Raw genomic sequence first — 144,179 nt, 5'->3', positions numbered from 1 at the left:
ACTGTAGTCTTACAAGAGAGAAAGATATATCTTATGATCATGAAAGTGATTTTATTTATATTCAAATAAAGGTATTTTAGGATAATGATAGTGACACTATTTGAGGACAGGGATAAACTTGATATCTACGTTAAATAACCCTAATCAAGATATTACTTTTGTCTTAGCATATTGTCCCGGCCTTCGTTCAAGTAGGTTCCACCATGACCCAAAACTGACAATTGTGTTAATTAGATTTGATGAGGTTAGTTGGCACAAATTCATGTTTAACTGCATTAAAGCAAACGGAGAGGACTTGGCCCTGTGATCCATCGTCTCACTCAACACTAATGAATCTTTAAGTGTGTCCTCATATGTAACGCTGAGGAGAACTGAGAGCCTTTATTGAAATGCAGCTCACACAATAGGGGAAAGATATGAGAGGGAATATCAAGATGTGTTTAGTGTCGAATCAATTTGCTTTGTTGTATTCTCATTTGTCTCTCTCGTTTTCTTTTTATCTTTTCTTTCTTTCGTTCATTCTTTCTTCCTCTCTCTTTCTTTCTCCCCTACATTTCCATATCTCTCCCATCATTACTCTCTCTCTCTCTCTCTCTCTCTCTCTCTCTCTCTCTCTCTCTCTCTCTCTCTCTCTCTCTCTCTCTCTCTCTATCTATCTATCTATCTCTCTATTTCTTGACTTTCACAGTCTCTCCTTCTCTCCGCTCCAGTCTGTCTCTCTGTTCCTTGGTACATCCCCTTCCCCAGTGTGATCCCATACAAGCTGAGGCAGTGATCAGATTTCATGCGTAGCCGAACCTCCATCTTTCTCTTCAATCTCTCTAGCCGGCACACTTGGAGGATCTCCCCTGATTCTGATTCCTCCACCAGGATCCTCTCCTCCACCATGTATCTCTGTAATGTCCTTAGCCTTTAAGTAGATCATGTGGTTATTACTGCATTATTTCACTTAATTTTCTCTCACCTGCTTATCCCCACTCACACTCCCTCTCTCCCCTTATTTTTTTTCTGAAACTGTTGAGCTGGCAAGTTCAATGCAGAGGTGCGTTTGCACAGCGGAAAGGTAATCTAGCAGCCAGTTGAGCCATGACAAATAGGGACAGCTGCCCTAATTGAATCATTTGAGCTAAGACAGCTCAACTTGGTTATCCCCACCGCAGCCCACACTGATATTAGTGCAGCGGGAATCATTAGCCATGAAATCTTCTCTGCTCCCTCTGACTGCATCCTTTATGATGTGACAGCCAGCCTGAGCTCTCTCTCTCTCTCTCTCTCTCTCTCTCTCCTCTCTCTCTCTCTCTCTCTCTCTCTCTCTCTCTCTCTCTCTCTCTCTCTCTCTCTCCTCTCTCTCTCTCTCTCTCTCTCTCTCTCTCTCTCTCTCTCTCTCTCTCTCTCTCTCTCTCTCTCTCTCTCTCTCTCTCTCTCTCTCTCTCTCTCTCTCTCTCTCTCTCTCTCTCTCTCTCTCTCTCTCTCTCTCTCTCTCTCTCTCTCTCCCTCTCTCTCTCTCCCTCTCTCTCTCACCAAAAAAGCCTCATAGGGATAAGCTTTTATACAACACTAAATACACAGTAAAGGAACGATCAGGTATGATGTCTTTTTTTGTTAATATAGAACGCAACTAACATTTTAAAGAGATCAATAAATGTAATAATAATACATCATAATTTTGTCAGAGACTGATGTTGAAGACACGTCAATTGTCTATCCGAGGTTGATTTGGTGGGATAGTCAGTGTGCTGTTTTCACAAAAGCCAATCTCTGTTTTAGGGTCCTCCTGTCACACTTCACAGGCTGTAATGACACACAATTACACTCATTCCTGAAGACCATTTGCCAGTAATGTAATCAGGTGTGCATGATAGGTTCCTCTATAGTGTGAGGGCCCCCTCAGTTGGGTGGAGAGGGGTGCCACATGTTCTGAGACCCCTCCTGACTCACAGCCTGTTTTCTCTAGTTCCTCTCGGCAGGGTACCCTGCCATGCCAGACTGGCTGTGCCATGGGCAGCTATAGAACAAGAGACAGAACAGCAGACAGACAGACAGACAGACAGACAGACAGACAGACAGACAGACAGACAGACAGACAGACAGACAGACAGACAGACAGACAGACAGACAGACAGACAGACAGACAGACAGACAGACAGACAGACAGACAGACAGACAGACAGAACAGCAGAGAGGACAGAACAGCAGAACAGCCATGTTTTGTACCTGAAAAACAACTGATTAGGCTAGGGATAGTGGCCATCTTGTTTGTAGTTATTTTTCAGGATGTTCAATTTCAGAATATGAATCCACCTCATTGTTTGGATTACTACACTGAACAAAAATATAAACGCAACATATGAAGTGTTGGTCCCATGTTTCATGAGCTGAAATAAAAGATCCCAGAATTTTTACATACGCACAAATTTGTTTACATCGCTCTTATTGAACATTTCTCCTTTGCCAAGATAATCCATCCACCTGATAGGTGTGGCATATCAAGAAGTTGATTATTAAACAGCAAGATCATAGACAGGTGGACCTTGTGCTGGGTACAATACAAGGTCACTAAAATGTTCAGTTTTGTCACACAATACAATGCCACAGATGTCTGAAGTTTTGAGGGAGCGTGCAATTCGCATGCTGACTGCAGGAATTTCCACCAGGGCTGTTGCCAGATAATTTAATGTTAATTTCTCTACCATAAGCCCCCTCCAACGTCGTATTAGAGAATTTGTCAGTACGCCCAACCGGCCTCACAACCGCAGACCACATGTAACCACGCCAGCCCAGGACCTCCACATCTGGCTTATTCACCTATGGGGTTGTCTGATACCAGCCACCCTGACAGCTGATGAAACTGAGGAGTATTTCTGTCTGTAGTAACGCCCTTTTGTAGGGAAAAATTCATTCTGACTGTCTGGGCCTGCCTCCCCAGTGGGATTGCTGTGCCCCTGCACAGTCATGTGAAATCCATAGATTAGGGCCTAATGAATTTATTTCAATTGACTGATTTATTTATATCAATTCTAACTAGTAAAATCGTTGAATGTTGCTTCCATATTTTTGTTCAGTGTAAATCCACGTGACAATTCTATCTTGTTTATTTAAATCTGGGCAACCCTTCCCTGTGCCTTACTTTAATCAAGGCTGTGTTATGGTGTTATGTTATGACAGAATGAATGGTGCTGGTCCTCACTTTAATAATCTACATTCATCCCAGGTCTGGCTTGGCTGGTTTAATGGAACCCATGCAGCCAGGGATACTGTGGCAATGTTCAGGCCCATTTACCTTCCACTCACATCCCACAGGGGCATCGTGACCCCAATGAGACGGCTGCTTTACCCGGGTGGCAGTGACCCTAATGAGACGGCTGCTTTACCTGGGTGGCAGTGAGCGATGCTCCCCCCCAGACCCCTCTACTCCCTCCCTGCTATCCCCCTTGGTCCCAGAGCAGGGAAGCAAGGTGGCCCCCTTCCACCAAATGGGAGAGACTGGAAAAACACTGCAAACACTGAAGCATACACACACATCTTATACACACACACACTCAGTCAGTCACTAGTGCCCCTTGCTCACACCCTCAGGGCTCCAGCCCGCTTTCAAGGAAAATTTGACACAAGCAATTATTGGGTGCTTGGGAATGACAGGTCTATTTCCAGGTTTCAACAGGAGCAGAGAGGAGAAATGACAATCATCTGGAAAGATGGAATTACTGCCCAGCCTCAGTGGCTGGCTCTCTCTCTTCCTCTCTCTCCCTAGGTCTTTCTCTCTTTTCCTCTCTCTCTTTCTCCCTCTCTTCCTCTCTTTCTCTCTTTCTCTCTCTCTTTCTCTCTCTCTTCCTCTCTTTTCCTCTCTCTTCCTCTGTCTTTCTCTCTCTTCCTCTCTCTTTTTCCCTCTTTCTCTCTCTTCCTCTCTCTTTCTCTCTCTTCCTCTCTTTCTCTCTCTTCCTCTCTCTTTCTCTCTCTTTCTCTCTCTTCCTCTCTTTCTCTCTCTTCCTCTCTCTTTCTCTCTCTTTCTCCCTCTTCCTCTCTTTTCCTCTCTCTTTCTCTCTCTTTCTCTCTCTTCCTCTCTTTCTCTCTCTTCCTCTCTCTTTCTCCCTCTTCCTCTCTTTTCCTCTCTCTTCCTCTGTCTTTCTCTCTCTTCCTCTCTCTTTCTCTCTCTTTCTCTCTCTTTCTCTCTCTTTCTCTCTCTTTCTCTCTCTTTCTCTCTCTTCCTCTGTCTTTCTCTCTCTTTCTCTCTCTTTCTCTCTCTTTCTCTCTCTTTCTCTCTCTTTCTCTCTCTTCCTCTCTCTTTCTCTCTCTTCCTCTCTTTTCCTCTCTCTTCCTCTGTCTTTCTCTCTCTTCCTCTCTCTTTCTCTCTCTTTCTCTCTCTCTCTCTTTCTTTCTCTCTCTTTCTCTCTCTTTCTCTCTCTTCCTTCTTTCTCTCTTTTTCTCTCTTCTCTCTCTTCCTCTCTTTCTCTCTCTTTCTCTCTCTTTCTCCCTCTTTCTCTCTCTTCCTCTCTCTTTCTCTCTCTTTCTCTCTCTTTCTCTCTCTTTCTCTCTCTTTCTCTCTCTTTCTCTCTCTTTCTCTCTCTTTCTCTCTCTCTTTCTCTCTCTTTCTCTCTCTTTCTCTCTCTTTCTCTCTCTTTCTCTCTCTTTCTCTCTCTTTCTCTCTCTTTCTCTCTCTTTCTCTCTCTTTCTCTCTCTTTCTCTCTCTTTCTCTCTCTTTCTCTCTCTTTCTCTCTCTTTCTCTCTCTTTCTCTCTATTTTTCTCTCTTTCTCTCTCTTCCTCTCTCTTTTTCTCTCTTCCTCTCTTTCTCCCTCCAGGCTTTTCAAACAAGTGCACCCAATCAGGCCTTTCCCTGGATGTTTATCATCTCTCCACTCCTCCATCTCTCCTCTCTTTACTGCTTTAAGAAGAAGGGATGTGAATCTAAGGCATACCAATAGACAGTTCCTGGTCAAGCGTGAGAGAGAGGTGCCAGTGCAGTAGCTTTGGATGATTATTTTACAGAGGAATGAGACAAAAGGATAGTTTATGTCAGAGGGGTGGGAGATGTCCCTGGGACATTTTAGACTTGACGTTTTAGGATGCATGTATGATCTTTAAATTAGACTGTGTTGGGTCGTGGAAAATGTCATTTGTGTGTTCCTTTCGTTTTAAAACTCCATTAAACTATTTGGGAGAAAATTCTGTGTACATCAACATATGTATACTTTTATTAAGTACTTTTCTTTATATAAAAATATCCTTTGATATTTATTGTGGATGTTAAATGGTTAATTTATTCAATTTATTCATAAATACAATTTCCAAAATAAAGACTATCTCAAAAATAATGTCCAAATATCATTCAGAAGGCTGTTGGTGGAATTCTTCGCCCCGTTAAATCTTTCACTTTAGTGAAGAAGAAATAAATAAAGAACAGGGAGAGAAAGTCTGGTGTGTGGCAGACACGTTACACAACACTGGTAATGAAGCATTGGCAGAAAGTGATAATTATTTTAATTAATGATAATGGTTTTAATGATTCAACATTTTGGCTAATTGATTATGATTGATTGCACATTACTAAACAAGGAGAGTGAATCAGGGAGGTAATCAGGGAGATGACAGCTACAGGTCAACACTACAGCGTGATGGAACATACAGTATACATACTAATCAGTTCTAGAGGGAGGGAGGGAGGGAGGGAGGGAGGGAGGGAGGGGAGGGAGGGAGGGAGGGAGGGAGGGAGGGAGGGAGGGAGGGAGGGAGGGAGGGAGGGAGGGAGGGAGGTGTGAGACAGAGGGACGGAGGAAGGAGGAGGAGAGATGGCGTGATGGAGAGAGAAAGTGAGTAACAGAGGGAGAAAGATAGAGAGAAATTCGAGTGAGTGTAACAGAGACAAAAGAAAAGTGCAAGACAATACAATTAAAATTAAATCATGTATCAGAGATAGCCTGCAGAGTTCTGTCATGCTAAACTAGATACCCTCAATCTCACACAAATTATCAAGGAACCTACCAGGTACAACCCTAAATCCGTACACACGGGCACCCTCATATATATCATCCTGACCAACCTGCCCTCTAAATACACCTCTGCTGTCTTCAACCAGGATCTCAGCGATCACTGCCTCATTGCCTGTAATGGGTCCGTGGTCAAACGACCACTCCTCATCAATGTCAAACGCTCCCTAAAACACTTCAGCAAGCAGGCCTTTCTAATTGACCTGGCCCGGGTATCGTGGAAGGATATTGACCTCATTCCATCAGCAGAGGATGCCTGGTTATTCTTTAAAAGTGCTTTCCTCACCATCTTAAACAAGTATGCTAAAATAAAAAATAAAAAATTTAACTAAGAACAGATATAGCCCTTGGTTCACTCCAAACTTGACACAAAAACATCCTGTGGCGTACTGCATTAGCATCGAATAGTCCTCGCAAATTGCAATTTTTCAGGGAAGTCAGGAACCAATATACACAGGCAGTGTGTATATTGGAAAGCAAAGGCTAGCTTTCTCAAACAGAAATTTGCATCCTGTAGAACAAACTCCAAAAAGTTCTGGGACACTGTAAAGTCCATGGAGAATAAGAGCAGCTCCTCCCAGCTGCCCACTGCACTGAGGCTAGGAAACACTGTCACCACCGATAAATCTACGATAATGAAAAATTTCAATAAGCATTTTTCCACGGCTGGCCATGCTTTCCACCTGGCAACCCCTACCCCGGTCAACAGCTCTGAATCACCCACAGCAACTTGCCCAAGCGTCACAAATTCCTCGTTCACCCAAATCCAGATAGCTGATGTTCTGAAAGAGCTGCAATATCTGGACCCCTTAAATAAATCAGCATGGTCCAGACAATCTGGACCCTCTCTTCCTAAAATGATCCATCGCAATTGTTGCAACCCCTATTACTAGTCTGTTCAACCTCTCTTTTGTATTGTCTGAGATCCCTAAAGATTGGAAAGCTGCCACGGTCCTCCCCCTCTTCAAAGGGGGAGACATTCTAGACGCAAACTGTTACAGTCCTATATCTATCCTACCCTGCCTTTCTAAAGTCTTCGAAAGCCAAGTTAACAACCAGATCACCGACCATTTCGAATCCCATCGTACCTTCTCCGCTGTGTAATCTGGTTTCCGAGCGGGTCATGGATACACCTCAGCCACAGTCAAGGTCCTTAACGATATCATAACCACCATCAATAAAAGACAATACTGTGCAGCCATCTTCATCGACCTGGCCAAGGCTTTCGACTCTGTCAATCACCGCATTCTTATCGGCAGACTCAACAGCCTTGGTTTCTCAAATGACTGCCTTGCCTGGTTCACCAACTACTTCTCAGATTGAGTTCAGTGTGTCAAATCAGAAGGCCTGTTGTCCGGACCTCTGGCAGTCTCTATGGGGGTGCCACAGTGTTCAATTCTCGGGCCGACTCTCTTGTTTGTATACATCAATGATTGCTGCTGGTGATTCTTTGATCCACCTCTAAGCAGACGACACCATTCAGTATACTTCTGGCCCTTTTTTTGACACTGTGTTAACAAACCTCCAGGCGAGTTTCAATGCCATACAACACTCCTTCCATGGCCTCCAACTGCTCTTAAATGCAAGTAAAACTAAATGCATGCTCTTCAACCGATCGCTGCCCGCACCTGCCGCCCATCTAGCATCACTACTCTGGACGGTTCTGACTTAGAATATGTGGACAACTACAAATACCTAGGTGTCTGGCTTAGACTCCTTCCAGACTCACATTAAGCATCTCCAATCCAAAATTACATCTAGAATCGGCATCCTATTTCTCAACAAAGCATCCTTCACTCCCTTCACTAAAACGGACTATCCTACCGATCCTTGACTTGGGCGATGTCATTTACAAAATAGCCTCCAACACTCTACTCAGCAAATTGGACGCAGTCTATCACAGTGCCCTCCGTTTCGTCACCATAGCCGCATATACTACCCACCACTGCGACCTGAATGTTCTCGTTGGCTGTCCCTCGCTTCATATTCGTCGCCAAACCCACTGGCTCCAGGTTATCTATAAGTCTTTGCTAGGTAAAGACCCGCCTTATCTCAGCTTACTGGTCACCATAGCAGCACCCACTTGTAGCACGCGCTCCAGCAGGTATATTTCACTGGTCATCCCTAAAGCCAACTCCTCCTTTGGTCGCCTTTCCTTCCAATTCTCTGCTGCCAATGACTGGAACGAATTGCAAAAATCACTGAAGCTGGAGTCTTATATCTCCCTTACTAGCTTTAAGCATCAGCTGTCAGAGCAGCTTACCAATCATTGTACCTGTACACAGCCCATCTGTAAATAGCCCACCCAACTACCTCGTCCCCATATTGTTATTTATTTTTTTGCTCCTTTGCACCCCAGTTTCTCTACTTGCACATTCATCTTCTGCACATCTACCACTCCAGTGTGAAATTGCTCAATTGTAATTATTTCACCACTATGGCCTATTTATTGCCTTACCTCTCTAATCTTTTGCACACACTGTATGTACAGTATATCACAAAAGTGAGTACACCCCTCACATTTTTGTAAATATTTGAGTATATCTTTTCATGTGACAACACTGAAGAAATGACACTTTGCTACAATGTAAAGTAGTGAGTGTACAGCTTGAATAACAGTGTAAATTTGCTGTCCCCTCAAAATAACTCAACACACAGCCATTAATGTCTAAACCACTGGCAACAAAAGTGAGTACACCCCTAAGTAAAAATGTCCAAATTGGGCCCAATTAGCCATTTTCCCTCCCCGGTGTCATGTGACTCGTTAGTGCTACAAGGTCTCAGGTGTGAATGGGGAGCAGGTGTGTTAAATTTGGTGTCATTGCTCTCACACTCCCTCATACTGACTGGTCACTGGAAGTTCAACATGGCACCTCATGGCAAAGAACTCTCTGAGGATCTGAAAAAAATAACTGTTGCTCTACATAAAGATGGCCTGGGCTATAAGAAGATTGCCAAGACCCTGAAACTGAGCTGCAGCACGGTGGCCAAGACCATACAGCGGTTTAACTGGACAGGTTCCACTCAGAACAGGCCTCGCCATGGTCGACCAAAGAAGTTGAGTGCACGTGCTCAGCGTCATATCCAGAGGTTGTCTTTGGGAAATAGACGTATGAGTGCTGCCAGCATTGCTGCAGAGGTTGAATGGGTGGGGGGTCAGCATGTCAGTGCTCAGACCATACGCCGGACACTGCATCAAATTGGTCTGCATGGCTGTCGTCCCAGAAGGAAGCCTCTTCTAAAGATGATGCACAAGAAAGCCCGTTGAAGACAAGCAGACTAAGGACACGGATTACTGGAACCATGTCCTGTGGTCTGATGAGACCAAGATAAACTTATTTGGTTCAGATGGTGTCAAGTGTGTGTGGCGGCAACCAGGTGAGGAGTACAAAGACAAGTGTGTCTTGCCTACAGTCAAGCATGGTGGTGGGAGTGTCATGGTCTGGGGCTGCATGAGTGCTGCTGGCACTGGGGAGCTACAGTTCATTGAGGGAACCATGAATGCCAACATGTACTGTGACATACTGAAGCAGAGCATGACTGGGCCGCAGGGCAGTACTGCAACATGATAACGACCCCAAACACACCTCCAAGACGACCCCTGCCTTGCTAAAGAAGCTGAGGGTAAAGGTGATGGACTGGCCAAGCATGTCTCCCAGACCTAAACCCTATTGAGCATCTGTGGGGCATCCTCAAATGGAAGGTGGAGGAGTGCAAGGTCTCTAACATCCACCAGCTCTGTGATGTCATCATGGAGGAGTGGAAGAGGACTCCAGTGGCAACCTGTGAAGCTCTGGTGAACTCCATGCCCAAGAGGGTTAAGGCAGTGCTGGAAAATGATGGTGGCCACACAAAATATTGACATTTTGGACATTTTCACTTAGGGGTGTACTCACTTTTGTTGCCAGCGGTTTAGACATTAATGGCAGTGTGTTGAGCTATTTTGAGGGGACAGCAAATGTACACTGTTCTACAAGCTGTACACTCACTACTTTACATTGTAGCAAAGTGTCATTTCTTCAGTGTTGTCACATGAAAAGACATACTCAAATATTTATAAAAATGTGAGGGGTGTACTCACTTTTGTGATATACTGTATATTTTTCCATTGTGTTATTGACTCTACATTTGTTTATCCCATGTGTAACTCTGTATTGTCTGTGTCACACTGCATTGCTTTATCTTGGCCAGGTCGCAGTTGTAAATGAGAACTTGTTCTACCTGGTTAAATAAAGCTGAAATACATTTTATTATTTAAGTATCAATGTTTTGCATGTAATAGCCTTTACATTTGTGTGTGTGTGTGTGTGTGTGTGTGTTTGACATTATAACGTGCTCTCCATTCACCACAGAGACATTATAAAGTGCTCTCCATTCACCACAGAGACATTATAACGTGCTCTCCATTCACCACAGAGACATTATAACGTGCTCTCCATTCACCACAGAGACATTATAACGTGCTCTCCATTCACCACAGAGACATTATAACGTGCTCTCCATTCACCACAGAGACATTATAACGTGCTCTCCATTCACCACAGAGACATTATAACGTGCTCTCCATTCACCACAGAGACATTATAACGTGCTCTCCATTCACCACAGAGACATTATAACGTGCTCTCCATTCACCACAGAGACATTATAAAGTGCTCTCCATTCACCACAGAGACATTATAAAGTGCTCTCCATTCACCACAGAGACATTATAACAGAGGTGTCCATGACACCCACGTCTCGCCCCCACCTCTCCATGTTTGTTTGTGTGGTGTCCCCTATCCTCGCCCCACATCAACCCATCCCTGCCCTGACCCAGGAGGTAATTGTGCTCTCGATATGTTTTGGGCATCAAGCCTCTCCTCTTTTCCTCCAACCCTTTCCCCTCTCTTGTAGCTGTTTGCTCCCCAGAGATAGGACACTTGTCAGGAGAATTTTGCCTCTTAGACCACCACCCGATGCGGACACACACACACACACACACACACACACACACACACACACACACACACACACACACACACACACACACACACACACACACACACACACACACACTCATCCGCCCTCCGCAGCCCCCTCATCAGTAACTATAGTCTAACCCAGCCCCCCAAAACCCCTGACATGCAAATCTGTCCCCTTTATTTCACTTTGGAGAGACATTGAGTGGAGTGGTGGAGTGAAGTACCACTGCCCTCTGCCATCTAACCCCCCCTCACCCCCCTGCCTCTTACCACCTTGATGGGGCAGTCTCCTCGCAGTAGATTGACTGGGTTAGGATTTAATTAATGAAATGTATGATACAGTATGTGATTCCTTTAATAGAATGCCTTAGTTTAATAGTGTTGTGTGATGATGATTAATATAGTACTTTAGAACGTGGCTACAGCAGCCAAGGGCTAAACGAGGTCCTCCTCTCGCTCAGTTCCAACCCTGGACACCTTTCAGACCCCGTCTCGGAGCCTGATACAGCGCTAATGGTGACTGGGGCCAAACTCAGGTATATGGACCACGTCACTCATAGCTGTGCGTGGTGTTTAATCCTTCATCAACTCCTGAACCAGCACCTGACCAACTTCTTGTCATTTTCCACACCATGTTACAGCTTCGTGTGAACTTCTGATGTGAATTGGTGTGTAATATATCAAATTCTGTACAATCATTTATGGTAGAATATAGATTCACATAGCATACATCTGTACCCTAAGGTCAAAGGCTGTTATTGGTCTCTTTGGGAACTCAAGCATAAACCACATTATCATCTAAGTGATGGATGTGTCTACTGCCTGGATGCTGAAGGTAATGTTGTGGACCCAGTTGTTTACTACAGTGCCACATTAAACAACAAAAACAGGTATTTGTACACCTCATATAGGGGTTTCACAGTGTAGCTCTGGAATGGAGTTGAAGTTTTGACTGTGTTCAGAATTGATGTGTGTCTCAGTGTGTTTCCGGCTCCTTCACTGCCTCCAGCTCTCCTCCAGGTCCAACTGTTTGAAGGTGGTGTGAAGGACGGGAGTGAGCCTGTCGTATGGAGAAACAGGAGGTTTGAGGGAAGAGCTTCTCCAAAACCGTTCGTCACTCTGATACCTGGTAAATGTGATAATTAATACTGTAATTTTACTAAACCCACTCGGCGAGGTCTGTAATTAAAACTGATGTACCTACTTAGCGTACCCAGCATCACAGGTGGGCCCAAATTAATCTGCAAATAGAGCTAAATTGCCTGCACTTAGCATTTTCATCAACGTCATTCAGTTTGGGGGGAAATATCAGTAATTAATTCTGATATAACAAAGTCATAAATTTGAGGTTAAATACGTCGTCCTCAACAGACGCGCTGACAGTCAGAGACCTCATCTGATGTTCCCAGATGGGACCCAATACTGAGACTCCGAGATCTTGGCTGGGAGTTTAAAGGAAGAACTCTGGTTTACTGGAATTATAAAGGAATATAGGAGTATCTCTGATAAAGCCCCTTTACACTGGAGGATTTTTCAGAACTTTATAGTCAGTTTGTGTCTCATTCTGGAGCAGAGAGAAAATGTACATTCAGTGGGATGGAGTTACATTCTAGAACTCATTTGCATCTAAGAACAGAAAGAATATACTGTATCAAAAGGACATCAGGACTGCCTGTTATTCATAGTTATCTATTCTATTGTTCCCCAAATACAATACTTTTTATTCTGCTAAAGTCCCAACAGTCTTTTTAGTTAAGCAGATACTTTTATTTCAGAGAATGGGTGGGTGTATTTGTTTGATTCCGATGTTTTTTTTCCCTTCTAATTTCCTCTTTTGTTTTGGTGGCATAGACAGCACACTCCAGTACACTGCTATTGTTTAATGATAATAGTAGATTAAACCAATCCGCAGTCAAATCAAAGAAATAATCATACATTTATGAATATTTAATATCATAGTCATGGCAAATAAGCGAGTAATTAGTAGTTTCCATAAATTTGCAAATTGTTATTTTATGTTAATGAGAGATCTTCAATTGTATTCATGAATAATTTATGAATCAACAAAAAGTTTATCAGGAAGAAATTAAAAAGTCCAAATTGGTCTGTTTACTAACACAGATGTACTAACAAATACTCACATACACACGTGCACAGTGCACACGTTCCTCTATCAATGCCCATACTATTTAAAGGACTTTCATAGGGTGACAGTGGGTGGTTCATGAGTTCGTGAGTTCCAGGCTCCCTATGTCCAGTACTGGTTATAGAGGCAGAGAGAGAGCTGAGTTCCAGAACCCCTCTGTGTCCAGTACTGGTTATAGAGGCAGAGAGAGAGCTGAGTTCCAGGACCCCTCTGTGTCCAGTACTGGTTATAGAGGCAGAGAGAGAGCTGAGTTCCAGGACCCCTCTGTGTCCAGTACTGGTTATAGAGGCAGAGAGAGAGCTGAGTTCCAGGACCCCTCTGTGTCCAGTACTGGTTATAGAGGCAGAGAGAGAGCTGAGTTCCAGAACCCCTCTGTGTCCGGTACTGGTTATAGAGAAGAGAGAGAGCTGAGTTCCAGGACCCCTCTGTGTCCAGTACTGGTTATAGAGGCAGAGAGAGAGCTGAGTTCCAGGACCCCTCTGTGTCCAGTACTGGTTATAGAGGCAGAGAGAGAGCTGAGTTCCAGAACCCCTCTGTGTCCGGTACTGGTTATAGAGAAGAGAGAGAGCTGAGTTCCAGGACCCCTCTGTGTCCAGTACTGGTTATAGAGGCAGAGAGAGAGCTGAGTTCCAGGACCCCTCTGTGTCCAGTACTGGTTATAGAGGCAGAGAGAGAGCTGAGTTCCAGAACCCCTCTGTGTCCAGTACTAGTTATAGAGGCAGAGAGAGAGCTGAGTTCCAGGACCCCTTTATGTCCAGTACTGGTTATTGAGGCAGAGAGAGGCAGGTCAGTCACAATAAAGAGAGATACCACTCTAGTCTGATACAGTCTCACCTCCACAGTGGCCAGATTGGAGCTCACCTACAGTAGGGGACTGTATTACAGTAGGAGCCAATGTTGTAGTGTGGGGGCATGGAAGGAGTGGTAGGAGGTCTGGGAGAAGGGGTACATGTGAGGGCGGAGGAGGGGGGGAACCAGGGGAGGCAGTGATTCAGAAAACAAGAGCAAAACAAAGCTGTGATGTGGAACTTTCCGGAGCCAGCCACTCAGGGCGATTAATGAGGAGTAGGAAGCTGTGAAATTACGTGGCCTTTGAGTGGGGAGAATGGCCCTAGCAGAGCATGGCCCTGAAATGAGGTGAGACAAACTTCACCTGATCCACAATTAACAGCGTCACGCAGAGACAGGGGGTGTCGGGGAGGGAGAAATCACAATTCTCTGTGTGTCAAATTATCACCCCCCAAAAAGGGCAACCATGAGAAACTGGGACCCAGTGAAGGGAGGAGAACGAGTATTTATACACATCCATTTATTAGAGAGAGAGGCAGGGGAGAGACAGACAGTGAGTGAGAGAAACAGACAAAAACAGAGAAAACAGAGGTAGAGAGAGACAGAGATAGAGAGCGAGGCCGACAGAAAGATACACAGAGAGAAAGACAGACAGACAGATAAGAGTTGGTTCATTCTGTTGTGTTATGAGGGTGACGAGGTGTAACAGGAGCCACACATGATTAAAGGGTTAGGGGGAGCAGGAACACTTGTTTGCCAGGCCCATCTTTGTGTGCCTCTGTTGTCTGGTCTAGCAGCAGGCTTTATCTGTGTGTAATTCTCCCTCTGATGAAATGTGTTTAAAGAGATGAATTGGGATCGGAAGACCCGTCCTGACATGATTATGAGAGACTCATCTGGAGCCATCTGCCACCGTTATGAAAGGGGGGTGAGTGAGGCTAGCAGAGAGAGTGAGGGATGTGGGAGGAAAGACCAGGAGAGAGAGGGAGAGAGGAAGGGATGGAGAGAAAGACAGAGGGAGGGAGGGATGTGGGAGGAAAGACCAGGAGAGAGAGGAAGGGATGCAGAGAAAGACAGAGGGAGGGAGGGATGTGGGAGGAAAGACCAGGAGAGAGAGGGAGAGAGGAAGGGATGGAGAGAAAGACAGAGGGAGGGAGGGACCTTCCGTTCAACAGCCCCGCCACAAACCCACAATTACACAGGCCCTAAGCATACTGTGTTACCATACATGCTACTTTATATCTAGGTGAGAGAGAGTACATTCAATCAACACTGATAACCAGGTGGCTGGCTAAGACTTCTAGAACTGCGAAAATACATCTAGAAAACCACATTTACTGTGTAAATAAAGTATTGATTGTCATTTAAACACTATGCTCTCCTGCACATAGAAAAACATTTTCTTGACTTCATAAACCTAGTTACTACTTTTACCTGATTAGGGCCTTAAGTGTACACATTCAAATGGAGGTCAAAGGTCAGATTTCCACATCCAATGCTATGCCTTCAAATTCAGTGCCTAGTGAAAGTCTACACATGTTGCAGTCTTCACATTTTTCTGGATTAAAATTCTATCTAAAAAGGGATCCAATTCGATTGCTTCCCTATCGATGTACAGAACCTACTCCACATTTTCAAAGTGAAAGAAACATTTATAAAAAAAATCTAAATGAAGATGTATTGATTGAGTTAATACACGAGTTAATAATTGGTGGAAGCATTTTTGGCAGCCATTACAGCTGGGGATCATGTTGAATAAGATTCTACCAACCCGGCCTCCCGAGTGGCACAGTGGTCGAAGGCACTGCAGTGCAAGCTGTGCCACTAGAGATCCTGGTTCGAGTCCAGGCTCTGTCGCAGCCGGCCGTGACCGGGAGACCCATGGGGTGTCGTACAATTGGCCCAGCATCGTCCGGGTTAAGGGAAAGTTTGGCCCGCAGGTATGTTCCTGTACTATCGAGCGCTAATGACTCCAGTGGTGGCCCAGGCGCAATGCACGCTGACATGGTCGCCAGGTGTACGGTGTTTCCTAATGACTCCAGTGGTGGCCCAGGCGCAATGCACGCTGACATGGTCGCCAGGTGTACGGTGTTTCCTAATGACTCCAGTGGTGGCCCAGGCGCAATGCACGCTGACATGGTCGCCAGCTGTACGGTGTTTCCTGATGACTCCAGTGGTGGCCCAGGCGCAATGCACGCTGACATGGTCGCCAGGTGTACGGTGTTTCCTAATGACTCCAGTGGTGGCCCAGGCGCAATGCACGCTGACATGGTCGCCAGGTGTACGGTGTTTCCTAATGACTCCAGTGGTGGCCCAGGCGCAATGCACGCTGACATGGTCGCCAGCTGTACGGTGTTTCCTAATGACTCCAGTGGTGGCCCAGGCGCAATGCACGCTGACATGGTCGCCAGCTGTACGGTGTTTCCTAATGACTCCAATCATTGATGGACAGCAATATTCAAACTTTGTTTGTGATTTTCAAGCAGAGTTAAGTCAGGACTGGGACTGGACCATTCAGAAACACTCAACACGATGGGTTTTCCTTTCACTTTTTACCTAGGCTTTGCTCCTTCATATTTCTTTTGATCACGAGAGGCGAAGGTCGAGAGCAGTGCGTCCTCCAAAAACTCCCTGTCAGTGACAAGCACACGGATAACATGTGAAAGTGAAAACTGTTTGCAACAAGGCTGTTAAGTAATACTGCAAGACAACAAGGCTGTTAAGTAATACTGCAAGACAACAAGGCTGTTAAGTAATACTGCAAGACAACAAGGCTGTTAAGTAATACTGCAAGACAACAAGGCAAATACATTTACTTTGTGGCATGAATAAAAAACTAAAGATGTGGGTCAAATCTAATACAACACAGAGTGAAAGCCTCTGTATTGTTGTTGTTGTTGGTGGCAGCATCATGTTATGGGTATGCTTGTCACAAACAGTGACTGGGGAGTTTGTCAGGATCAAAATAAATATGAAAGGAGCAAAGCCCAAGTAAAACGTTTGAAGAAAACCTGCCTCGGTCTTCTGAAAACCCAACCCTGGGATAACATTTTAAAAATTCAGCAGGACAATTACACACATTTTAATGCCAATGACACACCAGAATACATTTCCAAGATTGAGTGTTCCTGAGTGGTCCAGTCTCAGTCTGACTTTAATGTGCTTGAAAATCCAAGAAGGTTTGACTATTGCTGTCCATCAATGATTTCCAGCCAAATGTATTGATCTTGTGATCTTCCTGTCTGGGTTGGCGCCAACCCCTTGGGTTGTGCCGTGGCGGAGATCTTTGTGGGCTATACTCAGCCTTGTCTCAGGATGGTAAGGATGGTCCATCAATGATTTCCAGCCAAATGTATTGAGTTGGAGCAATTTTGACAAAAATAATGGATAAATGTTTCCCTAGTAGTTGTGCAAAGTTGGTAGAATCTAATTCAAAATGATTCCCAGCTGTAATGGCTGCCAAAAGGTGCTTCCACCAGGTATTAACTCTGGTGTGTGAAGACATAGGCAATCATACATCTGTTTTTATGTGTAAAATGTGATTTCACTTGTGGAGTAGGTTGTGTAGATCTGTAGGAAAAATATCAAATTGAATCGCTTTTTAAAGAAGCAAAATGTAAAGACTGTGCAAGGGTTGTGTAGACTTTCACTAGGGACTGTATGTGAAAATATATACTGTATATTTGCCAAATCTTCCAGGTAGCAGTGGCTCTGGGCTGGTAAAAATGACATCTATACGTCATGTTCACACACCAGTTGGAGGAGAGGACACACCAGATGGATCCATTGCTCATCGCGACGTCCACTAGCTGTTGCAGAGGAGAAGGCGGACGGAGGCCGCAGCCAACATGCCTGGAGTTGTGTAACAGGCTTTAGTGTCACATGGGAAATGTGCACGTTTTCTTTGCTGTTCCATATCTGCGATACACTGGGTGAACAAAATATTAGGAACACCTGCTCTTTCCATGGCATAGACTGACTAGGTGAATCCAGGTTAAAGCTATGATCCCTTATTGATGTCACCTGTTAAATCCACTTCAATTAGGTTAAAGAAGGATTTTTAAGCCTTGGTACAATTGAGACATCAATGGACAAGACAAAATATTTAAGTGCCTTTAAACAGTGTATGCTAGCAGGTGCCAGGCGCATCGATTTGAGTGTCAAGAACTGCAACGCTGACAGCTTTTTCCAGGCTCAACAGTTTCCTGTGTGTATCAAGAATGGTCCACCACCCAAAGGACATCCAGCCAACTTGACACAACTGTGGGGAGCATTGAAGTCAACATGGGCCAGTATCCCTTTCGACACCTTGTAAAGCCAATGCCCAGACGAATTGAGGCTGTTTTGAGGGCAAAAGGGGGTGCAACTCAGTATTAGGAATGTTTTGTACACTGCAGATACAAATATATTACGTCATTGATATGCTCAATGATATGGATCAATTCACTGGATCAATTCACAATCTGAAGTTCAACGGTAAGAAAAAAATAGTTACAAATAAAGACTTTATGGAAGATTGGCATTGTTCATGTTACACATGTAGAGTGCTGTAAGTAAAGTGCTTGAAACTACAGTTTGTATTGCAATCAACTTCATCTTAGGATAAAGAGAGGCCTCAGTACAACTGGTCAGCAATGAAGACTCTTATCACAAACTCAGTTGTCAACCAATCTCCCCTATAAAACATAGCAAACCCTCATCTCCTCAATCCTCTCCATATTCCCACCCTTTTACAAAGACCAATACATGAGAGAGAAAGAGGAAAGTGGATGTAAAAATGATCCTACTGGGATCCAACAAGGGTAGTCCCACTACCTGCCCTCACTTCTCCTGTGTTAAAACAGTGCTTATTTCATTCCCCACCATTCGGGCTCTGCCATCACTTCACATTACAGGTCAACGTTATGGTGCTTAATTATGTGCCGGCTGCTCGGGGCTCCTAATAACCTGTCATTGGGGGGAATTTGAATGTCACACCATATTGTTGAGCCCTAATGGCGGACGGCAGATCCACTGATGAGCCTTTTTGGGACAATTACAGCAGATATTCAAATCACAGGTGGGGTGTGAAGTGACCCACTACAAACACACACACACACACACACACACACACACACACACACACACACACACACACACAGTAGAACACATCCACACAGGAATATGCACTACATGGCCAAATATATGTGTACACCTGCTCGTTGAACGTCTCATTCCAAAATCATGGGCATTAATATGGAATTGCCCCTTTGTTACTAAAACAGCCTCCACTCTTCTGGGAAGGCTTTCCACTAGATGTTGGAACATTGCTGTGGGAACTTGCTTCCATTCAGCCACAAGAGCATTAGTGAGATCGGGCACTGATGTTGGGCGATTAGGCCTGGCTCACAGTCGGCATTCTGATTCATCCCAAAGGTGTTCGATGGGATTGAGGTCAGGGTTCTGTGCAGGCCAGTTTATCCACACCGATATAGACAAACCATTTCTGTATGGACAAGGAAAGGGCCTTCCCCAAACTGTTACCACAAAGTTGGAATCACAGAATCGTCTAGAAGGTCATTGTATGCTGTATTGTTAAGATTTCTCTTCACTGGAACAAAGGGGCCTAGCCCGAACCACAAAAAACAGCTCCAGACTATTATTCCTCCTACACCAAACTTTACAGTTGACACTAAGCATTCGGGCAGGTAGCGTTCTCCTGGCATGTGCCAAACCCAGATTTGTCCGTCGGACTGCCAGATGGTGAAGAGTGATTAATTACTCCAGAGAATGAGTTTCCACTGCTCCAGAGTCCAATGGCGGCGAGCTTTACCCGACTCCATGGAAACCCATTTCATGAAGAGTTGACTACGAACATGACTACGAACAGTTACTGTGCTCACGTTGCTTCGAGAGGCAGTTTAGAACTTGGTAGTGTGTGTTGCAATCGAGGACAGACAATTTTTACGTGCTACACGCTTCAGCGGTCCCATTCTATGAGCATGTGTTGCCTACCACATTGCAGATGAGCCATTGTTGCTCCTAGTTGTTTCCACTTCACAATAATAGCACTTACAGTTGACTGGGGCAGCTCTAGAAGGGCAGAAATTTGATGAACTGTCTTGTTGGAAAGATGGCTTCCTATGACGGTGCCGTGTTGAAAGTCACTGAGTTCTTCAGTACGGGTCAATGTTTGTCTATGGAGATTGCATGGCAGTGTGCTCAATTTTATACACCTGTCAGCAACAGGTGTGGCTGAAATAGCCAAATCCACTAGTTTGAAAGGGGTGTGCACATACTTTTGGCCATGTAATGTACATACACAATGCATCTTGACCACATATTCCAGCACTCTTGACACTGATAAAATGGACACCCTCTCTACCCCTCCTCCTGAAAGAGTTTTAACTGCAGCCTGATCGCTTTTAATATCCTCCCAATCCAGATATCCACCATTTCATCAGGCTAGGAAGATATGCATATCATGAATTATTTTGACACTGGGACCTTTCAATTTTCGCTGGCAATATTTCACCCCACCAATCAGTGCCTGGAGTGGTTGTCGCCGGGCGGACGTGGCGGTGTCAGAGGACGAGCCTCCCCTACTGGCTCCAAATCATCTGAAGGCCATAATGAACTACAGCCACAATTATGAGCTGCAGCCTCTCTGTGTGTGTGTGTGTGTGTGTGTGTGTGTGTGTGTGTGTGTGTGTGTGTGTGTGTGTGTGTGTGTGTGTGTGTGTGTGTATATATCTCATCAAGACCATGCCACAGGGAGGGGAGGACTACTTACATACAGACAGTAGATACATACACAATCAAAATAATAATACACACACAGATGGAGGCTTTTCTAAATCACAGCATTCTAAATCACAGCATTCTAAATCACATAAAGTCATATAGTGATTCTCTTTATCTTTTTAGTCAGCTAGAAAAAGGGACATCTCTTTAGTCTTTATGTACTTCAGTGTTGCGCAGCCTGGCTGAACTTAAAGTGGGACGGCTCCATTTATCCTGGAGTAACTGTAAAGATCAGCGTTGAGTGTTTAGCATGGCAATGACATAAACGGCCTCTTAGTGATCTGCTCCTCCTGTCTTTCCACTATTTAGTCTCCATAGAGTCTCAACGCTACATGAGCAAATTGGATCTCCAACCCAGTCAGCCAGTGACCTTCCCTCATCATCAAGCCTGTTGACCCCCCCCTCCCCCCCCCCCTAAAGAGAGACATTACATCTCATTACACAACAACACGCCACTCGCTCAGCGCTCAAGATAAAGAAAAATGTCTCAATTAAATCTCCACCGGAGCCCTCCGCCCAAGAGTTATGGCGCCCGGTAACGCTGATTGCTACACTCACACGTCCTCAAAAGTTATTTGACATAAATTACAGGAGTCACATCATTTCCCGCCGCACGGCCCCGGGGGATTTATGGCTGATCCCATTGACTGGAGGCTGAACCTGGAATCAAATCGTCAAAGCAGCCCGGCGGCTCTGCAGATACACCTTTCTCCCCTATCTCCTCACGATCAGGCCCTCATCCCCGAGCGCATAGATTAACAATGCAAATAGCGCTGCTGCTAGTGATATGGATGACACATTCATACACAAATATGCAAGTGGGCTGATATCGCAGACGAACAAGGGGTGTTTAGGAGAAGGGCACTGGTGCTGCTTGATCAGACAAGATGTGGGTGGAAGTGGGTAGAAGATAGCTTATCTGAAATATCCAAGAAACGAAAACCTCTTTGTGGAATTAACATTCTCAAAATAAGATAAGCAGGAAGGCTCTCTGCTGTTCCAGAATCCACACACACACACACACACACACACACACACAGTTCTAGATCTGGAGAGAGGTGTTGCTGACTCTGTTAATTCTCAATGGCAAGTAGTTGCTTCCATGGAGTAGCTGGCTTCGTTGAGAATGTGTGGGTGTATCTGTAGGAGTTCATGAGGAAATGTTGAAGAATTAATAAAAAGACTAAGAGACACAAGAGAGAAACCCTTAGTCCGGAAGAAAATCTCATATTTGGTGTTCCTCGAATACTGCAGAGCCTACAACCAGAGGACAGGTATTTATAGATAATCATTATGAAACCATTACAGTGTCTTCAGAAAGTATTCACACCTTTTGACTTTTTCCACATTTTGTTGTGTTACAGCCTGAATTCAAAATGTATTCAATTGAGAGTGTGTCAATGGCCTACAGACCAATACCCCATAATGTCAAAATGTCAAAAATATATATATAATGTACTAGTTAATTACAAATTAAAAGCTGAAATGTCTTGAGTCAAGTATTCAACCCCTTTTCTATGGCAAGCTTAAATAAGTTCAGGAGTAAAAATGTGCTTAACAAGTCATATAAGTTGCATGGACTCACTGTGTTCAATAATAGTGTTTAACATGATTTTTGAATGACTACCTCACCTCTGGACCCCACACATACAGATAATTGTAAGGTCCCTCAGACAAGCAGTGAATTGCAAACACAGATTCAACCTCAAAAACTAGAGGTTTTCAAATGCCTCACAAAGGGCACTAATTGGTCGATGGGTCCATGAAAAAAAGCAGACATTTAATATCCCTTTGATCATGATGAAGTTATTAATTACACGTTGGATGATGTATCAATACACCTAGTCACTACAAAGATACAGGCGTCCTTCCTAACTCAGTTGCCGGAGAGGATGGAAACCACTCAGGGATTTCACCAGGAGGCCAAAGGTGAATTTAAAACAGTTACAGTGTTTAAAGGCTGTGATAGAAAACTGGAGGATGAATTAACAACGTAGTTACTCCACAATACTAATCTAAATGACAGAGTGAAAATAAGGAACCCTGTGCAGAATAAAAATATTCCACAATTGTGTTTGCAATAAGGCACTAAAGTAAAACTGAAAAAAATGTGACATTGAAATTCACTTTCTGTCCTGAATAGAAAGTGTTATGTTTGGGGCAAATCCAACACATCAGTGACTATCACTCTTCATATTTCCAAGCATGGTGGTGGCTGCATTATGTTATGGATATGCTTGTCATCGGCAAGGAATAAGGAGTTTTTTTAGGATAAAAATAAACTGAATAGAGCTAAGCACAGACACAATCGTAGGGGAAAACCTGGTTTCCAACAGACAATGAGACAAATGCACCTTTCAGCAGGACAATAACCTGCAATTCAGGGTTAAATCTGCACTGGTTGCTTACCAAGACAGGACATTGAATGTTCCTTACTTTAACATTTATGGCAGGACCTGAAAATGGCTGTCTAGCATTGATCAACAACCAACTTGAAAGAGCTTGTATAATTTGTTTAAAGAATAATGTGCAAATACTTTATAGAGGTTTGCAAAGATTTTAGACTTACCCAGAAAGACTCACAGCTATAAATCACTGACAAATGTGATTTTAACATGTATTGACTCAATTATATATCCCTGTATTTAATTTTAAATACATTTCCTAAAATTTCAACAAAGAAATAAAATCACTTTGTCATTATGGGGTATTTTGTAGATTAGGAATTTATTTTATACATTTTAAATTCAGGCTGTAACAACAAAATGTGGAATAAGTCAAGGGGTATGAATACTTTCTGAAGGCACTAAGTCAAGGTTCAATGCTTCAGCTACCATGTTCAATTACTGCTTAACTCAATTTATCTTTTACTTTTGGGGGGAAACAAAAACATCTCAGATCTTCTTAGATCTTCTGAGCTGCTTTAGAACTCTAGGGTTGCAATTGGGCAATTGGGCCGACTTCAGTGAGCTGCTTTAGAACTCTATATATTTGCTAAGCAGGGTTGGGGTCAACTTCAGTGAGCTGTTGCTATATATTGCTTAAACGGTTGCTAAGCAGGGTTGGGGTCAATTGGGCCCGACTTCAGTGAGCTGCTTTAGAACTCTATATATTGCTTAAACGGTTGCTAAGCAGGGTTGGGGTCAATTGGGCCCGACTTCAGTGAGCTGCTTTAGAACTCTATATATTGCTTAAACGGTTGCTAAGCAGGGTTGGGGTCAATTGGGCCCGACTTCAGTGAGCTGCTTTAGAACTCTATATATTGCTTAAACGGTTGGTAAGCAGGGTTGGGGTCAATTGGGCCCGACTTCAGCAGGGTTGGGGGTCAATTGGGCCCGACTTCAGTGAGCTGCTTTAGAACTCTATATATTGCTTAAACGGTTGCTAAGCAGGGTTGGGGTCAATTGGGCCCGACTTCAGTGAGCTGCTTTAGAACTCTATATATTGCTTAAACGGTTGCTAAGCAGGGTTGGGGTCAATTGCAATTATCTTCCAATGCGGAAAATTCCATTGAGGAACATTTGACATTGGAATTTGGTTTACTTTAAGAATTGACTGGAATTTAAATGGAATTGACCTTAACTCCTTCGCTAGCTTTTAAAGCCAACTGCAACTGAACATTTTTAGAGGTCTATTGCATCATCGTAGAAAACCAGTTGCCAGTATGTTTCTCCTTGTCCTCAGAGTTGACATGTGATTGAATGGCAAGTTTTGAGCTGGTTTTCATTCTTGTTGGTCACAATTTGTCATTTCCACACATTTCCCAGCTAACTGACTCCCTCTAGCGGAGAGCACATCATATTTCCCCAGAGGGCCTGAAAGTCTTCTGTGGTCTGATGCACTTGCCCTCCACATGTGTATGGTCTCGATTACCCTGCTTGGTAAAGTGAGGCTCGTTGTAGCTTTTTAAGAATAGGTCAGTCCCACTGTGCCTCAAAACATTCATAGGTGGGGCTATGATAGATGGGTTCATAATAACAGGAAGTTCATGGTTAAAAGGACACTAAGAGACGGTACCAATAATAACTAACAGAAAAAAAAAGTCTATATTGTAGTAATATGTTTTACTGACAACAATGCATGCCCTCCATGAACTCTTGGTCCTTCCTTTACTGATCCTGCAATGTTCAGCGCTCTGCTTCAGTTCATATAGTTGGGTGAAATTAAGGCGAGACCAGTCAATGTTGATTTGTATGAAAACCAACAGGGGAGGGGGAGGCAGGCCAGGCAGGGGGAGAGGTGGACCAGGCCAGGCAGGGGATTGACCTGGCAGGGGATTGACCTGGGGCAGTTCACTTCTGCACCCGCAAGGAAAACAGATTTAATCATATCTTGTTCTTTCCCGCTCTACGAGTACAGCTGCTGCCCTCAGCATTTTGATCTGGCAACACAAGCAGGTTTATAGCTGCTGTACTATGGCCATGGTAGATGACTGCGTGCCTAGGACAAAGTCTTGCTCTTCCTATGGGGATTTCAGAAATCCTATGACAATGGAATTCAACTCAATACACACACGCAACTGGCCACAACATGTGGCCCTTTTCTGTAACTCATGATATGCAAGTCGTCCCCCACACACAGATAACACAGACGCAAACCATTTACATTTTAAAGTTATTTTTAATATTCTTTGCCTTAATCGTAAATTGGGAATCAACCGTTTTCAGATCTGAAATACATTAGACAGCAGATACACACTGTACATGAGGAGTGTCTGCTATTCTGAGGACTTGCTACATGATTCTGTCAGCCATCCTGATGGAGTGACTATTAAACGATAGGGTGTATTTCATGTGTTTATTTCCTTATTTAACTCTGCATTGTTGGTTAAGGGGTAAGCATTTCACGGTAAAGTCTACACCTGTTGTATTCGGCACAAATTAACATTTGATTTGACATAAGAGATTTAAACCGTGACAAAAAAAACTTTTCCAAGTATTTGATATACAGTACTAGTACAACTTATAATAAAATGTACTTTACATGTTGCAACTTAAGTAATGACTGATACTGTTCATGTTGAACAAAAAAAGGAAGACAAAGTATTAAATAGAAGTGATGACTTCATCCTACGACTTGTTGTTCGTAAGCACTGCTTCCGAGGGATGCAGATAGAGAATAAACTCACTGTAGTGGATATACGTTATTAGATAAATTCTGAGGTTATTGTAGGCCTTTCTTGCAGTAAAACAACCAAATCGCCCCCCAGTGGCCTTATGGGTGGAATGTTATTAATATTTTTCATAATTAATAAACATTATTTCATTATATTTCAGTCTTCTGTGACGTATATAAAAGTGTAACATTAGGATGCAAACTCAAAATGTAATACATTTCAACTATATCTGACATGGTTCAGGTGTCTCCTTTTTTTAAGCTCATAACCATGTGTGTGAGGTGTAGACTTTTCAAAGTAGATCTCTTTAAGACTACCAAGAAACACTGTGACCCTGATTTAGCCCACTGCAGTAAATCAATCCATCCTACTAGCTGTGTGAGCTGTGAGTTTGGCCTCCAGAAGCATAACTATTGTCTGGTCAGCACCTCCTTTACACAACGAGACCATAATTCACCTGGAAAAGGATTACAGGTGTGAAAGGGTTTCTCAAAAGGAATAAAAAGTCAATCCAAAGAGGAATCTATGCACAAACCTAATATCGAACTTCAATGTTTCAGTCAAAACCTCTTCAAAAAGGGCAATATTTACATTTGAAATGTGTTGCATCTTTCAACAACAAAGTAAAATGGAGACAAAGAATAACTGTTGAAAAAAAAAAACATGATTTCTTCCTGAAATAAGGACTGAGATTAACATTATGATTAATATTGCTAGGAAACCAGGCACCATTTACCAGAGGGTGGTGCAGTCTGCCCAACGCATGAATGGGGGAACACTGCCTGCCCTCCAAGACACCTACAGCACCCGATGTCACAGGAAGGCCAAGAAGATCATCAAGGACAACAACCACCCGAGCCACTGCCTGTTCACCCTGCTATCATCCAGAAGGCGAGGTCTGTACAGGTGCATCAAAGCTGGGACCGAGAGACTGAAAAACAGCTTCTATCTCAAGGCCATCAGACTGTTAAATAGCCATCACTAGCCGGCTACCACCCGGTTACTCAACCCTGCACCTTAGAGGCTGCTGCCCTGTATACATTGACTAACTGGTCACTTTAATAATGGAACACTAGTCACTTTAATAAATGTTTAAATACTGTTTAACTAATTTCATATATACTGTATTCTACTCTTACTGTGTTTTAGTCAATGCCACTCCAACATTGCTTGTCCGAATATTTACATATTTCTTAATTCCATTCTTTTACTTTTAGATGTGTGTATTGTTGTGAATTGTTAGATACTACTGCACTGTTGGAGCTAGGAACACAAGCATTTCACTACACCCGCAATAACATCTGCTAAACATGTGTTAATGTGACCAAAATTTGATTTGAAATGTACATATCCAGACCAGTGATGCTGCTTACATCTCTATTGTCCTTCTGACAGCAGCAATGGTGTGTCCGTATGTGCATGTCATTTTAAGGACACTGCTGGCCAAAGGGGGTAAAAAACAAACATATGTAGTGGCTGGGCCACTATAGTGAACATGTTGATGGGCTTCAGGGTGAGGGACACACATTTAGCAGGTGGCTATCAAGCCCTGAGGTCTCCATCACACCGATTTAGTACTGGTTGTCTACTCTAAATCAGACCTTTCAGACTACAGAGACCATATGATAATCTGACATGAAAACACTGATGAAGGGGAAAAGGCTAAAGAAGTCAATTTGATGCGAGTCAACGCATCACAACTTCAACATAAGCAATGATCCGTCTGAACACTCACCTCCACTGTACAACCAAGAGACTCCCAAGTCCTGGGAGGATTTAGCGAGAAGTAATGTGTACTAAAGTCGACTTTCTACAGTATAACAGTAAGCATCATTTCCCTTTTCTTTCTGCATCCGTCCTCTATGGAGCAGCTAATGTCCTGTCATCAGCCGTCCTTCACCGGGGTCTCTTTGTCTCGCTAATAATATGACATCTCTCTGTGAGAGACATGAGCTGTTAGGGGAAATATCTCCCAACGCAGAGAAGCCAGTTTGCATTATTCACAAGGCTTCAGAGGTTTCGAGTGAAGTTAAACTGGACAAATAAATAGCAGTACATGAGAGTGAAGAGTCCAAAAGGCACCTAACGAAGGATAGAGACATAAACATGATAAAAACAAGGCAGCGAGCAAGATTGGCACAAACAAAAGCCCCCCACCGCAGGGGAACGAAAAGTGAATTAGGGATTATCAAATTGGCAAACAGAAAAAGGGTGAAAAAACCTTATCAAAACAAAGATGAGGAAAAGAAGCAACAGATAAGCACAAAAACACTCCAATTTCCACAAGCGCAGCATCATTCAATGCTCAAACTCAGAAGACGATGCAGCACAATGCATTCCCACAATGCAATTTGGTTTCAAAGAGATGATGGACCCATCGGGCGTCAGAGAAAACTACTTCCCTAAAGGAAAAGAGATGTAAGCTGATTCTGATTCTGAAGTCCTCTGTCTATGGCTTATGAGACGCATAACGAGTAGAGATTGACTTGAGTGTATTTAGTGTGCAGCGAGTTCAGCCTGCGGTACAGTAGCTAGCATTTTCTTAGCTAATTTTGTTTTATAAACAAGTAAAGGTTATTGCAGGTTGCACTTGGCAGTCCAGCGCTCCTTGTACACTGAGCAGAGCGGTACTCTGTGTGGCTGTTGAGAGGGACTAGAGAGCAGTGTAGAAGGGCTGGATGAAATAGGCGGGGCTAAGGTGACCGTCGGGTGGTGGTTAGTGGGCTTGGGATTGTGACTGACACAGGAAGTGGTCACCAGTAGAAGGAGCGGGACAGGAAGTTGGCGGCTGTGCTGAGCCAGCCCACGCCATCTGTGATGGAGCCAACGCGCGTCACGGCCTTGTCCTGCTCCTGAGACGGGCTTTCCTCCTCAGGAAGGTAGTCTGGGATGTCCTCGTTGTGCTCCACCACCGCCTCCTCTGCACCCTCCTGGAATGGAAGCATCAGCTGGGGGGGAAAGACAACAGGGAATAGTTCAGAATCCCTACCTAGTGGCAAACTGGTTTGATATAAACAAATATAGTGAAGACAACAAAACCAAGATCAGGCAACCACAAACTATTCTCGACCTCTAGTGCCAAGTCTGAAAGATAAGTGAACCAGCTCTTCCCCCTGCTGGACAGCAGGGGAACAGCAGCAGGTCAGTGAGGAGCTGTGGCTCCTGTTGAGAAAGCTCCCCCCCAGCCTACCATCACAGTGACCAGGGGGAGGGGAGCAATGGTCTAGTCTAATTTAACTACTTCAGTTCCTTGTGTTACTAATGTTTTTATCCTATCATCCTCAAGTATTTTTTATTGTATTCTGTATGTTTGGGAAGGGCCCCTAAATAAGCATTTCACTGTTATGCTTCGTAAACAACAGGTGTAGACTGTGACATAACATTTGATGGGTGTAGGGGGTTCATGGGGTTAGATTTCCTATAGATACATCGTCGTGACACACTGCTTCGAGGGCTTGCTGGGATTGGTCATGTGACTAGGCGGTGAGTAACTCCCTAGGGACAGAGAGATATGACAAGCTAACAGTCACTCCAAATAACTACCATCCCCAGCACAGAGATACAGAAGCATCTCCAATAATATGGGTTGGTAAAGAGCTCTACCATGCCTACTCCCACTGGGTGTGGACCTTTTGAGTTAGAGAATATAACCCACCACAAAGACTTGCCCTGTCAGGTAACAGGGCAACCGGTCACAGTTGAGATTTTTGAATCACGTTTGAAGATTCACATTTTTCAGCCAGCCTGGTCTTTAATAAATTATTTTACAGTTATATAGCTTGGCCTTTAAGACAATGGTTTCACTATTATTTTAGAAAAGTTTTTTTGTTTGATGTTCTTTTATTAATATATTTTATTACCTTCAGGTTTTTAAAATCTCATTCATTTTACTATAAAATGTTGCAATTTCAAATGCACTTTAAATAAAGTTGAGTTTGATTTGAGTACTATCCCTCCCCCTCCTTCTACTCACCTCTCCTCCATCCTCTCCCTTCACCACCTGTGCAGCCTTCATCACCTTGGTGGAGTTGATCGCCGTGCCCAGTGCCTGAGGAACACAAAGATGGGCGGTCTTTGTGTAACACATTTGTAACCAAAACAACTGACGTTTTAAACTCTTCTTCTCTGGCCAGAGTGCCGTGTTTAATGGATGGAGCGCGCCTGTGTGGTCGTACTCACCTCAGCCTTGATGTCAGAGCGGATCCTGACCACACATCTCTTCACAGCCATCTGGAAGGTGAAGCTGATCACCCCCCGGATCTTCAACAGGGCCTCCTCACACAGACTTCTACGAGTCTGAGAGACGGCGGGGGGGAATAAACAAAATGAGAGGACGAGAAAAGACAATATTGACGTGAAAGCAGCGCCGGATACAAATGTAACCATCTACGTTCTATTCATATGAAGGGGTTTCATGTTACATTACATTTACAGCAGCAACATAACAATCAACATGACATTTCAAAAGAGCTCATTGTCATTGTCCTGTGTGTGTGGCGATATGAGTGGTGTGTCACAGTCTGTCTGGTGTAATGTGATCAGGGACAGGTGCAGCTCTCCTGTGGTGTGGTATTCAGGTCTGATCTCCAACACCCTGCTGTTCAATGGCTGACATTTACAACACTGACCTACACTCCCTGACAACCTGCGTTAACACTATGTGGTCACTGTGACAACAGAGCAACAATATGCCTGTCTCAGGGGTTCTAGTGGTGGTGACTTCTCGAAATGTGTTAAATAAAGCAATAAAGACCACAGGTTTGATTCCTGTGAGAAACATTAAGGTCAGAAGTCATGAAGCAAAAAAACAGTTTGGAAGCCAGCCTGGATTTTTGGTTTGTCAAACTGATCTCCTCAGGTGTCATTGTGTTTGTACAAGGTGGAGACACCACCATCCACTCACCGAGTCATCCAGGCCGTCGATGTGCAGCACCACAGTCTTGGCCTTCTTGTTGGTGGAGCCCAGGAAGAAGTGGGCCTTGCGTCTGCAGGAGGCAGCCTCAGCCTGCTCTGCCTCATTACCAGCTGCCTGCAGAATCTCATAGATTTCAGACGCCAGCAGCTTGGTCTCCCCTGGGGAGCTGCCCCTGAGAGATGGGAGAAAGAACGAGAGGTTATGTATAAAACAATTCATTTTCAAATCATTATGTGGACAGTTCTCTCAGAAAACAAAAGGCATACTTGCTGTTGTTAGAGATGTTTTAATATATTTTTTTACAGTCATTTTAAAAACCTTAACTTCTTCGTTATGTCAAGTACTCTCCTCAAATCCAGACAAGATGGTAGCAATGAATCCAAGTCAAAAAGGAAGTGGACATACACAGTAAAAAGTATCCATGTCTACTCTGCCTCTTTGTACCACACGACGACTGCGGTCTCCGTTACAGTTGAGTGTCCTGTCCTCGGTGGTCTGGGCCTGTCCATGTCTCTCTCAGAGCCGACTGGACTGAGTGGTTGATATTTCTAAAGGTCGTCGCTCTGCCAGACAAACTGCACGCTAAGAGAGCTGTCCAGCTGCATGGGGGGGGGTCCCCATACCCCTACAGAGAGCCACTGTGACAGGCTTGTCACTACCTAACCTTTCTACTGTATAAATAGACAGCCCTGTTGAAGGAGAAATTACCACACTACAATCATAAAAACAACCAAACATTCACAAAGGTCTCTGTCAGTCTCTAAAATGTCTAATAATTAGGCTATACTATGAAAGCATTAAAAGTCTTCTTATTTCAACAGAGAACATCAGACAGATCATAATTGAAAGAGCGAGATTGCTTTAGAAATCATATTTACTGACCATACGTTAGCTTGGCTAATAGAAGTACAATGCCTCCTTAGCGGACAGCATGGCTCGGCTCTAGATCAGGGATCATCAGCTAGATTCAGCCGCGGGATGATTATTCTTGAACGAATGGTCGGGGGGCGGAACATAATTACAAATCATTTGTAGACTGCAAATTGACCGCAAGAAGCCCGAACAGATAATATTTGACTAAAACATAATAATAGCAAACCTTACTTACGATCATATATCGCTCGCTCTCATATACAGAAATACACACACACACTTCTGTATATGGCTATTATTATATATACATATATATGTGGTGCATTCGGAAAGTATTCAGACCCCTTGACTTTTTCAACATTTTGTTAAATGACAGCCTCAATTTACACACAATACCCCATAATGACAAAGCAAAAACAGAATTTTAGAATTGTTGGCAAATGTATTAAAAATAAAACACTGAAATAACATATTTACAGATTCAGATCCTTTGCTATGAGACTCAAAATTGAGCTCAGATGCATCCTGTTTCCATTGATCATCCTTAAGATGTTTCTACAACTTCATTGGAGTCCAAATGCAGTAAATTCAATTGATTGGACATGATTTGGAAAAACACACACACCTGTCTATTTAAGGTCCCACAGCTGGCAGTGTATGTCAGAGCAAAAACCAAGTCATGAGGTCGAAGGAATTGTCCTTAGAGCTCCTAGACAGGATTGTGCCGAGCCACAGATCTGGGAAAGGGTACCAAAAAATGTCTGCAGCGTTGAAGATCTCCCAAGAACACAGTGTCCTCGATCATTCTTAAATGGGAGAAGTTTAGAACCACCAAGACTCTTCCAAGAGCCGGCCGCCCGGCCAAACTGAGCAATTGGGGGAGAAGGACCTTCGTCAGGGAGGTGACCAAGAACCTGATGGTCATTCTGACAGAGCTCTAGAACTCCTCTGTGGAGATGGGAGAACCTTCCAGAAGGACAACCATCTCTGCAGCACTCCACCAATCAGGTCTTTACAGTAGAGTGGCCAGACGGAAGCCACTCCTCAGTAAAAGGCACATGACAGCCCACTTGGAGTTTGCCAGAAGGCACCGAAAGAACTCTCAGACCATGAGAAACTAGATTCTCTGGTCTGATGAAACCAAGATTTAACCTTTTGGCCTGAATGTCAAGCATCACGTCAGGAGGAAACCTGGCACCTTCCCTATGGTGAAGTGTGGTGGCGACATCATGCTGTGGGGATGTTTTTCAGCGGCAGGGACTGTGAGACTAGTCAGGAGAGAGGGAAATATGAACGGAGTAAAGTACAGAGAGATCATTGATGAAAACCTGCTCCAAAGTGCTCAGGACCTCAGACAGGGGTGAAGGTTCACCTTCCAACAGGACAACGACCCTAAGCACACAGCCAAGACAACGCAGGAGTGGCTTCGGGACAAATCTCTGAATGTCCTTGAGTGGCCCAGCCAGAGACCGGACTTGAACCCAATCGAACATCTCTGGAGAGACCTGAAAATAGTTGTGCAGCAATGCTCCCCGTCCAACCTGACAGAGCTTGAGAGGATCTGCAGAGAAGAATTGGAGAAACTCCCCAAATACAGGTGTGCCAAGCTTGTAGCGTCATACCCAAGAAGACTTGAGGCTGTAATCGCTGCCAAATGTGCTTCAACAAAGTACAGAGTAAAGGGTCTGATGTTTTTTTATAAATTAGCAACAATTTCTAAAAACCTGTTTTTGCTTTGTTATTATTAGGTAGTGTGTGTAGATTGATGAGGGGAAAAATAATGTAATCAATTTTAGAATAAGGCTGTAACGTAACAAAATGTGGAAAAAGTCTGAATACTTTCCGAATGGACTAGACAACCTTGCACAAGCTACACGGTATCACTTGCACAAGCTACACGGTATCACTTGCACAAGCTACACGGTATCACTTGCACAAGCTACACGGTATCACTGCCAAATTTCATTGAAAGACTCAAAACAGTTTAAAAATAAAATTAATCCCCACACAGAGTGTAACAGCAGAGCCTTGGGACTGGACTGGTGTTAACACCAACATAGTGAAATTTCGCTAGCCTGTCCCTCCCTTAAGTCTTGTGTTCACACTCTCTCCAGCCATGAACGACCTCTACCCAAGGTCAGGGTGTGTAGAATGGGAGCAGGGGGGAGCCGGTGTGACCACAGGGCCCTTCTTGACAGGGCCTGTCACTAGCTGAAGTGACTGGCTGGTTAGCTCCAGGCCCAAAGGTCAGTCTCACAGAGAGTTGGGCCCTAGGAGAAGATCATACAGCCTGGTATGGACCTGCCAACCGCTGGCATATCTCCATCTTAGTGCCAGTGATAAGCAGCAGTCGGAACGCCAAACACCCTCCAGATACTCTCACCCAACAACCCGATCTGGAGCATCACACACATCTAAAGACTAGAGAGCCGTCTGTGGATGACCACTATGTGTCGGCCATTTTGGTTTAGCAAGGTACCCAAAGGTGGCTCATTTATACCCTCACCTCCCACCTATAACTCTTCCCCAGGTTGTTGCTGTAAAGCAGAATATGTTCTCAGTCAACTGATAAAAATAAGGGTCAATAAATTAAAACAGGAGGGCTTCCTAAATAATAAAGGGTATATAGTAAGGGTAAATTAAATTGTTTTATGCCTGGCTGAATGGCATTCAATTGACATGAACATGACAGACGCAGTTACGAAAGTGTAGATCTTGGCTGCACAACCCGATATAACAGTCCTTGAGAGAAATACCTGGCAACCCTAACATTGTTCAGCATTTAACAAAAACCAGTGAGGACACTGACTAGATTAATTGTGATATTTAAAAAAAACAAGTGACAGGTTGCATTAAATACTTCAATGTGTGGAAACAGCAAATTAATTGTTTACAGACCCACTTTAATTCAGAATTAATCAAATTCATCCTTACATGTCAGCCTTAGACAACCTTCCTGTCCAGAACATTTGCAAACATGCACATATTGCCTGCTGAAAGCAAGAGAAATACTAGGATGAGGTTTAAGTGAAAAGTGCACAGTATGCTTCCATGTGTGTGTGTCTGTCTGCTCATTCGGATGCAGTGCAGTGGCGGTGATGGGGAGGGGACTTACTTCTGCATGACATTCTGCAGACTCAGCATCATGCCCAGCTCTCCCTTCATCTTCTCTCTGTTGGTCCGACATTCTGCCAGGTAGCGCACTGCCTGGAAGGACAAGGGAAACCATTACCTCAACCTGACCTATCACCATCTTTGGTTTTATGTCCGTCAGGGAACACAGTGTTTCCCCTGGGATTTTTTTCAGTAGTGGCGGCAAGGGTTGAGGCTGCTGCTGCTGTGGAAGGGGGGGTTGCATTGGTAGTAGCGGCAAGGGTTGGGGGGGTAGAAATTAGGGGAAACACTGGAGTGTGTGTTAAAAATCAGACAAGCAAAGACGCATACACACAAACACGCACCACACACAGCTAAGCAGCCAACCAGCCACTTACACAGTACTTGCTCTCGCTGCAAGTATGTGTGTGTTGCATAACCAATGCAAGCACGCAACAAGTACAGTGTCCAGGTCACCACTAAATAAGAACTATTATATAAACCACTCAGATGTGTGTGCGGATTCTTGGAGATGTGCCTGAGAACACACCATCACTCTAACCTGTCCTGACACAACTGGACAACAAGGGGGGCCACATGACAAGAACACACAAACCACCTCACTTTTAGAACCCCTCGAGAGGACAGCTACATAACTTGTGTAAATAAACTCCTCAGACTGACACTTGTTATCATGAGCAGTATGAGAATATGTGCACACTGAAGACTAGCCTAGACCTTTCTTCCCTGTTCCAACCAACTCCTTTTGATCAATGGATCAGGTCACATTTCTGCATAACCAGTGGTGTAAAATACTTAAGTAGTACTTTCCAGTATTTTTACTTAAGTTGTGTTTTGGGGTATCTGTACTTTACTATTTATATTTTTTGACATCTTTTACTCCACTACATTCCTAAAGAAAATAATGTACTTTCTACTCCATACATTTTCCCTGACACCCAAAAGTAGTCGATACATGTTGAATGCTTAGCAGGCCATGAAATTTGTTTAATTGACACACTTAAAGAGAAAATCCCTGGTCATCCAGACTGCATCTGATCTGGCGGACTGACTAAACACAAATTGCTTTGTTTTTAAATGATGTCTGAGTGTTGGAGTGTGCCCCTGGCTATCCGTTAAAAAAAAAGTAATTTAAAAAAATGTGCCATCTGGTTTGCTTAATATAAGAATTTGAAATTATTTACACTTTTACCTTTGATACTTAAAAAAATGTCAAAACAAATATTTTTACTCAAGTATTATTTTACTGGGTGACTTTCACTTTTACTTGAGTCATTTTCTATTAAGGTATCTTTACTTTTACTCAATTATGACAACTGGGTAATTTTTCAACCACTGTGCATTACAGGGCCTGGAGCAAGGAAAACGCTTGACCTTGCATAACCAACAAAATGACCAAATGGTGGTGGATGAGCCTTACCAATAATGCGGAGTAGACGACCTGAGGGTTGGGGTGGTCCAGAAAGAGGATGAGCCCCGGTAAGCAGCCGTTGTCCTGTACTATGGCTCGTCTGTTGAGAGGGTCAGCTGCGAGATCTCGTAGCTGGTTCACCACAGTCAGCGCATCCAACTCCCTACTCATGGTGCCTCCTCTCCCAGTGCCGTGCACATCAAATCAGCCTCTTTACACTGTGTGTATAATAGGATCAAGTTAGATTTAGCTGTACAGTACCGAACATATTCATTTCAATGACATCTGTTTCGGTGACATCAGTCTCTAATGCCTTTATTTGTGGGACACTCGCTGCATGACCAAACCAACCAATTGAAAAGACACTGCCAATAACAAATGATGTATCAATTTGTTCAAATAATCAATACTGCAATCAGTATGAGCATCATATTGTGATTTGTGAAAAACAAATCAATTTGACATTATTATTTTTGTCTGTAAGCCTACAAACAGAACTATATTAAAGCAGGTTTTAAAAAAGTGCTAGTTATTTATTCGGACACTTGGCTGAAACATAAAAACGTGGCAGTCCATTACATGTAGTGACATATTATGACACATGTTTAAACAGTGCAATGATATGGTACTGTTAACGTTACATTAGCAGGCTGTTCTGAAATGGGCCAGTACATAGTGCAGGTTAGCAAATAAGGCTCATTATGGAGGCCACAGTTACAACAAAATGCCCAACGGACCAAAACAATGCAAATATGGAGCTTTTTTTTACTGAGAATTACCCTAGTTTTATTCTGAACAACCAGTCGCAAGCAAGATCAATATCCAAAACCGCTAGCTAGCGATCTGGTTAGCGGGCTAGCTAACCTATGTAGCTAGCTAGTTTGTCATTGCCTTTTTTCACACTCGTTTGCATGCAAATTGAATGAATGGGTGATGGTGAATGGCCATGTTTCTAATCAGAACTATAAGAATTCATAATGTTAGCTGGTTCCTTCACCTTGCTGTAGCATTGAGTGTTGTCCACGCATAACCTCTGAAAACACGCCCAGGACAACCAGAAACATATTACTCTCTGGGCTACAGTAGCTAACGTTAGTCAGTATTAGCATATTATTACCTTTTCTCCAAGTGATCTCCCGTTATTTTGACTTTGCAATGACAGCGATTAGGCTAAAAAAAGAAAGCTGTTTCGGTCATACAATTTCGTCAAATAGCTAACGTTAGCTAGCTATCGCATACATTTTACGATTCATCACGGCCTCTGTGTGAAGACAGCTGATTGGACAGTTCCGTTGTGACTGTCAAGACGAAGAGCCAATCAGAGTGTTTTTTTCCTGTCAGGCAGTAGGGCCGAAGATGTTAATAACTAACCCAAGATAGACCAAATCCTGTGGTTTCCAAGTTTAGCAAGTGAATCACAGTGGTCAGAACAAGGAAAGAGATGGGCAGAGCCAAGCACGAGCCAGCGAGAGCTTATTGACGCGTTCTAGCATGTGTTGCAACCTGTTCTCAGTGCATTTCGTGTTATTCTATACGTACATTTAGTGATTTGTTATGTTTCGTATGGTACAGTAGGTATTCATTTATGGCTGTCCATCACCCATTTCGAGTGATATGTTATGATTTACCAATTGTATTAAATCAAATCGTATTTGTCATATGCTGCGAATACAACAGGTGTAGACCTTGCTTACTTACCAACAATGCCGTTTTAAGAAAAATACCTAAAGGAAAAAGAAGAAATAAAGTAACAAATAATTAAAGAGCAGCAGTAAATTAACAATAGCGAGGCTATATACACAGGGTACCGGGGTTAGTCGAAGTAATTGAGGTAATATATACATGTACAGTAGGTAAAGTTATTAAAGTGACTTATGCATAGATAACAGAGTAGCAACAGTGTGCATTTGATTAGATGTAGAGTAGTCTTATGGCTTGGGGGTAGAAGCTGTTTTGAAGCCTCTAGACTTGGCGCTCCAGTACAGCTTGCCGTGCGGTAGCAGAGAGAACTGTCTATGACTAGGGTGGCTGGAGTCTTTGATAATGTTTAGTGCCTTCCTCTGACACCGCCTGGTATAGAGGTCCTGGATGGCAGGAAGTTTGGCCGCAGTGATGTACTGGGCCATACGCACTACCCTCTGTAGTACATTGCGGTCGGAGGCCGAGCAGTTGCCATACCAGGCAGTGATGCACACTCAACGTCAACAAAACTAAGGAGATGATTGTGGACTTCAGGAAACAGCAGAGGGAACACCCCCCTATCCACATCGATGGAACAGTAGTGGAGAGGGTAGCAAGTTTTAAGTTCCTCGGGATACACATCACAGACAAACTGAATTGGTCCACCCACACAGACAGCATCGTGAAGAAGGCGCAGCAGCGCCTCTTCAACCTCATGAGGCTGAAGAAATTCGGCTTGTCACCAAAAGCACTCACAAACTTCTACAGATGCACAATCGAGAGCATCCTGGCGGGCTGTATCACCGCCTGGTACGGCAACTGCTCCGCCCACAACCCTTAAGGCTCTCCAGAGGGTAGTGAGGTCTGCACAACGCATCACCGGGGGCAAACTACCTGCCCTCCAGGATACCTACACCACCCAATGTTACAGGAAGGCCATAAAGATCATCAAGGACAACAACCACCCGAGCCACTGCCTGTTCACCCCACTATTATCCAGAAGGCGAGGTCAGTACAGGTGCATCAAAGCTGGGACCGAGAGACTGAAAAACAGCTTCTATCTCACGGCCATCAGACTGTTAAACAGCCACCACTAACATTGAGTGGCTGCTGCCAACACACTGACAGCCACTTTAATAATGGGAATTGATGGGAAATGATGTAAAATATATCACTAGCCACTTTAAACAATGCTACCTAATATAATGTTTACATACCCTACATTATTCATCTCATATGTATACGTATATACTGTACTCTATATCATCTACTGCACCTTTATGTAATACATGTATCACTAGCCACTTTAACTATGCCACTTTGTTTACATACTCATCTCATATGTATATACTGTACTCGATACCATCTACTGCATCTTGCCTATGCCGCTCTGTACCATCACTCATTCATATATCTTTATGTACATATTCTTTATCCCCTTACACTTGTGTGTATAAGACAGTAGTTTTGGAATTGTTAGTTAGTTTACTTGTTGGTTATTACTGCATTGTCGGAACTAGAAGCACAAGCATTTCGCTACACTCGCATTAACATCTGCTAAAATTTGATTTGATTTGATGCAACCAATGGTGCAGCTCTCAATGGTGCAGCTGTAGAACCTTTTTAGGATCTGAGGACCCATGCCAAATATTTTCAGTCTCCTGAGGGGGAATAGGTTTTGTTGTGTCCTCTTCACGACTGTGTTACGAATTTGCAAAAAGTACAATATGTTACCATTTTTTTGCTAGGTGGCTAACATTAGCTAGCTCACTAGCGTTAGCTAGTCTAAGGGTTAGGGTTAAATTTAGGAGTTGTGTTAAAGGGTTAAGTTTAGGATTAGGGGAAGGGTTAGCTAAAAAGGGTTAAGGTTAGGGTGAGGGGAATGGTTAACTAACATGCTAAGTAGTTGCAAAGTATACTGAACAAAAATATAAACTCAACATGTAAAGTGTTAGCCCCAGTTTTCATAAGATGAAATAAAAGAGCCCAGAAATGTTCCATATGCACAAAAATATTATTTACCTGAAATTGTGTGCACAAATTTGCTTACATCCCTGTTAGTGAGCATTTTTCCTTTTCCAAAACAATCCACCTGACAGGTGTGGCATATCAAGAAGTTGATTAAACATGATCATTACACCTTGTGCTGGGGACAATAAAAGGCCACTCTAAAATGCGCAGTTTTGTCATACAACACAATGACACAGATGTTTCATGTTTTGAGGGAGCGTGCAATTGGCATGCTGACTGCAGGAATGTCCACCAGAGCTGTTGCCAGAGAATCCAATGTTAATTTCTCTATGCTAAGTGTCCTCCAACGTTGTTTTAGAGAATTTGGCAGTCCGTCAACCGGCCTCACAACCGCACACCACATGTAACCATGGCAACCCAGAACCTCCACATCAGGCTTCTTCACATGCAGGATTGTCTGAGACCAGCCACCCAAACAACTGATGAAACTGTGTGTTTGCACTACTGAAGAATTTCTGCACAAACTGTCAGAAACCGTCTCAGGAAAGACCATCTGCCTACTTGTACTCGTTGTCCTCACCAGGGTCTTGACCGGACAGCAGTTTGGCATCATAACCAACTTCAGTGGACAAATGCTCACCTTCGATGGCCACTGGCACGCTGGAGAAGTGTGAACTGTAACTCAGTAAAATCTTTGAAATTGTTGCATGTTGCTTTTATATTTGTTTAGCTAAAAATTAGTAAGTAGTTGAAAAGTTGCTAATTATATAAAATGCTAAAGTTGTCTTGATGAGATTCAAACTCGCAACCTTTGGGCTGCTAGACTTTCGCGGTCTATGGCAAACCACGTATTACGTCCACCCATCCACCCCGATCTGTCTTATGTAACCACATCAAAGTAATCTAATGTACTAAATGGATTTACGTATAGAATAATGCGAAATGCTCTGAGACTAGGTTGCGCATTTTCCATTAGGGAACGCCTACTCTTTGAAAGCCTACTCAATTCGCCATTGCACTCCTGAAACTCCTTCTAAACAACGCAATTTTTGGAAACTTTGGCAAAGGGTAAAGTTTAAAAAAAACTTTGTCCACTCCGTTCGTAACAGATTCTAGTTTTTGAAACAGAAAACTGTATTGAGATCAAATGTTTCATCGATGAGAACATTTGCAGAATGTCGGCCAAAATCCATCTCACTCCATCTTCTGCCACTTGGCTTCCGCTCACCATCATATTTGGTAGGAGGTGGAACCGTCAACCAGATACTTCAGTTACACATCTGGTGAAATATCTGTCTCCTTAAAATACATTTTAATATAAAATTAACAAAATAGATACGATCTTGCTACCATGGAAAGGAAAATACCTGTATATTTGTCGAAAAATCACCATGATTAACTCTTTAGTCATATCTCAGTTTACATATTTGCTTATGGTCTTGCCTACACTTAGCGAACAGTTAAAATTATATTTGGAGCGGCAAGCTAGACAATTCAATGGGCCTATTTATGTAATGAATACGTTCTCTCTGCTACCGGAGCGCCAAGTCTAGGTCCAAAAGTCTTAACTTTTAACTAGGCAAGTCAGTTGAGAACAAATTCTTATTTACATTGACGGCCTACCCCTGCCAAACCCCAACGACGCTTGGCCAATTGTGCGCCACCCTATGGGACACCCAGTCAAGGCTGATTGTGATACAGCCTGGAATCGAGCTAGCTGTTGGATCAGCTGAGGCATTCAGGGCAGTTAGAGGGACATAGATTAGGTTACTTACATTGTGTCTACCAATGCCCCTGGTGTAATGTACATTTGCTAAAGCATTGTGATGACTCAGCGACACCATGGTAGGGATTAACTGAGCTGGACTTGGGTCATTGATAACGAATTGTTTCAACGCAGTGGTAAACCGTGGGGTGTTGGGTTGAGCGTGCAGAGATTGACACAGAGACAAGGAGGTTTTAGTTTAAAAAAAAAAAAACTTTACTAAAACAGAAAATAAATATATCAAAGAAACAACTTAGGTTTTGCTCGGTCTTCCTTCTCTCTTAACTGGTGTCAGTCTCTCTCCCTTCTCTCCAGCGGTGTGCCATCGTGCTCCTTTTATTTAGCCTCCACGGCTGGTTGGCGCTTTCCTCTAATTATCTCCACTTGTCGGGGTGCCCAGCTCCCGTATTCCCAGCAGAGGGAGCCAACGTCGCCTCACGTACCTCCCCTCTATTATCATCCCCCAGGGTAGACCTCCTGGGACACCCCCCTCAATTGCCGCATTGGAACTCTGAGCGATCCAGTTTGTCCTGAAACAAAGCGTAGTAGATACAGCCATTTATTCTCCAGACAAAGAGGGCTCCATTGGAAAACTCATCTGGGACTAACTTTGTTAGCTTGATGGCTAACTTTAGCAGCTTAGCTAGGTTAGCGGCTATTTCAAGCAGACTTTAACCTCTCTGTTAAGCTGGAATCCGGGACAAGAAATTGCGGTCCTAGCTGTTAAAAGCTAACCGCCTCACAGAATCCATTCAAAACAAGTTTGGATCAAAACAAGTTTGAATCATGGTAATATACGGTCCCATGTCGCAAGGAACTGTACACAATTCTGAAAATTTCCCAGTTCTTTCATGGCCTGCATACTCACCAGACATGTCACCCATTGAGCATGTTTGGGATGCTCTGGATCAACATGTTTGACAGCGTGTTTCAGTTTTCGCCAATATCCAGCAACTTTGCACAGCCATCGAATAGGAGTAGGACAACATTCCACAGGCCACAATCAACAGCCTGATGAACTCTATGCGAAGGAGATGTGTTGCGCTGCATGAGGCAAATGGTGGTCACACCAGATACTGACTGGTTTTCTGAATCAAGCCCATAATTTTATTTTAAGGTATCTGTGACCAACAGATGCATATCTGTATTCCCAGTCATGTGAAATCTTTAGATTAGGGCCTAATTTATTCATTTAAATTGACTGATTTCCTTATATGAACTGTAACTCAGTAAAATTGTTGCATGTTGCGTCTACATTTTTGTTCAGTATATATATATATATATATATATATATATATATATATATATATATTCAATTCAAGGGGCTTTATTGGCATGGGAAACAGATGTTAACATTACCAAAGCAAGTGATTATATATATATATTCAATTCAAGGGGCTTTATTGGCATGGGAAACATATGTTAACATTACCAAAGCAAGTGATTATATATATATTCAATTCAAGGGCTTTATTGGCATGGGAAACATATGTTAACATTACCAAAGCAAGTGCTGAATGTAACAGTTTTTCTTTTATATTATTTTACATTGCTGTTTTGTTTCACATTGTATTCGATTGTTGCATTACTGTGATCTGGGCACCCTTGAGAATGAGACCCTTGTCTCAATGGGTTTTCCCTGATTAAATAAATAATAAATACATTACTGGAACAAATTGTCACGACCTTGATTACTGTTGTGGTTAATTTACTAATGAATGTATTGTATTTACCAAATTGTTCACAACAAAAAGACAGTGACAGTAAACTACAGACAAGGAATTGATGGTACTTGATATTTTGTTACTTGCTGTCTGTAAACCAAGACCTTTGGTCCGCGTCCTTTATGACAAGAACTCCAGTTGGTCAGTTGGCCTGTTATTTATTATAATCAACCAATAATAGTATCATAAAGTTATAGTACAAGCCCAGTCTAAACAATGTCTCAATGCCCATTGGTTCATAAAAATTATCCAACAACCCATACGTCAAGAAATAAATATTTTATCCCGCCCACTCACTCCGCCAGGAACGCGGTTACTCAAGACTAGAGTGGAGATTTGGGAAACACATTTTCCTTGGATGTCGACAAAGTCAGTCTCGTAAGTATTTTTTATTTATCAAATTCGATCCACAAACTTTGCTATGACTTACCTTTCGCTAGACTCGATGTTAACTGTCTACGTTCAAAACGCCTTGGTTAACAAGAAGTTTCGTTAGCTATATACAGTAAACTGTTAGTTTAGTTAACTAACATAATTATACTTGCTTAGTTACAAAAGACTCAGAGGGATATGTCAGGAGATTCAGTGGTTCAAAACCTAGTTAAGTTTTTCGTCACGCAGTGGATATTTCCAGAAATGTATGGCTTTCGTCCCAAACTTAAGCCAGGCCAGGCTTAGTTACACACAGCAACTTGCTAGCAGTAGTTTGCAAGTCAGAAAGGCCGGTGACTTGTCTAACGTAGCACTAGCCCGATCATGACTCCGTTCCATTACATTACACATGTCGTTGGATGAAGGTGTCTTCTGTAAGGGAGAGTTTTGGTAAGAGCCCCGACGCTCAATCTGAACATTATTTACAGGCGTTGCTTTATGGTTTTGGAATCATAAGGACCTACGCCACCATGATATAATACAATAAGCCCGTGACAACAACAAGACATGCCACACACTGGCCGAATAAATTCAACTACACATACGTTTGTTTCGTCACACAACCGGAGAGCAACATCTGTCCAGTGACATCCACAAAGCAAATATTGCATGCAACAAACCTGCAGCATGGTCAAGCAAGTTAAATGTTTTCGACAGTTTACTAAACAACTACTGATTTAGAACCCACAGAGTTACAGCAAGTCAGCAAGAAGACAACAGGAGCACTGCCTCCACTATTCCAGCACAATTTCAACTTAAACATCAACAAGGCTATATATGTTTAGTTTAATACAATGAAAACAAATTTAAAGATACAAAAAAAAAAACGATTTAGTCCAATCAGTTGCTAAATATAATGCCAGTGTTTCAGTGTAATTTACACTCATGCGCAATTAAACATATCTTTTTTACTTGACCCAACTTGTAGACTAGTTGAACGCCAATACCAGCCTCTTCTCTTTCATGTTGGCAAAACGGTCTATGGCTCTGTCATACAGTATGCTTTTCGTTTTTGTTTTCATAGGCTACCTAGGCTGGCAAGCATTTTAGCTAACTTCCCCTCGTGCAAAAATGAACCAGATAAATTCGCTAGCTAGTTAACGTGAGCCTACTAGGTTACATCTAGGCACGATATATGCATTTATGGTTGGTTCAGAATCATTGGCCTGTACAGAGAATTAAGTCAAAACCACGATCCAAATCCATATCGCCATCCATGGTTTTAGGAAAGTGCAGTTTTAGCATGCTAGTTACACGTTTGTCTGTCAATGACATTTTGCGAAAGCCGGGTGTACACTACACAATTTTTGCCATGATTTAGCTGTCTCGGACAAGTTTTTGAGATTGGAGACAAAATCCCCATGTCTTTGCCTATTCAGGTCTTGTGGCCATCACCGACGCTCTTTTAATGTGAGCGGGTCAAAGACGCAATCTGAGGGCTGTGGATCTCGTCTTTTAGCAGTCCCAGACGTCCCTATATTTTCAAACAGGTTTGATTTTATCGGCATAAAATCTGCAATGCTCTTGTAGTGTGAGATGTGCAACGCCAAATTGATCAGCAATAGCCAGTGAGAGCTTGCCAGAGAAGCCAGTGAGATGACGTTTTGCATCACCCAGAATGTGTAGACCCTCAAGCAGGAGCGACAGCTACTAGTATGCGTTTGTACTTCCCTTCAACAAAAGCAAGTGTCAAATTGTTACAGCTCTGAAGTTCACAAGCAATGTTATTGTCATTTTCAAAATGTTGGCTAGATATTTAAACTCTGTATGCTACTTAAATCGAATCACGTGATAGTTTTTGTGAGACGGCATGGTATTGAAAATTTTCACGACCAAGTGAAGAATCTTGTAGTTTGTGACCACGTCTCACATCGTTTAATGTGCACACCACTATGTTGGCAACACACTAAAGGAAAGACGGACGTTTAATGGGAGACGCTCAGTGATGATGGGGTTTTGAAAGTCGTGCAGTGTCCAACCAGCTTTAGAATGTGATTTGATTGGTGTGAAGCCAAATCTAAACTGGCATCCCTTGGGGGGGTATTTTGCTGCACCAGGACAAACCCCAGTTGAGCTCAGCTCAATGCTCTTTGGCTAATATATGGAAGTAGGGAGAAAGTGCATTTAATGGCTTAGACAACGGCTGAAGAAAGTATTTACAGTGCTGAATAACAACTTAAACATAGACTTACTCATAAAAACAGCAGCTCTTTACTGTATTCGTTTAGTCTCTCTCTAGTCATGGTTTTGAAATCTCACATCAACACCCTATGTGCTTTAATAAAATCAACTATACTGCCGCACCGGCAGAAATGCTTCATGACCACAGTAAAATTTTATGACTGTTGACTCACGGTAATCCCCTCATGCACTCTGGACATGTTAGTAGTACCCTACTCATTAACTATCATCAGGCCACTAATGGCCTGGTACTCAGGGCTCTATTGTCCCTCTAACCACTCTGGATTCAATGCAAATGCAATCAAAAATCACATCAAACACTTCGTCAAAACAGTATGTTCTTTTAAAACTCACGTCACTGTGATGGATTAGTTTGAAGAAAGAAGTTAATCAGTAGGTTGAAACTGAGTAGAAACATGGTCATTGTGGATGTTTCAAAGCCTAACGCAACGAAATGGACAGCGATTTCAAAGGTGATGATTCATTCAAAACGCCCATATGCATATTAGGGATTATCCATAGTCCTATATGTGAGCCCAAGTCCAAAAATATATATTTATATTTATTTCTTTGCTACTGCTCAAAAAAATATATATATTGGTTGACCAACCGCCTATTGACCGACCAGTCAACTAATTGGGGTCAGTCCTAAAATAATTTCATTTGGCCTATATTAAGGACATTATCTATTTAATTGTATTTACGGATAGCCAGGGGCACACTCCAACACAAATGCTTTGTTTGTAAATTATGTTTAAGTTTGCCAGATCAGTGGCAGTACACAGCAAATTGGCCAGTGTTTCAGTGTAACATTTCTAGTGTTAATTCAGGATTCAATTCACTCTGTAAGAGTGAAATTTACACTCAATGGTGTATTAGAACCCTCAGTGTTGGTGTTAATAAACCAGAGTTATAAAATATTATTTGTCACATGCGCTGAATACAACAGGTGTCGTAGACCTTAACATTTAAGGCTTACTTACAAACCCACTAACCAACAATGTGGTTTTAAGAAAATATTTACTAAATAAAGAAGAAAGTAGCACAATAAAATACAATGAGGCTATTTACAGGGTGTACTGGTACAGAGTCATTGTGCGGGGGTAAAGCTTAGTTGAGGTAATTTGTACATGTAGGTGGAGGTAAAGTGACTGCATAGATAATAAACCGTGAGTAGCAGCAGTGTAAAAACAAAGGGACGGTGGGGGTGTCGATGCAAATAGTTTGGGTGGCCATTTGATTAATTGTCCAGCAGTCTTATGGCTTGGGGGTAGAAGCGGTTTTGCACATTGGATAGTAAAACAGTCCCATCAATCACGCCGATCATTATCATATTTCCCAACTGCAAGTAGGTTTATTTTTTTTAAAGATTGGTTTAATGCTTTTGCATGTACATTGATTAATTTATTAAACTTATGCTACACAAACATAACATAAATAGTTTTAAACTAATCCAATCAGTTAGTTAGATTTATTGCACCCCTTACTGAAATGGTGGTTCCAGTTTAAATGGTTTAGGTCGTCTTCTTATCAACTTTCCTAACCCTGAACGTCATTCTGAATGCAGGTTAAAAATTCAAACTGTTGGATAGCCTAACGCTGGCTTGATTCCAAAAGGAAATGCATATAACTTTGCAAGCCAGGATATTGTGACTTGTGGGCATGATGTGGTCTGTAAACCAGGAGTTTCCTAACACCACTGTGTTAAGGTAAAACACATCTATCAAATTAAGGCCTTATGTGATGTGTGTATTGTCAAAGAGTTTAATTTTAATGATAGCATTCACCTAGGTACTCACTTGGTGAAAGCCACAGGCCTTTTAAAAAGGAAAGAATTCAATAACCATGTCTCTGTCACTAACAAATATAGTCATGGGTGGTAATAAAAAATGAACTCAAAGAAAAGGCACCCTGGGAAATCTGCAAATGATGCTTTGCACCACCCAGTCAACACCCATACAGTCAACACCCAAAAAGTATTTTACTGTAACCCCTCAGGTGTTCAATTTAGTCGAGTTTACTCTAAATTAAGTGTTCTGTTTTACACTGTAGGGGTTGCGCATTACTCTACAATAGAGTTCATTTGAAGAAGTTAATTGGAACAGTAATAGTTGAATGGGGAACACTGCAACAGAGTTAAATCTTTAGCAATTTAAAAAGTGTTATTTTAACACCAGTTCAGTGGGATTCATATGTTCACTGAAAATAGTGTACTTTTTAAAACTGTCAGAGTTTAAATGTACACCATTGATTTCACTGTGTAGGGATGACCAGGAATGCTCTCTTGATGAGTGTGAATTTGTAATTTTTCCTGTCCTGCTAATCATTAAAAATTTACTTTTGGGCGTCAGGTGAAATGTATGGAGGGGGGGGGGCCTTGAGAGCTTTCAGACAGGGTCCCTAAAAAGGCAGGGAATAAAACTAGCTGAGAACTCAACTTCACCATATATACACTGAACAAAAGTATAAACACAACATGCAACAATTTCAAAGATGTTACTGAGTTACAGTTCATATGAGAATCAGTCAATTGAAATAAATATTCTAGCGGTTCTTCTTTCTAAGTAAGGGTGTGGCTTAGAAAACCACTCCGTATCTGGTGTGATCACCATTTGCCTCATGCGAGACAAATCTTCTTGGCATAGAGTTGATCAGGCTGTTGATTGTGGAATGTTGTCGGACTCCTCTTCAATGGCTCTGTGAAGTTGCTGGATATTGGGGGGAACTGGAACACGCTGTCGTACACGTTGATCCAGAGCATCCCAAACATTCTCAGTGGGTAACATGTCTGGTTAGTATGCAGGCCATGGAATAACTGGGACATTTTCAGCTTCCAGGAGTTGTGTACAGATTCTTGTGACATGGGGCCGTGCATTATCATGCTGAAACATGAGGTGATGGTGGTGGATGACTGGCATGACAATGGGCCTCAGGATGTCATCACGATATCGCTGTACATTGAAATTGCCATCGATTTAAGATGCAATTGTGTTCGTTTATAGCTTATGCCTGCCCATACCTTAACCCCACTACCACCATGGGGCATTTGACATAAGTGAACCGCTCGCCCACTGATGTCAGTTACGACGCCAAACTCCAGTCAGGTCAATACCCTGGTGAGGACGACGAGCACGCAGATAAGCTTCCCTGAGACTGTTTATGCAGAAATTCTTCAGTTGCGCAAACTCACATTTTCATCAGCTGTCTGGTGGCTGGTCTCAGACGATCCCGCAGATGAAGAAGCCGGATGTGGAGGTCCTGGGCTGGTGTGGTTGTGAGGCCAGTTGGATGTACTGCCAAATTCTCTAAAACAACTAAGGCAGCTAATGGTAGAAATTAACATTTTAATTCTCAAGCAACAGCTCTGGTGGACATTCCTGCAGTCTGCATGCCAATTGCATGCTTCCTCAACTTGAGACATCTGTGGCATTGTGTTGTGTGAAAATTGTTTTCACATTTTAGTGGCCTTTTCTTGTCCCCAGAACAAGGTGCACCTGTGTAATGATCATTCTGTTTAATCAGCTTCTTGATATGCCACAACTGTCAGGTGGATAGATTATCTTGGCAAAGGAAAAATGCTCACTAACAGGGATGTAAACAAAATTGTGCTCAATTTGAGAGAAATGAGCTTTTTTTTGCATATCGAACATTTCTGGGATCTTTTATTTCAGCTCATGAAACATGGGACCAGCACTTGACATGTTGAGTTTGTTTTTGTTCCTTATAGTATGAATACAAAGGGAAGTCCAAAGTGATGGCTAGGATAAAAACAAACACATTTAGAATATCAGGAGCAAGGCCAAAATATCACAATGCTAACTACAGGTATTTCTACCCCTGTTTGTCTTCCTGTTGTTTCCCCCAGACTACCTCACAAAGAAGATGCTTTCTTGTCTACAACTGCTTCTGTGAAAACACATCGATATAATGAGTAAAGAAAGTCCAAGAATAGAAATGGACCTGGTAAGTGCTTTCATTTTCCCCCATACCATGGAGTACAGTCATGATCAGACCAGATATTATTTACCTAAAGGTCGGCAGTTGGCGATATTGAGTCGTTTTCATTTTACCATCCAAACGCATTGTATGCACCGGCAATACATTCATATCCCTTGTGAACCGTTTCGTACTTAAATCATTTTCCATTCAGGCTGCATAGGCTTCGATTTCCTCCTGAACTTTATTTAATGGTGAAAGCGGAGAAAAACAGGACAAATATGTGTACCACCAGCATGGTAGAGTGGCTAAATGCTAATCCTGGATGTTTGTCACGTTCAGCCAATCAGGTTGCAGCAATCTGTTTTTTCACCTCTAACCTAAGGCAGCGCTGTATCGCATTAGTGAAAACCAAGATTTCTCAGGGTAGGTCTGCTGGTTTTGACTAGCAGGAGTGACTTTTCTTAGCAGGTTAGAAGAAATTATGCAGCAGGTTTGGATAATTAATGTGGCAGGTTAGGATAATTGTTAAGATTAGGAAAAGGCTTAGTTTGCTAAAATTGTTCCTGAAGCAACTCAAACATATTTAGCTACAACCAAGTCTGCCCTGAGTACAGTCTTGGTTTTTGCCAATGTGATGCCGCTAATAGTTTCGACCTGGTTGGCTGAACGCAATACACAACATCCAGGATTAGCATTTAGCCAATTTAGCATGGTGGTGGGAAATGGTGTTTTCATAAAGGTATGCATATTTTTCTATTTAAAATAAAAAATAAAATTTCGGCTTCTCGCCATTAAATAAAGTTAAGGAGGATATTGAAACCAGACGGTGTAGCAACTACAGTATACCCAGAAGTAGAGGAGGACTGAATGGCATTTCCACTATACTGTACTTCTACTATACTGTCTTATAAGGCATGATTTAATTGTGATGTTCCCATTATCTTGATTCTAGTACTTAACCATAGACCTGTGTGTTTATTTTGACAGGCCTTTGGCTTTTCAGGCAAGGCGTATGGCTCCTCAAGGAGTATTGTGAGAAGAATAGCCACCAATCTTCCCCTTAAACCATGCCCCAGGGTCCATTTTCAGGTAAAACTGTTTCTGCGACAGAGGAGGCAGGCATATAACATGTCCGCCGCCATACTTTGACGGAGTATGATCTGTGTGGGACATTGTTTCCATGTGACTTTGTTTCCGTGTCTGTCACTGTTTCTGTGTCACTGCTCTCTACCTTGTGCTCAAGTGTCACGTTATCTTGGCGTTCTCTGGCCTGATGTATTCTGATCTAACCACCCTCATCTTGGCGTTCTCTGGCCTGATGTATTCTGTCAAGTCACCCTCATCAAGACTGTTTGCCAGCTTGTTCATTTGTTTTGATGCTTCAACACTAAACAGAATAGGAAATGTCATGAGACCAATAACATGGACCTAGGTGCTGATTTCATGTTTAGGGAAGTTAGGCTATGTTGCTCCTCATTGGTAATAAAATATCAAGGTGCCTTTTTAATGTTTAGATTTGAAGTCTGATCCCAATTGTATTTTTTTTTTTTTTTGCATTAGAAAGTTCCAGTTACATAGAACACAACAGTTAATTTAGATAGTCATGTTATCATTGCCCTGCTCAGTCTTTACATTCATCTTTCCTGTCATTACTGTTTTTTCTTCTCTCCCTCCCTTTAGCTGTCCTTCCTTTCTGTGAGGAATGCAGTATGTCTGTTTTAGGTCAGTTCATCAGGCAACGTACAACAGTAACTTTGTACTGTTGACTAATACCCCCCCCCCATTTGCTGCTATAACAGTTACGCTCCACTCTTCTGGGAAGGCTTTCCACTAGATGTTGGAACATTGCTGCAGAGACTTGCTTCCATTCAGCCACAAGAATATTAGTGAGGTTGGGCCTGGTTCGCAGTCAGTGTTCCAATTCATACCAAAGTTGTTTGATGGGCTTGAGGTCAGGGCTCTGTGCAGGCCAGTCAAGTTCTTCCACACCGATCTCGACAAACCATTTCTGTATGGACCTCACTTTGTGCAGGGGGGGCATTGTCATGCTGAAACTGGATAGGACCTTTCCCCAAACTGTTGCCACAAAGCTGGAAGCACAGAATTGTCTAGAATGGCATTGTATGCTTTAGCTTTAAGATTTCCCTACACTGGAACTAAGGGGCCTAGCCCGATCTGTGAAAAATAGCCCCAGACCATTATTCCTCCTCCACTATGTATTGACGCAGGTAGCGTTTTCCTGGCATCCGCCGAACCCAGATTTGTCTGTCGGACTTCCAGAATGTGAAGCAGGATTCATCATTCCAGAGAATGTGTTTCCACTGCTTCAGAGTCCAATGGCAGCACTTGGCATTGCACATGGTGATCTTAGGCTGGTGTGCGGCTGCTTGGCCATGCACACCCATTTCATGAAGCTCCCTACGAACTGTTCTTGTGTTGACGTTGCTTCCTGGGGCAGTTTGGAACTCTGTAGTGAGTTTTCTAAAGAGGACAGATTTTTACACGCTTCGGTACTTGGTGATCCCGTTCTGTGAGCTTGTGGCCTACCACTTTGTGGCTAAGCCATTGTTTATCCTAGATGTTTGCATTTCACATTGACAGCACTTGACCAGGGCAGAAATGTAATGAACTGACTTGTTGAAAAGGTGGCACCCTATGAGGTGCCCTGTTGAAAGTCCCTGAACTCTTCAGTAAGTCCATTCTACTACCAATGTTTGTCTATGGAGATTGCATGGGTGTGTGCTTTATTTTATACACTTGTCAGCAACAGGTGTGGCTGAAATAACTTGAGGTAGATGGATTACTGTACCAAACATTTTGCCTCAATTCCCAGCACCGTTGAAGTTCTTGACACTGAAAAAAGTGCGCCTGACACCTACCATACCCCGTTCAAGGGCACTTCAATCTTTGTCTTGCCCATTCACCCTCAGAACAGCGTCAATTTGTCGAAGCATGGATGCTATAAGGTGTCAAGCGTTCCACAGGGATGCTGGCCCATGTTCACTCCAATGCTTCCTATAATTGCCAAGTTGGCTTAATGTCCTTTGATTAGTGGACCGTTCTTGATACACACGGGAAACTGTTGTGTGTGTGAACCCCAGCAGCGTTGCAGTTCTTGACACACTCAAACTGATGCGCCTGACACCTACCATGCCGCGTTCAAAGTCACTGAAGTCTTTTGTCTTCCAAATTCACCCTCTGAATGGCACACAAACACAATCCTGTCTTGATTGTCTTAAAAATTGATTGGCCTAAAAATCCTTCTTTAACCTGTCTCCTCCCCTTCATCTACACTGAATGAAGTGGGTTTAACAGGTGATGTCAGTAAGGGGTCGTAGACTGACCAGGTCAAAGCTATTGTGGAAAGAGCAGGTGTCCTTAATGTTTTGTATACTCAGTGTGTGTAGGTATAGTTAGATCACCGCTGCTAAATAAATATAGGTGAAACACTGGTCTTCTTGGACTGTCCCCTGAAAGGTATCTGTCTTTTTCTATGACTTTAAGCTCATGTTGACAGACAGCATACGAATAGACCTCGACGGGTTGTTGACAGACTGCATAATTAAGAATGGACCTCGACAGGCTGACAGACGGCATCAAAATGGCTTACTTCAGTTGCTGTCATGTGCTCCATTTCTAAAAGTCAACCGTAGCCAATCAAATGTCTGTCAGGGTAGGTTTCCAATAGTGTGAATGAAGTTAAATAGACAGAATGTTTAGGTGTATTAATTAACATGGCTGCCCTGTGTCTCAGCTCGATCCTTACACTGAGGACAGTAGTGTCCTGAATAGCGCCGGGAGACGGAATGGACTGCTGGCCTCTCTGGCTGATGTCTGCTGGATCGACGAGGAGGAGAAAAATGACTGGTTTGGATTTGGGAGACTGAGGTAAGAAAAGAGAGGGCGTTAGCACAGGCAGCCGTTCTCAAGCCGTGATGTTGCCCCTGTTTATTGACCCACACTGTGCTTATTAGGGAGTTCCTTTGCACTTGTTAACTTTCCATGTGTGTATTACTCCATGAATCTCTTTCCTGCTTTCTAATATGGTGCTTGTATACCATCGGTCCCACTCAGGTCAGAGACACCGTCAGGGCTCATGTTTCGTTCTCACCCGCCCAAACAACAACCTTTTCCCAGACGGAGGTCATTACCCAGGCTGCACAAGGCCGAGCCGGAGCCCCAGGGTCAGACCTGCAGCAACGATGAGGCCATCCAGAAGATCAGTGCTCTAGAGACAGAGCTGGCTAAACTCAGAGCCCAGATCGCACAGATAGTACTGACCCAGGAGCAGAACGCACTGACACCAGGTACGAGAGAGAGACCTCAGAACACACACACACTAAAAGGTAAAGAAGAATCCTCAAAACAGAACTGTATCTCAGCCCCTTCCTTTGTTGGGTAAGTTCTATTTTTTTCTACTGTAATGATGTATATCTGCCTGAAGATGGCAGCTTTTCATGGAATAATTGTCAGACTAATCTGTACATTTCTTATCCCCAGGAGGTCCTCCCGCCCCAGGTGGCCCTCCTCCGCCCTGCGTCCCTCCGCCTCCCCCGCCGCCTCCTCCCCCTCCACCCCCACTCATGGGGCTCCAGCAGAGCTTCTCAGTCATTGACCTCATCCAGGAGCGCCGTGGGAAGAAGACTGCGGGACAGACACTGCTGGACCAGGGGCCCAAGCAGGCAGAGTTTCCCAATATGCTGGACGTGCTCAAAGACATTGGCAAAGTCAAGCTGCGCCCTGCCAAGAGGTAGGCACCGTGTTCATGGTCTGACTTCTACATTACAGAAGATGGACACAACTCTCTTGTTTTATTAACTGAAACCTGTACTGATTTTTCCCTTAATCCCTGTGTGTTCCTGTCCAGACGGCCAGAGGAGAGCCAAGCCAAACCAAGAGAGCCCACAGACGCTGCGTCTCTTATCGCTAATGCCCTGAAGCGCAAGTTCGCCCATCGCTATCGCCACAACAGCAGTGAGGACAAGGAGTTTGACTTCCCAGCCTCTGAACTGAAACCTTTCTGTTCTGAATTCCCCAAGACCAACAAGAAAGTAGAGATTCCTCTGGTAAGAGCAACACGGATACTACATTACTCTCTGTTAGGAATCCTCCTTCATGGCCCATCATTTTCCATCTACACTGTATGATTGTGCAACAACAAAGATGTCTGTCTGGGTTGTCAGTTGCTTACCTTTTTCTGTCCTCTAGGTAAGGCAGTCCCGGTTGAAAACCCCAGCCCCTGTAGTGAAACCACGCCCAGACACCCCACTGGTAAGAGAAGTGCAAGCATGACAAACCTTTTTGCTTTATAAAGGTTTCTGATCTAATATTTGATACGTTTGGAAACTCATTTGCTCCTCGGTCTCTTTTCCCATCCTGTAGTTTGGGCAGCACATGTTGAAATCTACTGGCAAGAGAAATCTCCTCTGAGCACCCACAGAGATGGGATGGAATTCTGGACTTGTTCAGAGTTCTGGACCTTCAGACAGTCGTGGACACTTTAAGTGCCTTATGAAGCGGTTTGTCAGCTGTCTCTGGATGGACACATGGTTTCTGACTAGATATTCAGTTCATCTGCTCTCCATTCCTACTCACCAACAGTGTTGCATTGCCTCAGTCTTCTTCAGTTCTTGCACTTTGATAACATACAGGATCTATTTTTGTGTGTACCACTTCGATTTTAACTTGTTTTAATCAAATGTCTATTTTTGTTTCTTAAGTGACGCCAGTTTCAAAGTCTTTGATCTTAAAGGTCAAACTTTGCTGTACATCTTTATTTTTTGTTATCATAACTAAATTCCAATATGAGGCACACCAGTGTTTTATGTTCTGCATACACTACAGACTCCTAATATTCCTCTCAGCTGACAACTGTTCATAACTACATTTATATATGGGAATGAACCTTCTCTGAATCACAGATGGAAAGGTGTATCCTTTTTGCATGCCCTTTTCAAGGCAGTTGTATTTCTCTTTGCCTCACTGTGTATTTGCTGTCTACTGCTTGCTGTGGGTAGAGAGAAATGTATGCAGAGGAGAGGGAACACTTTGTCATTTGGTCCCTCTTGTAGAGTATTGGGCCATTGACTAGAATGCAATTTACAAAAACAGTCTAATTTCTGATTTCTAGATCTCTTATTTATGTTTTGAACTGAATTTAGTTAATACTTGATACAAATAATGAAGTTGTAGCTGTTATCAATGCTATCAAAGCATGTATGGTTGATGTATTTGTATTTATGTTTTGTTTTAGACTGGCTCTCTTTTAGCTTTTTTGAGTTGAACTGGGACCAGTTCTGTTTCTGGAAACACTGTTACCATACAGTACCTCAGTATGAAGACTGGACCAAATGAATCTATGGTGACAGTGTTGTCTTAATGCAGTCTGGGGGGAACAAGGTTAGTGTTGAACTAAAGCTTAACACTGGGGTCTACCAGTCATTTTAACTACAACTTACCAATGCTGGGCATGATTATTATTTTTGTTCCATTGTGTTCCTGATCTGGCATTATCATTCAGTTGTATTTTGTTATGGTTAGAAGCCAAATGTATCCGGGGAGGTAGTGCTACTTGATGACAAGCTGAGTATCCCTCTGTTTATATCCAGATGCCTTGATGCTAAGAATATTTCATACCATAACCACTGTTCCTCTTGGATATATTCTGTTGATCGTTAAGAATTTCATACTTCATATTTTTTTGTGGAATAACAAAGGTGTTCTCTGCACACCTTGACACAGACATGGCATGACCAATATGACTATTTAGGGGGGAAACATTTCAGATAAATCTAACACTAAGACAATCAATGACCAGTGTGTTTATCATTGACATACTGTATGTGCTGTACCGATATCTATTTCCTGCTCGGTGTGTTTAAGCTTTGAACTTGAACTGCATGGTGGGAGAACATGGACAACTCAACTGTCAGTGATACTTGATGTAAAACACCATCTGTGTTGTGAAATGTCTTCCATACTTGAAAGAAAATTCATGAATAAAACCAAAATGATACTTGTGTGCATGGAATGTTTGTCCAATCAATGTCACCTCAAGATACGTCTTGGGTAAATAAAGTGGACTGTTTCCACATTGCCTGAGCTAGAGTTCCACCGATTAATCGGAATGGCCGATATCAAGTTTTCACAACAATCGGAAATCAGTATTTTTGGAAACCGATTTTGGCAGAATTTTAAAAAATATATATTTTTTAAACCTTTTAACTAGGCAAGTCAGTTAAGAACACATTCTTATTTTCAATGACAACCCACCGTTCCTAGGCTAACTGCCTTGTTCAGGGGCAGAACGACAGATTTTTACCTTGTCAGCTCGGGGGAATCAATCTTGCAGTTAACTAGTCCAACGCTCTAACCACCTGATTACATTGCACTCCACGAGTGTTACGCGAATGCAGTAAGCCAAGGTAAATTTCTAGCTAGCATTAAACTTATCTTATAAAAAACAATCACTAGTTAACTACACATGGTTGATATTACTAGTTTATCTAGCATGTCCTGCATTGCATATAATCGATGCTCCAATGTGTACCTAACCATAAACATCAATGCCTTTCTTAAAATCAATACACAAGTATATATTTTTAAACCTGCATATTTAGCTAAAAGAAATCCAGGTTAGCAGGCAATATTAACGAGGTGAAAATGTGTCACTTCTCTTGCGTTTATTGCATGCAGAGTCAGTGTATATGCAACAGTTTGAGCTGTCTAATTTGCCAGAATTTTATGTAATTATGACATAACATTGAAGGTTGTGCAATGTAACAGGAATATTTAGACTGATGGATGCCACCCATTCGATAAAATACTGAACGGTTCCGTATAACGTTTGTTTTCAAGATAGTTTCCGGATTCGACCTTATTAATGACCTACTGCTCATATTTCTGTGTGTTATGTTATAAGTCAATGATTTGATAGAGCAGTCTGAGAGGTGGTAGGCAGCAGCAGACTCGTAAGCATTCATTCAAACAGCACTTTCATGCATTTGCCAGCAGCTGTTTATGACTTTAAGCCTATCAACTCCCGAGATTAGGCTGGTGTAAAGATGTGATGTGAAATGGCTAGCTAGTTAGTGGCGTGCGCGCTAATAGCGTTTCAAACGTCACTCGCGCTGAAACTTGGAGTAGTTGTTCCCCTTACTCTGCAAGGGCCGTGGCTTTTGTCGTTGTGTTCCTGGTTCTAGCCCAGGGAGGAGCGAGGAGAGGGACGGAAGCTATACTGTTACACTGGCAATACTAAAGTGCATATAAGAACATCCAATACTCAAAGGTTAATGAAATACAAAAATGGTATAGAGAGAAATAGTCCTATAATTCCTATAATAACTACAACCGAAAACTTCTTACCTGGGAATATTGAAGACTCATGTTAAAAGGACCCACCAGCTTTCATATGTTCTCATGTTCTGAGAAAGGAACTTTAACGTTAGCTTTTCTTTTTTTTTTTACATGGCACATATTGCACTTCTCCAACACTTTGTTTTTGCATTATTGATGAGGCTAAATTTATTTTATTTATGTATTATATTAAGTTGTGTTCATTCAGTACTGTAATTTATTACAAATGTTTAAAAACATGTTTTATAAAAAATAAATGTAAAAAAAAAAGTTTAAAATATATATTTTTTAAATCGGCTGATTAATTGGTATCGAATTTTTTTGGTCCTCCAATAATCGGTATCGGCGTTGAAAAATCATAATCGGTCGACCTCTAGCCTGAGCCCAGTAATCCCAAGCATCAGGGTTGAACAGTGAATGACTACAGTTCATGTCCCCAGGAGGGTAATATGCCATTTAGCAGATGCTTTTAACCAAAGCGACTTACTCATCTGTGCATACATTTTACGTATGGGTGGTCCCGGGAATCGAACCCACTTCCCTGGTGTTACATGCGACACCAACTGAGCTACAAAAGGACCAAACGGTGTATGATGTTGAACAGATACGGTCCTGTAAGATCTATTCGTTACATTTCTAGCTACAATGAAGATTTCACCTCAATACATCACTGTATATGACTTCTATCACGGTCAAAGTTCACTTGGATCATTCATGTCAACTTGTTTTATTTATCAAAATGTAAACGGCAACAAGCATGTATCAAAAGGTCAATACGGCAAATCCTGTACAAAATGGCTTGACAAGTCTTCTTCCCAAAATGGCTGTCGCAACAAATTGTAAACAGTTTTACAGCGAAAATACTAAAATCAGCTAAAATAGGAAAAAGCACCTGTTAAAATCTTTGTGCAGTCTACAGAATAAAAATGTATAAATGGAGATGGAATGTAAAAAAAAAAAAAAAACATTTATATACAGAATGTGTTTGAGTTCAGTTTTTCTTCACAAAAAGGCAAAAGAAAATAAGTGCATTGAGAGGACAAGCACACGATGTACTTCATGAGATTACTAGAAGAACTAGTGGTAGGGAGCTGGTTTGGTCACTTAGCGCAGTGTGCATAGTTATAAGGCATCAGTACAGCAGTCCTAGGTTGCATGTGGCTATGATGATAATGAGAGACATTCTGAGAGAGTCCCATTCAGTAGACGTAAACAGCTGTTTCACAGGTAGCTAAACCACAGTAAACTTCCCTCCTACAGTCCACCCTGCGTGAGTGGTGTTGTGATGGGAGTTTTCAGATGGGGTGTGTGTACTATGCCTCAGTGACTGGTCCAGGGTTAGAGGTCATGCATTCTCTACAGTCACTGACAACAATGCTTCTTCATATTAGTTACATTCTAGAATACCATTCTGTCTAACCCAAGTTCTCTCAGAACAGAAGTTGTGTCCAATATTTCAGTCTTTTGGCAGTGCAAGGAAGAGATGAATACAATGGAGCACAGGGGGTGTTTCTTTATGGCATCTGGTGTGTGTGTGCGTGTGTGTATCAGTCAACTTCAGCAGTGAGTCGACAATTCAAACACTAGTGGTTCTTCGCATCTGTGCTTAGAAGGCATATCGCGGAACCATAATGATTCATTTCGAATGGACAACAAGGACAAACAAACATCTGTAAACAGTCTTCATAGAGGCAGCAAAAGGACTGGGCTTGTCACATTATCTTCAGGAAGAAGATTCCTTACAAATGCATCAACACACATCACGGCATCTCTGTGCGGTCTTTAGAGAGCATCTCTTCAATACTCAGTGTGTTTCAAATCCTCCTACAGAACTTTGTTTGAAAATGGCACTTCGCCTTCAAAATGGTGGTGTTACATTAGTAAGGCTAAAACTACAGAGGACAAATAAATAAATAAAGCCAATAAAAATACTAAATACAGCAGCAGTATCTATGTATGTCAAGGAAAGGAATTAAAAAATAAATAAATAAAATCTGTGGTTTGTCAAATATGGGAGGCAAAGGCAACAAAAACATGAGTACTGTTCTGGTGGGGCAGTGGGAGGGGGGTTTAAAGGCCATACCCCGCTCCTCCCACCCTCTCCCCAGTGTGTGTCGAGGCTAGCGGTTAAGGGTCAGGGTTCTAAGGGCAAACATGGAGTGTCAGGACTCCTTGCTTCCCTGAGGTATTTCTTTGTAGTTGGTTTCTCCTGTGGCTGTTGCCGTGGTGACAGCTATGGGTTCCGCAGCAGAGGCAGACTCTGGTTCTGACTCGGTGACGGCGGGCGTTGACATGGTGAAGAAGGCAGGGCTGCTAGGTCCCAGCTCCTCGGGGCTAGAGGACCCCTCCTGCTGTACTAACCCACCCCAGCTGGCCTTGTTCAGCCCCAGGTGGCCCAGCATGGTCTGGGACAGATGCGTGTCAGAGAACCGGCCCCACTCAGCAAACAAAGGCTCCACCACGTACGTCATGAAACCTAAGAAGGAAAACACACAGGGTTATAGATGCAGGCCTAAGAGAGCTTCTGGTTTATATCAATGTATTGTAGCTAGTACTAAACTAGAAATCGTCATAAAAACGTACCAATTTGAATGTTTGCCATGGAGTTACTCTGGCTATCACACAGTGGACTGACTTCAAGTCGGTGCTTCTTCTCAATGTCTCCTACAGAGGGATAGACAACACAGCACACACTGATCAGAAATCAACAGGATAGGTGAAAAGACTGCTGGAGATTAAGAAGGGTAGAGGGAGAATGATAATCATACAGAATGAAAGGAAGAACGAGAGAATACCTTGGTGGAAGAACTCTTCCGTCACTTTCTCACTCCACTGTTTGCTCAGCTCCCAGGGTCTGCAGGGGTTGCAGATGTCCGCACATTTCAGAGCCATCTGCAAGGAGTTAGAGACAAAATAGCCAGTCAGACCCCACAGTTTCCAGCTGATAAGAACCAAAATGGCTGGTTCTACCCAGGCACACACCTGGAGGATGAAGTGTCGGTGGCTGGCGTTGCTCAGGTACAGGTCATCCTGGTCCAGGTGTGTCCTGAACTTCCCCAGGTACTCGTTCTGTCTGCTGATGTCAGTGGCTAGGATAAGAGAACCCAGTTGGTGCTCCATCTTCAGCCTGAGGAGATGATGAACAGAGGAATTCATTAAAATATGCTTTAAGCGTTTTACTACCATACTCAATACTCTAAGTGTACAACAACTCATTACCTTGATCTTTAAAACCTCTTAAATGTAAAGTCCCCATATTTGGGGACCCTATTTGATTTTTAAAATTCAATTCAGTCTGATATGAGAACAGTCTGGTATGAGAACAGTAGTCCCCATCTCCAAAAGCAGGTTATCTGCAGAAAGATGAGTCTCTTGGCTATTGATTGGTGCCTTCAAATCTTTTGTGTGACTTACTACCACATATGGGCATTAGAATTTATAAGGGCAGGGTGAGCCGATGACCTCATTTCAAGATGGCTGCTACCTACATTATGTTAAGCGTTGTCAAGCATAAACGAAATAAACACGGAAGCCGTTGACACACCGAAAGCCGGGACTCCACAGAGCACGAGGATATCTTATGTCTGCCTGTGACCTACCGTTACTGATCACCAGCCCTGAGAGTCAATATGTTAATTTTACACAACATTTTCACCACATCTTACAAGGTAAGCTTCCATTTGGTCTGTGTTTGAGCAAGAGCTACATGGGGGGGGGAAATTCTGTTAGAAATGGAACATGTTTCAAGTTAAAAACTGTAGTTCTTTTGTATCCTGTTTAGTGAATGATTACTCTGAGTAGTTTAGGCCATGAAATGGTGTATGCTCATTTAGAAAGGTTGACCTAATCAGATGAGGATACTGCCTTGGATCAGAGAGCAGGGTCAGGCCCAGAAGATGGATAGCTAAACAATAGTGAATAAGAACTTTCCAGTGTGCAAAAACAGTGCAATTACCACATTTGGACACTGAATGTACACCTTGAATGTTTCCTGGATGCTCCATAACCCCACCAAAATATTCAGGTGAGGTTGATATGGTAAAAATTGTGTTTTTATACTGAACAAATAGCATTTAGGGATTGCAAATATGTAATAGCACTGGAATAATCTAATTTACAGACATATGCCACTTTGGAGAGGTTTAGGGACACTTGGAAACGTCCCGTGACCATACCTGACACCACTTACTAAAACATCTGCCCATTTCTAGTTGTTAGATCTATCAATCCCATTTTTTTCTGATACTGTTCACATGTTGTGGAAACCATCCGACGTGTTTCCAGCTCCTGTCATCAATAATTCACTTCTAGCTGGTCAATGAAAGATCACTTGTGTACAGTGAACTGTGTAACTGCTCTCAATCTTCTGATCCCTCCTCATAATCTCCCAGATGTCTCCTTTCCAAATATACCAAGTTTTTGCATGTCAGAATCATGTAATTATACATTCATATCAGTTACCTTTGGGTATGTCTATTTAGGTGGAAATCGACATTTTGCCATTACATTTAATTAAAAACAGTCATTAAATCACTTGGCACTGGGAAAAGAAATGTGCAGACTGACCCGTCCTCAGCAGGCAGGTGGGAGAACAGGCCGGTCTCTCTGAGCAGACCTACTGCAGACCTCCAGTGATGGTTCTCCAGAACAGAGGAGTTCTACAGACACATTAGCATTTTTAGAACGCTGTAATCCTGCGCTGCTAAGTGAATTCAATCATAGACCTCAACGTTATCTTAAAATAACAAATAAACCATGAACTAGGTCAAGTTTTCAACACTTTTGTCCTGTTGAACATGGCCATCTAGTGTCTTCCAGCCATGTCTAATATGAACGCTACAGGAGCTGTGGAATGTACCAGCGATGTGCTCTCACCCTGTAGAGCTTGGCCAGGTAGTGGTTGGTCTTGATGAGGAAGGGCTGGTTGACTCCCGGGTGGTCCAGGTCATGAGTGGCGGCTGCCAACAGGCCCAGGAGGATGTCACAGGACGTCAGGGACTTGGCCAGCTACGGAGAGACAGGGAACGTAGGCACACTTATCTCTGCTCATCCCCCCTTTTCCACATGGTTACATTTCAGCCTTATTCTGGCAACTTCATTAAATAGTACCCACAAAACACTAGTCTCAACAACAACAACAGTGAAGAGGCGACTCCGGGATGCTGGCCTTCTAGGCAGAGTTACAAAGAAAGAGCCGTATCTCAGACTGGCCAATAAAAATAGAAGATTAAGATGGGCAAAATAACAGACACTGGACAGAGGAAGCATCCCAGAGTCGCCTCTTCACTGTTGATGTTGAGACTGGTGTTTTGCGGGTACTATTTAAAGAAGCTGCCATTTGAGGACTTGTGAGGTGCATGTTTCTCAAACTAGACATTAATGTACTTGTCCTCCTGCTCAGTTGTGCACCGGGGCCTCCCACTCCTCTTTCTATTCTGATTCGAGCCTGTTTACTCTGTTCTGTAAAGGGAGTAGGACACAGCGTTGTACGAGATCTTCAGTTTCTTGGCAATTTCTCGCATGGAAGCACCTTCATTTCTCAGAACAAGAATAGACTGACGAGTTTCAGAAGAAAATTCTTTGTTTCTGTCCATTTTAAGCCTGTAATTGAACCCACAAATGCTGATGCTCCAGATAATCAGCTAGTCTAAAGGCCAGTTGTATTGCTTCTTTAATCAGAACAACAGTTTTCAGCCGTGCTAACAATTGCAAAAGGGTTTTCTAATGATCAATTAGCCTTTTAAAAGGATCAACGGATTAGCTAACAACGTGTCATTGGAACACAGGAGTGATGGTTGATGATAATGGGACTGTAGATACTCCATTTAAAAAAATATATATATATTTTAAATCTAACGTTTGCAGCTAAAATAGTCATTTACAACGCTTCCCCCCTATTTGACCTAGATAGTTTGTGTGTATGCATTGATATGTAGGCTACATGTGTGTTTTTTTAAATGTATGTAGTTCTGTCCTTGAGCCGTTTCATGTTTTGTGTGGACCCCAGGAAGAGAAGCTGCTGCTTTTACAACAGCTAATGGGGATCCTAACAATGTCTACTCTGTATTTCTGATCAATTTGATGTTATTTTAAAAATGGAAAAGAAAAAATGTGCTTTTCTTTCAACAATGACATTTCTAAGTGACCCCAAACTTTTGAACAGCAGTGTATGTAAATGTGATGTTTCCGGTTTTTTGTTTTTTTGTAACACATTTTCACAAATTTCTAATGTTTTTGCTTTGTCATTATGGGGTGTGTGTGTAGATTAATGAGGGGGAAAAACACCCATTTTAGAATAAAGCTGTAATGTAACAAAATGTGGAAAAAGTGAAGGGGTCTGAATACTTTCTGAATGCACTGTACATGATTGGTAACCTTGCCTCTGGCCTGAAGACTCATAAGCTAATGCCTAGGCTTTAGCTCAGTGGGATAAGGTGGTCAATAGCCCAGTAAGTTACTTCTGAATACTTTCTGTACAATGGAATAATAGCTCTGTCTGATACCTTGGGTTCTCGCAGGTAACAGTACATGGCCTGCGTGACGTCAGCGGCGTGCACAGCGTTGTGGTAGGGGTTGAGGCTGTGGTAGTCTTCCTGCACCATGACCAGGAAGCGCCACAGCTTTACCATGTCCAGCTGAAACAGCTCCAACAGACCATACTGGTTAAGGAGGTGAAAGGTCAGCGTCACCAGGCTGTTTCCTGCATGGAGAGGGGAGACATGGTATATGTAGTTTAAAGATCTGGTCAGGAATAGTGTTGGGGGTAGGTAGTTATGTATTTTTGTGTTTGTGGTGGAGTTTAACATTGCAATAGCATCAGCATTGCAAAGAAAATCTATGGAAAAAAACAACCATTCCACTTCTACACAGCATTCATCAAAACAAACACCAGAGAGCGCCATTGTCTACAAATGCCTGAGTTGAAAGGAGGCCTATGCAGTAATGTTACACCGTTTCGCTTATTCTCTGAGGATGATGAACATTTTGAAGAACAATCTGGCCTTAAATGGCCATGTACTCTTATAATCTCCACCCAGCACAGTCAATAGAGGACTGGCCACCCGTCGGAGCCTGGTTCCTCTCTAGGTTTCTTCCTAGATTTCTGCCTTTGTAGGGAGTTTTTCCTAGCTACCGTGCTTCTACATCTGCATTGCTTGCTGTTTTGGGGTTTTAGGCTGGGTTTCTGTACAGCACTTTGTGACATCTGCTGATGTATTTATGAAGCCCTTTTTACATTTGATTGATTTATAAATACATTTGATTGAATACAAATATGTAGCTAACGCTTTTGGGGGAAATATGGATATGTCAGAAACTTACCATTGGTTAATCTGTCATAGAGGAAAATGTCGAAATTCCAGGTCGCGACCCTTTCCAGCATACACTGCAAGAGAAAACATGCAAATGTAGGTCTGTGTTAAGACAGAAATATGAATTGTGTATGCATGCATACGAATATATGATTGGCTAAGAGAGTGTGAGCATCGGACCTTGGCCTGTCCGGTGTAGTCCTCATCCAGGATGTGGAGGGGGTTGAGGTGGGGTGTTCCCCAGAGCAGACGGGAGGAGTGCAGGTACCTCTGGAAGCTGAGCAGTCTGCGGAGCCTCCTGCCAGACACAGGCCCAGCCGAACTGAAGCCAGGACCAGGGATCAGAGTAGAGTCTGAGTAGGCTGAAGGCACAGAGACAAAGGCTTAGAACATTAAGTTACTTAGAAGTGAAGGGTTTACAACATGGTAGATAGAAATATAATGCATAGATTTAAAGTAACTGTTCAGTGTTTCCAGATTTCTATGAAATATGACCTATAATTAATTACAATATAGGAGTGAAATAATTCTTTTTTTTTAAGGAAAACTATGTTAAAAAGCAGCTTTACTGTGTTGGAATGGTGTGGGCGTTCCCCAACAACAGAATGGTGTGTATACCAGTCATTAAAAATATTCATGCAAGTAGACTGCTGACTGGCCAGCTCATCCTCCCCAGGAGTATGAGGAAGTGGCCAGAATTTTTTAAACAGTCTGTTTGAGATACAAGTTTGAGGTGGGGAGTTAGTAGTTTTTTCTCCAATTGATGCTTTGGCCACACACAAGAGTAAAGGACAAGTTAACAACATTATTTGGATATCAGAATATGAACTTTTAAAAGGGAGAGTTTCACTGGACAGTTTCCTGCTCTACAGAAAGGGACAAAGAGGGACACTGTATAATCATTTAGTAATGTACTCTGCTTGATAATCCGTAAGAGTCTCAAACTGCTCTAAATCCTATTCAGCAATGTTGCACAACGAATGTTTGGGTGGACTTATAATTTACAGTAAGGGCTATCCAACTGACCAAATGTTGAATAAGTGAATAAGAATTAGAACTCTGATGAAACAATAGAATAAATCAATAAGAGACGTGTAGAAAACAAATGATTGATGTACTTCATTCCAGTGAGGTCACACTGGATTTAAGACTGGTTGACTATGAACACTACTGCCCAAGGGTGGACACACTTACACCGCTGACTCAGCCACCTGTTCTTAGCCTACTGCCTTCACACACACCACAAGTTGTGCTTTGTCAGTGGACACACACACACCATGGCTGGCTGGAAAGCCTTGGTCCCACTTAGGAAGCCCGTCAGCATTCCGAGAAAGGCCATTACTTTTAAACCAGGAAGAGAACACGCACACAAAACGTATGTCGGCAGAGAGAGAACTCTTCTGGGCTGGGAGTCCCTGACGTCACGCAGCAGGACTCACATTCAGGTTTGGGGGGTGGGTCATTTAAAACATTTAGGAGATGAATTGACATTAAATTCTTGAATTAAATAATGTACCGTCTTTTCGCTAAAAGACATGACTGAATTAAATGTAACTTCACTTCCTGATCACCAACCCTTCTCAGTCACAAAAGCATTCTTGAGGTTGACTGACTTATTTACATTAAGACAGCCAGTGTTAGATGGCGAGGAAGACTAATCAGTGTGTGAAATAAATAAGATCTGCACCAACATCTGTCGGTCAATCTGTCTGGTGTGGCAGATCTACAGAGTTAAAGGTAGTACTCACAGGGGTAGGGCTGTACGTAGCAGATCTACAGAGTTAAAGGTAGTATTCATAGGGGTAGGGCTGTACGTAGCAGATCTACAGAGTTAAAGAAAGGTAGTACTCACAGGGGTAGGGCTGTATGTATGCATGTATTTGGGTTCCATCTCTAGCTTTCTTAACTGATGTTTTTATACTACTGCTACTCACTGTATATTATCTATGCATTGTCACTTTACAAATGACCTCGACTAACCTGTACCGGTACCCCTTGTATAGAGCCTCATTGTTATGTACATTTATTGCGTTACTTCTTGTTTGATTAGATTTTTAAAAAAACTTTAGTTCATTTAGTAAATATTTTCTTAACCAACAATGCAGTTCAAGAAATAGAGTTAAGGGTTTGTAAGTAAGCATTTCACAGTAAGGTAATACCTGTTGTATATGGTGCATGTGACAAATAACATTTGACTGGATCAGTGAGGGTAGCATGAGAAAAATACTGTATGCCACTACCAAGTGCATGAATTGAGACTGGGTATATAGAGATATTCAGTCACTATTGGTTTGTTGTTAATAATGGGTCTTGGCATTCTGGTCTTCAGTGTGGGTAGCAAGTAGCACCCTTTTCACAATACGACAGATTCTCTAGAGGTTTCAAAAGGATACTTTGGGCTATATATTTTGTAATCATGTGAACTTGCTGCGTATCTAACGCTACCTCTGGAGGTAGTGCACGACACTCGCCCGACAGTTTCCCCCACTCTGAGCAGGGCAGCGAACAGTATAAATGGTAATAGCTAGGATGTGTTATTTTAGTGTTCCCTTGATTTTTTTTGAGCAGTATATACACTGCTCAAAAATATAAAGGGAACACTAAAATAACATCCTAGATCTGAATGAATGAAATATTCTTATTAAATACTTTTTTCTTTACATAGTTGAATGTGCTGACAACAAAATCACACAAAAATGATCAATGGAAATCAAATTTATCAACCCATGGAGGTCTGGATTTGGAGTCACTCAAAATTAAGGTGGAAAACCACACTACAGGCTGATCCAACTTTGATGTAGTGTTTTAAGGACAAAATGAGGCTCAGTAGTGTGTGTGGCCTCCACGTGCCTGTATGACCTCCCTACAACGCCTGGGCATGCTCCTGATGAGGTGGCGGATGGTCTCCTGAGGGATCTCCTCCCAGACCTGGACTAAAGCATCCGCCAACTCCTGGACAGTCTGTGGTGCAGCGTGGCGTTGGTGGATGGAGCGAGACATGATGTCCCAGATGTGCTCAATTGGATTCAGGTCTGGGGAACGGGCGGGCCAGTCCATAGCATCAATGCCTTCCTCTTGCAGGAACTGCTGACACACTCCAGCCACATGAGGTCTAGCATTGTCTTGCATTAGGAGGAACCCAGGGCCAACCGCACCAGCATATGGTCTCACAAGGGGTCTGAGGATCTCATCTCGGTACCTAATGGCAGTCAGGCTACCTCTGGCGAGCACATGGAGGGCTGTGCGGCCCCCTAAAGAAATGCCACCCCACACCATGACTGACCCACCGCCAAACCGGTCATGCTGAGGATGTTGCAGGTAGCAGAACATTCTCCACGGCGTCTCCAGACTCTGTCACGTCTGTCACGTGCTCAGTGTGAACCTGCTTTCATCTGTGAAGAGCACAGGGCGCCAGTGGCGAATTTGCCAATCTTGGTGTTCTCTGGCAAATGCCAAACGTCCTGCACGGTGTTGGGCTGTAAGCACAACGCCCACCTGTGGACGTCGGGCCCTCATACCACCCTCATGGAGTCTGTTTCTGACCATTTGAGCAGACACATGCACATTTGTGGCCTGCTGGAGGTCATTTTGCAGGGCTCTAACAGTGCTCCTCCTGCTCCTCCTTGCACAAAGGCGGAAGTAGCGGTCCTGCTGCTGGGTTGTTGCCCTCCTACGGCCACCTCCACGTCTCCTGATGTACTGGCCTGTCTCCTGGTAGCGCCTCCATGCTCTGGACACTACGCTGACAGACACAGCAAACCTTCTTGCCACAGCTCGCATTGATGTGCCATCCTGGATGAGCTGCACTACCTGGGACACTTGTGTGGGTTGTAGACGCTGTCTCATGCTACCACTAGAGTGAAAGCACCGCCAGCATTCAAAAGTGACCATCAGCCAGGAAACATCAGCCAGGAAGCATAGGAACTGAGAAGTGGTTGCCATCTGCAGAACCACTCCTTTATTGGGGGTGTCTTACTAATTGCCTATAATTTCCACCTGTTGTCTATTCCATTTGCACAACAGCATGTGAAATTTATTGTCAATCAGTGTTGCTTCCTAAGTGGACAGTTTGATTTCACAGAAGTGTGATTGACTTGGAATTACATTGTGTTGTTTGTGTTCCCTTTATTTTTTTGAGCAGTGTGTGTGTGGTGTTATATATATATATATATATATATATATTATACCCACGTTTTCAGTCACAATTTGCTTTTACCATATGTAGGCCAAATGATTTCCATTATATTGATCAAAATGAAGCCTTATGAAAGGCTGTAAGGTAGGTCTACTGTACCTTTATATTAATATGAGGGGGTAGTAGACCTTATCTTATATTTGATAGGCTAGCGTTACTTGGTGAGGACATGCTAAAATGTAACCAGTAACCTACAGACGAGAAATTAAATCCTTTATTGTCGACACATGCTTGTGAATGGTTGCATTATTGAAGAGTGTAATGTGGTTTGGTTCCATTTTTTTCACACATGTAACATGGTTAAGATAAAAGTCGATTGCAAAGTTGAAGCATGCTGGCTAGTGGCTTTACTGGGATATTTACAGTAAATGTCAGCTGCCAAGCGCCAAACCCTCACGCGGCACAATGTTCCCTTCGCTAATGTAATTGAAAAGTTCATGTACATTTTATTTCAATTGAAATGTCGTCACACTGCCTCTCCAACTTTCGTCAATGAGAAAAGCCTCTAAGGCAGGTAGTGAGGAATGGGAAGGTTATCATGGTTCATACTCACAGTGTAGGGTGCGGAAGTCGATGCACAGGTACGAGTAGGAACCTTTTCCTTCTGGGTCAAATCCTACCCGACTTCTCACTCTCACATCTCCTAGAGGGAAGCAACACACACATCCTCAAGAGTCATGTAATATATAGTGGATAAAGAGCTCTCACACACACAAACACTTTCACGCTCTCTCAATCAAAGAGAGGCAACTTGTAGACCACCAAGGCTGTGTTTACAAAGACAGCTCAATTCTGATATTTTTTCCACTAATTGGTCTTTTGACCAATCACATCAGATTTTTTCACATCAGATCTTATTGGTGAAAACAAATATCAGAACTGGGCTGCCTGTGTTAACACAGCCTAAAAGAGCAAAGAAAAGCTGACAGCTGAGCATGCAATGCCAGGCACATAACCCTAGTATTAGTAGTCAGACAGGCTAGGAGCAGCAGAGGGACCTACAGTAACCCTAGTATTAGTAGTCAGACAGGCTAGGAGCAGCAGAGGGACCTACAGTAACACAGTAGAGTAGACAGGTTAGTGCGTTATACTCGAGGCGAGCGCTGACAGTAACGTTATGGTACTATGGCACTTTCCCAGGCAATACTAGTCTTCTATATGAGTCATTCAGCAGTAATGTCAGACTGACAGACTAGTGCAGCTCTTCAATACTGATTTGTACATTAGATCAAATCAGGCATACAGTACTGTACAGTCTCTCTCCCACCAGCTTGCAACTTACTTGGGAACAGCTGTTTAAATATAACAAAAGCCCCTTGCAAAATAGCAAAACTGGGAATTACCATTAAAGAAAGTAATGATGGTAACATTACATATAGTTTACACAGCATTCACAGATTAAACTCTTCCACTTTCTCACACAGATGCAATGGCAAGTAATTGTGTGTGTGTGTGTGTGTGTGTGTGTGATGAGATGCAGAGAGTTAAGGTTTTCCATTCTGCGTGCCAACGGGCCTTGAGCTGGGGGGGGAGATACGGGTCAGACCGTTGATTACCCATGTGTCCTGACCTCTACACTAATGTTCTTAAACCCACGGTATGACAACACAGCAACAGATCAGACTGGCCTAGGAACTTTTCACAGGCCCTGGCAAATAGCCAGCATGTCCTAAACTGGGATCCTGCTGCACCTCTTAACAAAAACTGTAATATCCAGAGTCCACACAAACACATGCTCTCAAAGTAGGTCTAATACTAGAGCCAGAGATAACCAGGGGAAAGCTAGCAGCAGTAAATCAATTGTTAAGTCGTTGAATTAAGTTTCATGCTGAAGCAAAATAGCTAATGATTTAGATTGTCTTCAGATTTTTTTAAACTAGTGTGAGGTCAGTAATCGTTTTGGGTTTTTAATCGAACTTCATCTTCCAACATGTTATCCAAAAATAATAAGATAGATAGATTGAGACATGACATGTAGTATTTTCATGTTTTATACTGAACAAAAATATCAATGCAACAATTTCAAAGATTTTACTGAGTTACAGTTCATATAAAGAAATCAGTCAACTGAAATAAATTCATTATGCTCTAACCTATGGATTTCACATGACTGGGAATACAGACATGCATCTGTTGATCACAGATACCTTAAAACAACTTAAGAACTCTTAAATCGTGTGGTTATATCCAATATAGCTCCAAGCCACATGATTAGGTCTGTCTTCTCTATAGGACTTCAGTGTGTTAGGACAATACTACGGTCCAGATTTTGTACCACTTTTTATCTTCCGTTGATTTCGTCACCATAATTTTGGCCATCCTACAAGGGTTAATAAAACTCCATGAACTTTTGTATGGATTAAGATAACCAGTGATGCAAACCTCGTCGCTTTCTCAAAGGAGTATCTACACAATTTACATCATATTTTACACATTGGTCAAAAGATGCGTTTTTGATTAGACACCCTATATACACTGACAAGATAAGGGACTGGACTGCTCGAACAATGGGAATACATGTCCGCAAATGAGGGAGGAGGCGGGATCATTCTAGGCAGGCATTGAGCAAATGTCAGGTCTGCTGAGCGCAAACTTGAACTTTGTGAAAATTCTGTGCAACTTCCATCGTGCGTTTACTGTGAACAGAGGCTGTACCCCGCTTTAAGTTACAGTTTTAGCAGTGGCCAAGTAGCCAACAGTGGCAGTTTGATCATAATGTAGGCCTACCAAGAGTGACCTACCGTCAAAAACAATAGAGAAAAACACAAGGCTAATATGGAAATAGCTGTTCTATCATTCAGGCTACATTCCATTAGACTTTTGAAAAATACAAACATGCAGGGCTTGACATTAACCTGTTTTGTTTATCCACTTGTCCTTCAGACAAGGGTATGACTGAAAATGTTGTGTTTGATGCAAGAAACCACTTTACAAAATACAATTCATTATCACATAAATGATGCTACACTCTGCCGATTGGCTACTTAGCGTACTCAAGACCGTCATTTTAAGATATAAAAAGCACTTTACTTGACTCGCTTTTCAAAGATGGATAGAAATGCACACGTTTTGTGCTCTTGTAGGAAGCAACCACTCCCCCATTGTTGACAAGATGAGTTATAACTGGACTAATCTCAAAACAAGCACATCTACTCGCGACCGCTCATGCTGTAGCCTAAACACAATCCAGTTCAAAGTGAAAGGCACAGATCCATATATGGCAACAGCTATTTGCATATAGGCCTACTGCAGCTCTGATTGGTTATGGCGCACCAGTCTGTGTAGAGTATGGGCCTGTCAATGCAATAGAATCCTACTCCAATGCGCTCTGCCTACAATAACATATATTTCACAGTTTTACCTACTAAATGTAGCATATTTCGTTTTGATTCGGTATATTACATTGAAAGTGGTTAATATTGCATAGATTCGATCACAAGTCCCACAGTAGAGTGAAACGTTGATAGTGTAAACTAAAACGGGAAAACTGTAGAAGATTGAGTTAAATTCAATCTCATGCTTCTCTCCGCAGGCTCATATTTGACACTCACTAACCTCCATGCTAAAAAATCCCCACTTCCTCTGCTTCACTGTATTTTGGAGCTGATAGATTTTGGGACAGTCATGCTTTGCTGCTTCCTCTCTGCGGGCCCCAAAGTATTACCTGGTCAGGTCACATGGTCAGAGAAATCCCTGAGTCCTGTATATAATCTCCCATAACGAATTATATACACACACACATATACTAGATGACTAATAGGGGGCACTGTGTTGAAGCCACCATGCCTCCATCTTGACACTGCTCCACCATTGTAATAAATATTTTTGAGGCTATAGAAATGCATGTATTAATGTCTACATTAGTTTGTCACATGTATTCTATTACAGACACCTTAATGCATACTTTTAAAATGATGTGAGCTAAACATACATAGACCCATATTTATATATAAATATAAATATAAATATAAATATAAATATAAATATAAATATATATAAATATATATAAATATATACACACACACACACACAGTTGAAGTCGGAAGTTTACATACACCTTAGCCAAATGCATTTAAACTCAGGTTTCACAATTTCTGATATTTAATCCTAGTAAAAATGCTGTCTTAGGTCAGTTAGAATCACCACTTTATTTTAAGAATGTGAAATACCAGAATAATAGTAGAGAATGATTTATTTCAGCTTTTATTTCTTTCATCACATTCCCAGTGGTTCAGAAGTTTACATACACTCGATTAGTATTTGGTAGCATTGCCTTTAAATTGTTAAACTTGGGCCAAACGTTTCAGGTAGCCTTCCACAAGCTTCCCACAATAAGTTGGGTGAATTTTGTCCCATTCCTCCTAACAGAGCTGGTGTAACTGAGTCATGTTAGTAGTAGTAGCTTTTTCACTTCTGCCCACAAATGTTCTATAGGATTGAGGTCAGGGCTTTGATGGCCACTCCAATACCTTGACCTTGATGTCCTTAAGTCATTTTGCCACAACTTTGAAGGTATGCTTGGGGTCATTGTCCATTTGAAAGACCCATTTGCAACCAAGCTTTAACTTCCTGACTGATGTCTTGAGATGTTGCTTCAATATCTCCACATAATTTTCCTACCTCATGAAGCCATCTATTTTGTGACGTGCACCAGTCCCTCTTGCAGCAAAGCACCCCCACAACATGCTGCCACCCCCGTGCTTCACGGTTGGGATGGTGTTCTTCAGCTTGCAAGCCTCCCCCTTTTACCTCCAAACATAACGATGGTCATTATGGCCAAACAGTTCAAATCTAATTTTATTTGTTACATACATGGTTAGCAGATGTTAATGCGAGTGTAGCGAAATGCTTGTGCTTCTAGTTCCGACAATGCAGTAATAACCAACGAGTAATCTAACCTAACAGTTCTATTTTGTTTCATCAGACCAGAGGACATTTCTAAAACAAGTACAATCTTTGTCCCCACGTGCAGTTGCAAACTGTAGTCTGGCATTTTTTTTTAATGGTGGTTTTGGAGCAGTGGCTTCTTCCTTGCTGAGCAGCCTTTCAAGTTATGTCGATATAGGACTTGTTCTGGGATTGATTTGCACTTTTTGCACAAAAGTACGTTCATCTCTAGGAGACAGAATGAGTCTCCTTCCTGAGCGGTATGACGGCTCTGTGGTCCCATGGTGTTTATACTTGCATACTATTGTTTGTACAGATGAACATGGTACCTTCAGGCGTTTGGAAATTGCTCCCAAGGATGAACCAGACTTGTAGAGGTCTACAATTGTTTTTCTGAGGTCTTGGCTGATTTATTTTGATTTTCCCATGATGTCAAGCAAAGAGGCACTGTGTTTGAAAGTAGGCTTTGAAATACTTCCACAGGTACACCTCCAACTGACTCAAATGATGTCTGTCTAAACAATTGCTGGAAAAATTACTTGTGTCATGCAGACAGTAGATGTCCTAACCGACTTAACAAACTATAGTTTTGGCAACAAGAAATTTGTGGAGTGGTTGAAAAACGCATGTAAACTTCCGACTTCAACTGTATATAAACCCTGGATTGCTGAGAGATAGATAGATATATATATATATATATCTATTTGAACCGAACAGGCCATGTGTCCCCACATGAGTCTACTCTGTTTTGGTATGATCTGGTCAACAAGACTGGGACTCCCTGTAGTAGGCAGGGCTAAATCAAATTCAATTCCATAAACGTTATCCCCAGTTGTTGTGTGGCAGTGCAGATAACATAACCATTTTGTTGCCCCACCTTTTTCCCTTAGAACAGCCTCTATTGGTCGGGGCATGAACGCTACAAGGTGTCGAAAGCATTTCACAGGGATACTGGCCCATGTTGACTCCAATGCTTCGCACAGTTGTGTCAAGTTGGCTGCTGGACCATTCTTGATATACACGAGTGTGAAAAACCCAGCAGCATTGCAGTTCTTTACACACTAAAACCGGTGCCAGGCACCTAGCACCATACCCAGTTCAAAAGGCACTTTGAACTGGGTATGGGTATGGGCAAGACCATATTGGTCTTGCCCATTCACCCTCTGAATGGCACACATACACAATCCATGTCTCAAGGCTTAAAAATCCTTCTTTAACCTGTCTTCTCCCCTTCATCTAAACTGATTGAATTGGATTTAACAAGTGACATTAGTAAGGGATCATAGCTTTCAGCTAGCCAGTCTCATGGTACATACCAACAAGACAGGAGAGACTGTTACAAACAACCACACAGACAAGCACCCACACTGGACTCAGTAGAGTGGACTCCTGGCATCCATACAGAGGGCCTAGAACATTCCAGAGGCCCATGGGCCCAGCAGGCCACAAAATTAGATCTCTGCCTCAGAAAATCTGATAAAAAAATCAAAGGCTTAATACTGTGGACTGACAGTTGACCTGGATGGACGCATTCACGACTTAAGCCTTATGTGATGGTGAGATTATCAAAGGGACCAGGGATTGACCTGAGGGGTAAACTACGAAGAACGCTGGATCTACTCAGGATTTTCTAAAGCTAGCCAGCTTCACATTCCAGCTCAGGCTTCAACCATACTACAACGGTGGATATGCTCATCCACCTGACGCCAACTCGAGCAGGCTTGTAACTGCGTGTGCATGTCGCACATGGTTAGTCAAACGCCAAACTCTTCACGGAGACAATGCTGAAACATAAATCCGTGGGCGAGTCAGTGACATTTTAAGTTGTGCCAAAAAATATATATAAGTTATTGCAAATTCAGCAGGCTATGGTGTGAAATAAGCTTTTAGAAGGGCCATCTTTACTTGATTACTTATTGTTAAGGCAGTCTTTGGTGTGCACAATATTTTTTTCCCACCCATAATTTTATTAAGTCATAAAGTCTTACTGTGCAGGAAGTTTCTAATCCATTCTGATTACTCATGTGTAATATGATAGGCAGTTTAAAAATAATTTAAGGCCAAAAAAAACATTTGATTAATCAAATATTTAAATCAGTCATCTTCCTCAAATGTAGGGGATGACAGAATCTTTGATAGAGGGAGGAAAATTATTTAATTGGTCCTCAACTCACAGCTCAGAGACTTCATTCAGGATAAATGGAGTTAGCCTGCCCCGGAACAGGTTAGTTCTGAAGGATTCGTTGCCATAGAAATTTACCAGACTAAAAAGGTGAGCCACTTTTGTGGTACCGGTTATCCCGAATTGAAGTCAAGAGTTGCTGTGCGTTTTGTTGCTAACCTTACTTTGCTACCTGACAACTTTACGGTTTTTACTTTTTGATTACAGTTTATATTTTTAGTTTTTCCCACACTCAAGTTTTTTTTTTCCATTCAACTTTCACTCCGGACGCTTTATCTGGACGTGGTTCGTCAGGACCTCCAACAGCAGAAGCTAAGTAGCAACATTACATGATGCCTTCTAATTGCAGTCGCTGTACTCATAATATACAGGAGAACGATCGCCTTACGGCTTCAGGCGCAATCGTTAGGCAAGGGTAATTTCAGTGTAGGAAAGGATGAAACAGAGTCTGACACCAGTAAGTACAGATAGTAACATTAGTATAAATCCCCTTGCACGGTCCCCGCAGCCGGACAACTTTCTCATGGCTTCTGGAGGGAAATGCTGTAGGAATGCTCAACCGGTGTCGCTCATTCAGCCGACAGAAACTTTCAACTGGTTTTCCCCATTAAGCAGAGAGTCTGAGGCCGAGCCTTCTTTTGTCTCTACTCCCTCCGTTATGGGGTCTGAGACGCCGAAGCCTCCCACCATTAGCTCTGACAAATTGAAAACCCTAGTCATTGGCGACTCCATTACCCGCAGTATTAGACTTCAAACGAATCATCCAGCAATCATACATTGTTTACCAGGGGGCAGGGCTACTGACGTTAAGGCTAATCTGAAGATGGTGCTGGCTAAAGCTAAAACTGGCGAGTGTAGAGAGTATAGAGATATTGTTATCCACGTCAGCACCAACGATGTTAGGATGAAACAGTCAGATCACCAAGCACAACATAGCTTCAGTGTGTAAATCAGCTAGAAAGATGTGTCGGCATCGAGTAATTGTCTCTGGCGCCCTCCCAGTTAGGGGGAGTGTTGAGCTCTACAGCAGAGTCTCACAACTCAATCGCTGGTTGAAAACAGTTCTGCCCCTCCCAAAAGATAGAACTTGTAGATAATTGGCCCTCTTTCTGGGACTCACAAACAGGACAAGCCTGGCCTGCTGAGGAGTGACGGACTCCATCCTAGCTGGAGGGGTGCTCTCATCTTATATACCAACATAGACGGGGCTCTAACTCCTCTAGCTCCACAATGACATAGGGTGCAGGCCAGGCAGCAGGCTGTTAGCCAGCCTGCCAGTTTAGTAGAGTCTGCCACTAGCACAGTCAGTGTAGTCAGCTCAGCTATCCCCATTGAGACAGTGTCTGTGCCTCGACCTAGGTTGGGCAAAACTAAACATGGCGGTGTTCGCCTTAGCAATGTCACTAGAATAAAGACCTCCTCCATTCCTGACATTATTGAAAGAGATTGTGATACATCTCAAAATAGGGCTACTTAATGTTAGATCCCTTACTTCAAAGGCAGTTATAGTCAATGAACTAATCACTGATCATAATCTTGATGTGATTGGCCTGACTGAAACATGGCTTAAGCCTGATGAATTTACTGTGTTAAATGAGGCCTCACCTCCTGGTTACACTAGTGACCCGTGTTGCTAACATTTACCAAAGCAAAATTCAATTTACAAAAAAAAAAAAAAATTTTTTTTTCGTCTTTTGAGCTTCTAGTCATGAAATCTATGCAGCCTACTCAATCACTTTTTATAGCTACGGTTCACAGGCCTCCTGGGCCATATACAGCATTCCTCACTGTGTTCCCTGAATTCCTATTGGACCTTGTAGCCATAACAGATAATATTCTAATTTTTGGTGACTTCAAAAGGCTTTCATCGACTCGGAGCCATCAACGACTCGGTGGGTTTTGTTCAACATGTCTCTGGACCTACTCACTGCCACAGTCATACTCTGGACCTAGTTTTGTCCCATGGAATAAATGTTGTGGATCTTAATGTTTCTCCTCATTATCCTGGACGATCGGACCACCATTTTATTACATTTGCAATCGCAACAAATAATCTGCTCAGACCCCAACCAAGGAGAATCAAAAGTATTGCTATAAATTCTCAGACAACCCAAAGATTCCTTGATGCCCTTCCAGACTACCTCTGCCTACCCAAGGACGTCAGAGGACACAAATCAGTTAACCACCTAACTGAGGAACTCAATTTAACCACCTAACTGAGGAACTCAATTTAACCTTGCGCAATACCCTAGATGCAGTTACACCTCTAAAAACTAAAAACATTTGTCATAAGAAACTAGCTCCCTGGTATACAGAAAATACCCGAGCTCTGAAGCAAGCTTCCAGAAAATTGGAATCGAAATGGCAAAACACCAAACGGGAAGTCTTCCGACTAGCTTGGAAAGACAGTACCGTGCAGTATCGAAGAGCCCTCACTGCTGCTCAATCATCCTATTTTTTTTCCAACTTGAGGAAAATAAGAACAATCCGAAATTTATTTTTGATACTGTCGCAAAGCTAACTAAAAAGCAGCATTCCCCAAGAGAGGATGGCTTTCACTTCAGCAGTAATAAATTAATGAACTTCTGAGGAAAAGATCATGATCATTAGAAAGCAAATTACGGACTCCTCTTTAAATCTGCTTATTCCTCCAAAGCTCAGTTGTCCTTAGTTTGCACAACTCTGCCAAGACCTAGGATCAAGGGAGACACTCAAGTGTTTTAGAACTATATCTCAACACAATGATGAAATTAATCATGGCCTCTAAACCTTCAAGCTGCACACTGGACCCTATTCCAACTAAACTACTGCGGATGACACACAGCTGTACATTTCAATGAAACGTGGTGAAGCCCCAAAATTGCCCTCCCTAGAAGCCTGTGTTTCAGACATAAGGAAGTGGATGGCTGCAAACGTTCTACTTTTAAACTCAGACAAAACAGAGATGCTTGTTCTAGGTCCCAAGAAACAAAGAGATCTTCTGTTGAATCTGACAAATCTTGATGGTTGTACAGTCGTATCAAATAAAACTGAAGGACCTTGGCGTTACTCTGGACCCTGATCGCTCTTTGACAAACATATCAAGACCGTTTCAAGGACAGCTTTTTTCAATCTATGTAACATTGCAAAAATCAGAAACTTTCTGTCCAAAAATGATGCAGAAAAATGTATCCATGCTTTTGTTACTTCTAGGTTAGGTTTAAGTCTTTACTGAAGACTCATCTCTTCAGTAGGTCATATGATTGAGTGAAGTCTGGCCCAGGAGTTTGAAGGTGAACGGAAAGGCTCTGGAGCAACGAACCACCCTTGCTGTCTCTGCCTGGCCGGTTCCCCTCTCTCCACTGGGATTCTCTACCTCTAACCCTATTACAGGGGCTGAGTCACTGGCTTACTGGTGCTCTTTCATGTCGTCCCTAGGAGGGGTGCGTCACTTGAATGGGTTGAGTCACTGACGTGATCTTCCTGTCTGGGTTGGCACCCCCCTTGGGTTGTGCCGTGGCGGAGATCTTTGTGGGCTATACTCAGCCTTGTCTCAGGATGGTAAGTTGGTGGTTGAAGATCTCTAGTGGTGTGGGCACTGTGCTTTGGCAAAGTGGGTGGGGTTCTATACTGCCTGTTTGGCCCTGTCCGGGGGTATCATCGGATGGGGCCACAGTGTCTCCTGACCCTCTCCTGTCTCTATGCTGCAGTGGCTTGTGTTGGGGGGCGATGGTCAGTCTTTTATCTGGGGAGTCTCTCTCGCTCTCTGAAATTGCTTCCTTTCCTTGATGCAATCTAGAAGCCTGATGATGCCTGTTCATTCTGAATATGGGGACTGTAGGCAGATCTAACAGTAACTAGCATAAGTTGTTCTGTACTGTATGTGATGTGTATGTGACAGTGGGCAGTACTTACCAAGCATACGAATGTACAGAGCGGTCTGATCTGAGCTGTCATAAGAGATGGCCCCTCGTCTCTGGAGAGGGGGAGGGAAAAAAAGTTTCACCATTAATGCTTCCGAGACAGTCAGAGCACCAGAGAAACATGTAACGAATGAAATACAACAGTTGAAGAATACAGGTAGTGTTGGCCTACTGGTTACTAAAGTCATTTAGGTGAGGTTCATGTGGTTCATTTTGATCTGCGGAGGACTGCTAGGCTGCTGATATGTTGTGATAAACGAATAAAGAGTTTCCTCATCTGTATGGCAGTGCGCGCGCACACACCCACCCTCTATTTATCATCTGGCGCAGGAAAACACGCATGCTGTGTACCCACACGCAAACACTCACGTGGAGAGAGGGCTTGTGTGGTGTGTGAAAGATATGGTGTGAGAGACTGTACTGTGTGTAGAGCACGGCTTTCCAAACCTGTTCCTGGAGAGCTAGCCTCATGTAGGGTTTTGGTCCAACCCCAGATAACTAACCTGATACAGCTTATCAACCAGCAAATGATCAGAATCAGGTGTGCTAGATTAGGGTTGGAATAAAAACACACAGGGCAGTAGCTCTCCAGGAACAAGGTTGGTGAGCCCTGGTGTAGAGGAACATGCTGCTCCAGACAGAGTTGAGTTGTCCATCTGGTAAAACATTAAGACTTAATTACACCTCGTTTCCCCCAGTAATATGCTCCTTGTTACCGTGACGATAGAGCAAAGCTGCTTGCTGATTAGGACAGCAGCAGAAGACACTCCCACTGACTCTAGGCTTACCAAGCACGAGAGATGGAAAGAGAGAGGGGGGAGGAGAGAGAGAGACAGAAAAGAACATGCACAGAAAAAGAGAAAGCGAGACAGATCAGGCATTCCTTCCGACTGGGTCTGAGGGTAAGGGTATTCCTATAGCCAAAAGATAGAAAGCATCGTCTAAATTTAACACAAAACGTAGACCTAGGACAATACTAGATCATCCTATGTGTATATAGAGTTGAAGTCGGAAGTTTACATACACCTTAGCCAAATACATTTAAACTCAGATTCACAATTCCTGACATTTAAATCCTAGTAAACATTCTCTGGCTTAGGTCAGTTAGAATCACCACTATTTTAAGAATGTGAAATGTCAGAATAATAGAAATGACTTATTTCAGCTTTTATTTCTTTCATCACATTCCCAGTGGGTCATAAGTTTACATACACTCAATTAGTATTTGGTAGCATTGCCTTTAAATCATTTAACTTGGGTCAAACGTTTCAGGTAGCCTTCCACAAGCTTCCCACAATAAGTTGGGTGAATTTTGTCCCATTCCTCCTGACAGAGCTGGTGTAACTGAGACAGGTTTGTAGGCCTCCTTGCTCGCACACTCTTTTTCATTTCTGCCCACACATTCTCTATAGGATTAAGGTCAGGGCTTTGTGATGGCCACCCCAATAGCTTGACTGTGCTGTCCTTAAGCTATTTTGCCACAACTTAGGAAGTATGCTTGCGACCAAGCTTTAACTTTTTGACTGATGTCTTGAGATGTTGCTTCAATATAGCCACAATTTTCCTGCCTCATGATGCCATCGATTTTATGAAGTGCACCAGTCCCTTCTGCAGCAAAGCACCCCCACAACATGATGATGCCACCCCGTGCTTCATGGTTGCGACGGTGTTCTTCGGCTTGCAAGCCTCCCCCTTTTTCCTCCAAACATAACAATGGTTATTATGGCCAAACAGTTCTATTTTTGTTTCATCAGACCAAAGGACATTTCTCCAAAAAATAGGATCTTTGTCCCCATGTGCAGTTGCAAACCGTAGTCTGGCTTTTTTTATGACGGTTTTGGAGCAGTGGCTTCTTCCTTGCTGAGCGGCCTTTCAGATTATGTTGATATAGGACTAGTTTTACTGTGGATATAGATACTTTTGTACCCGTTTTCTCCAGCATCTTCACAAGGTCCTTTGCTGTTGTGACCCACTGGAATTGTGATACAGTGAATTAGAAGTGAAATGATCGGTCTATAAAACAACTGTTGGAAAAATTACTTGTGTCGTGCGCAAAGTAGATGTCCTAACCGACTTGCCAAAACTATAGTTTGTTAACAAGAAATTTGTGTAGTGGTTGAAAAACTATTTTTAATGACTCCAACCTAAGTGGATGTAAACTTCTGACTTCAACTGTATAGGCCTAGTATGTGTATGTTGCTGCCTGGCCCTACTCAGCAGGTTGCAGCAGTCACATGAGGATCTAACCAAGGGATATCCTCAACCTCCTGTCACCCCAGCCTAGCTATCACCTACAGACAGACACTCAGGCCTGGGCACGGCCTTGGCTCACCTCCCCTTGCACCACACACCCCCATCCAAAACTAGTCTCCAGAGAGCCCCCCCCTCCCCACCCTTCTGCATTTGCAGTGAAAGGTGGCAGAGCAAGAGTGGTGTTTGTCAGACCATGAGACATCCTGAAAATCAGTCTTCTCGCAAAAATGTATCTAGTTTCTGAATGGTTTGGCCTACTAACTATTATGACCCCTCTATAGAAAGGTGAGTCTCTCAAACACGTAATTGGATGCCCACCAGCCTCACAAGACTACCTCCCCTCCAAGACTACCCCCCCATACCAAATGTAACATATCGGGGTGCCATGTAAGAATTTGTCAGAGAGTGGGTAAGCCAGCTCTACCATCCGTTCTATTGGGCAATGTGCAATCACTGGAAAATAAACTGGGTGATCGCCGTTCGAGACTATCCTACCCATGGGACATTAAAACTAATATCTTCTGTTTCACAGAGTCGTGGCTGAACGACAACACGGATATACATTTGGCTGGGTTTTCCATGCATCGACAAGACAGAACAGCTACGTCTGGTAAGGAATATGTTCCGGGATTTATCCAATGGCATTGAGGAGTATACCACCTCAGTCACCGGCTTCATCAATAAGTGTATCGACAACGTAGTCCCCACAGTGGCCGTACGTACATATCCCAACCAGAAACAATGGATTACAGGCAACATCCACACCGAACTAAAGGCTGGAGCTGCCGCTTCAAGGAGTGACACTAATCCGGACGCTTATAAGAAATCCTGCAATGCCCTCCGACAAACCATCAAACAGGCAAAGCATCAATACAGGACTAAGATTGAATCCCACTACACCGGCTCTGACGCTCGACGGGTGTGGCAGGGCTTGTTAACTATTGTGGATGACAAAAGGGAAAACCAGCCTCGAGCTGCCCAGTGACGCAAACCTACCATACGAGCTAAATGCCTTTTATGCTCGCGTCGAGGCAAACACTGAAGCATTCATGAGAGCACCAGCTGTTCTGGACACCGGTGTGATCACGTTTTCCGTAGCCGATGTGAGCAAGACCTTTAAAAAAACGTGTCAACATTCACAAGGCAGAGGGACCAGATGGATTACCAGGACGTGTACTCAAAGCATGCGTGGACCAAATGACAAGTGTCTTCACTGACATTTTCAACCTCTCCTTGACTGAGTCTGTAATACCTACATGTTTCAAGCAGACCATCATAGTCCCTGCCTAAGTGCTTTGAAAGGCTGGTCATGTCTCACATCAACACAATCATCCTGGAAACCCTAGACTCTCTAATTTGCATACCAGTGTGTGAGTTAAGTTCCTTGGTGTCCACATCAAACTATCACAGTCAAAACACACCAAGACAGGTCGTGAAGAGGGCACGACAACACCTTTCCCCTCTCAGGTGACTGAAAAGATTTGGCATGGGTCCCCAGATCCTCAAAACGTTCTACAGCTGCACCATGGAGAGCATCCTGACCGGTTGCATCACCGCCTGGTATGGCACTACAGAGGGTAGTGCGTACAGCCCAGTACCTCACTGGGGCCAAGCTTTCTGCCATCCAGGACCTATATACACTAGGCATGTCAGTGAAAGGCCCAAATAATTGTCAGACTCCAAGACTGTTCTCTCGGCTACCATACAGCAAGAGGTACAGGAGCACCAAGTCTAGGTCCAAAAGGCTCCTTTACAGCTTCTACCCCTAATCCATAAGACTGCTGAACAATTAATCAAATGGTCACCGGACTATTTACATTGACACCCCCCCATACAAATTACCTTCACTAACCTGTACCCCCACACATTGACTAGGTACCCAACCCATAGCCTCGCTGTTATTCTTGAACTGCATTGTTGTTAAGGGCTCGTAAGTAAACATTTGACAGTAGGTCTACCTGATGTAGTCGGCACATGTGACAAATAAAATTGGATCATACAAATGGTCCCTGAATTACATTTACCATGTTACGTCTAGTCTATGAGACCAGGCTGACCACACAGGCCTGTGACGTCAATCGGCTCAGCCTCATTTGTATCCATGATTTTTACCCATTACCATTCCTCTCCCATCCCCTCTGGGCTCTTCTCTCAAAAGGAAAAATGTAACACTTTGAAGCCATTTTCTCCCACAATGCAGTATGTGTAAACATCCATTTATTGGAGGCTTAAAAATCACACATTACAATTAACAAAATGTCTAAGCAGGTTATGGCCTGCTCCCATTGTCAATTGTCCCAACTGAAAACAGTCGTGTAGTAACGCTATAGTGACTAGTTTACCAGCCACTGTCACACAACATCTTATTTGTCACATGCGTCATAGACAACAGGTGTAGACTAACAGTGAAATGCTCACAGGTACTTTTGCATAGAATGCAGAGTTAACAAATAAAATAGAGACAAGGAATAAATTACGAAGTGAATGAGACACACACGGAGTAGAAAATAACATTACTATATACGGGGAGTGCCAGTAGAGTCGAGGTGCAGGGGTACGAGGGAATTGAGGTAGCTATAGGTAGGGGTAAAGTGACTAGGCAAAAGGATAGATAGCAGTGTGTGGGGAGTGTGAAAGTGTATATGACGTCAGTATGCATGTGTGTGAGCGTATGTACAGTAGTGTGTGTATGTATTGGGGTGTCAGTGTAAGAGTAGAATCCAGTGTGTGTGCATAGAATCAGTGCAAAATAAATAAACTACTCCGGGTAGCCATTTGATTAGCCATTTAGCAGTCTTCTTACGGCTTGGGGGTAGAAGCTGTTCAGGGTCTGGTTGGTTCCACACTTAATGCATGGGTACCGCTTGCTGTGCAGTAGCAGAAAGAACAGACTTGGAGTGTGACAATTATTTGGGCCTTCCTCTGACACCGCCTGGTATAGAGGTCCTGGATGGCAGAGAGCTTGGCCCTCTGTAGAGCCTTGCGGTCAGATGCCAAGCAGTTCCCATAGCAAGCGGTGACGCCGACAATCAAGATGCTCCCGATAGAGCAGCTGTAGAACTTTGAAGATCTGAGGGACCATGCCAAATCTTTGCCCCTTCCCCCTCAGGAGGCTGAAATGTCATGCCTTCTTCACAACGGTGTTGGGGTGTTTGGACCATGATAGATCCAACTCTAACCACTTACAAACACATAAGGATCAGTGGGGAGAATCTCAATTGCATACTCCTCGTGTCCCCACTCCTCTCCAAACCTATTGGAGAAGGTCAGAGAGGGGGACCTCTTGCTCTCATCCAATGGGTTTGAGAAGGAGGCAAGGAGCGAGGCTGCAAGGAGTATGCAATTGAGATTCTCCCAGGTTTGTTCTCCTACAAGCCTACACAAACACACTTATATTTTAGTAATTTAGTAGTGAGTGCATACATTTTCATACACTCTCGCTGGGTGTGTCCGTCTCCCTCTGTCCCTAAAAGTCTAAGCTAACATGACGGTGGCAGCCAATCCAAGGCTAATCTTTTACCATCTGGCAAACAGGCTTGAGTCACGGTCGGTAATGTGGTGCAGTATTTTACTGTCAACACGTCACTGTTTACATGCAGCACCGCCACTTAGCGTGTGAGTAATAACCACTGTGTGTGTGGGCGAGGCACTCCGGCATATACAGAACAGCATCATACTCACAGCACAAGGTTGGCAGCCTGATACTACCTTTGGATAAGGGCAAAGTAACATACCCCACCTCACTGTAGACAAACGTACTGTACACAACGCTGGCATTGGCTTGGGCAGATGTTTGGGCTTTGTGTGCTAGTATGGTCACTATATCAATGTCACAGCTAAATGTACAGAGGAACACACGCACACACAAAGATAAAACACAGACAGGCATAACCATACGCAAAGACCCCAAACTAGTGGATATAACCTTCTTACTCACACATTCACACAGAGCTTTGGCTGACATCTGCTGCTGGTGTCTAGGCTGGCCTGTACGGTCACTCATCACGTCAGTTAGCAGCCAAAGGGCAGGATTACCCTCCACTCTACTAGAGGTCACAACCCCAGCACACAGACGTCAAAAAGGACAGGAGGGGTGTATACACACATACAGTAGCGGTCAAAAGTTTGGACACACATACTCATTCAAGGACTTAGACTATTTTCTACATTGTAGAATAGTGAAGACATCCACACTATGAAATAGCAAATATGAAATCTGGTAACCCAAAAAAAAAGTGTTAAATCAAAATGTTATAGTTGGAGATTCTTCAAAGTAGACACCCTTTGCCTTGATGACAGCTTTGCACACACTTGACATTTTCTCAACCAGCTTCACCTTGAATGCTTTTCCAACAGTCTTGAAGGAGTTCCCACATATGCTGAGCACTTGTTGGCTGCTTTTCCTTCACTCTGCAGTCCAACTCATCCAAAACTCAACTCAATAGGGTTGAGGCCAGGTCATCTGATGCAGCACTCCATCACTCTCCTTCTTGGTCAAATAGTCCTTACAAAGCCTGGAGGTGTGTTGGGTCATTGTCCTGTGGAAAAACAAATTATAGTCCCAATAAGCCCAAAGCAGATGGGATGGTGTATCGCTGCAGAATGCTGTGGTAACCACGCTGGTTAAGTGTGCCTTGAATTCTAAATAAATCACAGACAGTGTCACCAGCAAAACACCCCCACACCTCCTCCATGCTTCACGGTGGGAACCACACATGCAGAGATCTGTTCACCTACTCTGCGTCTCACAAAGACACAGCAGTAAGAATCAAAAATCTCAAATTTGGACTCGTTGGTCTAATGTCCATTGCTCGTCTTTCTTGGCCCAAGCATGTCTCTTCTTATTATTGGTGTCCTTTAGTAGTGGTTTCTTTGCAGCAATTCAACCATGAAGGCCTGATTCACATAGTCTCCTCTGAACAGTTGATGTTGAGATGTCTGTTACATGAACTCTGAAGCATTTATTTGGGCTGCAATTTCCGAGACTGGTAACTAATGAACTTATCCTCTGCATCAGAGGTAACTCTGGGTCTTCCATTCCTGTGGCGGTCCTCATGAGACAGTTTTATCATAGCATGTGATGGGTTTTACAACTGCACTTGAAGAAACTTTCAAAGTTCTTGAAATGTTCCGTATTGACTGACCTTCATGTCTTAAAAGGTAATGGACTGTCGTTTCTCTTTGCTTATATGAGCTGTTCTTGCCATAATATGGACTTGGTCATTTACCAAATAGGGCTTTCTTCTGTATACCTCCGCTACCTTGTCACATCACAACGGATTGGCTCAAACTCAAAGGAAAGACATCCCACAAATTAACTTAAGGCACACCTGCTAATTGAAATGCATTAAAAAGGTGACTACATCATGAAGCTGGTTGAGAGAATGCCAAGAGTATGCAAAGCTGTCAAGGCATAGGGTGGCTATTTGAAGAATCTCAAATATAAAATGTAACATTGATTTGTTTAACTCTTTTTTTGGTTACTACATGATTCCATATGTGTTATAGTAGATGTCGTCACTATTCTACAATGTAGAAAATAGTAAAAAATAAAAACCCTTGAATGAGTAGGCGGTCTAAAACTTTTGACCAGTACTGTGTGATATTTGTGTATGTTTATTTTTAATAAATTAACAAAAAATACTAAATTAACCCGTTTTTACTTTGTCATTATGGGGTAGTGTGTAGATTGATGAGGAAAAATAAAATAAACATACTATTAGAATAAGGCTGTCACACAACACAATGTCACAGATGTCTCAAGTTGAGGGAGCAAGCAATTGGCATGCTGACTGCAGGAATGTCCACCAGAGCTGTTGGCAGAAAATGTCATGTTCATTTCTCTACCATAAGCCACCTCCAATGTCATGTTAGAGAATTTGACAGTACGTCCAATTGGCCTCAACCTCAGACCACGTGCATGGCGTTGTGTCGGCGAGCAGTTCGCTGATGTCTATGTTGTGAACAGAGAGCCCCATGGTGGCAGTGGGGTTATGGTACGGGCAGGCATAAGCTACGGACAATTGCATTTTATCAATGGCAATTTGATTGCACAGAAATACCGTGATGAGATCCTGAGGCCCATTGTGAGGCCCATTTCTCTTAAGGTATTTGTGACCGACAGATGCATATCTGTATTACCAGTAGAGATCGACCGATTAACATCTGAATGGCTGATTCATTAGGGCCGATTTCAAGTTCTCATATCAATCGGTAATCGTAATTTTTGGACACCGATTACGGCCGATTATATTGCACTCCACGATGAGACTGCGTGGCAGGCTGACTACGTGTTATGCGAGTGCAGCAAGGAGCCACGGTAAGGTGTTAGCTAGCATTAAACATTACTTATTTTTTAAATCAATCTTAACATAATCACTAGTTAACTGCACATGGTTGATGATATTACTAGTTTATCTAGCTTGTCCTGTGTTGCATACAATCAATGCGGTGCGGTGCCTGTTAATTTATCATTGAATCACAGCCTACTTCTCCAAACGGGTGATTTAATAAGCGCATTCGCGAAAAAAATCACTGTCGTTGCACCAGTGTACCTAACCATAAACATCAATGCCTTTCTTAATCAATACACAAGTATAGATTTTTAAACCTGCATATTTAGTTCATATTGCCTGCTAACATGAATTTATTTTAACTAGGGAAATTGTGTCACTTCTCTTGCATTCTATGCAAGCAGAGTCAGGGTATATGCAGCAGTTTGGGCCGCCTGGCTCGTTGCGAACTGTGTGAAGACCATTTCTTCCTAACAAAGACCGTAATTAATATGCCAGAATTGGACATAATTATGACATGACATTGAAGGTTGTGCAATGTGTCATGACGTTAACCTCTTTAGGTATAGCAAGCCCCATCCCCCTATCCCTGTCTCCCCCTTGCCTCCTTCAACTAGGTTGCTGTGGTCAGAGAGGTCATAAATTCCTGAGAAGACCCTGCCACATGGCCACACAGTATTGAGAGTACATTTTCATAGAGAACAAAGGAAATCCTTCCACCTCATAGAACTTGAGGTACGAACGACCGCCCCTGAGCCCAGTTAGGGTCAGACATCCTGGGACAGCCCTTTTCTGCCATTCCGCATAAAAACCCCACTCTGGTTTTCGATCAGCAGACCGAGCTTACCTCAATTACAAGATGGCTAAAGGTTGCAGACCATGTTTTTCTCCATTAGGAGGACAAAGGTTGTAGACCATTGCTGAATCTTTTAACCTCTTTCAGCTAGGGGGCACTATTTTTATGTTTGGAAAAATAACGTTCCCAAAGTAAACAGCCTATTTCTCAGGCCCATATGCTAGAATATGCATATAAATTGACAGCTTAGGATAGAAAACTCTAAAGTTTCCAAAACTGTCAAAATATTGTCTGTGAGTATAACAGAACTGATATTGCAGGCGAAAACCTGAGGAAAATCAAACCAGGAAGTGGCTTCTATTTTGAAAGCTTCATGTTCCATAGCCTGCCTTCGCTCCATTTAAAGGGATATCAGCCAGATTCCTTTTCCTATCGCTTCCTCAAGGTGTCAGTCTTAACAGTTTCAGGCTTTTATTTTGAAAAATAAGCGAGAAAGATAACATTGCGTCAGTGGATAGCTGGGTTTTCGCATGAGTTTTGCTTGCGCAACACAGTGGGGCAGCCATCGACTCACTCTCCTACTGAGAAAGAGTGCCGGTTGATATATTATCGATCATATATTTAAGAACAACCTGAGGATTGATTATAAAAAACATTTGACATGTTTCTGTGGACATTACGGATACTATTTGGAATTTGTCTGCGTTGTCGTGACCGCTCGAGCCTGTGGATTTCTGAACATACCCGTTTGTTTGGCGCATTATTTTGGATATAAAAAATAAAAAGGAAAATTTATTTTGTAACTGGGAGTCTCGTGAGTGAAAACATCCGAAGATCAAAGGTAAGCGATTCATTTTATTGCGTTTCTGATTCGTGACCAAGCTACTTTGATGCTAGGTGTTCATAATGTTTTGTCTAGTGATCAATAAACTTAAACGCTTGGATTGCTTTCGCTGTAAAGCATATTTTCAAAATCTGACACGACAGGTGGATTAACAAAAAGCTAAGCTGTGTTTTGCTATATTGCACTTGTGATTTCATGAATATAAATATTTTTAGCAATATTATTTGAATGTGGCGCTCTGCAATTCAGCGGTTGTTGATGACAATTATCCCGCTAACGGGATGGGTTGCGCCAAGAAGTTTACCATACCACGTGGTTAAACTCTTAGACTATCGATACCAACAGAATAAGAACAAGTCTGATATTAATTACTAGTCTGCTGCTAGGAATTCGGTATCATTGAACGCGAAGAACGACAACCACCGAAACATCCATTCTATAACGAAATGAAGGAATGTCACTATCCACTATAACCAGGACAGAGAGAGAGGGAGAGAGACGGACAATTCTACAAAAGAAACAAACTTTTCACCAGTGATCAAGTCGACACACTGAGCGTAAATATATTGATTGATTGCAATTGTTCCCGAATGAGTGAGCGTTCATGTGCAAAGGATTAGCATTTCAATTGTTATAATTATCACTCTGGAGTGACTTAGTCGACCCCCACTTCCCCTTTTGTCTAACAAGCCGCCATGCCGGTTTCTGCATTTCTGTGAATTACTTAGTGATAAATAAATTATTTAAGACAATGTATGGATGACTCATAGTGAAGACTGGGTTCGTGCAGATAACCAACGATTTACGACGTTTGGAATGAGACTAACGTGAGGTAAAGTAAATAATTAATTCGAAGACTAATTAATCAGATAAAATATCTGAAAAGTTATTTTAGGAAATGATAACTTTGTAATCTGAATATTTTTCCTTGGTGCCCCGACTTCCTAGTAATTACGGTTACATGATTAATCAGTCTAATCGCGTAATAACTAATTACAGTCTTCAGTTAATGATAGTAAAGACATGACAAATGTAACAGTAATATTTAGACTTAGGGATGCCACCCATTAGATAAAATACGGAACGGTTCCGTATTTCACTGAACGAATAAACGTCTGTTTTCAAAATTATAGTTTCCAGATTTGACCATGTTAATGACCCAAGGCTCGTATTTCTGTGAGTTATTATAATTAAGTCTGTGATTTGAAAGAGCAGACTGACTGAGCGGTGGTGGACAGCAGCAGGCTCATAAGCATTCATTCAAACAGCACTCTCCTCCATTTGCCAGCAGCTCTTCGCAATGCTTCAAGCATTGCGCCGTTTATGACTTCAAGTCTATCAACACCCGAGATTAGGCTGGCAATACTAAAGTACCTATTAGAACATCCAAGTCAAAAGGTACATGAAATACAAATGGTAGAGAGAAATAGTCCTATAATAACTACAACCTAAAACTTCTTACCTGGGAATATTGAAGAACCACCAGCTTTCATATGTTCTGAGCAAGGAACTTAAACGTTAGCTTTTCTACGTGGCACATATTGTACTTTTACTTTCTTCTCCAACACTTGTTTTTTCATTATTTAAACCAAATTGAACAGGTTTTATTAATTTATTTGAGACTAAATTGATTTTATTGATGTATTATACTAAGTTAAAATAAGTGTTCATTCAGTGTTGTAATTGTCATTAATACAAATAAAATAAATATCGGCTGATCAATATCGGATTTTTTTGGTCCTCCAATAATTGGTATCGGAGTTGAAAAATCATAATCGGTCGACCTCTAATTCCCAGTCATGTGAAATCCATAGATTAGAACCTAATTAAATGTATTTCAATTGACTGATTTCCTCATCTGAACTGTAACTCAAAAAATGTTGAAATTGTTGCATTTTTATTTGACCTTTAACTAGGTAAGTCAGTTAAGAACAAATTCTTATTTACAATGACGGCCTATATACAATGACAGTGGGTTAACTGCCTTGTTCAGGTACAGAACAGATTTTTACCTTATCAGCTCAGGGATTCCATCTAGCAACCTTTCGGTTACCGACCCAACGCTCTAACCACTAGACTACCTGCCGCCCCAAAATTGTTCAAAATAGATAGGATATGCCCCTCAGACCAGGGTCAGGCAACCCACCCAGGGTCACTGAGTTTGCCGGGCAGACTGGATGGAGGATTCAGAAATAGACAGGTTACCACCATAGTGTATGTAGGTTCTCATTTAACCTACTTGCAAACAAACTAACAAAGTGTCTTAAATGTACCTTTTGTCAGAGATAACCGTTTGTGATTAAGTAAACAAATGTTTTCAGATGGAATTCAAGCTTAACTTGAGAAAGTTCTCAGCATTGAGTTTGGGCTCATGTAGCCTAGTTGATGCTGTATTGAAGGCGTACTTGAAGCTAGTGAATCTAAACCCAACCAGAACTCTACAGAGCTAACCCTGTGAATGATCATTTATGCCAAGTCTAGCAGCTCCAGGTCTTTACAGTGGTGTTTAGCAGAGACTGGTCAAAGCTCATCCACACACTTCCCTGTTTTAGCCCCATTGATAAAACCAGACTTCCTCATGTTGTCAGTCATAAAAACACTGGGTTCTAGCCGAGGACTGCCCACAGACAGACAGCACAAGTCAGGCTAAGGAGGAAGCCATCACTATTCCCATAAACTCTGGAATAACACACACGGTATGTCTAAACAGATAAGAAAGCAGCAGAGCTTCATAAAGTGACAGCTTCTTCCTGAGTTATGGACCCTCGTGGTGCAATGCTGTAATACATCATGGTACATTCCAGTTAGGCAGTGCTGAAGCCATAAACCTGGACTTGACTGCAACGCAGGTTGCTGCATGTGTGCACGAGTGTGTGACATTGCTTACACAAATAGTTTGAATCTGCTTGCTAACACGGGTTACATAGGGAGAGTGGACACACTCCACACCGGGCTGTTGCGGGGAGATTTCGCTGCAGTGGAATTTCACAGGCATCCAGGCAGTGGCTCAGGGTATTGAAACACCTGTTGTATGTGAAGTAAATCAAGGTAAAAATGTAGTCATTCATAACCGCCACTCCAATGCTAATGTTTCACAGAGTAAACACAAAGAGCAGGAAGGAAGACTGGCTTGTAGCCCGAGCAGTGAGCATGCAGCACAAACTGTCTGCACTGTTGACGTGTACAGCCTCATTCTCACATCCCATTATACTCAACACAGTAGCACATAAACAATGCTAACGTGAGGGGCCCCGAGAGAGAGAATTGTATGGTTCGTTTAGATCCTTCCGGTTTCCTACTGTAAATAAAGTCCTAAACACCTCCAGGGAGAGCAAATACTCGTGTTAATTGAGTCATGTAAAGAAAAACTCATGACATTTGATAAGGACAGTGCTACTCCTAAAGAGGGTACACCATTCAGGGAACAGTCAGACTATTCTCATGAAGGTTGTCAGTTTGGCATGTTGGGGGTTAAAGCCGTGTGGCTGTGAAAGAGCATCAGCAAGGCTCTGAACAGCTCCTTACCACATCCTGAAACTACGTCAATCCAGCCACACGTCACCATCTCAAAACCGTATCACTTCAGTTAACATCAACGACCCAACGCAACAAAAAAAAGTGCACCCTTACGCCCCCCCCCCCCAAATACAGCCAACAACTCTTGATGGGATCCCCTCTGTCTGCAGAAAAACAACCGGTGGTGTCGTCCTGTTGCGTACCTCACTGGATCATATTTGCCAATTCTCCTTTTTCCTGTCGTAAATCAGCATGTGACTTACTGCTCCAACGCAGCAACACAGTGTTTCTGTCAACAGATGTTTACATCTAGGTTACACATTAGAAATATCAATTGGCTCTGTGGCCTGTCCTTATGTCCTTATCAGTGAAGAGGTGTGTATTTCAGTGGTCGATCAATGCTCCAGGCAGAGTGACACATGGTACTGGCAGCTGCATTGTTCCCTGTAATGGCCTGGCTCTCGCGATGTAAACACCAACTCAGGAGTCAAATGAGGATATCTTGCCTGTGTGTAATGTAGACCACATGATTAAATGACCGTGTTGGACATGCCCACTCCGTTTCCAATCTACTTGGACATTATCCTGACGTCAACTCTAAGTAAAACACCTTGAAGCCATAGAATATACTTTAGCCTTCTCTTTTTACACCTCAACGTACACATGCATAGGCCCCTAGAAGGTGTTTCTCCTTTAAATGTAATGTCATTCCATGGATCACGTCTACAGAGGATACGATATTGCTGCAAACTAAAAACCCTACAGACACAAACAAGGCCTTCTCTTCTCTTGCTGTGGCCATGGGAGCCGCTCCGCCTTTTCTAGAGCATATTTCCCACCCATTCACACTCCAAGAAAACATTGCTTTTTGTGCTTGAACCCTACACTTCCGCCGTCTGTTTACAAGAGGAAATGTGAGTGAGAGCTGAGTTTGGCAGAGAGCCACTGGCCTCAGAAACTGGGCGCATGTTGAACCGGCTCCCTCAGTAACACTAAGCCCGTCCCATGTCCCTGCTTCCACAAACACCAGGACCAAGCAGCAAGCAGACAGTACCAGAACCACAGAAAAAAACCCACTGAAGTGACCACAGAGGAAAAGACTCACCCTTATGGCCAAACAGTGGGAGAAAAACACAAATGTTTAGTGTTCTGAAAAAGCCCACAAAGCAAATATCTCCATCCCCTACTGGGACAAGTCTACCCTCCCCTACTGGGACAAGTCTACCCTCCCCTACTGGGACAAGTCTACCCTCCCCTACTGGGACAAGTCTACCCTCCCCTACTGGGACAAGTCTACCCTCCCCTACTGGGACAAGTCTACCCTCCCCTACTGGGACAAGTCTACCCTCCCCTACTGGGACAAGTCTACCCTCCCCTACTGGGACAAGTCTACCCTCCCCTACTGGGACAAGTCTACCCTCCCCTACTGGGACAAGTCTACCCTCCCCTACTGGGACAAGTCTACCCTCCCCTACTGGGACAAGTCTACCCTCCCCTACTGGGACAAGTCTACCCTCCCCTACTGGGACAAGTCTACCCTCCCCTACTGGGACAAGTCTACCCTCCCCTATTGGGACAAGTCTACCCTCCCCTATTGGGACAAGTTTACCCTCTGTAGTGCTGATCTCTTCACATGAAAAAACCTAAATCTGATGCAAATCATTGTTTCAAGTAACCCCACTTAACACTATAAAGAGCCTGTAGCTCGTAAAATCCCAACAGCACACAGCCACCCATTACAAATGAACTGTGGCCCACTCCAGAGAAACAAGGGGCAAACACGACCCAGGAGCACAATGGACCCTACAGTGCATTTGTACACAGGGCCATCTGATCTCACGCCCTGCTGACTATGGTCTTCTCACAGGGGGCATAGAACTAGAATGAGCAGAAGGGACATCCCCCGTTCAAAGCAACGTTACATGGTGTAACATGGCAGCCATTTGGAATATTCAACTAACTAATGATCATCGCATCCGAAAACTGAGCGGGACTTTATCCGTTCTAGTAACACATTCTATGCTAGGGGGTCGGGACTCCGTGGTCCTTGAGTGGGGAGGGTCTGAAGCATGGTCCATCAGAGACCAGTGCTCTAGAATGTGAGCCCACACAACCAGACCCTCTACTAATCCCACAATGCACCCTAACACACACACACCACTTCTACAAGGATGATGGAACACAAAGGGCCCAGAGTGATGGATGGATGTAGCTTGTCTGGTTGATCTATCCCTGCACACATTCCACAACACCTGACAGAAAATCATTTGTCCTGAGAGCCAGAGAAAGGTGGGCTCAGAGAGGGGTTGTATATCTGTCAATGAGTGTGATTTGAAAGCAGACACGTGGGTGGTTATGTGAAGCAGTGGGCTTGACAAAAGACTAATGGATTGTCCACCGAAGAGGGATGGGACCCAAACACAAAACACATGTCTCACTGCCTGGTTAATGTGTTACAATGCCATGGGAGTTAAATTGGGGGAGGGGGCTGACTTGAACAAAAGTGCAATGTATAACTATTCTGTAGGATGACTATGAACTACTAAACATGATACAAGTTGGCATAATCATCAGTTGATAACTTTGGTCATGTGTTATCAGTTCCAGGACTTACCAAATTGAAAATATATTATTATAATGATGTTATAATGACAAAGATATTGGCTTCCTTGCACCAAAGTGTGCATCAAAAGATACTGAAACTCATAGGCCTAAGCGACATTGCACAACTATGCCTACTGTGCAATTGGAGGATAAGAAGTAAAGGTACAGGTTATCCAATGCGGCTCAATATTTTAACGCGAGTGTTAACGTGTCTGGATTGGAACACACTACAAGTGGACAGGCAGCACATTCCTTGGCGCACACATTGTAACAACTGGTAGGAGACAGTTGTTGCAACGAACACTAAGCCTTGCAACAATAACAACACAGACAATGTTCACGATACTGTACAGTCACGTGTATGTGCAGAATTGGAACGTGACTCCATTAACTGATTAACCGATTAATTAAACGGTTCTTGTAGTAGTTTCAGGGTGACATTGCAAATTGATACCACCTGCAGGATTCCCATACGACTCATGAATCTGAAAGAAGCGATTCAACAGCTGGTTATTAGGTAGTACATGACATTTGTCATCAACTTGATTATGTAGTGTCAATAGAGCGTGCAGAAACCGTGTATTTTAAACCGAAACAGGTCCAATAATTAGGTAGTACCTGAGACAGCTGTCTTGGATCAGGAGCGCCGAAGAGAGACGAGCTGGAGCTGAAACTGATGGCTCCTCTCCGGCTGAGGACATGCTTAGGAACCGGCCTGTCTAGAGGCAAAACCGGCAGCTGGTAACATACTTCCATTGAACAAAGTCAGAGCTGGATCCAGATCAAAATTCAAAGAAAAAAAATGTAATAAACAGAAATGAATTGATAAATGGAAAATTAAATGCAGGAAAAGAATAGGGTTGATTGCAGAGCGGTATCCCTCCTTTGTGGTGGGGGGGGGGGATCAGTTGTTGCTTCAGCAGTAGGGTAGGCTACTTGTTCTTGTTCTAGGCGACTTTAAACTTGACAAAATCGCCGTCATTGATACATTGTCTATGTTTCTCGTCTCATTTGGTCCCATTCTATTCGGATTATTTTTATGCGGATCCTTCGCTCCTTATTCCACACAGATTTGGGCCCGCAAAAGACGAGGCCTCTATATTTTCTGCATCTTTATAAAAACGCATACTCATTTTTTGTCCAAAACTCCTCTCAGACGTGATTCATCGTGATATGTCTCAAAATCTAAACAAAAGGAACGACCCCTCAAAATACGACAGCTACCGATATACAGCAGTGGTGGATGAAGTGAAAGGAATCCTACGAGGTAAATATTGGAGAAGTTGCCTTTACAGTAGTTTGGTGGTATTCAGTTAACGTGCCAGAAGAAACATTATCAATATGTATTCGGTCTTTCTTCACAATGTAAGTATAAATAGTACCCGTAATTGACCACACTTCTGTCTCACTCAATGCAGCACTGTGTAATTTCAACAGAAAGTGGCTGGCTCAAGGGGAAACTCGACGTTAATCTCACTCAAACTCGGCGTCCGGCAAACAATATTAAGTGCACCGAAAACGCAAAAATGTGAATCAAGGTAAATATCTCCTTTAACTACCTATCTTCCTAAACATTAGTCTGCTCTCGAACACACCACCTGCCAGAGATGGAACCGTTCGAGCGACCGCATAACGCCCTTGTGCAATTTATCCAATTGCAGCATGGCTACTAATGTTACATCTATATTGATTGGACAATGGCATTGACTTCGTTTGCAACAAGTTACGCTATTGGCTAGACGTCCAGGGCGATCCCCTGATACTGATTTGAGCAGTCGTTCACGGACGGCGCGGATCTCCACAAGGGTATTCCAGCACAATGGGGTTTGCCCTAGAGCAGTCCACATCATTGCATGTGATTACCTTTTCTGCGTGAGTCATCCAGTTGTAGCTACTTGAGAAGTGGGACTCCAGTTTTCAATGTGAGGCTATGGTGGAATTGAGTGGAATACACTTCCAGTATACAAAAGTAATGTTTTTTAATGATCTGTTTATAAAAGCTATAGGGTGTCTGATAGCTCAGACTAATATAATACAAGTCAAGAATAGGCTACTTACATCTGAAATGACTTGTATCGATCTTTACTGACCACCCTACCTTCATTGATAGCCTGACTAGCTATGCACACTTTGGCACATGTAACCTTTATTTAACTAGGCAATTTGATTATTTACAATGACGGCCTACACCAGTCAAACCCGGACGACGCTGGGCCAATTGTGCACCGCCCTATGGTCGTCCCAATCACATCCGGTTGTGATACAGCCTGCATTCGAATCAGCGTGTCTTTAGTTATGCCTCTAGCACTGACATGACATGGAATACAAGGAATGGAGTGGAATATTAGCTAAACAGACTGGCAACCACCCACTGGGCACACACTGGTTGAATCAACATTGTTTCCACGCCATTTCAACTGACGCAGTAGGAAGGAGAACTTCCAACAAATGCATCTGCGAGAGAGAGAACAGAACTCATACTCCGCCTGTCCTGCATCAATGTCAGACTGACCTATATCCATTACTAACACCTATTACCTGCAGACAGTGGCTATTGTCCGGTAGGTCTCTATTGTCAGGTCGTGTGAGTAGTAGGCTAGACCTAAATAATACCTTCTTTCCATGAAGTCAAGGAACAAACCATTCCATTCCAGAATTCTCCCCTGAAAACACTGTTCTAAGAACCACCTCTACATACATTCTTATTCAACTTTTCTTTCTGTCTTATGCAGGAGAACTGGGGGCTGAGCTGTACCATGGCAACAGTCAGGCTGAATGCCAGTTGAGGGGCATAATGAGTACCCCTCTGGCCTCTCCTCCACTACATCCCTCCCTCCCTCTCTTCTACGGCACTCTCAATGCAATTCCACACAATCACACTCCTTGGGAGGTCCTGCGTCTTTTCCAGGCAACTGAAGCAACAGTGTGCCAAATCACTCCACCAGCCAGTCACTCACCCTCAGCGAAGACTAGGCACATGATAGTAGAACCCCATATTAACCTTAGCAAAGGACAAGCCAATCCAGACCCATTAGATTAGACTAGATGTCGACTGGTGGCGTTCTAACGGGTCAGAATGACTGGGCCTAGCTATGTTGATTAATAAACTACATTTTTCATACACATTTCAAAAAGTGTAGTTGAGGTTGGTGTTTATTTGGTATTTTTTACGAAGTGTTTTCAACAAACCACTCGACCACTCTAAAATTACATGCGCGTGTGCATGCATGTGTGTGTATGTGTACACACTCCCGTGAGTGTGACTGTCTGTGGGAAAGGGAAAACATTTGTTAATTAATTCCTCCAACAGTTCCTTTATAGCACACACATATTGGTCCCTAGGCAGAAATGCTCAGCTGCATCAGGCACTCGGCAAGCCCAGGGGGCGCGGACTATAGAGCATGGAGTCCAGGGACAGGTTAGCCTTATACCTGCTGATTCCCCAAGCAGCTACAAGTATCTTGTTGCAATCCCCCCCACACCTCCCACCCCTCCTCCTTTGTCTGTGACAGCCTTTAGGGAACCAGAGGAGTTGCTAGCGCTAATTGATGATACAGTGGGCCCCTCTGGATAAGAGCAACTGACTATTGGCAAAAAGTGGCATTCCTTATATAACATGTCCAGATGTAATAAGTCCACACATTTAATTTGACTAGACTTGAACAATAAACATGACTGGTTTTTATCAGGAAATTAACCTTCAATACAATTTTAATCCAATCCTTCATGCCAATCTGTGGTTTTCTATGGACTTTCAACACCATAAACAATAAATTACAACTGTGATATGCCACTCCTTGAAAGAATCACTGGTCTGATAACTTTACCTTATCTAAATTATTATCTAAATTATTATATATCAAATCAAATTGCATTGGTCACATACACATAATTAGGTGATGATATTGCAGATGTAGTGAAATGCTTGTAAAACAACAAACGTTCTGGGCTAATAATGTAAAAAATAACACACAAAAAAAAACAAAATACTGCAGTTACTTAGTGAACTAGAACCAGAGCTGCCATTGTCTGTCGGCGCCATCTTGCCTTTTACTATTGCTATCATTAGTCTTTATATACACTGAGCTGAGGTGAAAACTATTTATATTGTTACGGTAAACTTTGAGTCCACCTGCACACCCTTTATGGAGCTACGTTTTTACCTCTGGTCATGTTCATCTGTAAAATCTGCATTTATGTATCGCCATCTTGTGGAAAAAGAGTATTCATGCAGGATAACATTTTTTTTTCTATATTCCAGTAGGTGGTGCTCTTGTGTCACTGAATACAGAGGTCTTGTGAAAACCATGGTGGAAACCTATCGAACCTACTGAACAGTATACTAAACAGCACAACATTACGTTAAATATTTTACCTTATCTTTCACCATCCTCCCAGACAGTCATCAACCGGTTGACACCATTTATATTCCACCCAAACACCTCAGTATCCTGCAGTATAGTAGACCTACATCGAAGTCCCCTTTAAACTCCAACTCAACATCCAGGTAACAATGTTAAGGCCACTGGCTGCGAGGCCTGCTGAAATGTGAGCCCATGACTATCTACCTGTATGTTTTATTCATCTCATCCACTGATCTAGTCCTCCACAGAGCAGACACATGACTCCACTGACCTGTCTGTCTCTCCCAGGGACGACTGGAGCACTGGAGCTGACGGCCTGGACAGAGGAACAGGTATGAGGAGAGGAACGGGAAAGTCAGAGACAGAGATATGAATAACTGTGGACAAATGCAGAGGATGTGTTTGGCAAAAATGTATCTTAAGTCTTTTTAGTTCTGTTGTTTGGTTTTTGAGGTCTTAGTCCATGTTTCAACAGTAAGGTGACGGGTTCTCTCATTTTGGTGTTCTCTGATGAATTTGGACAATGTAGTGACTCAGTGACAATGTAGTGACTTAGTGACTCTTGGATCGAATAGAGTGGTGAAGATAAAACATAGTGAGGGAGAGTTTGGGGAACAATTGAACTGTAGGTTCCCTGTGGGAAGTTTTTTAATTAATATTTATAACAGTTCTATCAATAATGAATAGAGATGCTGTGTGAACAGTATACAATTACTGGCAGATCAGTGGATCAGCCAAACAACCGCACAGTCAACATCAGGTATCATATGAAAATCATTGTGGTTGATGTGTTGTGCAGGTAATGGTGAGAAAAGATGTCAGAGCAAAGGCAACGTTCCCTGTCCACCTCAGGAGAGACCCTCTATCTAGTCCTGGGCCTCGACAAGACTTCTACACCGGATGACATCAAGAAGTCCTACAGGTACACACACACACACACAAAACACCACACACACACACACAAAACACCACACACACACACAAAACACCACACACACACACAAAACACCACACACACACAAAACACCACACACACACAAAACACCACACACACAAAACACCACACACACACACACACACACACACACAAAACACCACACACACACACGCACACAAAATCCTTGCTCCTTGTGTGTTTGTGCATGTACGAGGACCCACCATTTGGAGTCATTGGCTTTGTAGAGTAACATATAACCGGACTGCATATTACATCACTGACCAACAACCCTTCAGCATGTTGACTCTTATAAAACCTTTCATCCATATGACTCAAAATACTGTAATTCTGTTGGATTTTGGTTTGTAAACAAAGATCCTTTTCTTCATCGTAGCAGGTTATACATTGATCTGTAACCATGCACAAACAAATGTCATGTAACAACCAATGTCTATGGAGGTCAGAGGGAATAATTTTAATGGGATGTTTTTCAGGAGAAATGTGGCACAGATGTAGAAAAATAATAACTTTGTGAGACAGAGTGACTGACTGCTACAAGACCTTTTAGAATCACAGCAAGTGATTGTCAGACAGCTGCATGAATACAATATGACTTCCATAAAACTAAAATATTAATACTACAGAACAGATGGTACCCCTCGTTGTACTTGGTTCATATCATGTGTGTGTGTGTGTGTGTGTGTGTGTGTGTGTGTGTGTGTGTGTGTGTGTGTGTGTGTGTGTGTGTGTGTGTGTGTGTGTGTGTGTGTGTGTGTGTGTGTGTGTGTGTGCACGTGTCCCACACACAAGCGTGGGTGTAGTTGGAAGCTTGTCACAACCTGTTGGGAATTGTATGACCCTAGCATTATTGCAGCAGACAAATTGCTATATACCCACTCAACAAGTAGTACCTCAACCTTATAATAGAATAGCAGGACAGACTTCCTATAATATGGAGAGCTGCTGATAAAACTCACTGGTCTCAGTACTCAACTTTAATATGGTTATTGTGTAATAATGTTAGTATGAAAGGAACCTTTGATGCTTAGACCTAATCCAAATCAATTGTCTTAACCCAAGCCATTATCAATTATATTTAGTAATGAAATTCTACATTTGAATGTAGATTTTGTTTAAGATAACTATTTTATCCTATAACCTACATTTCAGTCAAAGTATGTCTGTCAAGCCCTCGTTCATACATTGACTTCTCTCTCATTTCACCAATACATTTCCATTATGTAGTAAGGCATTCCAACATGTAGTAAGTCAGAATCTAATGACTTATAATATAAATTCACTTCAGACTTCGAGTCATACAGATGCCATCACAATTAGTAGTTCTTAATTAATTGCTCTAATTGGAATTCACTTTCAGGAACCATCCAAATGGTTAGCGTTTGAACAGCCCTTGTTTGTGGTTAATGAATATGTAATCATAGCAGCATTTTCAGAGCCTCTTGGCTTCATTAAAAATAAACAAGCAGACGTGCTTCATGAAATGTTGATGAGAAATTATAATTTACAGCAAAAAAAGACAGTGAGAAAAAAATAAATTATGTAAAAGTGACTGTAGTTATATTTATTTCATGGTGTCTGTCAACCAAGGGTTCCAATGGACCTAATGCCAAAAAACAAACAACTGCAGTTGAAGCCAAAATGGCAAACTGGTACACCATGTATAGTACTGGGCACCAGCATTTAGCTCAGTGTGTCAGTTATATACCGTAGGTTACATATTTACATATTCTCGAGCCTGACTTAAGATCTGTAATTGTACTATACATGCTATTACAACTTTAGTGTGTGTGTTGATGGGTGTGAAGGAGCAGGCTTCTAACCCGACCTAATGGGAGATAATACTGCTGCCTCTTACTGAACGCATTAGATAAGACCATAAAATAACAAGACAGTAACAATGAAAACAACATTTCTGTTAGCTAAGCCTATCTTTTCAATTTCGTAATATTTTTTACTATTTAGAAAACTTGCTTTGAAATATCATCCAGACAAGAACCCAGAGAACCCGAACGCCACAGATAAATTCAAGGAGCTCAACAATGCCCACTCCGTGCTGTCAGATGCCTCCAAGAGGAACATCTACGACAGCTATGGCTCCCTCGGTCTGTACGTGGCACAGCAGTTTGGAGAGGAGAACGTCAATGCTTATTTCATGCTCTCCAGTTGGTGGGCAAAGGTGGGTTTGTGTGTGTGTGCGTGTGCATGTGTGTGTGTGTGTTTATGTGTGTGTGAAAAAGGAAAGTCTATGTTCATGTGTTAATAGTGAATGGTCTATGTCCATCCTCCACACAGGGTCTGTTTGCGGTCTGCGGCGTGCTAACAGGCTGCTACTTCTGCTGCTGCCTATGCTGCTGTTTCAACTGCTGCTGTGGGAAGTGTAAACCCAAAACTCCTGGAGAGGAGGACCCCGACAGCTACGTGTCCCCTGAAGACCTGGAGGAGCAGATCCGCACAGACATGGAGACAGGTTAGCAAATCAAATAACATTGTCACGTGCCGAATACAACAGGTGTATACTTTACTGTGAAACGAACCCTTTCCCAACAACGCAAAGTTAAAAAGGAAGAAAATTAGCACACAAAAAAATAAAATAGTAACACAATAAAAGGGCTACCGGTACCAAGTCAATGTGCTGCGGTATGAGATAGTTGAGGTGATTGAGGTAATATGTACATGTAGCTAGAGATAAAAGTGACACAGCACAGTTAAAATGGTCAGGGTTTTGTAACAGAGAGATAAGGTGAGCCCCACTGAGAAGGATGAAGTTGCCCTTTGACACTGATCTGAGGTCAGTGTTGCATTTCACATTCCTAATGGCTAAGGTTGGGACTCTAGGATGGTAAGCTGATCCTAGATCTGTGCCTAAGGGCAACTTCTACCATAACACACTATCTCTCACTGCTTCAGAATTAGCCAATAGCTCGCAGTTTTATTATTCATCTATTGAAACAACAACAGCAGCAACCTCCTTAATAAGCTCTGCCTACATCACTCTCCTACCTTATCAATACTACCTCATCTATTAATGGAAAAGCATTTGATGCTGCAAAGTGACTTTGATGCTAGGGCACAAAGACAGTGGAATGGCACAGACAAACTTTAAATATGTTTTCTCAAACACACCAAGTCAGCCAGTTAATGAAAGTAAATATACTTGATATATTTGTGCCAGATGTTTGGATATGATAAATTGCTCTGGTGCCAGTTAGCTGTGGGAGGTGGGGTGTGTGTTTTTCCCCATGTCTCTGCAGTTCTCAGATACAACTGATAATTACTGCCTCTGAGTCACGTCTCTAAATGTGTTTCCATAGCAGTTATTTTGAGCCCCATCTCACGATTAAAGGGAAACAATGGGCTTGGTTTCAGGCACTCACTGCAAAGTCTCAGCCCCCATGGGAGGATGATGAGAAGGCCTACTCATGTGTTTGGCTTCAGAACACATTGCTTATGATAACATATTTATTGGGAGAATTTATGAATATGAATAGGACCTCCTAATGTAGGCATAGCCCATGGTAATTGAACTGATTTAACGGGGACTTTTACAACCAAAACTGCCCTTCAAGCCAGCCAGGCTGACAGTGTGCCCAGTCTGTGGTGCCAAAAGGACAACCGGCAGCAGGAGGTAAGAGGCTTGACACAGGCAGCCGTCACCCCCTCACAACAGGACAGTCAAGACATCCCCCAGTCTCAACAGGAACAGCTATACTATAGATAGTATCCTAGGCCTATTTTTAGGAACATTTTGGAGGATATGACATATTTGATTAGTTCTGTGCAACATGCTGCAACAACATACAACGGATGCACTGATGAGCTGATCTTACCCTCTTCAGACGCTGACGACGTCCCCATAATACAGCAGCCAACCAATGCAAGCGAGAGGACCGGGTTGATTGGTGACGGACGACGGGCCTATACCTAACACAACTAAGAAGAAAGACCGGAGGACTGGTGATGTCATAGGGATTCCAGAACTGGCTTTAAATACCTGTATTTGAGTATTTGTTATTTGAATACTTATTTCGATATATTTTAGTATTTTCAAATAATGTGGCCCGAATCACTTACAACTAAGTATTTGAAAGTGTTTTCAAATAATTTCCTATAAATAGCCTACTATTTAACTTGTTTCAAAAACTATTTTCCAATACCTGGGTTAAATGCAAGGTAGTGTATTTGAGTCATTTTAGTTCTGTATTTTCAAATACATTCCAATATTCAACTACTTGTCTTTTCAAATAAAACATATCTACTTACTTCCAAATGTATTTTAAAGTAATTTAAATACCCTAAATAGTATTTGAACCCAGGATCTGAGGGGATTCATTCCTTGACCTGGTAGATCCCAAAAGGGTTCCAATTTCATTTCACCCCTCGACTACACTTTGTAAATTCTGAATGAGTGTTAGTTTGTGTGCATTGTGTTTGTTTGTTATTTATTCTGAACAAAATACAAAGTATCCCTAGAATTGTGCATTTAAAATTGTGGCTGTGAAAGAATTGAGAGATGTCAGTATTTTGTCATGTGAACAATAAAGACTGCCCTTTTTGAAATGTTACTTTACTTTGGCATATTGCTATAGTTTCACAAATCAGGTAAGAAAAAAATGTCCTCCTTCGAGCCGGATTTGAACCAGCGACCTAAGGATCGCTATTTAACCTCTACAGTCCTCCGCTCTACCAACTGAGCTATCGAAGGGGATACATGCAAAAGTGTCGCAGTGGGCAATTTATACATGAAGGTGCTCTTCTGCTCGGCATTCTAGCTAAGTTGTGTAGTTTGATTAATTTGGGTTAAATAAAATGTATTATTAGCCTACATTTTTCAATTACAAAATAGTTTATTTGACCTCATTTTAGCAGTCACATATTTAAATGAAGTATAAAAACAAACGAGCTATCTAGCTATGCACATAGCTAGTTACAGTAGCTAGCTAGCCAACGACTTTCAAACCCATTCGACACACTTAGCTAGCTAGCATGAGTCAAGTCGAAGATAATGTGACCATGTGTATCCTAAAAGTATGCTAGCTGTAACAATAATTTACAATTGTCAATGCCTAAATTTTCCATAGAAGCTAGCAAGCAACAATGTTACTCTGTGAACCGGAGACTGCAAGTGCCACATATGTGAAGCTAGAGACAATTACAATTAACCACAATAGTGGAATTTTCGGTTCGTTTTGAAAATAAAAGTCCCTTACTAAAAGTGATGCAAATGCATACTAAACTCTGCAACAACAAAAAACGTCCACTCACTGTCAACTGCATTTATTTTCAGCAATCTTAACATTTGTAAATATTTGTATGAACATACCAAGATTCAACAACTGAGACATAATCTAAACAAGTTCCACAGACATGTGACTAACAGAAATGGAATAATGTGTCCCTGAACAAAGGGGGAGTCAAAATCAAAAGTAACAGTCAGTATCTGGTGTAGCCACCAGCTGCATTAAGTACTGCAGTGCATCTCCTCCCCGTGGACTGCACCAGATTTGCTAGTTCTTGCTGTGAGATGTTACCCCATCAAAATGAAAAGTATAAATTATTTCAAATTCCTTATATGAAGCAAACCAGATGGCACATTTTCTTGTTTAAAAAAAAAAAAATGTACAGATAGCCAGGGGCATACTAGCAACACTCAGACATCATTTACATTATTTGTTTAGTTTACATACAAACAAAGCATGTGTTTAGTGAGTCTGCCAGATCAGAGGCAGTAGGGATGACCAGGGATGTTCTCTTGATAAGTGTGTGAAATAGACAATTTTCCTGTCCTGCGAAGCATTCAAGTAGTACTTTCAAGTATTTTTCTTAAGTACTTAACACCACTGATTACAAATAGTGTAATCATGTCATATTTGGACTAGATAATCATTAACAAGATCAGAATGTTGTTATATAAATGCAACAAAATTTGTTAATTTCACACTAAAAAGTCAAATATGAGCTACAACACTAATATTTGTCTCTTCACAGTTGTGTTCTGTGGGTGTCACTGAGTAGACTGATACACCACTTAATTAATCCACAATCCACAGTTAAGGCTGTGCAGTGTAATTTGAATGCCAATACGCACAATAGGCTGACTGGGGAGGTGATTTCCCACAGTCAAAGTCCCTTAATAACAGCTACGGCGCTAATATTTGTATAACCTCTTCACAGCTGTGTTCTCTGAGAAGACTGATACTTAATTGATCCACAATCCTGTACAGTGCAATTTGAATGTCCAATACACATATAGTAGGTTGACTGTTAAGCTTAATGTGCTCATTTCACAGTGGTTTCAGAGTCCTGAGCTATGATGCTAATATTTGTGTATTATCTTCAAAGTTGTGTTCTGTGGGTGTTACTAAGTAGACTGATACCCAATTTCATTGATCCACAATCCATAGGTAAGGCTGCACCCTGCATTATGAATGTGAGTATGCATAATAGACTGGGGAGGTGATTTCCCGAGCCCAGTTCCATAATGGGGCAGAAGAGGGCTTAGCCCCCTCAGTTGAAACTTGTGCCCCTCAGTTTTATATTCTTATATAAAAAAAGCAAAAAAAGTTAAAAAATATTGAGTGACAGGTTGACGCAAAATCTGTATCTCCGCTATGCTGTGTCAGCACAATGGACAGAGGGCGCCACGATGTGTGTAGGGGGCTATGGAAAGCCACTGTGGCGGTTAGGTATGATTCCATTGGGTTTCCATAAAAAGCAGGAAAAAACGCTTCTCATCTGTGAGAAGTGAATAATGTGATATGCCTCCGCCTGTAATATTTTATTTGGATTTATAAGGGCGGTGTCAAGTTTACCTTTGAAGCTGCTTCACTCAACTCAGCATCAAACCCCACCACTATGGAGTTTAGTTAGCTTCTTAGCTCGCTGTAAAAAAGCGTTAGTCTTATTAGGCTTGCCTATTTAGCTAGCTCGAACCAGCTAATCTGCCACTGCCACAATGGACTTCTCCAAAGTACCCAAACAAAGCCTGGCTCCTGTCTCAGTGGTTGTTAAAAGTTGTGACAGCATTGTGAAGTTCCTCTCTGACACCAAATGCATGTGTTTGTACAACACAGAAGTAAGAGTCGAGGCTACAGGGCTGCTGAAGGCAGTGACAGACCTGCCTTTAAGTTTAAAGACACCATGGTGCACAGAATCCTCACTCTTATCAACTCTCCAAACAAATTGCTCAAGGCAAAAGCAACAGATCTTTACACTGGAGTCAAAGTTGTCCATAGTGCATTTGAGTGCGCCGAGAAGACATTTGTGCGCAGTTCAGTGCCAGTGGCACTGACGCACCAAGCAAACAACAAGTTATGTACGTATACATTTCCAGCAATATGTGGTGAACAGTACAGTAGGCCAGGAGGACAGAGGAGAAGAGACTCAATGTAAAAGACTGTTCTTGGATGCTGTCATTGGTGAAATGTCAGAATGATTCAGCGAACACAACAGCCAACTGGTGGAGGCCCTGTGTGCCCTTGACCCAGAGAGCCATGACTTTCTAGTTGTAAAAAAGGTCGGTGAAAGCACTACTGGATCAAAGCAAAACACATTTGGTGGAAGCTGAGTTTAGTGTCGCTTGCCAGTTTTTGCAGACTGAAATCGCCCGCTCCTGCTCCAATTAGGTGAAATGGACCCCACTTGCTATCCTGCAACGATTCTCTGGGCCTCTCTCCGCTATGCCGACCATGCTTACTGCACTGACACATGGATTGACTTTTGGTGCGTCCACAGCTACATGCGAGAACAAATTTTACACTTTGACAAACGTGTTCAGTTGGCACAGATGAAGCATGGGGATCTTACAAGATTTTGGGGAGAATTGAATGATCGATTACTCAGGAAGTTCCACAGAGCACAAAGGAGGCTGCAACTCTTCTGGAGAAAAAAATCTAGTAGTTAAAAAAAAATTTTTTTATTTTGTCATATCCAATTAAGATGTTGTCTCATCGCTGCAACTTGGGAGAAGCGAAGGTCGAGTCATGAGTCTTCTGAAACATGACCCACCAAACCGCGCTCCTTAACACCGACCCATAGCAATGTGTCGGAGGAAACACCGTTCAACTGACGACAAGGTCAGCCGGCAGGCACCCAGGTCACCACAAGGAGTCACTAGAGCGCTTTGAGCCAAGTATAGCACCCCCTGCCAAACTCTCCCCTAACCCAGACGACACTGGGCCAATTGTGCACTGCCCTATGGGACAGTGCCTTAGGATGCTGTGCCACTCGGGAGGCCAGCTGGTTGGTTTTTATAAAACTCTTAGGTGGCATAGCCATTGGCGTCATTTCATCAAAAACCTGGGGTATGGAATGGCAAAATGACTTCCTTAGCCACTAGCCTACAGTAGGTTTTCAATGGCCTTGCTTTAGTGTGTAGGATACTGTCCATGGGGCTGTCATGCCAAACTGTCACTTCTTTGTCAAAAGCGCTCAATGGTTTCAACATTTGAACTTTTATGTTTATTGCGGTATAGTTTGATATAAGCAGAATTCAATATAATTGTGCCACATCCCAACGTGTTGCTGAACTCACGAGCGCCATTATTTTCCATGTTTGAAGCGGGACTATGGCCTATTCACTTGGCAAGACAGCTGTGCATGGCTGCATCTCACTGTAGTAGGCTGTAGGCTATGTTTTGGTTATTTGATTTCCATTCACCTTTTGTTTACTGAATTTGTTACTGTTAATGTAACTAGCCCAAATATAGATTTTTACATGCCATTATTGATCTGTTATTTTGTTTACTAGGCCTACTTGGTATAGCTGTTTTGTTTTGTTCGCATTCATTTGTTTGCATTCGCAGTCATGTCAGTATTCTAAGCCAAATTATTATCCAGTAATTTTGTTTGCATGCATTAATAACTAGGCTACTACTTTCAGCATTTAGTTAGCATTATTTTGGTAAGACAGCTGCATTTAGCGCCAGTGTCACTTCAAAAGCACTCAATCGATGGTGTAGAGGTCTCTGCAATTTAACTTTATTGTTTATTTTGGTATATAAGCAGAAGTAATTCCAATGCAAAAAAAATAAAAAATTGTGCCCCCTCTGGCCCCTCACCGATTTCAACTGCCCCCTTAGTCACTTTATCCTGGCGCCACACAATAAGTGCTACAATGCTAATATTGGTGTAAACTTCACAGTTGTGTTCTGTGGGTGTCATTTTCAGTGAAAAATGTATGTGCAATACACATAGTAGGTTGACTGGTAAGCTTAATGTGGTTAATTTTACAATGGTTTCAGAGTCCCACAATATGAGCTACAACATTCAAATGTTTGTAAAATCTTTACAGTTGTGTTCTATGGGTGTCATTGAGTAGAATGATACTCCATTTCATGAATCCACCATCCATAGGTAAGGCTGTACAGTGCAATGTGAATGTCAGTACACACCATAGGCTGACTGGCGAGGTCATTTCCCGCAGTCAAAGTCCTGCAATAAGAGCTATGACACTAATATTTGCGTCAGCTCTTTACAGTTGTGTTCTGTTAGTGTCACTGAATAGACTGATTCACAATACATAGGTAAGTCTGTACAGTGAAATATAAGTGTAATTGCATTGGGAGCAGTGCAATATCAACAGTTTTTTTAATCAGGGACATTTATTTTGAAGGCGAACCGCACATTTCACAAGTATGACTAGGTTCACATAGCTGCCAGTGCCGAGAAAGAACTGCCTGAAAATGTTTCACTGCGAGGGAAGTAGCAACATCGTAGCTACAGTAAAAACAGCACTCGAGATAGCCTGCTGCATTCATTTTGTCCACTGCTCCCTTTTTTCCCTATGAGGGGAATTAGCTCAAATGGTAGAGCGCTCGCTTAGCATGCGAGAAGTAGCGGGATCGATGCCCGCATTCTCCAAAATTTTTCCCGTCCCAGCGTGTGGCCAAATTTATGTAATCGTAAGTAAACATTTTAATTACTTTGTGGCGGTATTTCGGTATTTGGCCAGCACCGCGTTATAGCGGGAGCCTGATATAGTAAAGATGGGCTTTCCTGAACTTTTCCTATTCATCTCTATGGTAAGTCTTATCGCTATCGGTGTAATATGTTCGACATGCAAATTAGGATCTGGATAAAATACCTGAATCAGTTATAGAACCCATAACCCTTTATGGTTGTGAGGTCTGGGGTCCGCTCACCAGCCAATAATTCACAAAATGGGACAAACACCAAATTGAGACTGCATGCAGAATTCTGCAAAAAATATCCTCCGTCTACAACGTAAAACACCAAATAATGCATGCAGAGCATAATTAGGGCGATACCCGCTAATTATCAAAATCCAGAAAAGAGCCTTTAAATTCTACAACCACCTAAAAGGAAGCGATTCCCAAACCTTCCACAACAAAGCCATCACCTACACAAAGAGATGAACCTGGAAGAGAGTCCCCTAAGCAAGCTGGTCCTGGGGCTCTGTTCACAAACAGACCCCACAGAACCAAAGGACAGCAACAAAATTAGACCCAACCATGTCATGAGAAAACAAAAAGAAATTACTAGACACATTGGAAAGAATAAAAAAATAAAAAACAGAGCAAACTAGAATGCTATTTGGCCCTAAACAGAGAGTACACAGTGGCATAGTATCTGACCACTGTGATTGACCCAAATGTAAGGAAATATTTTGACAATGTACAGAGCATAGCCTTGCTATTGAGAAAGGCCACCATAGGCTATGTGCACACTGCCCACAAAATGAGGTGGAAACTGAGCTGCACTTCCTGACCTGCCAAATGTTTTTTTTTTCACCTTTATTTAACCAGGTAGGCTAGTTGAGAACAAGTTCTCATTTGCAACTGCGACCTGGCCAAGATAAAGCATAGCAGTGTGAACAGACAACACAGCGTTACACATGGAGTAAACAATTAACAAGTCAATAACACAGTAGAAAAAGAAGGGGAGTCTATATACATCTTTACATCTTTGCTAATCACATTAGCCTCCGTTAGTTCAACCGTCCCGCAGGGGGTACACTGATCCCATGGAGGTTTAAGTTTGTTATTACAGACCGATCTGGCATTTCCCCATCTGGAAACAACACAACTGCAGTGGTTTTCTCTCATTTATGTCCAAGATAGCTAGCTACAAAGCTAACTAGCTAGCTAACTTTAGCTGCCTCTCTAGTCTAGATCCAGTTCACCAGCAGAGCAGCACTCGCCAAAAAGACAAGGGTCACTTTTGCTTTTGGAACTTTCTAATCATCACTAAAGTCATTTAGCATGCGATCACACTAGCTACATATATTTAGCTAAAAAGACTATTGATGAAATGGATTGCTTTCTTTGTAGCTAGCTATCTGGCTTGGTTGTAGGCTACAGTAGGCTAGTACAGTAACGTTACAGTAGCTACCTAAGTTACACCTTTACTGAATGACAACAATGCAGCCTGAAAACTTCTGTCTAGCTAGTTGGGCTTAGAAATTGATAAATGAACATATGGAGAGATCACAAATTCATGCAACTGTGGTGGTGTCAATTGTTTAGCTATTTCCCTGCTTTAAAAAGAGTGAAAATACTCATACCTTTATCCATAACAGCAGATCTCCCATGAAAAAGTTGTCTTCAAATGGGACAACCAGGTAATTACAGCTAAAATGTTCTGTGCACTCTCACTGGATAGAAGTGTGTGCATCAATGGCAGATTTTTAACAACAAAAAAATAGACAAAGATAGTATCAGCAATTCTAAGTCAGACGAGACACATCTGGTCTCATTCATTTACAGATGTTACTGAGATTGAGAATGATTTCCATATATTTTATTGAAGCATGGTGTGCTATTGTTTTTAAACACACAGCAAACAAAAAGCTGTGGGTGCCGTATATATCATTATAAGTTTTGCATACTTCATGTTAATATTCCATTATCCTAGGTCCTCCATTCCCGAACGAGAAGCCACCTGACGCTAGCAGGAAAGACCAGATCTGACTTCGAATTGAGTAAAATTAAGATCACTCAAGTTGATATTTAGATTTAGAGTGACTGACATGAATTGGAGCAGGAACAGACTTAGTCTGCACTCAGGTGGAACAACAGATAAGTAATGCATTTGTCAACAACAGTTGTGCCAATTATAATGCATATCACAAGGGTTGAGAGGTGTGTACACACTTGCAATGTAACCTACATATGTTGTTAAACTCTTTTTTTTATTATTATGTTTTTTTACCCCCAATTTCATGGTATCCAATTGGTAGTTAAAGTCTTGTCTCATCGCTGCAACTCCCGTACGGACTCAGGAGAGGCAAAGGTCAAGAACCATGCGTCCTCCGTAAAAAAGGACCCAACCAAGCCGCACTGCTTCTTGACACAATGCCCGCTTAACCCATAAACACCAATGTGTTGGAGGAAACACCGTACACCCGGCGACCGTGTCAGCGCCCGGCCCACCACTGGAGTCGCTAGAGCAAGGACATCCCTGCCGGCAAAACACTCCCTTAACCCGGACGATGCTGGGCCAATTGTGCACCGCCCCGGTCTGCTGCGACAGAGCCTGGACTCAAACCAGGATATCTAGTGACCACTGTGCCACTCGGGAGGCCCCATCTGTTGTTAAACTCGAGTGATGAATAAGACCTAGAGCTTTTGTAAATTCACATGATTAACACATGATGTCAATCCAGATCTGAATGTTTGATATCCTTTCTACTATACACTGTTGATAGTAGTTGATGCCAAAGCTAACCTTTGAGAGTACACAGTGGCTAATCTTTGTCCTACTACAAGGACTCGGTCAGCTTGACAAACTTTTGCGTCATATGAACACACACACACACCCCATGGGTTGCCATGGCGAGTACACTGAGCAGTCTGGAAAAGCTCATATTGTGCATTAAGTGACTGAATGCAACAAAAAAGAAACAGCACAGTGACATGATCACACAGTTCACTCTACGCCTCTCAATTACACGCTCACTCACTCTCATAGTTTAGCTTTATGATTATTCTCATTTAAGGTAATTGGGCCTCAATTACAGGAGAGGAATGACATGCATGACCTGGCTCTCCTCTGCTGAGACTGATCCGGGCCCAGCAGCGCAGGCCCAGCTTTAACAGTGGTCCTCCCTACAGGTTGGCCTGTTCCCCTCCCCTTTGGCACCAGCTCCTGACACGACAAAAGAGGATTGCTCTGAAGCATTCCTGCTGGATACAGGTAATTCAAATGATATCACACACATACTTATGTGTGCAGGCACTAACTCATTCTAACACACACACACTTGATTTAGGTTAGTGTATAGTAAAGGCTTTGTCATTAAAATAATATTGTGCCTCTCTTTCAGATCTGCCACTGCCCTTGAAAGCTTCTCCACTGGGCCCATCAAGAGATGAGGTTGCCTTTTCATCTTAGACCACGGCCCATGGACAGAGCCCATTAGAACTGCCAGTGATGTCCTACTGGTCAAGCACCACGGGGAGGAAGTGACCCTGAAGTGGGTGGATCTGCTTTGCTGCAGAGAGTTTGTTTGTTACTGCAGAAAGTACCGTAATGCCACATCCCCTTCCACCTGCACTTACACAGCAAAAAAACTCACCAATTCAAGGATACCATTTGAGGATTTTGCTGCGGCTGCCTTCTTTCAATGGGAGCTGGAGGCCTCGATGCAGAGGAAGGAGTGAGGAATGGACGAACTGAGAAAAGAGAAAATCCTTAGAGCAGCATCCCTCCGGCCGTCTGTACAGGTTCTACCACCAGCCGCTGAAACAAGGCCCCAACAGCCCTCACACACATACCGGCTTTCCTTGAGTGGGAGGAAAATATCTACTGCCTAGCCAAAGTGTTTTCCCTGTACCTTGCCTTTTATGAGACTGAAAGATAGAGATGGATGGTGAAGAAGGGGGGGGGGTGTCTCTACAGACACACACACACAGAAGTAAATAGGAGCTGAAAATCTATTTCCATTCATGGAAGTGGTTAAGACTCGTTTGATTTGTATTTATTTCACAGGTACTGTCCATTCTTTTACATTATTGTACATACATTGCTGGATATCACTGTATATATTATTGTCCATTACTATTTTGTGTAAATGTTGCACAAAGGCCAACCTTTTATTCTAATTGTGGTGAGTATGTCTTGTATTATAAACTAATTGCTATAGTTAGTGTGTGAATAAGTTTGTTGTATTAAGGGTTGTGCTCCAACACTATCATAACTATGGCTTTGATTTCATTCGAATCAACCTCAAAGTAATCTTCTCTATGAGCTGCTTTAGAGTTGTCTTTATGAGTAAGATACATGCCTTTCCATTGTGCTCTAACACATAAATTTGCCTTTGATTTCATTCTATTAAACCTCAACGTAAAGCAATCTTCTCTTGTTTTTTTTGGTTGTCTTTATATGCATTAAAGGGAAAGGAAAGGGGTTTACCTAGTCAATTGTACAACTGAATGCATTCGACGGAAATTGAAAATGGAAATGGAAAAGTCCTCCAACTACAAAATATCGTCCAGTGATGTCAAAACGTCCTCCAGCGATATCCCAACTATCAACAGAGTAAAGTACAGGCACTAAAGTGTAAAAATTAGATTTTTAACAAAACAGTGCTTTTTAGATAACTTGTTAGGCATTCAAGGTGTTGGTCTGATGGGAATCTGTGACTTCATCTTGCTTGAAAAACGGTAAAACTAGTTAATCACAATGGGTCCCCTCCTCTCCTGTAAAACTAGTTCATCACAATGGGTCCCTTCCTCTCCTGTAAAACTAGTTAATCACAATGGGTCCCCTCCTCTCCTGTAAAACTAGTTAATCACAATGGGTCCCCTCCTCTCCTGTAAAACTAGTTAATCACAATGGGTCCCCTCCTCTCCTGTAAAACTAGTTAATCACAATGGGTCCCCTCCTCTCCTGTAAAACTAGTTAATCACAATGGGTCCCCTCCTCTCCTGTAAAACTAGTTAATCACAATGGGTCCCCTCCTCTCCTGTAAAACTAGTTAATCACAATGGGTCCCCTCCTCTCCTGTAAAACTAGTTAATCATAGTGGGTCCCCTCCTCTCCTGTAAAACTAGTTAATCACAGTGGGTCCCTTCCTCTCCTGTAAAACTAGTTAATCACAGTGGGTCCCCTCCTCTCCTGTAAAACTAGTTAATCATAAAACTAGTGGGTCCCCTCCTCTCCTGTAAAACTAGTTAATCACAATGGGTCCCTTCCTCTCCTGTAAAACTAGTTAATCATAGTGGGTCCCCTCCTCTCCTGTAAAACTAGTTAATCACAATGGGTCCCTTCCTCTCCTGTAAAACTAGTTAATCACAATGGGTCCCCTCCTCTCCTGTAAAACTAGTTAATCACAATGGGTCCCCTCCTCTCCTGTAAAACTAGTTAATCACAGTGGGTCCCCTCCTCTCCTGTAAAACTAGTTAATCACAATGGGTCCCCTCCTCTCCTGTAAAACTAGTTAATCACAGTGGGTCCCTTCCTCTCCTGTAAAACTAGTTAATCACAATGGGTCCCCTCCTCTCCTGTAAAACTAGTTAATCACAATGGGTCCCCTCCTCTCCTGTAAAACTAGTTAATCAAAACAGTTCATCACAGGGTCCCTTCCTCTCCTGTAAAACTAGTTAATCACAATGGGTCCCCTCCTCTCCTGTAAAACTAGTTAATCACAATGGGTCCCCCTCTCCTCTCCTGTAAAACTAGTTAATCAGTTAATCAATGGGTCCCCTCCTCTCCTGTAAAACTAGTTAATCACAGTGGGTCCCTTCCTCTCCTGTAAAACTAGTTAATCACAATGGGTCCCCTCCTCTCCTGTAAAACTAGTTAATCACAATGGGTCCCCTCCTCTCCTGTAAAACTAGTTAATCACAGTGGGTCCCCTCCTCTCCTGTAAAACTAGTTAATCACAATGGGTCCCCTCCTCTCCTGTAAAACTAGTTAATCAAAACAGTGGGTCCCTTCCTCTCCTGTAAAACTAGTTAATCACAATGGGTCCCCTCCTCTCCTGTAAAACTAGTTAATCACAAAAACTGGGTCCCCTCCTCTCCTGTAAAACTAGTTAATCACAATGGGTCCCTTCCTCTCCTGTAAAACTAGTTAATCACAATGGGTCCCCTCCTCTCCTGTAAAACTAGTTAATCACAATGGGTCCCCTCCTCTCCTGTAAAACTAGTTCATCACAGTGGGTCCCCTCCTCTCCTGTAAAACTAGTTAATCACAATGGGTCCCCTCCTCTAGTTCCCTCCTCTCCTGTAAAACTAGTTAATCACAATGGGTCCCCTCCTCTCCTGTAAAACTAGTTAATCACAATGGGTCCCTTCCTCTCCTGTAAAACTAGTTAATCATAGTGGGTCCCCTCCTCTCCTGTAAAACTAGTCAATCACAGTGGGTCCCCTCCTCTCCTGTAAAACTAGTCAATCACAGTGGGTCCCATCCTCTGCTGTAAAAGTAGTTAATAACAGTTGGTCCCTTCCTCTCCTGTAAAACGTATTTTATCTGAGGGAATAAACATTATTATAATAAAGAATGGCAGACAAAAACCTTTATTAAAACTTGTAATTATTGTTGTCATTATTATTGTTATTGTTGTCATTGTCATTATTGTTTTAAGTACAGTTCTAAGGGAATAAATTATTACGTTTCTAAAATGTATTGTATTTGTCACATGTGCCGAATTCCACAGGTGTAGACCTTACCGTGAGATGCTTACTTACAAGCCCTTAACCGACAATGCAGTTTATTTTAATAAACAGAGTAAACGTTGTTATCATATGATTAATGTTTTAAGTACAGTGTAAAAAGTATTGTAAATAATCATGTGTCCCTCGGTGGATCGAACCATGTCTCGAAAAACTCAAAATCATGCCACGGGCTTTACACAACTGGCCTTTTGCGCGCACGGGTTGGATTTTATGCATAGGAAATATGCTGGCTAGATGCGTGGCTATAATGTATCTGAATGATTACAATGTATTTGAGACGTGAATGTGCCTCTCATAGATCTGCACCTGCGGTATTTCCAGCTCGAGATAATACGTTTTGTACGAGACACTGTTCATGATTCTGATGGCATAATCATTTTATGAAGTACACATTATTTTAAAATGCCATAACACATCAAGTAACATACATCCATTCCAATAATAACACAGCCATGGCCACCTGTACCTGTTTCTTATCAGCACATCATTTGTCTTATCAGTTCAATATGTCTATCCTACTATAGCATGTTTTGCCCCAGAACAACCAGCCTGGTTTCATAGACTAGACGTAACATAGTAAATGTAAATCCGAGATACTCAAAATAGTATGATATGTTTTGTTGGTTATGATTGCATAAGAGAGAAGGTTACTTGAGTCAAAAGTAGGGTGGGTGGGTAAGTGTATAACACCAACATCAAGCAAACCAAAGGTTGTATGTTTGAATCATGATGGGCAACTTTGCAACTACTTACTACTTTCCAACTACTTAGCATGTTAGCTAATCCTGCCCCTAGCCTTAACCCTTTAACCTAACTCCTAACCTTAACCCTAACCAGTGCTTAATTTGCCGGAGCAGGATCCGGCAGTGTTTGCAATGTAAGCATTCAAATAAAAGCAATCAGAGTTCATTTGAATTGCTTTCCCATGAATTCTCCTGCCCCCTAAAAAAAAAGTTAAATTAAAATGCAGATTTCCAGCCCGCCGCATGATAGTCAAAGAATGAATGTGTTTGGGCCTGCCCGGGCCTATGATTTGCTCAACATTATCGCCTATGTTTGAGACCAATGCATGGCCATTGCTGTGGTGAGAGAGAGAGAAGCACTCCTGTATCTCTCTCAGAACTAGACAGATTCCCTTTCTATGATCTCGCTCCCTCTCTCTTCTAGACATGAGCCTGCAACTGTCATCTCTCCAGCATTGCACTTGATCATTTATTTCCTGATAGAATCATAGCCGTGGGAGGGGTTCTGGAGGTGCAGCAGCACCCCTGATTCATTTAAATACATTTGCCAAAGTTATAGAATTACTGCTCTCAGTTCAGAAATAAATACAATTATTCAGAATACTAAAACAGGAGTAGGCCTGAAATTTAACCACAGATGACCAATAGCTTCTTTAAAAAAATAGCGTAGCTGTGGATTGTGTTGATGTAGCCCAACCACAAGGCATATAGAACATGTGGCAAATCTGTCAGTGAACAGCATGCAGCCAGAACAAGTCTTTCGCAATATTTAAAATACAATCGCGGGAAAACACAGACGGGAAGGTAAATGTCTGCTACTTAAAAGAGAAGACTCTAATATGACCGTTGACTACCAAAATATTTGATCAACTTTCCGATTGGTCTATTGAGCAGACATTGTTCGCCAGCGAGTGAGCTGCGCATCATTGAGTGAGTCAGTGAAAGCTTTTTCATTTGTTCCATCTGCCTGGAAACATTTACCAAAACAGTGGTAATTTTACCGTGGCAACACAACCTCTGTAGAAAGTGTGCCAATGATATCTTTCAGGTAAAGTAGGCCTGCAATTATATTGGAGCATTGGAAAGTATTTTAGAGAAGACTAGTATGTGATAGAACTATAGATTAAACTGTGTCTATGCATTATCCATATGCTATTACAGTTTATTCCAACTGCTTACACACGTTTTCAAAACTGTCTCCTTTTTTCAAAACTCTACACACAATTCCCAAAACTGCACACACAAAATGCAAAATGCCTCACATCTCCTTCACAATGTAACACTGCATTCAAAATGCCATAAACACATGTCAGAATGAAGCATTTGCATCAAATGGCAAACACTGCTTTGTTAACACTGTTGTTCTAAATCTAAAGCTCTTTGGTCTTTCATAGGCTTATATCTACATTTCAATACAATGTTCTACAGTGAATGCAATCTGCTGAGAGGGGTAACAAGTACACTGTAAACACCAATGCAATGTAGAAACAGAAAATATTTATTAGGCCAAACATTACTGCTGTATACAGTAGCATACAACGAAACCATAAACATATGTAAACCAAAAGTATATTCTTTAGAATACAGTAAAGAACACAATTGTGTGTGTGGGGTCCCGGGGGCAGTCCAGGAATTGGTAGGGGGGCAGTCACCAATGCTAAGCTACGCTTCATCTCTTCTCCGGCCTGGGTCTGGCCACAATACTTCGTCCACATCACATCACGTTTTCTCTTGCCAAACATGGAGGGAAGTATCTCCTAGCATGGCGTATCCAACCTTGGACAGAGGCAACCTCTATGTCCCCACATGCGTCCTCCATTGCCTGGAGAAGCGGCATGCGGGCATAGGGTTGGCGATCATACACTTTCCAGCGCAGGGCTGAGAAGAATTCCTCTATGGGATTTAGAAAAGGTGAATATGGGGGTAGGTACAAAACTACAAATTGTGGATGGGTGGCAAACCAGTTTTGGACCAGAACAGCCCGGTGAAAACTAACATTGTCCCATAAAACCACAAATCTAGCAGGCTCCTGATCTGGATCAGGGACAAACATTGTGTAAATTGCATCCAGAAAACTGAGCATATGGCCGATGTTGTACGGACTCAGTGTGGCATTGTGATGGAGGACCCCGTTTTGAGTGATGGCAGCACGCAGTTATATTACCCCCACGCTGTCCAGGGACATTGGTAATTGCCCTCTGTCCTATTACATATCTTCCGCGGCGCCTGGTTTTGGTGAGGTTGAAGCCAACCTCATCCACATAAATAAATTAATGGTGAATTACATGGGCATCCAGCTCCAATACTCCCTGTAACAGACAAAAGGATATACAGATGAGTAAATATGGTCTGAAGTACTGGAAGTAGTGTTGCATACATACCTCTACAAAGTCATGTCGCATATTCTTGACTCTGTCAGAGTTTCTCTCAAATGGCACCTTGTAAAGTTGTTTCATCGTCACTCTGTGCCGTTGGAGGATGCGTTGTATGGTCGACAGGCTTACAGCATTGATGTTGTTAAATATGGTGTCATTCTTCAAGATATGCTCTCTTATCTCTCGAATCCTAATTGCATTGTTGGCCAAAACCATATTTATAATTGCAGTCTCTTGTACATCTGTAAACAAGCGTGGCTTCCGGGTTGGATCCGGGTTGGATCCGCGCTGTGTTACAGTTTTTTCCAACTGCTTACACACAAAATCTTTTCATGTCACACGATTTTTGAAACCTCTCACTCAAAGTGCAAAACTACCCACCAAATGTGAAACCCATAAGCTATTTCTCAGTCTTTGACTCAGTTGTCAATTGCATAAAACACTTTTTTCAAAATACTACACACAATTCTCAATCTTAAAACACGAAAATCTAACAGGAAGTGACTTGCTTTCCTTTTCCAAACACAACCAATCAAAATGCTACACTTATTCACCAGGTCACACACACACTCCTCACATGTGCTAACACCAATAGCTTAACTGATCACTAACCAATCACTGCTTTACTGTAGTATAGGCCTATAAATAGGTCAAAGGTCAGATTACCTGTTTTGAACAATGGATGCCAACAATGGACAGAGAGCAAGAGGAGTATGAGGGAGAGGAAGAGGACGAGGGCAAAGAAGAGAAGGAAGGAGAGGCATCTCCAATGAGATTAGGGCAAAATTTGTTGATCATGTGATCAACCACGGTTTGACCATGAGAGAGGCTGGACTGAGAGTCCAGCCCAATTTGAGTCGATTTACAGTGGCGTCCATAATTCGAACCTTCAGAAATGAGAACAGGTATGCAACTATCTAATGACTATTTTAGCATTACAGCAATGTACTGTAAAATACGTATGACTTCATAGTATTGCATAAACATTTGTAACTCTAAGCCATCCATTTACTACTGCACTGCACTGAATGAATAAGGTTGGTTATCATGCTGAACTACATTTTTTTGTACATTGTTTACAGTTCCTATGCTGAACACATACTGTGTTTGAATTCTGTACAGAGTGGAAAGGCAAAGACATCACGGAGGACGAGGATGCTTGTTTACAGATGTACAAGAGACTGCAATTATAAAGATGCTCTATGTGGGGACATAGAGGTTGCCTCTGTCCAAGGTTGGATACGCCATGCTCGGAGATTCTTCCCTCTATATTTTCTGTTTCTACATTGGATTGGTGTTTACAGTGTACTTGTTACCCCGCTCAGCAGATTACTTTCACTGTAGAACATTGTATTGAAATGTAGATATAAGCCTATGAAAGACCAAAGAGCTTTAGATTTAGAACAACAGTGTTTACATGGTATATCCAAAAATGTACTATTATGAAAGCAGTGTTTGCCATTTGATGCAAATGCTTCATTCTGACATGTGTTTATGGCATTTTGAATGCAGTATTACATTTTGAAGGAGATGTGAGGCATTTTGCATTTTGTGTGTGCAGTTTTGGGAATTGTGTGTAGAGTTTTGAAAAAAAGGAGACAGTTTTGAAAATTTGTCTAAGCAGTTGGAAAAAACTGTAAGAAGCAGTGCGGCTTGGTTGGGTTGTGTATCGGAGGACGCATGACTTTCAACCTTCGTCTCTCCCTCGCCCGTACGGGAGTTGTAGAGATGAGACAAGATAGAAGCTACTAACAAATGGACACCACGAAATTGGGGAGAAAAAAGGGGTAAAAAGAAAAAAAAGACTTCAAACAGTGTTCAGCATAGGAACTGTAAACAATGTACCAAAACATGTAGTACAGCATGATAACCAACCTCATTCATTCAATGCATTCAGTGGATGGCTTAGAGTTACAAATGTTTATGCAATACTATGCAGTCATACGTATTTTACAGTACATTACTGTAATGCTAAAATAGTCATTAGATAGTTGCATACCTGTTCTGATTTCTGAAGGTTCGAATTATGGACGCCACTGTAAATCGACTCAAATTGGGCTGGACTCTCAGTCCAGCCTCTCTCATGGTCAAACCGTGGTTGATCACATGATCAACAAGTGGTGCCCTAATCTCATCAGAGATGGCTCTCCTTCCTTCTCTTCTTTGCCCTCTTCCTCTTCTTCCTATTCCTCTCCCTCCTACTCCTCTTGCTCTCTGTCCATTGTTGGCATCCATTGTTCAAAACAGGTCATCTGACCTTTGACCTATTTAAAGGCCTATACTACAGTAAAGCAGTGATTGGTTAGTGATCAGTTAAGCTATTAGTGTTTGCACATGTGAGGAGTGTGTGTGTGACCTGGTGAATAAGTGTAGCATTTTGATTGGTTGTGTTTGGAAAAGGAAAGCAAGTCACTTCCTGTTAGATTTTTGTGTTTTAGGTAGAGAATTGTGTGTAGTGTTTTGAAAAAAGTGTTTTATGCAATTGACAACTGAGTCAAAGGATGAGAAATAGCTTATGGTTTTGTATATTTGGTGTGTAGCTTTGCACTTTGAGTGAGAGGTTTCAAAAATCGTGTGACATGAAAAGATTTTGTGCGTAAGCAGTTGGAAAAAACTGTATTTGTTTGTCTATATCTATAACAACTAGTTTGACTGTATTTTGGGGGATGTTGTTTTTGTTTTTGTTTGGTTCTTGTCTCGGCACTGAGGCTACAGGTGTAAGATCTTAATTTGACTACATTTGGTCTACATTCTATTATGCTTCTGTCTGTTCTATCCTGTCTAGGCCTCCAACCCATACCTCCCAACCAGAGGGGGGTCCGTGACCTCCGGTGGCCGCTTACGGTGCCAGTCCTGCAGGCACGAGGTGGTGCTGGACCGCCACGGGTTCTACAGGCTCCAGAGGAACCGGCTGGTGGAGAACATCATCGACATGTTCAAACAGGAGTCCACCAGGTGAGAGAGTCATATACTGTAGGAGTCCAAAGGAAAAATAATACTTCCGGTATCTGAACTTTGCTTTCCAACCAAGGTGCATGAACAGATGAGAAAACTGAGGGGAAACTATTTGCTCCATGTTCTCGCTAGCTTGTTACAGGTACGGTACAGTTCTTATTACAGTAATCATTTAAAAACGTAATTATTAAAGAAAGTAACCACCATCTCAGATAGACACCACCACCACCATCATCACTACCATAAGTGGTCCAATTTGCAGGATCCTACTATACCAGACTGAAAGCACAGACATCCAGTTACTCAATTTTGTGACTTTCGGCCAAAATCCATTTCTATGTGTAATTTCCTTAGCTTTCCTTATTCCATTACCAGGCTTTAAACTACTTCCAATATGTCTCTGAATTTCCTACGAGAAGACAGAACAGTGATTTCTAAAAAAGTGTTCAGTTAGGGCATTGAACAGGGAATTCTAAAAGTAGGTCAGTTTAGGGCATTGAACAGTGAGATACTCATAATGATAGCAATGTGACATTTTCTCTTCTGATAGAAATATTAAAAACTCATACAACCTACATACAAAACGTGTTGAAACTGTTCTCAGGGGAAAAAGTCCTGGTGCCACTCATACTGAATGTTTTCTTCAATATTTACTCATTTTCTCACCTTGTGTACCAGACCTCCAGGCTGCCTTATAAAGACACATGGTGGCTGGTGAACGTGACTAGTAGTAGTTTCTAAACTAGAGTTGATAAACAGATAATGAGATACGGGTGATGTTTTCAACTGGGCAGCAGGTAGCCTAGCGGTTAAGAGTGTTGGACCAGTAACCGAAAGGTTGCTGGTTTGAATCCCCGAGCCGACTAGGTGAAAAATCTGTCAATGTGCCCTTGAGCAAGGCACTTAACCCTAATTGCTCTGTAGTGTCTGCTAAATTACTCAAATGTAGATGGCTCCCTCCAGAAGAAACAGCTATGACTAGAGATAAATACAGTCAAGGAAATATGTCGTTCACAAACACTGCATTTACATGAAGGACTACCTTTAATATTTAACTCCGGTAAAAATAAGTGTTAGGGTTTTTGTAGTGAGAGTGTCGTCTTATCACTGCTTTGCGGTGGGGGTTTGGAGCTATAAGAATGCATGAGATGAAGCAGGGAAGGTTACTTTCTAAATGTAATCTGTTAGTTACTAGTTAACCTGTCTGAATTCTTTATCAGTAACAGAACTTCTGGATTACCCACATTTAGTTATGTCATCTCATTACTTTCCATTAGAAGAAGACAAAAAGGATCCATCAAACACATTTGGTGTGTCATCACAGTGGTCTCTGACTTGTGGTCAGACTCCCTCAGGTGGAACAAACTTAAACTTGCGCCTTAAACCGAATGGTGTCATAATGTGTGTGTGTGGTGTGTGTGTGTGTGTGTTTAGAGAAAGTGTGACTAATGCCTTACTGTGTATTTTTCCCGCAAACATCCTTCTGAATTGAAATGTAATCCAATAAGTAATCATCTAGTTTTCCAAAATAATCTGTAATCGGATTACAATAATTTTTTTGCTGGTAGCGTAACTGATTACAGTTACAGTTTTTTGTAATCAGATTACATGTAACTGATTACATGCTTTTAAGAATAGGAGCCCAGAGGCAATGTAATCTAGCTCTCTACTGTCCTGTATCCAACATCACGCTTAATGCTTCAGGCTTTATTTCTGAGACTCAACTCTCTTCCGCTTGACACAGAGAGAGAGAGAGAGAGAGAGAGAGAGAGAGAGAGAAAGAGAGAGAGAGATGGATGGATGGAATGGAGGGGAAAGGTGCTCTGTGTGTTTGAGGACACTCACTAGCTCGAAAGAGAGAACAAAAGAGAGAAGAAGAGGGATACTTTCTGTGTGTTTTTGAGTGCTTGGAAAGAGAGCGCGTGTGTATACTGTAGAAAGAAGTGGAGTAGGGACCCTCTAGGACAACAGAAAAAGGGAGAGTGTTGTGTGTCTCCTGTGTTGTGTTGGGAGATGGAGGCATTGTGTCTGTCACTCAGCACTGGTGCCCATATGAACCCATAGCCCCGCAGTGAGTCAGAGGGGTGATTTGGTTGGCAAAAGGGGTTCCGGGAACAAGTCAGTCACACAATGATATACTTCCAACTGACTTGGTGTGTGTGTGTGGTATGTGGTGTGTGTGTGGTATGTATTTGGAGGAAGTGTGACTAATGCCTTGAGGCCTGTACGACACACACAACACTCCATTTAGATACTGTCTGTACAGATGCCCATGGCTCAGGGGCTGTTACCTATGATCACCTTCTGACTGCATGGTGGGGTGTTCAGTTACCATGGGCAGGCAGCCTGAATCTAACCTCAACTGATCAGGAGAGGAAGACACTATACTTTTACAGTAAGATGCACCCCTAGTGTTGGGAGTCTCATCATGTCTCCTTCCCCCTCCAGCAGCCCTAGGCCAGCGGCCCAAGAGAGGACGGAGGAGCAGGCCATGTGCCAAGAGCACGAGGAGAAGGAGATCAACATCCACTGTGTGACCCACAGCGTGCCCACCTGCTCCATGTGCAAGGTGTTTGGAGCCCACCAGGACTGTGAGGTGGCGCCGCTCAAAAGCATGTACCAGACACAGAAGGTGAGGACTGGCTGATGTAGGAAAACATCTTCTTCAAGACATTTACAGTACAGTAGGTCTACTGGGAAAGTTGCCTCCTGTGTAGAAGTCAGTGCATTGTGAATCACTCAGCGACTGATGTGTCTTGGCTTCTTGTGTGTGTGTGTGTGTGTGTGTGTGTGTGTGTGTGTGTGTGTGTGTGTGTGTGTGTGTGTGTGTGTGTGTGTGTGTGTGTGTGTGTGTGTGTGTGTGTGTGTGTGTGTGTGTGTGTGTGTGCTGGTGGGTGTGCTGCGGTGGCCACAGACGGAGTTGACTAACGGGATAGCGATGATGGTGGGGAACAACGACAGGATCCAGGGCATCATCAGTCAGTTAAAGGAGACTGGCCAGACCATAGAGGTGACTGGCCCAGTGTGGCAGCACCTGTCTTTCTGTCTCTGTCTGTCTGTGTGTCTCTCACACAGCCAGACAACTGAAACCAGGATGTTACTGTAATCAGCCCCACCCCCACCCCATTCCCCACATACACCTAGAAAAATGACTAGGTGTTCTACTGCCTGTGTTGTACTGCCTCACACGAATAAACACATAGGTTTCCAGAGATTCCTTCTCCCTCACACATACCAAGAAACACACAGAAATGTTACTGCCTTTCCACTCGCTCACACTGAGAAACCAGGAGGAGAACTGATGGGGAGAGAGTGGACACCCCTGATGTGCACACGCACAACACACACACACACACACACACACTGGAGTTGATGAGCTAGCTAGTTGCTGTACTGGGGAGGAAACTGGAGCGGCTCCAGTCCCCTCTGTGTCACTCATGGTGGTGTTACCCAGGATTGCCATGTAGAGCTGGGTCGTGTTCAGACCTGGGTCGTGTCCACTAGGCACGGAACGGGGGAAAACACTTATGTGTGTCCATCTGTCTGTCTGGGGGTGTGTGTGGTTGCCTTTGTACTGGAGAACGGCAGGAGGCAGAAGTCCCAGGTGTGTGAGAAGTTGGACCATCTGTAAACCATCTTGGAGGAGAGGAAGAGGGACTTAAATTTGAAGTTGGCGGCCGTGCAGGAAGAGAAGCATATAGATTGGTTTAACCAAGAAGTACAAAGAGCACCTGGAGCGGAGCTGTAGGACCGTAGAGACAGGCATACAGACCATGGAGTAACCAGAGATGGCCGCCTTCTTACAGGTGACTGCCACAAACACACTTCCTCAACATTCAGGCTTGAATCCTGATTTAGGTTTCACACTGCAAAAGACCTCCTTAAAAAGGGAGGACATTTGCTGCCTAACAGTAATTATTGATCAAACAAAGTATGTGTTTCATGTACCACATGATTTACAGATCTATAGAGACCACACAGAATAAGGGAAGCCTGACTCTCCGTGTGTGTGTGTCAGGACTGGGGAGGCGTAGAGCACCTCCCACCTGGAGAAGGTGGAGCTTGGATATGAGGTGATGGATCACTACACTGTTAACTCCTGGAGAGAGGGCAGGGCTCTGCGTAACATCGACTTCATCTCAGGTAGAAAGAGTTGGCAGTGAAGCGTCTTCTTGGACGATATAGACAAAAATCCATATCGTGATAAATTGGCTGAATTGATGTGATAACGATAAATAGAACAATAAGTTGATAACATTAATGTGCACCATAGTTTTATTTATTTATTATCCTTTAAACTACTATTACTAGTTTGATAGTTGTAGTGTCACGATCGCTGTATGAAGCGGACCAAAGCGCAGCATGAATGCATTCTTTTATTGAATGACGAAAAAACACAAAGTAAACTGAACAAGTTTATGGTTCCCAATCAGAGACAATGACTAACACCTGCCACTGATTGAGAACCATATCAGGCCAAACACAGAAACAGACAAACTAGACATACAACATAGAATGCCCACTCAGATCACACCCTGACCAAACAAAACATAGAAACATACAAAGCAAACTATGGTCAGGGCGTGACATGTAGCCATCAATTGTCCCAATAAATATCCCCCATATTAGCAAACATTTCATTTCAAACTTCACATTTCTTTAATATAGGCTACTTATCATAATGAACGATATCAGCAATGTGCCTGCGATAAGTGATCTGTATGATCGGTGTGGATCATTTCTGGTTTATCGTCCCAGCTCTAGGTCTTCTTGAGTATCCCTGCACACAGATGCTCTGTCACTGTGTCTCTCTATGTTAATCAGTGATGTATTGTTGTCTCTACCTTCTTTCCCTTTGTGCTGTGCCCAATAATGTTTATACCATGTTTTGTGCTGCTACCATGTTGTTGCTACCATGCTGTGTTGTCATGTGTTGCTGCCTTGCTACTGTATGTTGTTGTCTTAGGTCTCTCTTTATGTAGTGTTGTGTTGTCTCTCTTGTCGTCATGTCGTCGTGTTTTGTCCTATATTTTTTTCCTTTCTTTTTTTATTTTTAAATCCCAGGACCCGTCCCCGCAGGAGGCCTTTTGCCTTTTGGTAGGCCGTCATTGTAAATAAGAATTTGTTCTTAACTGACTTGTCTGGTTAAATAAAGGTCAAATAAAAATAAATAAAAGTCTGCCCCTGCACACAGAGGCTATGTCATCGTCAACATCTCAGGTCCTAGAGGGATGAGGGGGTGCATCTCAAGTGTCAACATCTCAGGTCCTAGAGGGATGGGGGCGCATCTCAATTGTCTTGTGTGATTTCCTTTCCTTGTTTTCTGTGTGTCATCTTTATTGATCTGAAAACAGGCATCATTAGGTAAAAGCAACATTAAGCTTTCCATAGATGCTGTTGTTTTTCTTCATTCATGCCTCACTTCCATATCCCTCTGTCTGTAGATGACGAAGCTGAGTATGAGGTAGATGGTGGAGAAGCCTCTAGATGCTGATCAAATGTCAATTTTGAGTTTTTCCCCTAATGCAGGGTTCCCCAACTGGCCGAAAAAGACTGTAAAAAAACACCAGCAAATCAGCTCCATGTGATTTTAATTTGGGAAATCTGTTCCAAAGTATTCCTACGCATAGTAGAGAGATATATGGTCATATACAAATGTAAAGAAGGTTTTATGTTTTTGTCAAGTATTGTATCTGTTTGGGCTTCTTGTGGTCAATTTGCAATCTACAAATTATTTGTAATTAAGTTCCAGCCCCCTGGCCATCCGCTCAATAACAAGTTGTCCCACGGCTGAATCTAGTTGATGATCCCTGCCCTAATGGTTAAGGTTAGGAGTGGGAGAGGGAAAGCTGATCCGTGATCAGTGCCTATTGCCAACGACCTGGAGCATACCTGCACAGGTGATAGACTTATCATTCTGGCACAAAACTTTCCTGGGACTTCCTCCCAAGTCTGTGGTTGGATGCAGCTGGACATGGACATGTTTTTTGCCAAATAGGAGTGCATTTCAGGACTTGGAGTCAGGAAGTTCACTATGGGAAAACTTTTTTGCCTGATTAAATTCATGTCTGAGTCTACCTATTTAAATAAAAAAGGAATGTACTACCAGTGTTTTTGTTTTGTTTTTTTCAAAAGGAGATGTGGCTCGTTTTAGCGTTCCCTCAGACTGCCATTGTAGCACTTGCAGCAGTGCTGTTTTTTAATGAAGTTGGCAAGATGCCACCGTCTGATCTACATCATTAGAGAATATCATAGGCTGAACATCTCAAACAAGAACTTTTGGAGGATTTTTATGGTTTTTGCCTTTTTATGTCTTTGTTTTTAATGAAGAAGTATTCAAATCAAATCAAATTTATTTATATAGCCCTTCGTACATCAGCTGATATCTCAAAGTGCTGTACAGAAACCCAGCCTAAAACCCCAAACAGCAAGCAATGCAGGTGTAGAAGCACGGTGGCTAGGAAAAACTCCCTAGAAAGGCCAAAACCTAGGAAGAAACCAAGAGAGGAACCAGGCTATGAGGGGTGACCAGTCCTCTTCTGGCTGTGCCGGGTGGAGATTATAACAGAACATGGCCAAGATGTTCAAATGTTCATAAATGACCAGCATGGTCAAATAATAATAACCACAGTAGTTGTCGAGGGTGCAACAAGTCAGCACCTCAGGAGTAAATGTCAGTTGGCTTTTCATAGCCGATCATTAAGAGTATCTCTACCACTCCTGCTGTCTCTAGAGAGTTGAAAACAGCAGGTCTGGGACAGGTAGCACGTCCGGTGAACAGGTCAGGGTTCCATAGCCGCAGGCAGAACAGTTGAAACTGGAGCAGCAGCACGGCCAGGTGGACTGGGGACAGCAAGGAGTCCTCATGTATTCCATGAAGGAACGCACAGGTGGTAAGATAAAGTAAATTATATTTGGTAACATTAGGACTTCACATGGGAGAATAATATATAGGTTTAATATATACAGTATAAGTTACTTCAATTACTGTAAGAGACAGCAAGCAGTCTTTACTCATTTGAAAAAAATAAGGAAAAAAACGTTTTTAAGATGATATTTTGCCTGCGTATTGTTACAGTGTATATTATGTTGCATACATAAAGTGTGTGCATAAAACTTTTTTGGTCAGGTGTCCTTCCTTAGTGTATAACATCTGAATGCACCACTACTTCCTCCCTGTAGAAACCTTGTCTCGCTGTTCACACGTCTCACTGCCTCAGTTCAGCTAAAGATGTCAGGGAGCTTGTTGTGCAATCCATATACCTCCTTCCATCTGAGTGGAGGGAGTGTGTGTGTGTGTGTGTGTGTGTGTGTGTGTGTGTGTGTGTGTGTGTGTGTGTGTGTGTGTGTGTGTGTGTGTGTGTGTGTGTGTGTGTGTGTGTGTGTGTGTGTGTGTGTGTGTGTGTGTGTGAGAGAGAGGTGGATCTTGAGGTGGTGCTTTAACGTGTCTCACACACACGGATCCATGTAGAGATAAATCTAATGCAGATATCAGACCTGATAGTCTGGTTAATCAGTTCAGTTTCTCCAGATACTTTGAGTGGTGTTAGGTTTGTTTCACTGCACATATAGACACCTGATGTACTATTTTCCTTTTGTACATTTCATGTCATCTCTTCAGTTTTATTAACCTGTTTCAACTGTCCATCTACTAGCCAGTCATAGTGCTCCCCCTCCCCACAGACGTCCCTGCTCCCCCTCCCCACAGACGTCCCTGCTCCCCCTCCCCACAGACGTCCCTGCTCCCCCCCCACAGACGTCCCCCCCCCCCCCACAGACATTCCTGCTCCCCCTCCCCACAGACATCCCTGCTCCCCCTCCCCACAGACGTCCCTGCTCCCCCTCCCCACAGACCTCCCCTGCTCCCCCTGCCCACAGACCCCTGCTCCCCCTCCCCACAGACGTCCCTGCTCCCCCTCCCCACAGACCTCCCCTGCTCCCCCTCCTCACAGACCGCCCCTGCTCCCCCTCCCCACAGACCTCCCCTACCCCCCTCCTCACAGACCGCCCCTGCTCCCCCTCCCCACAGACCTCCCCTGCTCCCCCTCCCCACAGAACTCCCCTGCTCCCCCTCCCAGACCTCCCCTTCTCCCCCCACCTAGACCTCCCCTTCTCCCCCTCCCCACAGACCTCCCCCTCCCCACAGACGTCCCTGCTCCCCCTCCCCACAGATCTCTCCTGCTCCCCCTCCCCACAGACCTCCCCTGCTCCCCGTCCCCACAGACCTCCCCTGCTCCCCCTCCCCACAGACGTCCCTGCTCCCCCTCCCCACAGACGTCCCTGCCCCCCTCCCCACAGACCTCCCCCTGCTCCCCCTCCCCACAGACCTCCCCTGCTCCCCTCCCCACAGACCCCCTGCCCCCCTCCCCACAGACCTCCCCTGCTCCCCCTCCCCACAGACCTCTACTGCTCCCCTCCCCACAGACCTCCCTGACCCCCTCCCAGACCTCCCCCCCCTAGACCTCCCCTTCTCCCCCTCCCCACAGACCTCCCCCTCCCCACAGACCTCCCCTGCTCCCCCTCCCCACAGACCTCCCCTGGTCTCTGAGATGATTTAACCAGCAGGTATCGAAACCGGATCCAGATCTATCATTTACACCTCCATTCCAATCACGTTTGCAGTATAGTTCACTGCAACATTTCCAACTTAGGCTCTGTGCTGTAATAAGCCCCCTGTTACTATGTAGGGCAGACAATGGACCTTGACTCACAGACACACATCAATTGCTTTGTGTATTTTGACCCTACGGCCCGTGTCCAGGATCAGAGCACACACACCAGGCAGAGAGCTGATCCCAAATCAGTTCAGAGAACTGGAAAAACTCTTAACATGTTTTGTTAGATCTGTATTGTTAAGAGTAATCTTCCTTTTTGAATATTTCTTTTTGGACTTATTTCTCAACACATTGCAAATGGTATATCAACTATTGCCGTTGGTTTGAAAAGGACAGGTGGTGCTGTTCGATGCTCATACAATTAGACATATACAGGAATCTAAGAAAGCTCACGCCCTGTCCTCACACGTTCTTCTGTTTTACGGACTACTGTAGGTTACACAGACAATCCTGTTCAGTTTGATTTTGCCAGACACTTCAGATCAGTGAAAGGTTTGTGTGCAGTATTTAAACAAAACCAAATTTAGATTCAAATGTTTTCAAGGTTATAACTATTATGGGCAATAAACTGTTGAATTTTAAAATATCCACAGGAAAGTGCAAACATAACTTTTCAGATTTTATTGAAAAATATAAATATAAGACATTCTCTTGCACAAAAAAAAAATTGACTGGTTGCTCATAAGTTTATTAACAAACTTAAATAACATAACATACAATAAAACTTCCTAAGCATATAAGGTCTACCAAAAAATATGTTCATATCTTAAAGAAAGAAACTTGTATATGCTACAGTTTGGATTGAGCACTTTAACAACAGTAGCCTAATATAAATTAACAGGACATAGTTTATCTTGCATGATACAGGCTACAATCTGAGAATTACACAAGTCATGTACAAGCCCATTTAATCTCCATCGTTGGAAGTTAAAGCTATAAAATAAATCATTATAAACAAAGATGGAAAAGCAGCACTATGGTATAGATAATTGTGTTTTGAGCTAAACGTAAAAACAAATCTTTGGTGGATGGATTGATGCAGTTTTCATTTCCCGAAGATCTCCATCATTTTTCTGTTGCTATGGGCTTGTTGCTGTAACTGTTCCGCTCTGGACATCTCCATCATCTGTCGGAGCATGTGGAACGTGAGATCTAGCGATATCGGCGGGTCGTCGGACCTCCTCCCCCTCTCCATCGAGTCGTCGAGCTGGTTCGCGAAGCCGCTGATGAACCTATTGATGTCCCCAACTTTGCCTTGTAGAAGGCGCTGCGTCAGCTGGAGCTGCATTGCTCTGTTGTAGACCGCTGGGGAGCCCTCGGGGTGCATGACTTTCGGTGCGGACGCGGCAGAGTTGCGGTTCCCGTTGCCCAGTCGGATGTAGTATTCCTCTCCGAGTCGCGTCAGGAGGGGAAGAGACTGTTGCTGCGCGTCGGGCTGTGGAGCGGTGGAGCGCTGGACATCGTCAGGGCTCTCGACAGCCCTACATTCATAGCGCGGTAAGAAGGCAACCAGCAGAACCACGGTGGTGACAAGTAAATTGAGCTTCATGTCAGGGGATCAACAGGAACCTAAAAAAGAAAGGAGCCAATTAACTTCACGTCTTCTCTCAATTCTGATTATTTCTGTACAATACGTTGATGCGTAATTTGTGCGTAAAATGGAAAGGCGAGTTGCTGGATAATATAAAATAAATGTGCATGACTTTTATGTAAAAGTTTTCAATGCACTGTCTAGAATTTTAAACTCTGGTCGTCTAGCATTATCGAACTAGGAATTTACAGCTAGATATACATAAAATAGAATATGAAAATTCAAAGTAATCCATTTAGTGGTCCATAAATCCAGGGGTTGATGAAATGTCCACAAAATCACAAGGAGAGCTAGCAGAGAGAGAGACTATATTATTTATGATCTTTCAGTATCCATAAAGTTAATATAAAAAACTATGAACAGCTTTTCATGTTGAGGAAAAAGGAACATGTAATGTCACCTGCCGACAGACAAATGTAAATAAAAGTTTAAAATTAAGTATGATATATGAATGGACTTGTTGCCAACAGAAAAGGTCTCGTACCTTCAGTTGAGCCGTTGTGTGTCCTGGTCTTCTTCCAGTAGTGTTGTTCAGGAAATTGGTATAAGGTGTTCTTCAAAGAAAGAACGGCAACTTGGATTTATATAGCCAAGACCCGCGACAATTGTTCCGCTCTGAGCTCAGAGATTGCGTCTGCGCATGTGTGTAACTTGAAGGAATGCATCTGTGAAAGTCTGGGATAGTTTGAATGAGATGAGTCATAATGTTTGTGTGTGTGTGTGTGTGTGTGTGTGTGTGTGTGTGTGTGTGTGTGTGTGTGTGTGTGTGTGTGTGTGTGTGTGTGTGTGTGTGTGTGTGTGTGTGTGTGTGTGTGTTCAGACAGGCTTGGATGTGGATATAATTGTTTGACCATACCCACTAGGCACACACAGTTCAACATCTAGTTTTAATTTACATTTGGATGAGTTGTCAAACGTGAAATTAACAAAACATTTCACCATGTCATTGAATTTAGGTTAAAAGAAAAACATACGAAATGCCCTTATGTTGAGGACTTTTTGCAAATCCAATTCCTTTTTCGCGTTGATTCAACGTCATCATGGATTTTATTTGTCGTTGTAGAAATGACGTGGAAACAACGTTGATTTAACCAGTTTTTCCCCAGTGGGTAGTTGATCTTTATCTTAGTGGCTGGTCTGTCCTACAAGAAAGAGCCTGTATAATAATGTTATGCACAAGAGGTGTTCAGAAAATGGACAGAATTGTAATTTTGTTGGGGCACTTCTCATAATGAATCTCAGTCAGACAATCAAATGCCAGACTTTGTGCCCTGAATTATAAATTGGAAATAAAATAGTGCTGAGCCTTGATTAATATTTATAACAGATGACCTCAGAGTAAATTCTAAATGAACATAATTGTACTAATTAACTTCAAGATGCACAGATGGGCCCAAAATGCACCTGCCCAACATTTCATGGCAATATGGTAATCCCTTAAAATGTCTTAAACAGAATGTTCAGAATGCTATAGGAGTTCACTAGAGCTCAACTTACTAGAGCTAAAAAATCTCAACTAAGCAATGGCATTACTGTTTGTTAACATTCTCCTAACCACTCCAGATGGCCTGCGTTGTATTCTGGAGGTGAACCTGCAAACATCTCAGTGTGTGACAGAGTGAGGGGCGTTCACCACCACCACTAGCAGCAGCAGCGTTTCTCAATGATTCATTACTGCTGCACACATGTACGTCACTAGCTGTGTTACTCCTGTCTTCTCCCCCACCAGGCCCGCCAGGCCCGCCAGCCCCGCCAGGCACGCCAGGCCCGCCAGCCCTGCCAGGCCGCCACCTCACCCAGACAAGTGCCCGGGCCTCATGTGACGCTCTCAAGATGGAGTGCTTGATCCAAGTTTCACACTGACCGCCATTAGAATCCCAATCGGCTCCATAGAGATCACAGACTCACTGTTTTCATCTCTCTCTCTCTCTCTCTCTCTCTCTCTCTAGCTCTCTCTTTTTCTGCCATTCTGCTTCCACATACACATATATGGTTTTAAATTGTAGTTTAAAATGTAAATTTTGTGCTATTGTCCCTAAAATTTTGATGTCTAGTCCTTAGACCCCCACATTTTGCCATGTCTTTCTCTGTCACGTCATTTAGTCAACTGTGGTATGAAAAGCAGAGAAAACAATATTTCCCATCTGTGGTTTACAAAGAACCCCAGGGACTAATGCAATGAAATAACATGAAAAGTGGGTTCTTTCCCGGAATAGCTTAACGTTATTACATTTGATAACAGCATCCATCTTCTGACTAAGGTGACGGTCTGACAGGATAACTGTAGAAAATGGGACAAGTGAGGATTTCAAGTTCCCAAACATAATTGCAAATTTGACCATGATGAGCTGAATACAGTGTTGTAGCGGTGTTATAGTGGTGTTGTAGCGGTGTTGTAGTGGTGTTGTAGTGGTGTTGTAGTGGTGTTGTAGCAGTGTTGTAGTGGTGTTAGAAAGTGTTATAGTGGTGTTGTAGCGGTGTTGTAGTGGTGTTGTAGTGGTGTTAGAAAGTGTTATAGTGGTGTTGTAGTGGTGTTGTAGTGGTGTTGTAGCGGTGTTGTAGTGGTGTTGTAGCGGTGTTATAGTGGTGTTGTAGCAGTGTTGTAGTGGTGTTGTAGCGGTGTTGTAGTGGTGTTAGAAAGTGTTATAGTGGTGTTGTAGCGGTGTTGTAGTGGTGTTGTAGTGGTGTTAGAAAGTGTTATAGTGGTGTTATAGTGGTGTTGTAGTGGTGTTGTAGTGGTGTTGTAGTGGTGTTGTAGCGGTATTGTAGCGGTGTTAGAAAGTGTTATAGTGGTGTTGTAGCGGTGTTAGATGGTGTTGTAGCGGTGTTGTAGTGGTGTTGTAGCGGTGTTGTAGTGGTGTTGTAGCGGTATTGTAGCGGTGTTAGAAAGTGTTATAGTGGTGTTGTAGCGGTGTTAGATGGTGTTGTAGCGGTGTTGTAGTGGTGTTGTAGCGGTATTGTAGTGGTGTTGTAGTGGTGTTGTAGCGGTGTTGTAGTGGTGTTGTAGCGGTATTGTAGCGGTGTTAGAAAGTGTTATAGTGGTGTTGTAGCGGTGTTAGATGGTGTTGTAGCGGTGTTGTAGCGGTGTTGTAGCGGTGTTGTAGTGGTGTTGTAGCGGTGTTGTAGTGGTGTTGTAGCGGTATTGTAGCGGTGTTAGAAAGTGTTATAGTGGTGTTGTAGCGGTGTTAGATGGTGTTGTAGCGGTGTTGTAGTGGTGTTGTAGTGGTGTTGTAGCAGTGTTGTAGTGGTGTTGTAGTGGTGTTGTAGCGGTGTTAGAGGGTGTTATAGTGGTGTTGTAGTGGTGTTGTAGTGGTGTTGTAGCGGTGTTGTAGTGGTGTTATAGTGGTGTTGTAGTGGTGTTGTAGTGGTGTTGTAGTGGTGTTGTAGTGGTGTTGTAGCAGTGTTGTAGTGGTGTTAGAAAGTGTTATAGTGGTGTTGTAGCGGTGTTGTAGTGGTGTTGTAGTGGTGTTAGAAAGTGTTATAGTGGTGTTGTAGTGGTGTTGTAGTGGTGTTGTAGCGGTGTTGTAGTGGTGTTGTAGCGGTGTTATAGTGGTGTTGTAGCAGTGTTGTAGTGGTGTTGTAGCGGTGTTGTAGTGGTGTTAGAAAGTGTTATAGTGGTGTTGTAGCGGTGTTGTAGTGGTGTTGTAGTGGTGTTAGAAAGTGTTATAGTGGTGTTATAGTGGTGTTGTAGTGGTGTTGTAGCGGTGTTGTAGTGGTGTTGTAGCGGTATTGTAGCGGTGTTAGAAAGTGTTATAGTGGTGTTGTAGCGGTGTTAGATGGTGTTGTAGCGGTGTTGTAGTGGTGTTGTAGCGGTGTTGTAGTGGTGTTGTAGAGGTATTGTAGCGGTGTTAGAAAGTGTTATAGTGGTGTTGTAGCGGTGTTAGATGGTGTTGTAGCGGTGTTGTAGTGGTGTTGTAGCGGTATTGTAGTGGTGTTGTAGTGGTGTTGTAGCGGTGTTGTAGTGGTGTTGTAGCGGTATTGTAGCGGTGTTAGAAAGTGTTATAGTGGTGTTGTAGCGGTGTTAGATGGTGTTGTAGCGGTGTTGTAGCGGTGTTGTAGCGGTGTTGTAGTGGTGTTGTAGCGGTGTTGTAGTGGTGTTGTAGCGGTATTGTAGCGGTGTTAGAAAGTGTTATAGTGGTGTTGTAGCGGTGTTAGATGGTGTTGTAGCGGTGTTGTAGTGGTTGTAGTTGTTGCAGTGTTGTAGTGGTGTTGTAGTGGTGTTGTAGCGGTGTTAGAGGGTGTTATAGTGGTGTTGTAGTGGTGTTGTAGTGGTGTTGTAGCGGTGTTGTAGTGGTGTTGTAGTGGTGTTGTAGCGGTGTTAGAGGGTGTTGTAGTGGTGTTGTAGTGGTGTTGTAGCGGTGTTGTAGTGGTGTTGTAGCGGTATTGTAGCGGTGTTAGAAAGTGTTATAGTGGTGTTGTAGCGGTGTTAGATGGTGTTGTAGCGGTGTTGTAGTGGTGTTGTAGTGGTGTTGTAGCAGTGTTGTAGTGGTGTTGTAGTGGTGTTGTAGCGGTGTTAGAGGGTGTTATAGTGGTGTTGTAGTGGTGTTGTAGTGGTGTTGTAGCGGTGTTGTAGTGGTGTTGTAGTGGTGTTGTAGCGGTGTTAGAGGGTGTTGTAGTGGTGTTGTAGTGGTGTTGTAGCGGTGTTGTAGCGGTATTGTAGCGGTGTTAGAAAGTGTTATAGTGGTGTTGTAGTGGTGTTAGAAAGTGTTATAGTGGTGTTGTAGCGGTGTTAGAGGGTGTTGTAGCAGTGTTGTAGCGATGTTATACAATGTTATAGTGGTGTTGTAGCGATGTTATAGCAGTGTTGTAGAGGTGTTATACAATGTTGTAGCAGTGTTGTAGCGGTGTTATAAAGTGTTATAGTGGTGTTGTAGCAGTGTTGTAGCGGTATTGTAGCGGTGTTAGAAAGTGTTATAGTGGTGTTGTAGCGGTGTTAGACGGTGATATAGCAGTGTTGTAGCAGTGTTAGACAGTGTTATAGTGGTGTTGTAGCAGTGTTGTAGCGGTGTTGTAGCCGTGTTATACGATGTTATAGTGGTGGTGTGGCGGTGTTATACGATGTTATAGTGGTGTTGTAGTGGTGTTGTAGCAGTGTTAGACGGTGTTATAGTGGTGTTGTGGCGGTGTTAGATGGTGTTATAGTGGTGTTGTAGCAGTGTTAGACGGTGTTATAGTGGTGGTGTAGCAGTGTTATAGCGGTGGTGTAGTGGTGTTGTAGCGGTGCTGTATCTCTGTTGTAGCGGTGTTAGACGGTGTTATAGTGGTGTTGTAGCGGTGTTGTAGCGGTGTTGTATTGGTGTTGTAGCGGTATTGTAGTGGTGTTGTAGTGGTGTTGTAGCGGTGTTGTAGTGGTGTTGTAGCGGTATTGTAGCGGTGTTAGAAAGTGTTATAGTGGTGTTGTAGCGGTGTTAGATGGTGTTGTAGCGGTGTTGTAGTGGTGTTGTAGCGGTGTTGTAGTGGTGTTGTAGCGGTATTGTAGCGGTGTTAGAAAGTGTTATAGTGGTGTTGTAGCGGTGTTAGATGGTGTTGTAGCGGTGTTGTAGTGGTGTTGTAGTGGTGTTGTAGCAGTGTTGTAGTGGTGTTGTAGTGGTGTTGTAGCGGTGTTAGAGGGTGTTATAGTGGTGTTGTAGTGGTGTTGTAGTGGTGTTGTAGCGGTGTTGTAGTGGTGTTGTAGTGGTGTTGTAGCGGTGTTAGAGGGTGTTGTAGTGGTGTTGTAGTGGTGTTGTAGCGGTGTTGTAGTGGTGTTGTAGCGGTATTGTAGCGGTGTTAGAAAGTGTTATAGTGGTGTTGTAGTGGTGTTAGATGGTGTTGTAGTGGTGTTGTAGTGGTGTTGTAGCGGTGTTATAGCAGTGTTGTATCGGTATTGTAGCGGTGTTAGAAAGTGTTATAATGGTGTTGTAGCGGTGTTAGAGGGTGTTATAGTGGTGTTGTAGCGGTGTTAGACGGTGTTATAGTGGTGTTATAGTGGTGTTGTAGCGGTATTGTAGCAGTGTTGTAGCGGTGTTAGACGGTGTTGTAGCGGTGTTATAGCAGTGTTGTAGAGGTGGTGTAGCAGTGTTGTAGATGTGTTGTAGCAGTGTTGTAGAGGTGGTGTAGCAGTGTTGTAGAGGTGGTGTAGCAGTGTTGTAGCGGTGTTAGAGGGTGTTGTAGTGATGTTGTAGCGGTGTTAGACGGTGTTATAGTGGTGTTGTAGCGGTGTTGTAGCGGTGTTGTAGTGGTGTTGTAGCAGTGTTGTAGTGGTGTTGTAGCAGTATTGTAGCGGTGTTAGACGGTGTTATAGTGGTGTTGTAGCGGTGTTGTAGTGGTGTTGTAGCGGTGTTAGACAGTGTTATAGTGGTGTTGTAGTGGTGTTGTAGCGGTGTTAGACAGTGTTATATGGGTGTTGTAGCGGTGTTAGATGATGTTGTAGCGATGTTGTAGCGGTGTTAGACGGTGTTGTAGCAGTGTTAGACAGTATAATAGTGGTGTTGTGGCGGTGTTAGACGGTGTTATAGTGGTGTTTTAGCGGTGTTGTAGCCGTGTTATAGCAGTGTTGTAGCGGTGTTAGAGGGTGTTGTAGCAGTGTTGTAGCGATGTTATACAATGTTATAGTGGTGTTGTAGCGATGTTATAGCAGTGTTGTAGAGGTGTTATACAATGTTGTAGCAGTGTTGTAGCGGTGTTATAAAGTGTTATAGTGGTGTTGTAGCGGTGTTAGAAAGTGTTATAGTGGTGTTGTAGCGGTGTTGTAGCGGTATTGTAGCGGTGTTAGAAAGTGTTATAGTGGTGTTGTAGCGGTGTTAGACGGTGATATAGCAGTGTTGTAGCAGTGTTAGACGGTGTTATAGTGGTGTTGTAGCAGTGTTGTAGCGGTGTTGTAGCCGTGTTATACGATGTTATAGTGGTGGTGTGGCGGTGTTATACGATGTTATAGTGGTGTTGTAGTGGTGTTGTTTGTAGCAGTGTTAGACGGTGTTATAGTGGTGTTGTGGCGGTGTTAGATGGTGTTATAGTGGTGTTGTAGCGGTGTTAGACGGTGTTATAGTGGTGGTGTAGCAGTGTTATAGCGGTGGTGTAGTGGTGTTGTAGCGGTGCTGTATCTCTGTTGTAGCGGTGTTAGACGGTGTTATAGTGGTGTTGTAGCGGTGTTAGACGATGTTGTAGCGGTGTTGTAGTGGTGTTAGACGGTGTTGTAGCGGTGTTAGCCTGTGTTATAGTGGTGTTGTAGCGGTGTTGTAGCGGTGTTAGACGGTGTTATAGCAGTGTTGTAGCGGTGTTGTAGTGGTATTGTAGCGGTGTTAGACAGTGTTATAGTGGTGTTGTAGAGGTGTTGTAGCGGTGTTAGGCGGCGTTATAGCAGTGTTGTAGCGGTGTTGTAGCGGTGTTGTAGCGGTGTTAGATGGTGTTATAGTGGTGTTATAGTGGTGTTGTAGTGGTGTTAGACGGTGTTATAGTGGTGGTGTAGAAGTGTTGTTGTAGCAGTGTTGTAGCGGTGTTGTAGCAGTGTTGTAGAGGTGGTGTAGCAGTGTTGTAGCGGTGTTAGACGATGTTGTAGTGGTGTTATAGCGGTGTTAGATGATGTTATAGTGGTGTTGTTAGATGGTGTTATAGTGGTGTTGTAGTGGTGTTAGATGGTGTTATAGTGGTGTTGTAGTGGTGTTAGACGGTGTTATAGTGGTGGTGTAGAAGTGTTGTAGTGTTGTTGTAGCAGTGTTGTAGCGGTGTTGTAGTGGTGTTGTAGCGGTATTGTAGCGGTGTTAGAAAGTGTTATAGTGGTGTTGTAGTGGTGTTAGATGGTGTTGTAGTGGTGTTGTAGTGGTGTTGTAGCGGTGTTATAGCAGTGTTGTATCGGTATTGTAGCGGTGTTAGAAAGTGTTATAGTGGTGTTGTAGCGGTGTTAGAGGGTGTTATAGTGGTGTTGTAGCGGTGTTAGACGGTGTTATAGTGGTGTTATAGTGGTGTTGTAGCGGTATTGTAGCAGTGTTGTAGCGGTGTTAGACGGTGTTGTAGCGGTGTTATAGCAGTGTTGTAGAGGTGGTGTAGCAGTGTTGTAGATGTGTTGTAGCAGTGTTGTAGAGGTGGTGTAGCAGTGTTGTAGAGGTGGTGTAGCAGTGTTGTAGCGGTGTTAGAGGGTGTTGTAGTGGTGTTGTAGCGGTGTTATAAAGTGTTATAGTGGTGTTGTAGCGGTGTTGTAGTGGTGTTGTAGCAGTGTTGTAGTGGTGTTGTAGCAGTATTGTAGCGGTGTTAGACGGTGTTATAGTGGTGTTGTAGCGGTGTTGTAGTGGTGTTGTAGCGGTGTTAGACAGTGTTATAGTGGTGTTGTAGTGGTGTTGTAGCGGTGTTAGACAGTGTTATATGGGTGTTGTAGCGGTGTTAGATGATGTTGTAGCGATGTTGTAGCGGTGTTAGACGGTGTTGTAGCAGTGTTAGACAGTATAATAGTGGTGTTGTGGCGGTGTTAGACGGTGTTATAGTGGTGTTTTAGCGGTGTTGTAGCCGTGTTATAGCAGTGTTGTAGCGGTATTGTAGAGGTGTTAGAAAGTGTTATAGTGGTGTTGTAGCGGTGTTAGAATGTGTTGTAGCAGTGTTGTAGCGATGTTATACAATGTTATAGTGGTGTTGTAGCGATGTTATAGCAGTGTTGTAGAGGTGTTATACAATGTTGTAGCAGTGTTGTAGCGGTGTTATAAAGTGTTATAGTGGTGTTGTAGCGGTGTTAGAAAGTGTTATAGTGGTGTTGTAGCGGTGTTGTAGCGGTATTGTAGCGGTGTTAGAAAGTGTTATAGTGGTGTTGTAGCGGTGTTAGACGGTGATATAGCAGTGTTGTAGCAGTGTTAGACAGTGTTATAGTGGTGTTGTAGCAGTGTTGTAGCGGTGTTGTAGCCGTGTTATACGATGTTATAGTGGTGGTGTGGCGGTGTTATACGATGTTATAGTGGTGTTGTAGTGGTGTTGTAGCAGTGTTAGACGGTGTTATAGTGGTGTTGTGGCGGTGTTAGATGGTGTTATAGTGGTGTTGTAGCAGTGTTAGACGGTGTTA

General features: G+C 42.8%; 5 protein-coding genes, 1 long non-coding RNA gene, 1 other non-coding gene and 1 pseudogene across 12 annotated transcripts; 4 read left to right on the top strand and 4 right to left on the bottom strand.

Annotated features, from left to right (window-relative positions):
- Positions 1-27,619: 27,619 nt before the first annotated feature.
- Positions 27,620-37,489, bottom strand: LOC112234083 (armadillo repeat-containing protein 1-like). The gene is made up of 7 exons (XM_042298837.1): positions 37,211-37,489; positions 36,103-36,311; positions 34,684-34,775; positions 30,684-30,867; positions 29,960-30,076; positions 29,754-29,828; positions 27,620-28,728 (listed from the first exon to the last, which is right to left on the bottom strand). The coding sequence occupies exons 2-7, from the start codon at positions 36,262-36,264 to the stop codon at positions 28,534-28,536; spliced, it is 825 nt and encodes a 274-aa protein (XP_042154771.1). The 5' UTR covers positions 36,265-36,311; positions 37,211-37,489; the 3' UTR covers positions 27,620-28,533.
- A 6,026-nt stretch (positions 37,490-43,515) lies between these two features.
- On the top strand, positions 43,516-56,800 carry LOC112215384 (mitochondrial fission regulator 1-like). The gene is made up of 9 exons (XM_024374384.2): positions 43,516-43,611; positions 49,712-49,809; positions 50,773-50,874; positions 53,540-53,673; positions 53,860-54,092; positions 54,286-54,535; positions 54,653-54,851; positions 54,994-55,056; positions 55,168-56,800. Exons 2-9 carry the CDS (start codon positions 49,774-49,776, stop codon positions 55,213-55,215), a joined length of 1,065 nt encoding a protein of 354 aa, XP_024230152.1. The 5' UTR covers positions 43,516-43,611; positions 49,712-49,773; the 3' UTR covers positions 55,216-56,800.
- A 2,051-nt stretch (positions 56,801-58,851) lies between these two features.
- Positions 58,852-97,706, bottom strand: LOC112234079 (high affinity cAMP-specific 3',5'-cyclic phosphodiesterase 7A-like). 2 transcript variants are annotated; one of them, XM_024402066.2, is made up of 12 exons: positions 97,541-97,706; positions 80,609-80,669; positions 70,199-70,288; positions 65,631-65,812; positions 65,461-65,524; positions 64,644-64,840; positions 63,016-63,147; positions 62,707-62,798; positions 61,123-61,267; positions 60,936-61,032; positions 60,724-60,804; positions 58,852-60,616 (listed from the first exon to the last, which is right to left on the bottom strand). In XM_024402066.2, the coding sequence occupies exons 1-12, from the start codon at positions 97,676-97,678 to the stop codon at positions 60,303-60,305; spliced, it is 1,593 nt and encodes a 530-aa protein (XP_024257834.1). In that variant the 5' UTR covers positions 97,679-97,706; the 3' UTR covers positions 58,852-60,302. The 2 variants fall into 2 exon arrangements, with proteins under 2 accessions (XP_024257834.1, XP_024257835.1); XM_024402067.2 differs by having other exon boundaries at positions 70,199-70,285.
- A 256-nt stretch (positions 97,707-97,962) lies between these two features.
- LOC112234080 (dnaJ homolog subfamily C member 5-like) lies at positions 97,963-106,806 on the top strand. Of its 5 annotated transcripts, none has more exons than XM_042298835.1 (7): positions 98,368-98,460; positions 99,655-101,429; positions 101,575-101,618; positions 102,086-102,208; positions 104,207-104,420; positions 104,537-104,711; positions 106,081-106,806. In XM_042298835.1, exons 4-7 carry the CDS (start codon positions 102,102-102,104, stop codon positions 106,167-106,169), a joined length of 585 nt encoding a protein of 194 aa, XP_042154769.1. In that variant the 5' UTR covers positions 98,368-98,460; positions 99,655-101,429; positions 101,575-101,618; positions 102,086-102,101; the 3' UTR covers positions 106,170-106,806. The 5 variants fall into 5 exon arrangements, with proteins under 5 accessions (XP_042154770.1, XP_042154769.1, XP_042154768.1 ...); XM_024402068.2 differs by having other exon boundaries at positions 98,373-98,460; positions 101,321-101,429; XM_042298836.1 differs by lacking the exon at positions 98,368-98,460 and adding an exon at positions 97,963-98,189 and having other exon boundaries at positions 99,655-101,618.
- Positions 106,807-106,860: 54 nt separating this feature from the next.
- trnay-gua lies at positions 106,861-106,946 on the bottom strand. The gene is given in 2 exon segments: positions 106,861-106,896; positions 106,910-106,946. It is a non-coding gene; the product is annotated as a tRNA-Tyr (tRNA).
- Positions 106,947-114,690: 7,744 nt separating this feature from the next.
- LOC112234126 lies at positions 114,691-116,554 on the top strand. The gene is made up of 2 exons (XR_002950852.2): positions 114,691-115,396; positions 115,527-116,554. It is a non-coding gene; the product is annotated as an uncharacterized LOC112234126 (long non-coding RNA).
- Positions 116,555-119,933: 3,379 nt separating this feature from the next.
- LOC112234035 lies at positions 119,934-133,414 on the top strand (annotated as a pseudogene).
- Positions 133,415-134,181: 767 nt separating this feature from the next.
- LOC112234125 (corticoliberin-1-like) lies at positions 134,182-135,756 on the bottom strand. Its single transcript, XM_024402125.2, has 2 exons — positions 135,645-135,756; positions 134,182-135,138 (listed from the first exon to the last, which is right to left on the bottom strand). The coding sequence occupies exon 2, from the start codon at positions 135,116-135,118 to the stop codon at positions 134,615-134,617; it is 504 nt and encodes a 167-aa protein (XP_024257893.1). The 5' UTR covers positions 135,119-135,138; positions 135,645-135,756; the 3' UTR covers positions 134,182-134,614.
- Between the last annotated feature and the right edge of the window lie 8,423 nt (positions 135,757-144,179).

Source organism: Oncorhynchus tshawytscha, linkage group LG16 (assembly GCF_018296145.1).
Source record: "Oncorhynchus tshawytscha isolate Ot180627B linkage group LG16, Otsh_v2.0, whole genome shotgun sequence".
Lineage (NCBI taxonomy): Eukaryota > Metazoa > Chordata > Actinopteri > Salmoniformes > Salmonidae > Oncorhynchus > Oncorhynchus tshawytscha.
The sequence above is the reverse complement of the archived record's forward strand: the minus strand, read 5'-3'. Positions and strand labels throughout refer to the sequence as shown.

What these genes read in the sequence shown, in the direction of transcription:
- LOC112234125 (XM_024402125.2), bottom strand. Translation starts at nt 135,118, where the DNA reads ATGAAGCTCAATTTACTTGTCACCACCGTGGTTCTGCTGGTTGCCTTC.
- LOC112234080 (XM_042298836.1), top strand. Translation starts at nt 102,102, where the DNA reads ATGTCAGAGCAAAGGCAACGTTCCCTGTCCACCTCAGGAGAGACCCTC. An exon ending in GACATCAAGAAGTCCTACAG is followed by an intron (nt 102,209 to 104,206) that starts GTACACACACAC and finishes TTTACTATTTAG; the next exon opens with AAAACTTGCTTTGAAATATC. An exon ending in TCTCCAGTTGGTGGGCAAAG is followed by an intron (nt 104,421 to 104,536) that starts GTGGGTTTGTGT and finishes TCCTCCACACAG; the next exon opens with GGTCTGTTTGCGGTCTGCGG.
- LOC112215384 (XM_024374384.2), top strand. Translation starts at nt 49,774, where the DNA reads ATGAGTAAAGAAAGTCCAAGAATAGAAATGGACCTG. An exon ending in AAGCTGCGCCCTGCCAAGAG is followed by an intron (nt 54,536 to 54,652) that starts GTAGGCACCGTG and finishes GTTCCTGTCCAG; the next exon opens with ACGGCCAGAGGAGAGCCAAG. An exon ending in CACGCCCAGACACCCCACTG is followed by an intron (nt 55,057 to 55,167) that starts GTAAGAGAAGTG and finishes CCCATCCTGTAG; the next exon opens with TTTGGGCAGCACATGTTGAA.
- LOC112234083 (XM_042298837.1), bottom strand. Translation starts at nt 36,264, where the DNA reads ATGAGTAGGGAGTTGGATGCGCTGACTGTGGTGAACCAGCTACGAGAT. An exon ending in TCGACGGCCTGGATGACTCG is followed by an intron (nt 30,077 to 30,683) that starts GTGAGTGGATGG and finishes GCCGTCTCTCAG; the next exon opens with ACTCGTAGAAGTCTGTGTGA. An exon ending in GCTCTGACATCAAGGCTGAG is followed by an intron (nt 29,829 to 29,959) that starts GTGAGTACGACC and finishes TGTGTTCCTCAG; the next exon opens with GCACTGGGCACGGCGATCAA.
- LOC112234079 (XM_024402066.2), bottom strand. Translation starts at nt 97,678, where the DNA reads ATGGAAGTATGTTACCAGCTGCCGGTTTTGCCTCTAGACAGGCCGGTT. An exon ending in CTATGACAGATTAACCAATG is followed by an intron (nt 64,841 to 65,460) that starts GTAAGTTTCTGA and finishes CTCTCCATGCAG; the next exon opens with GAAACAGCCTGGTGACGCTG. An exon ending in ACCGACACTTCATCCTCCAG is followed by an intron (nt 61,033 to 61,122) that starts GTGTGTGCCTGG and finishes AACTCCTTGCAG; the next exon opens with ATGGCTCTGAAATGTGCGGA.